Source organism: Triturus cristatus, chromosome 5_2, assembly GCF_964204655.1.
Source record: "Triturus cristatus chromosome 5_2, aTriCri1.1, whole genome shotgun sequence".
In the NCBI taxonomy this organism is placed as follows: Eukaryota; Metazoa; Chordata; class Amphibia; order Caudata; family Salamandridae; genus Triturus; species Triturus cristatus.
In genome coordinates, this window is record NC_140588.1 from 980979212 (window position 1) to 981123390 (window position 144179).

A 144179-nucleotide genomic window follows, 5' to 3' on the forward strand; every position below is an offset into this window, starting at 1 on the left:
CTCTCCGTTTGCCTCTGGTGCGGCCCTGTCCCTGGTCTAAAAAAGACTGGTTAGGAAAAAATTGCTGTTGTGGTGGATAGGCTTGCATATGTGGTGGAAAAGGGGGTGGTTGGTAACCCCATGGAGCCGGTGGCCACCATTGGCCTTGGTTGGGATAGAAATTCTGGGTTCCGCGTCTCCTATTAGATCTACGGGACTGACCTCTCCCTCTCCCTTGGGGGGCCCCTGTTGTAAAAGAGTCAGAATCGTCAGATCCCTGATCTGACCCTGATGATGAATAGTTAGACCCGTATCGTCTACCTTTATTATTAAATAATGGAGCCACATAGGTGTCGTGGCTTTTGGTGCCTAAGAACCAGTAAAGCACATATATTTTTGTGTTACATCCACATTAGGTTGTGGGTCTTGGGCTTTTTCTACAACAGCGTTACATCATGTTGGGTATTTTACACAAGCTTAAAGACATCACTTCATTTATCACTGTGTCAGAGCTGTGTGACATAAGCTCAGATCATCAACAGAATGTTTTATTTTATTTTATTACACCATGACTTACCTGTAGATAATGTATCTGTGGGGTTCCTGGAGGTTTTTGAGGTTCAGTTTTTTAGGTTTATTTAAATGTTTGAAGGTATGTGAGATGGGCATGAACAAGTACAAGTATCAATGCGCAACTTGTCTGTTTTGCTCCCACTTTTGAACAGAGCGGTGCCTCCTTCTCTGAGCTGTCAGCCGGGTGAGGTGAGGCTATTCTCCCACAGAAAGCTGGGTGAGTTCTTCAACATAGTTCAAATAATAGTATGTTGGCAAACATCAACTTGAGTTTTTGGTCAATAAGTGACAGTGTGGAGTTTACACTGTTGAGTAGCGGCTATTATTGCTGTGATTTCTTTGTGTGTTGCCCCTCGGTGACATATGATTTCTCTGGTTCTTTTGACCCTCTATAGGAAAGAAGATATCCTTTCTTACGTCGAAAGATGAGCCCATTTGTATGGTAGGGTGGCTACAGCCACTGTCGAATCTGACGTCCATACTTCTATATTTTGATTTGTTCTGTACACTATATCACCACATGTATTTTTTCCTGCAGTAGCATCTTTCCTATACCTATTTTGTTACTGGTCCTGAAGAAAGCCGGGTCAGGTGACCATCGCGGCTGAAACATGTCGACCATTTTATAAACAAGCCAGGAAATAGTCTATCTTTGTTTAAGACTATGGTTTTTTAGATATGAAACTTAGGCAATCCTGAATAAACATATTTTTTGCCTTAGTATTCATTTTTAAATTCACATTCACATTTGAGCACTGCACTATATTCTTTAGCTTCTGAGTATAACCCCTGGCAGGAGTATTTTTCTTCCTGGATTAATTAGGCTGAGCACTGAGCAGCACCTTCTGGCCTGCCATTGTGCACTTAGCTCTTTATTCCACAGAGTTTCAGATGACGATGCTCCGCCAGCAAGGGTGGGCTGATGAACTCTTAAACTCCCGCCCGGTGTTATCCTTTTTCCTCTAAAGACCTTTTTTGGTACTTTTTGTGTTTCGTACTCAGCAGTTAATAGCTCGCTACTCGTTTAGACTCTGTACCTCCTATTAGTTTTTGTGCTTTTGATCTGAGGGTTTGGAGTTGCAGGAGTCTTTAAACTGAATGTCCCTCTTGACCCCCTCTTAAATTGTAATTGTTGTTTTGAGTAGACTCCACACGGAAAACTTCGCCCAGGTCAGATGCGGGAAACATGGAGAGTTGTCCGCCCGCTTCCCTGTTAACCGTGGAGTCCGTCAAGGATGCGTGCTAGCACCCACGTTATTCTGTCTATACATCAACGGGCTCATTAAACATCTGGAAGGTATCAGGGACACAGATGTGCCAAGACTTGCTACGGGCACGGTGCCAGCGTTGATGTTCGCTGACGACACCTTGTTGTTGTCGCGAACATCAACTGGTATCCAGCGCATCTTGGATGGCTTTGTGGATTCTTGTGCCGAAAGAGGCCTGGAGATTAATTTAGCTAAAACTAAATTTATGATTCTTAACCCCCCCAAGCACACACGGCCAAACCCAGTACTGAATGGTGTTTACCTTGAGCGGGTAACAACGTTCGGATATCTGGGGATCATACTCCAAGAAAACTTTGGATGGGGGGGTCAAATTGCTAACTCCGTGCTAAAACTTGCCCAAACCACTGGGGGAATTTCCCAACTCTTTAGAGGTTCGGTTTCCAAACCAGTGGCACCAGCAATAGAAATCTTCAGGACCCAAGTAAGAGCAGCCTCCATTTATGGAGCAGAATTGTGGGGTCATTCTAGAATACATAGCCTGATCGGGACCGAAAATTCCTTTGTGAGGAGTCTGTTGGGTCTGCCCCCTAGCTCCCCGTTGGTCCCTATCAGGTTGGATTGTGGGTTGATACCCATGGAAGAGGCGGTAACACTGCGTCCATTGATATACTGGAAGAGACTCTGGTCCAACGCAGAGTTGGGTTCCTATCGGGAGGAATTCAAGGGGGTTTGGCCCCTAATTAAAAGCAAGATTATTCCCTGGTTGAGATTTGTTAAGGATACTTGTACCAATATTGGCCTACCTGACTTATGGGCATCTCCTGAGGCTTCATGTTCGGCCTTATCAAAAACAAAACTGGCCGAACAGTTCAGAAATTATCACCTCTTGCGTCTGCATGAGTGTTCTGATATCGGTAGGCTGACGGTCGAGTTCCTTCAAATCAAAGATAATTATAGGAGAGAGGAATTTTTAGACTTGATTTGCCCCCCGGCTGCTAGGAAGCTTTACTGCCAATTGAGAATGGGCAGTCTTCCGCTCAGGTCTTTCACCTCCAGGTGGGATGTAAACAACACTACTGCCTGCCCGGCCTGTGGCTATAGACTTGAGGACGAAAAACACATTTTATTTTTTTGTCCTATATACCATCTACAAAGAAAACGTTGGGTCAAGCCTATATGTAACAACCTGGGATTCAGAGAGTGCGAAAAAGCTCTGAGAGTTCTGAAGTATGACACCCAACCTCCAATAGTCTTTGCAGTTTCCCGGTTTCTCAATGCTATGTGGATAAAACGTAGGAAATTTTTGTAATTAACTCGAAAGCCTAAATATTTTCCTCTTGTATTGTATGAATGTTTTTATGCAATATTTTACAATTGTGAATTGATTTGGTTATTTTAAACTGTGAATTGTAATATTTTATGTTGCTTTTATGGCCTTTGGGGCCGAAATAAAGTTTTACAATGGCAATGGCATACTGATACTCTAAAAACGAACTAATAACCCATATATACACTCATGTAGCTACTCACCAACCCATGCAGCCACTTATACAGAAAGTGAGATCAGTCAATCAATCAATCAAGAAATTTGTAGAGCGCGCTACTCACCCGGAGGGTCTCAAGGCGCTAGGGGGAGGGGGGGACCGCTACTGCTTGAACAGCCAGGTCTTGAGTTGCTTCCTGAAGGAGAGGTGGTCTTGGGTCAGACGGAGGTGGATGGGGAGGGAGTTCCAAGTCTTGGCTGCCAGGTAGGAGAAGGATCTTCCTCCCATGGTGGCTCTTCGAATGCGTGGAACGGCGGCGAGGGCGTGGCTGGTCGATCGTAGCTGGCGGGTGGGAGTGTAGAAGGTCAGGCGGTTGTTGAGGTACCTGGGGCCCAGGTCGTGGAGGGCCTTGTGTGCGTGGGTGAGGATTCGGAATGTGATTCTCTTGCTGACGGGGAGCCAGTGCAGGTCTCTCAGGTGTCCGGAGATGTGGCTGTGTCGGGGGATGTCAAGGATGAGTCGTGCGGAGGCGTTCTGGATGCGTTGGAGTCTTTTCTGTAGTTTGGCTGTGGTTCCGGTGTAGAGGGTGTTTCCGTAGTCCAGTCGGCTGGTGACGAGTGCCTGGGTGACCGTCTTCCTGGTTTCGGTGGGGATCCATCGGAAGATCTTTCGGAACATGCGTAGGATGTTGAAGCATGATGATGAGACGGCGTTGACTTGTCTGGTCATCGAGAGGGAGGAGTCCAGGATGAAGCCCAGGTTGCGTGCGTGGTCCGTTGGTTTGGGTGCGCTGCCCAGGGCAGGGGGCCACCAGGAGTCGTCCCAGGCAGAGGGTGATGATCCAAGGATGAGGACTTCCGTCTTGTCTGAGTTCAGTTTCAGGCGGCTGTTCATCATCCACTTGGCTACGTCTTTCATCCCTTCGTGTAGGTTGGTTCTGGCGGTGGCTGGGTCGTTGGTGAGGGAGAGGATCAGCTGGGTGTCGTCGGCGTAGGAGATGATGTTGAGGTTGTGTTGGCGTGCGATGGCTGCGAGGGGGCTCATGTAGACGTTGAAGAGGGTGGGGCTGAGTGATGATCCTTGTGGTACGCCGCAGATGAGACACTGATACAGATATTTAAATTTTTAAACATTACTCACTCACACTTGTATTCACTAAGATACTGTTAATAAGTCAGTTATGCAATTAATTTTACAAAAAAAAACATCCATTTAGACACTTATTTACCCATTTATTCTTCCATTAACCTTTATATATACATATATAAAAAATATTTATTTTTCAGAAAGACACATATTCACTGGATGATGTCATCAGTGATGTCATCAGTGATGTCATTTGAGATGTCATCAGTGATGTCATGAGTGATGTCACTGACCATGTCATGAGTGATGTAATATGTGACGTCATCAGCAGTGGATTGCGGGCGCGCGAGTTATAGTTAGCTGAACTAACTATAACGGGGGAATTTCAATGGTTTTGTACGAGTGAAATGCCCAGCTAACTATAACATGTGTGAAACCTATGGTTTTTTCAGTGAATTTCCAAGGTTTTTTAAATGCTAATCCCTAACTATAACGTGTGTGAAACCTATGGTTTTTTCAGTGAATTTCAAAGGTTTTTTAAATGCTAATTCCTAACTATAACGTGTGTGAAACCTATGGTAAATTATTTTTTTTTTTAAAAGCATTTTTTTTGCTCTTGTGGGTCCTTTTGAGACCCTGGGACAAGGCCTAGGGCGTTAGGAAGTGTCTTCCGTTACTTGTTTTCACGTTCTTAACTTTTCTCTTTGGCTATCTTCTGCCGCGGGTGTGTGCGCACCGTGCGCGCACGGTGCGTGCTCTGTGTGCGCACGGTGTGCGCATGCGTGCACCATGTGTGCTCCGTGCATACTCCGTGCGCGCATGTGTGCACCGTGCGTGCTCCGTGCGTACTCCGTGCGTGCATGCGTGCACCGTGCGTACTCCGTGCGCGCACGGCAAGTCATGTGATTACGAAACAACACTTTTCATTGGTTCATAGTAGTTTCTGTTCCAGAATCTTTAAACACCACACCCACTCCCCTCACTATTTCTTCTTATTTCCTGGGAGAAGGAGCTGAACAGCTTTTCCAGTACTTGAAAATGGCAGAACAGCAGTCTTCATCAGGGAGTGAGGAGGAGACCTTTGTGGTACCACCAAGGCACAGCAAACAAAAAGACTCTTTCATATGAACATTTTTCACCTTTCCAGAGGACCAAAAGAAGGTGAATGCCCCAAAGGTAACATGCACTATTTGTGGAAGTGTCTTATCTAGAGGAGATCCCACAAACAAATACTCCTTTAGTATTTATTCCATGTTGAGGCACTTCAAAACAGTGCATCCTGTAGCTTATGCTCGTGAGTCGACAAGAGCCATAAGAGACAACCCTCCACCTGCTCAGCCGAGCACATCATCTGCGGCCGCAAATTCACCGTGTACAAGATCTCTGGATATCCGCCCACTGTTCCAGAAGGCGCACATACATTGCAATGTGTGCAATGCTGTTCTTTGTTACGGTGGGAGCAGCATTAATTTGATTGAGAACAAAATACAGCAGCACACATGCTCCACCCCATAATTTTTTTCATTTATTGTTTTTGTTCCTGTTGAACAGTTTTTCATTCCCTGGTTTTTTTTTTGGTGCTCTAAAAAAATAAAAAAAAATACAAAATTGTTAAAAAACAAAAAAAAAATACAAAACAAAAAAAACAGTTCTTTTCAGAACTCACTTCACTTCTCCAAGAAGAGCTATATTCCTAATATACTGTGTTGTAATTTTATTGAATGAATGTGTAGTGTATACATGAATGATTGAAATGATTGAAATGACTGAGTGAAGAGGAGGAAAGGACTGACAGAATGAGGGAGAAAAGGAAAGTATGATCAGTCATGAAAGGGAAGTGAAAGACTGACTGCAACAAAAGGACTAAGGGTAGAGGATACAGGTAAGAAGAGTGAATGAGTAAGGGAATGGCAGTGAGTAACGGAGAGTGAGGGAGGGGGAGTGAGAAAAGGGGAGTAAGGGACGGAGATAGGAAAAGGGAGTAACAGATGAAGCGGATGAAGTACAGCAGGGTAAATGGATTGAAAGTAAGAGAAGTGGAGTGATGGTGAGATAAGGGGTATGAGGATTAGAAAAGGGGGTAAGGGAAAGTGAGAGATGGGGAGTGAGGGGATGGAGGGATTTAGGAAACTGGAGTGAGAGAAAGGGAGTCAGGATTTCAATGAGCAAAGCAGAGTGAGTAAGAGTGAAGGAAAGAATGCGAAAAGGTGAAGGGGTGTGAGATACAGACAGGAGGAAGTGAAGTAGGAGAATAGGAGTGACAATGAGTAAAGGGTAGTGACAGTTAGGGAAGGTGAGGGAAGGAGAATGACGGAGAAGGTTACAAAATTAACATAGATGGAAAATGAGTGATGGAGAGAGGAGGAGTGGTAGAAACAGAGATGTTAAGGAAATTAAGGGTAAGACAGACAAAGGGAGAGAGACAGAAACAGAGACAGAGAGCAAGGAACTGAGAAGGAGTAAGGCAGTTAGAATGACTGAGACATATGGAGACAGGTAGAGAAACATGGTTGAAAAAATAGTGATGGAGGCAGTAAACCTAGGGGAGTAGTAGAGAAGGAGTGAGGGAGTTACAAAAGAGCAGTAAAGGAAGAAGAGAGAGGAAAGGGGAATGAGAAAAGCAGAGAGAGGAGAAGTAAAGAAAAGGGAGCATGAAAGTGAAGGGGTGAGAAATACAGATATTTTAAACTTACCTGACCAACAAAATAACTTAATTAGAAATAAATGGGTTTTTTTCATTACAAGAAAAATGGATTCAATTTCCTACATTTTCTTTCTAGATCTGAAAAAAAAGAAAAAAGTAGTAATATTTAACAATACAGAAAACGAGATTTGATTGGCAATTTCAAAGCACATTTACTACTGTGGTAGAGCAAGTGATAATTACTGTAACAGCCTGACACATTTTCATTATAGTTTAGAGAGGCAGAAAAGAGCACATGTCCTAACAGCTACTTGAGACCAAGAGCATGTGGAACCTGGGTGAGTGATTAGACTAGAGCAAAGGAAATGAGCCTTAATGATGTTGAATGTGTTAGCGTTACACACTGCTATCTGAAATACCACACAGTGCTGAATAGTAAGCATGGGAGCGCAGCAGAAGCAGCTGCCTGTGTGCTAAGAGTGTGTTTCTGGAGACTGTGTATTGTCAGGTGCAAGAGAGATCTGCATGGACGCTTGCACAACTGCATAAAGACTGCAGAGATGTATGTAAGAGCACCTGTGGTAAGGGTTAATTTGGCTTATGAACATGTAGGAACTACCTCACTCATTACAGTACTGCAGAGAAAAACTACCCTGTTGTTTTTAAATATGTTAGCATTTGCCTCTCATCTGTGAGATGGTGATGTGTGCTGTATGCTAACCATCACAGTTCAAGAAAACAAGCTGCCCCTTTCCTACGAGTGCAAGTCTTACAGAACAAGAGCAACACAAATTAAATCTCTGACAACAATTCCTGTGTGCACACAGACTCATGGTGTGATTCTAGGCAAAAAACGATATTTCATTGGCAATTTCAAAGCACATTTACTGCTGTGGTAGAGCAAGTGATAATTACTGTAACAGCCTGACACATTTTCCATATAGTTTAGAGAGGCAGAAAAGAGCACATGTCCTAACAGCTACTTTTGACCATGAGCATGTGGAACCTGGGTGAGTGATTAGACTAGAGCAGAGGTAATGTGCCTTGGTGATGTTGAGTGTGTTAGCATTACACACTGCTATCTGAAATACCACACAGTGCTGAATAGTAAGCATGAGAGTGCAGCAGAAGCAGCTGCCTGTGTGCTAAGAGTGTGTTTCTGGAGACTGTGTATTATCAGGTGCAAGATGTCGGGTGCAGGTTGGCTTTCCAAGCAGAAATGACTGTTCCCCAGGAGCACAGAGAAAACCTCTCCCTTTCTCAAGGATCCCACCTACTCAGTGTCATCAGAGAGCAAACGTGAGTAGAGACAAAGATCCTCAAAAAATGAAGAGACCAAAGAGGATCAGCTACAAGCCCTCAGGGCCGTCAACAGGAAGTGGTCCAGTTCGCAAAAGGTACAGGAGTTCTCTATAAAAAGACAAACAAACTAGTTAGCCCAGCTGACACTTATACTACTCCTACCGCCAATAAATCACCTCCCTTCTATATCCTACCCCCTTTTGGTTGTGTGCTGTACCATACTCACCTGTTCTTAACACAGGTAGCAGATATATAGGAATTTATGCAGGACCTGAAAGTCACAAGCCGGTCTCTTCTGTTACCACAAAGCAACACGAGTGGTATAAATCAATATCAGCTTAATACATCTTAAGCTGCAGGACAATATAGCATTCAATAATTGTATAGCTTGACAAGGAAGTCTCTTTATAGTACTTGTATCTCCAAGGAGTGTACTGATGCAAAAATATCCCAAACGCAATAATAAGGTTTTTGTAACCCAATCACGCAAACAAACAAAAAACAAGTTCCTTACTGACGGTTGCTGACCCAAAATGCAGATTCTTGCGAAGTTACTTTCTCTCCGCCGAAACAAAGGAAGAGAAATGGGGTTACAGCCAGGCAATGATCCAGCTTCTAGAGCGCTCTCACTTTGGCGCACCAAGAGGCATGTCTGGAGAAGGTCGGGTGCTTAGGGAAAGGTTGATGAGTCAGGAACGAGTCACACACTTCCTAGCGCTGCTCGGTGGCCGGTTAGGAGGGGAAACAACCAAGGAGCAATCCAGGAACGTCTCCGTACGTCCCAGAACGGAATGACGGCTTCTCGCGCTGCAGACAGGGGGCGGAGCCAGCAACGAAGCCAAGCCTTCCAAGGTGTAGCGCGACCTCGCGCTGCTGAATGTACTTAAACGGCTAAGTCCGCCGGTCGCCACAGGCAACAGAAAACGAGGCAAAAAATAAACGGGTACTAACAGCGCTTCCTCACGCTATTACTCAGGAAGATGCAGACAGCTGTAGGGAATGATCCAGCGTCACCAGGGAAAGCAGGAGTCAAAGGTTCCAGGCAGGGTTCACGCTAGCAAAGCCAAGCACCTGAATCCAGATTACGGTGAGTTAAATACCCTCCCTAATCACCTGACCAGCCCAAGGGTAGTATGGGTCAGCACACAACCCGCCTCTCTGACTTGGGATTCTGGGACTTGTAGTCTTAATGACCGCGTATGAAGCCTGAACCCTAACACAAGAGAGATCTGCATGGACGCTTGCACAACTGCATAAAGACTGCAGAGATGTATGTAAGAGCACATGTGGTAAGGGTTAATTGGGCTTATGAACATGTAGGAACTACCTCACTCATTACAGTACTGCAAAGAAAAACTACCCTGTTTTTTTCAAATGTGTTAGCATTTGCCTCTCATCTGTGAGATGGTGATGTGTGCTGTATGCTAACCATCACAGTTCAAGAAAACAAGCTGCCCCTTTCCTACGAGTGCAAGTCTTACAGAACAAGAGCAACACGAATTAAATCTCTGACAACAATTCCTGTGTGCACACAGACTCATGATGTGATTCTAGGCACAAAACAGTATTCCTGGGTGATACCAGTACACCTTAACTTATGGTGAAGACATACTCCATAATATCTTACAAGTTCAAGGCAGTTAAATATCTTCCAAAACATAAAATGTAAAGCACAACTTTAAAAGAAGAAACAAATTTCTATTATTTATATCAAAATACACCACATACATCCCCTCTCAAATTCATAACTCAACTTTAAAAGTAGTTAGTTGAGAAAGAAATGTGCCACTCACACAGCAGATTACCAGAGCCACAATCTCTGAGCTGCACTCCTCTCACCATAACCACTAAATGGCAAACTTTCCCTCTCTTTTTTCACACATATACATGTCAACTTCAAATCACATTGCTTCCCACATTTTTTTAATGGAAACACACATTTCTATTGGTTGCAAATTTCTACCCTTTCCAAATGATTCCTACCCCCAACATCACTTCTGCCTGCTACCATAGCAACAGATCATGGAACACTGGTGTGAGCAGAGAGGTCAGAAGTTCAGCACACAATGTTTCTAATCCAAAGAGCAAGAGTGGTTGACTTTTCAAACCTAACAGCATATCCAAAGTAATCTTCTGTGGAAACACATTTTTCTGAACCAATACAAAACATGCTTTTAAAAATGTAAACACACAGCCTAGTTTTTAGTGATGAATGGTCTGAAACAGCCAATGAGTTCTTTTTATTAAAAAAAAGTGTAAGCCTCCATTTTACAACTATCTTTCTTTTCATATTGTCATTCTACTGAAAGACACCTTCTGAGTGCATCCAGATCTCCTTGAAAGATGTTCACAGTGTGGATTGTAGGTCATAGCTATGTCTACTGGAGTGAAAAGTATGCAGAAAAAAAGAGGTATTGTGAAAGACCTTGCTTTGCCAAATGTAGACATTAAATGGATTGGTCAGAGAGGGTTAAAGTGGCACCAATTAATGCCTTTGGTGAATTCCTTTCTACATCTCCCACAGCCTCACCTTATAATTGTGCACTGTGGTGAAAATGACCTAGGCACTTTAACTGGGTAGGTCTGGAAATGCTTGTTAAGGACACCTTTGTGCAATTGAAGTCACTTTTTCCACAAACTACCTTTGTATATTCTAATATATGCCAAAGGCAAAAGTGGAACTTGTCCAACCAATATTGTCCACAGATTAAGAAAGCAAGAAAGCACGTCAATAAGTCTGTGTTTCTGCTTTCCTCAGAGACTATGGTATGGGTTCTATATACCACAACAACTTGCGTTACAACATGCAAGGCATTTATAGAGGAGACGGTGTACATTTCACAGATGAAGGGAACAGAGTCTTTATCTTGAACTTTAGACTCTGCATCGGTACTTACTTGTAGGTACAAAAAAACACTCAATGAACACAACGGCTCTTTTTAGAGCAAACAAACATCTAAACACTTATACTTGATTTTGAATTCTATTTTTTTAATGAATTTTTTGCCGCCGTGCGCGCACCGTACGAGCACCGTGCGCGCACCCTGCGATTTTTTGATTTTTTTTTAAAAAAAAATGTCACCCTTCGGGGTCCTTCAGGGACCCCCTGACAAAGACTAGGGGGTCAGGAACTCTCTACCCTGCCCCCTTTTCACGTTCTCCACCTTTCTTTTTCACTGTCACACACAAAATGGCGTCCAACACTTCCTGATTTCGACCGATTGGAATGTTGACTGACATCTAACCACCAATCAGAATTACGCTCGCGGACATTTGGTGCGCGCACCGTGCGCGCACGGTGCGCGCATATAGTTATTTATGTACTTTTAACTGCAATTTTCTCAGGAACTACTGAACAGATTGACACCATATATGCAAAAGGCACATGCCTGACCTGAGGACTACCTCTTTGCCAAATTTAAAGTAATTCTGTTCAGCCGTTCGGGCTGTACCTTCGACTAAAGGTCCTATGGGAAAATGCATGGGGAAAACGCGTTTTGGGACCCCCCTTTTTTCTCAGCCCCCGCTTGATGAATCATCCCGAGACTTTCAGGGTAGGAGCTGAGCGGAGCGCCCCATTAGTTTTGAAAATTTCACGAGGATTCGTCAACCGGCGCCAAAGTTATTCAAAATAGAATTTTCAGATTTCCTATGGGAACTCGGTCCTAACTATAACTATCTACTGGCGACCGCCAGTAGATAATATATGTGTGCGTGTGTGTGTCTGTGTATAGATATATATAGAGATAGATATATATGTGTGTGTGCGTGTCTATATAGATAAATATATATTTACCTGGTTGTTTGTGGTCACAAATAAAAACTCTTCTAAGCGAGCCTGAGCGTGTTGGAGTCTGTTCACATGCTGGAGCAGGCAGTCTGATTGGATATATATATATATATATATATATATATATATATACATATATATATTTCACACGAACACACGCGCACCCTTCAGCAGCGTAGAACAGGCCACACCGACGTGCTTTTTCAATTTCTTTATTCCAGGCAAATGGCATGACGCGTTTCGAGGTGAAGCACCTCTTAATCATATGCACAATTTGAAGGTGGGTTCGTTCGTATTTTAAAACGTAACTAAGACATTGAGGAAGGACAAATGTCCACTTGCTTGCTTTTAACCCCTTCAGCGCTGCGGGAATTCCCCCGCGGTGCTGAAGGGTTCGAGCGCGGGCGGGGCCATGACGGAACGGTTCCGTCATGAGCACAGCGCAACCGATGCTCATGACGGAACCGTTCCGTCATGGGCATGGAAGGGGTTAAAGAGGCAGTCCGTTTTCTTGTGTTTATTTTCGTTATTCTTTTCCTGTAAAGGTAATGAGTACTTTCTTTATTCCTATGTCTTTTCAATTTGAAATCATTTTGAAAATTATATGCTTATTAGTAAACCTTTACATATTTGTATTATTATTCCTTCATTTTTCAATCGTCGGACTCCAATGCCCACAATGCCTCTCACATATCATTTGACCTTAAGTTCCTTCAATGTCGTTCTTGGCAGAACTTCCCAAAGTATTTCTTTCTATCCGATGCTTATCAAGCTTTTACTAGGTAAAGTACCATGTTGCTGCTACATCCGATAGTCACAGAAAATCCGGTAGATTTCACGACCACCCAAATTAGTTCGTTCTTACTTGCCTTTTTTGAAGTAAAGTTTTCATAAGTACGACGTGCTCCAGGGAAATCCCTTTAGCAAACTCTGGCAAATTCAAATGTTCATATCCTAGGTGATGCGGGCCTCTCAACGTGGCCCTTCCATTCAGCCCTTTTCAATGACAAGTGTTTCAGCCGGTGGGCGCTCCTTTACACATGCTGGAGCAGGCAGTCTGATTGGATATATATATATATATATTCACTGAAAAAACCATGGGTTTCACACACGTTATAGTTAGGAATTAGCATTTAAAAAACCTTAGAAATTCAATGAAAAAACCAAAGGTTTCACACATGTTATAGTTAGCTGGACATTTCACTCGTAAAAAACCAATGAAATTCCCCCGTTATAGTTAGTTCAGCTAACTATAACTCGCGCACCCGCAATGCACTACTGATGACGTCACATATTACATCACTCATGACATGGTCACTGACATCACTCATGACATCACTGATGACATCTCAAATGACATCACTGATGACATCACTGATGACATCATCCTTGTGATAGAGTGGCAGACCTCCTCTTCCCCTAATATTACATCCAGTGAATGTGTGTTTGTCTAAAAATTAAATATGTTTTATATATGTATATCTCAAGGTCAATGGAAGAATAAATGGGTATTGTGAATTTGCAAGGTTTTTTAAATGCTAATTCTTATATTTACTTTTTTTTTTTTTTTTTTTGCAATGTTTTATACATATTTTTATTTTAATTTTCTATCATTTTTTAAAGACTATGGTTAAATTTTAAAAATTCTACAATATATTTTTTATTTTTACCTTTTTTTTAAACTAAACTGGTAAGATTTATTAGTATAACATAGTGTTTTTTAAATTCCCCTTTTTTTTTTTTTTTAGTATTTTTTTAACGTGCGCGTACGGTAAGCGCACGGCTTGCTTTTATTACGTTAGATTTCTACGCTGTTTGCGTTCATTTACGCAATTTGCGTAGACTTACGTCACGCGGATGTTACGCGGAAGTGAAGGGGCGTGCCTGTTTTGCGCATGCGCGCGTGCGCGTGTCTTTTTTACGCGCATGCGCACTTTTGCCGTAAGCGCACCGTAAGCGCACCGTAAGCGTAACGTACGCGCACGTTGGGTCATGTGATCAAGAAACAACACTTTTGATTGGTTTTTACTACTTTCAGTTCTAGAACTCTCCTACACCACACCCATTCCCCTCATTTCTGCTTGTGATCCCTTAGGAGAAGGAGCTGGGTTGTCTTTGTGATACGGTGGCAGAACAGCAGAGCTCTTCTGAGAGTGAGCCTAGCAGCACTACCTTGAGGCAGAGAAGGAGGAAACAAAAGACCTCTTTCATATGGAGTATTTTTCTTTTCCAGAGGACAAGAAAAAGGTAAATGCACCCTTAGTGACTTGTAAGCTTTGTGGCCGTGTACTTTCAAGAGGGAATCCCAACAAGAAGTATTCCTTCGGGAATCACACCATGTTGAGACACCTTAAAGATGTACACGGTAGGACACATGCTCGACATACTGAAGGTAACCCTTCAGTAAGTCAACCAAGCACATCCACAGCAGCTCAGCCTGGTCCATCATCTGCAGGGCCGAGTCCATCTTCGGCAGGTCAGGTGAGCCCTTCATCTGTGGGGGGAGCATCTCCTTTTTCTACTCCTCTGGAAACAAACCATCGGTTTGTGAGGGTTGAAATACGGTGCGCCACTTGTCATGATCTAATTTGTCATAGGGAGACCAGTGTTTCCCTAGTGAACAATAAAATAGATCAGCACATTTGTCGTACCGACTAATATTCCCATTCTTTCTTTCCTCTGTCCCTGCATGAACACAACGGCTCTTGTAAGAGCCAACCTTACCTTTCAACTATTTTTTATATATGTTTTTAAAACTTTTTTTTGATTTTTTTTTTACCGTACGCGCACGGTACGCGTAATTTTTTTTTTTTTTTTTTTTTTTAAAACACTAAAAATCAATTATCACATTACAAGATCCATGAGAGACTACAATGAAAAACTGAAAATGTGATTGTGGAGAACTGGAAAAAAGGGACCATGACATTTCTGACTTACCATACCCACTCAAAGATTTATTTATTAATTAAAATTTAATTTTAATTGCTATAAAAATGGTTCAAGTTTTCGTAAATTTTCTATCTCAATCTGAAAAAAAAGAAAAAAGTATTAATATTTAATAAAACATTTTATAATACAGTACACATATTTACATATTTTCCAAAAACAATTTTTTGCCTTTTTTTTGCTGTTTTCAGAATATATTGCATTTCACTATAAATCGTGAAAGCAATTGCATTCATCACTTAACAGCGGGCAAAAAAAAAATAACAATCTCAAAGATTGTTTAAAAAAAGCCCAGAATCTCTTCTCAGTTAAACATAACATTATCGAAATGCAAAATATTATTCATTAAAAATATCATCTAATAACAAAAACAATTTCTAAAAAATACTGTCTGACAATTTTCTTACAGAAGCATAATCTCAAAAATAATATATCTCAAATAAATCCACAAAACATCTAGTTTCCTTTCTTTTAGGCCAAATGTTAATTTTAGAAATTAATTTTTGATTAAATTTCCAACGATAATCCAATAAAATTCCAAAATTCAAATTGTACAGATGTAACCGATTCTCAATAAAATTTTGGTTTCTGAAACATTAATTAGGATTTAATTAAGTCCACAATACAATTGGATACCTTTCCTTTAGGCCAAATGGTAATTTTAAAAATCTTTTTTGATTAAATTTCCAACGGTAATCCAAGAAAATACAAAAATTTAAATTGTACAGATGTTACCGATTCACTCTAAAATGTTGTTTTCCGAAACATTAATTAAGAATTATATAAGTCCACAATATAATTGGTTACCTTTCCTTTAGTGTCTTATAGTATCTCAAAATAGAGTGGGGGTCAAAGGGAAAAAATTTATAGACTCTAATAGTTGTGGTGTCCCCAAATCAACATCATAATATACTAAAACAACTATGAGTCTCAAAAGATAGAAGACCTAGACATAAGGATAAAGGTAATGCTGAAATTTAATGAAGCTGTGGATTCATATATGCATATATGTGTGTATGCATCGGTATTAAAATTCCCATCATCAACCTCAAGAGGTTAGCTTCATCATCTGGGAATGGAGGACGGAAAGAGTACCATCTTCTACTTAGCAGTTGGTAGATTTTGGTCTCTTATGTGTCCCAAACCAGTGGCTGATATACTAGTTGTTATTCGATGATGGAGAGATATAATAGTTGCAGTGCTCGTGAAACGTGATAGTGTGAGGGTGCTCGATAAAAATTGTCTAGCAAGGCACTAAACACATTTTATTAAATCGCTACCTTGTTAGCAATGACTAAAAACAGTGCGGTAACAGTTTCAAAAAATATAATAACTGTGATGACACAAAAGGTCATTGTGTCATCACAGTTATTATATTTTTTTAAACTGTTACCGCACTGTTTTTAGTCATTGCTAACAAGGTAGCGATTTAATAAAATGTGTTTAGTGCCTTGCTAGACAATTTTTATCGAGCACCCTCACACTATCACGTTTCACGAGCACTGCAACTATTATATCTCTCCATCATCGAATAACAACTAGTATATCAGCCACTGGTTTGGGACACATAAGAGACCAAAATCTACCAACTGCTAAGTAGAAGATGGTACTCTTTCCGTCCTCCATTCCCAGATGATGAAGCTAACCTCTTGAGGTTGATGATGGGAATTTTAATACCGATGCATACACACATATATGCATATATGAATCCACAGCTTCATTAAATTTCAGCATTACCTTTATCCTTATGTCTAGGTCTTCTATCTTTTGAGACTCATAGTTGTTTTAGTATATTATACCTTTCCTTTAGGCCAAATGATAATTTTTAAAATCTTTTAATTTGAAAATTCCAATAGTAATCCAATAAAATGGTAAAATTGTTTTGTACAGATCTTGCCAAGTTTCTCTAAAATGTTGGTTTCAGGAAGATTAGATAGGAATTTGCTAAATCAAAAGGCAAACGTTGCTTGAAAATCAATTGTGAATCATCATTACACATTGTCCAGCCTTTTTCACATTTAAGATAAACTGTGTAATGTCCAGAAGTAACAGTAGGTCCATCATGGAAAATTATTGCAACTGTTACAAAAGTTTTTCCTGAAATTGATAATTGCTGTCCTGTAAACTTCTTTATTAAAGTATCTAATTTTGAACCATCAGCTTTACATCGTTGCATCATTAAAATTACATACTGTCCGTACTCCTTTAAAATTAACGTTGAAAACATTTCAGATTTACACTCACTGCATTCCATGCTATGATTAGCATCTTTAACTAATTTAGCAAAAGTGACTGTTTTACACTCTGGCAATGTTAAATAAATAAACCTTTCAGAATCCACATTAGAGCCACATGTATGGAAACAGTTTTCACAACTATGTTCCCATTTATAAGAGAGACCAAACAAATTATCAATGTGTATCCCTTCTTCTTCCAGTACCTGAAGAAAAAACATCAAAAATTCCTGTGCATCTTGCTGTACATTTTGAGAAAACTGTGTTCGTCCTGAACATACATCTAAAAGTTTTCTAATTTCAGTAGCACTTTCTATTTGAGTTTTATCATTACTCAGCTTTTGAAAAAGGAGACTCAACTCAGAACAGAATCTTTATCCCTGATTTACTAATATCTGCTCTTGCAAACTTTCCAGATAAAATATAACATTCAGCACTACATTAGCGTAGCAGTTGACACCAGAGCTATTTTCAAAATGGCAACCTACAACCTCTTCAACATTTACCTTTTTCTTTTTGCTTGCAATTACATCACTCCTCTTTTTTTTCCTCCTCTCTACATCCTCATTACAGATATTCTCAATTCTCCTTTTTCGAGAAACTACACGTTTGTCCAACACAGGATACTGACCTAAATGAGGAGCATAGGTTCTTCTTAATCTATTATACTCCTTTACACAGTTTGTATCTGCACTAACTTTTGAATCATCAAAGTCTATCATGAATAAACCAGATAATGTTTTCACTCGTGACAAAGCTACATAAGCCATACCTTCTTTGAACACAGTTGAACCAATGTTTACAAATGCACAATCTACAGTCAATCCTTGAGACTTGTGAATAGTTACAGCATATGCTAGAGAAAACGGAAACTGTTTCCTTTGTACATATAAGTCTTTCACAAGCATAAAACGAACTGTACAACGACAAATGTCTATAACTTCTTCTATCTGATCAAATTTTATTTTTAAACATTCAATTCCATCTTTTTTCTGATAATTAATAAAACCTACAACTCTTCCCATAGCTCCATTAACTAAACCTTTTTCAACAGCCAAATTTCTCCTTAAAAATACTCTACAGTTCATGCAAACATATAGATTTTTTTCTAATCCAGCAGTTTTGGAAATGTTCTTCTCTAGTGAATCCAATTTATTTTTCAGTTTGCCTGTTAATGTGATAGTAATTCTTCCATCCTGAATTTTGTCCACTGCTTCCAATTTCCTGATATCTTCCTTTTCCAATTTCAAAAGCGCCTCATTGAATATTGAGCATTCACGTAGAGTTGGCATTAAGCAGAAGACACTTTTCTTTTCTGCAATGTTCTTGTATATCTTCTCTGCAACTATTTCTTCCTTTGGAAATAAATTATGTAGCAACCGACTCTGTAATGCTTTTTTACCAGCTTCAGTGAGTACTCCTATTCTCATATCTTTCAGAATACTTCCATATTCTTCATCGTTTGCTTGTCTCATATTAGTAGTAAGTTCCTTGTACTCAAAGAAGGACCACATATTTGCATTACCGATGCTTCCCAATGACTTCTTTGTGTCTTCATGTGTCACAGTATTAAACACTGGTTGTCCTTTAACTGGAGTAAGCTGTAGAAGATCCCCAAAAACTATGACATGTTTTCCACCAAATAACACGTCATAGTCTCTCTTAAGAATTTGTTGCATTCTTAAATGCACAAAGGCAAGCATTAAGTTTGATACCATGCTCACCTCATCAATAATGAGAACTTGCATCTTCTTCAATACTCTTGAAACTTCCAAGCATGCTTCTCCAGTTAGCCTGTGGTATTGTATTTTGTTCTCATGCTCCACTGGTAACATTAGCAAACGATGTAAGGTGATTCCTTTTATGTTATATGCTGCTAACCCAGTTGGAGCAGTAACCACACAAGACAAAGTTGAATCCGTTTTTTGCTTTAGGTAGTTTCTGATGACTTTTATTAAGAAACTTTTTCCAGTTCCAGCTTGTCCGCTTACATACATCCTGATTGGATGAAATGATGTGCATGAGCACTCTTTTTTTCATGTAGTAATCCGTGATCAATTTAGTTTGTGATCTCTTCATAAATTTGTTGCTGCTCTTCAGTCAGTTGTCTTTCCAAATTTGGTAAGTCTATAAATTCTTCTTGAGCTTGATTCATAGCCATTTCCACTTCATTCATGGCTATTGTAGCTTCATTTTCAACGATTGGTTGTCCTAGGGGATCTTGACTGAGTGTTTCTGAACTTTGGCTGTCTTGAGAACTGTCTCTAGCTACTTCAGCTGCAATTGTAGTTTCCTGTTCAATTTCTTCATTTAACATTTGCACATAAGTTGTGAATGTACTGCATTGTATGCTGTCTTTGCAAGCATTAAAGGAATCTTCATAGCTATGAAATTCTCCCAGTAGTTCATCCTCTGTACGCCATGGTTTAAACAGCTGTAAAAGAGCCAAGTAGTAAAATTCCTTTTTCTCAGTAGTGTCGCAACTGAGCCTCCTGTGATTTATCAAACTTCCTTTTGTTTGCTTCACCAAACATCCTTCCTCACCAATGACTTTATACTTTCCATTGTTGATGTCTTCTGCGGCTTTCCGTGAATAAATGTAGTTCTGCAGCACTTCATAGAGACACATGTTCTCCAGATGATAACTTCTCTTGGGATAATATGTGTCCAACATGTTTGATTTCAAAATATCTGTACTTTCTGGGTCATTCTCGGCCAAATATTCAATTTCTCCAACAGATTTCAGTACCCGATTTCTCATTGCTGCAAGGCCTAAACTTGCCCAAATTATTCTTCTTGATTTAGAGTAGAGACTTGCAGAAGATAACCTATCTGAACATTCGTAGGATCCAATTTCTCGATGCGATAACATCTTTAAACTGAAACTGTACAGCTTCTTACTGACAGTCTTCTCGTGAGAAATCTCTTCCCACATTTCCTTCAATTCTGTTTTTTCTGATTTCGTAATGTAAGACGTTACATATCGAGCAACAGCAATGGAATTGTCAGCTACATACTGTATATCCATGTTAGCATTCCACATGGATAAAATGACTGGGTTGTAGTCATTTATATTTTTTGATTCTTCTTTTCTTTTAAGGTTGTAGGTATTCTTAGGTGATTTTCTTGTAATAGTATGTCTCACAGATGACATAAAACTGTTTACTCTTCCATTTGAAAGAACAGGTCTAGGAAATCCAAATCGACATTTAGTGTAGTATTTATCTTTGCTCTTGTATTTCCGTCGACAGTATTTTCCACACCGATGACTTTGGAAACGTAAAACTTGCTCCTTTAACTTTTTATCTTCTGTGCTTTTTGGTATAGCACATGTTGCATATTCTTCAATGAAAGATAACACTGCTTCATCAGTATCTGTTCCAAACTTTGGGGCATCCTTAATCCACAACAGCATATGAATATGAGGAGCACCTCTTGCCTGGTACTCTTTTCTCCAAAAGAAATCCTCTACTTCTCCAAGAGGTGGATTTTTTTTATTGCAGATGAAGGACATCATAGCCTCAAATCTATGATTGAAATATCTGCAAACATTAACCGGATCCAATGAGCACAGTTCTCCTGCTGTCTTGTATTCGATGTTTTTAATGTTTGAATTTGCCTCTCGTAGAAAATCCAGTAAATCATCCCAAGCGTACTCAGCACAGCTTAGGGTAAGGAACCATGTTGGTGTTCCTAAATTCCGTAGCATGCATTTTAATTCACCATGGCGTCGGTACCAATATTCATTTGTCCCACGCTGACAAGCCATCATATTGATCAGTTGTGTTTCCAAATGATCATCTCGGTGCTGCACTTTCTCCATAAAATCCTTAGCAGACACGTTTTGTAAATGTACTCCACTTTTTAAAATGTGATTTACTGCATAAGACAATGCAGACAAGTCGCTTTCAAATAAAAGATGGAACAAATAAGGAATACTTTGTCGAAATCTGGGATCTTCTGCATATAGTCTTGTAGTTCGATACTCAGAAGCTGGAATCTGTTCTGGACGTTCATCGTATCGTCCTCCTTTTCCTGTAGGAAACAGCTGGGGAAAACATCGAGCTTCCAAGCTCTCCTCCCATACACTCACGGGAGTTCCTTTTGCTTTCTTCATCTGAAACAGATCAATAGTGTCTCCCATAACTTCTTTTGAATGAAGAGGATGTATGCTAAAATGTTCATAAATTTCTTCTTCCTTTGACTTGTCCACTTTTTCAATTTGACCAGTTGGTGTTTCTGTGTCTTCTTGTAAATCTTCTTCTTCTTCTTCTTCTTCTATATAAATTGATTCATACCATTTATTATTTTTTTTCAAATACAAATTTGCTCTTTGTACTTTTCGTACATCTACCAGCTCCTGCCAAATCTTCTTATTCTTTGTAGGTACACCATTAACCAGAATAACTAATGGTTCAGTTTCCAAAGTATCCGCATCAATAGTTTCCATATTTTTTTTCAAATCCAAGGGCAAATACACCACTCTTCCTTTTAAACCTCTCAGTAAATCTGAAGGAGGTAATTTACCAGTTTTTGGCTCCATACGTACTATGGTCTGGAACGGATGAACACATTGAATAAGTATAGACTCATATGTATTTAATTCTGAAAGTTCGGCAGGAATAGCATCCAATTCTAAATTATTATGTACAGCTCTGGTCGGCATTCTATTTTCTTCTAATTTGTTGTAACAGTATTTACAAATACGCTGAACTTCACCCAATTCAAAACAATTTTCAAGAAATATATATGTGGCAAAATCCTTCCACTTATAATTATCTTCATTTTCACTTTTTCTATAGAGATCAACATACCTGGTTTGTTTTCTATAATGAGTTCTGCGGCAACAAATACAAGTAATATTTGGACTTTCATTAGAGATTTTTTCAAATTTTGTTATGTGATCATTAAATGTCTTACTTACAAATGGTTCTACATTCTCTTCCACTTCTTCCTCATTTACTGTGTCCTTTTCTGCACTGTCTTGTTCAGGACCAAAGTAACAAAACTGAATTTCATCAATAACCTTCTCTACATCTGATACTGACCCACGGAACAGAGCCCTATTCAATTCATCTAACTTTATTGCTGGACTTTTAGCAAAATACAACCGTCATACAAACTTTCTCATTTCAGTATGATGAACAGCCAGCATCCTAAAATGATGAAAAACACTTTTACACACTTTTCTAGATAGACAAGCCAGAGAATGACCCTGCAAACCAGTATTCTCTCTCACTCGGCATGGATCTAGACTTTGAAGCACCTTAATCTTCTGTTTTACACTTTTTTTACTATATTCTCTTAGAAACTCACGAAATTTATCAATAGATTCCTGACGCACAGTGCAAATACTACTACAATTCCAAGTGTACACTGGGGCTTTAGGACGTCTCCCCATAGCCTCATCTGCCATCACTTGTACCTCATCTCTTGGAACCATTTTCTCCTTCTCCATTATACAACCATTTTTCACTTCGTAAGCACGACCTCTGGTGTCAACTGCATGCAGCAAACTATTAAATAACTCTCTTCATTAAAAAAAGGTTCACTACTTGAACTATGCATCCATTCTCCTAAAAACACTTTACAAAAGTTTGTTCTTTTCACTTCTCTTTTCCTTTTGCTTTGTGATTTCAGTACATTGACCATTTCATCTAATGTACGCATCCTATTCAAAATTAAAATGAATAGTTTCCTTTTTAATTCTAATGCCTTAGCTGCAATGGCTTCAATTTCTTTTTTTCTCTTATAAAATTTTGCCTTTTGCTTATATTTCTTCACATCCTTTATCAAATTGGACATAACTCTTCTCTGAAACATTTTTCTACGTATCTCTTTAAACGCTGTTTTTCTGTTTAAAAAAATCTTTATAGTTTCTGAAGGTATATTTGCATTAACTAAATGCTCAATTTTTTCCTTTTCTTTCCTATTTAAAACATTCTTTCCAGTACAGACATTTTGTAAATTTTTCCTTCTTTTGAAGATGTTCTTTAAAAAATCTTTTGTTTGCTTACCAGAAGACTTTCTTTTTTTCCCAACATGAGCATCTCCAGGTAACTTAGGTCCTCCAGTTGTCTTCAAATATATATTTTTTTTCTGGTTTTTCCTTACTCTTGATTTTGTAGGCATCTTAAATTTTGTTCACTGCTCTTCAGCAATACCTGAAAAAAACTAAAAAAAAAATCTTTATTTAATTTAAATATATTACTACATTTTTTATGATCTTTTCAAATCTTTAAATACTAAGTACCCCTTTCCTACAAGTGAAAATCACAATAACAACATCACAAATTAAATATCTAAAAACAATTCCTGTGTACACATAGAGTCATGATTTGATATTAGGCCGAAAACGAAATTTCTTTGCCAATTTGAAAGCACACTTCCTACTGTTTTTTTGGCAAGTGATAAGTACTTTTACAATCTGACACATTTCTAATCCACTTTTCAGATTCTCTAAAAAGCACATGTCCAAACAGCTTTTTTAGACCAGCAACATGTGTAACCTGGGTGACTGACTTCACTCCAGCAAGGGCAACCAGCCTTAGTGATGCTGAATGTATTTGCATTACTGACTGCAACCTCAAACCCCACTCGGTTGTGAATACTGTGCATGATTCTACAGGATAAGCAGCTGGCTGTGTGCTAAGAGTCTGCTTCTGCAGAAAAAAATAACACCCCCTTTCCATCTAATGCAAATGTAAAATCACCAGAGCAATACCAAACAGCTTTCTGAGACCAGCAACATGTGTAACCTGGGTGACTGACTTCACTCCAGCAAGGGCAACCAGCCTTAGTGACGCTGAATGTATTTGCATTACTGACTGCAACCTCAAACCCCACTTGGTTGTGAATACTGTGCATGATTCCACAGGATAAGCAGCTGGCTGTGTGCTAAGAGTCTGCTTCTGCACAAAAAAAATAGTTCCCCCTTTCCTACTAATGCAACTGTAAAATTACCAGAGCAATACGCAATAAATCTCTGCCTGTAATTCCTCTTTGCACACAGAGTCATGTTTTCATATTAGACAGAAAACGAAATTTCTTTGCCAATTTGAAAGCACACTTACTACTCTTTTTTTTGGCAAGTGATAAGTACTTTTACAATCTGACACATTTCTAATCCACTTTTCAGATTCTCAAAAAAGCACATGTCCAAACAGCTTTTTCAGACCAGAAACATGTGTAACCTGGGTGACTGACTTCACTCCAGCAAGGGCAACCAGCCTTAGTGATGCTGAATGTATTTGCATTACTGACTGCAACCTCAAACCCCACTCGGTTGTGAATACTGTGCATGATTCCACAGGATAAGCAGCTGGCTATGTGCTAAGAGTCTGCTTCTGCACAAAAAAAATAGTCCCCCCCTTTCCTAGTCATGCAACTGTAAAATTACCAGAGCAATACGCAATAAATCTCTGCCTGTAATTCCTCTTTGCACACAGAGTCATGTTTTCATATTAGACAGAAAACGAAATTTCTTTGCCAATTTGAAAGCACACTTACTACTCTTTTTTTTGGCAAGTGATAAGTACTTTTACAGTCTGACACATTTCTAATCCACTTTTCATATTCTCAACAAAGCACATGTCCAAACAGCTTTTTCAGACCAGCAACATGTGTAACCTGGGTGACTGACTACACTCCAGCAAGGGCAACCAGCCTCAGTGATGCTGAATGTATTTGCATTACTGACTGCAACCTCAAACCCCACTCGGTTGTGAATACTGTGCATGATTCCACAGGATAAGCAGCTGGCTGTGTGCTAAGAGTCTGCTTCTGCACAAAAAAAATAGCTCCCCCTTTCCTACTTATGCAACTGTAAAATTACCAGAGCAATACGCAATACATCTCTGCCTGTAATTCCTCTTTGCACACAGAGTCATGTTTTCATATTAGGCCGAAAACGAAATTTCTTTGCCAATTTGAAAGCACACTTACTACTCTTTTTTTTTAGCAAGTGATAAGTACTTTTACAATCTGACACATTTCTAATCCACTTTTCAAATTCTCAACAAAGCACATGTCCAAACAGCTTTTTCAGACCAGCAACATGTGTAACCTGGGTGACTGACTTCACTCCAGCAAGGGCAACCAGCCTTAGTGATGCTGAATGTATTTGCATTACTGACTGCAACCTCAAACCCCACTCGGTTGTGAATACTGTACATGATTCCACAGGATAAGCAGCTGGCTGTGTGCTAAGAGTCTGCTTCTGCACAAAAAAAATAGTTCCCCCTTTCCTAATTATGCAACTGTAAAATTACCAGAGCAATACGCAATAAATCTCTGCCTGTAATTCCTCTTTGCACACAGAGTCATGTTTTCATATTAGACAGAAAACAAAATTTCTTTGCCAATTTGAAAGCACACTTACTACTCTTTTTTTTGGCAAGTGATAAGTACTTTTACAATCTGACACATTTCTAATCCACTTTTCAGATTCTCAAAAAAGCACATGTCCAAACAGCTTTTTCAGACCAGAAACATGTGTAACCTGGGTGACTGACTTCACTCCAGCAAGGGCAACCAGCCTTAGTGATGCTGAATGTATTTGCATTACTGACTGCAACCTCAAACCCCACTTGGTTGTGAATACTGTGCATGATTCCACAGGATAAGCAACTGGCTGTGTGCTAAGAGTCTGCTTCTGCACCAAAAAAATAGTTCCCCCTTTCCTACTTATGCAACTGTAAAATTACCAGAGCAATACGCAATAAATCTCTGCCTGTAATTCCTCTTTGCACACAGAGTCATGTTTTCATATTAGGCCGAAAACGAAATTTCTTTACCAAATTGAAAGCACACTTACTACTCTTTTTTTTTAGCAAGTGATAAGTACTTTTACAATCTGACACATTTCTAATCCACTTTTCAAATTCTCAACAAAGCACATGTCCAAACAGCTTTTTCAGACCAGCAACATGTGTAACCTGGGTGACTGACTTCACTCCAGCAAGGGCAACCAGCCTTAGTGATGCTGAATGTATTTGCATTACTGACTGAAACCTCAAACCCCACTCGGTTGTGAATACTGTGCATGATTCCACAGGATAAGCAGCTGGCTGTGTGCTAAGAGTCTGCTTCTGCATACAAAAAAATGGCTCCCCCTTTCCATCTAATGCAAATGTAAAATCACCAGAGCAATACGCAATAAATCTCTGCCTGTAATTCCTATTTGCACACAGAGTCATTTTTTCACATTAGTCACAAAACGAAATTTCTTTGCCAATTTGAAAGCACACTTACTACTCTTTTTTTTGGCAAGTGATAAACACTTTTACAGACTGACACATTATGAATCCACTTTTCAGATTCTGATAAAAGCACATGTCCAAACTGCTTTTTTCAGACCAGCACCATGTGTAACCTGGGTGACTGACTACACTCCAGCAAGGGCAACCAGCCTTAGTGATGCTGAATGTATTTGCATTACTGACTGAAACCTCAAACCCCACTCGGTTGTGAATACTGTGCATGATTCCACAGGATAAGCAGCTTGCTGTGTGCTAAGAGTCTGCTTCTGCATACAAAAAAATGGCTCCCCCTTTCCATCTAATGCAAATGTAAAATCACCAGAGCAATACGCAATAAATCTCTGCCTGTAATTCCTATTTGCACACAGAGTCATGTTTTCACATTAGTCACAAAACGAAATTTCTTTGCCAATTTGAAAGCACACTTACTACTCTTTTTTTGGCAAGTGATAAACACTTTTACAGACTGACACATTATGAATCCACTTTTCAGATTCTGATAAAAGCACATGTCCAAACTGCTTTTTTCAGACCAGCACCATGTGTAACCTCACATTTAAATTTCTCCCAAAACAGAAAATAATAAACACAACTTCAACAAAAGGAATTCCAATTCTATTATTCATTTCTTAATTTACCATATACATCCCCTCTCAAACTCTAAACTCACCTTTAAAATTAGTTAGTTGTGAAAGAAATGTGGCACTCAAACAGCAGATTATCAGAGCCAGGATCTCTCTTCTGTACACCTCTCTCCTCTAAGCAGAACCAGATAATGGCAAACTTTCCCTCTCTTTTTCCACACATATACATGTTAATTTCAAATCTCAGTGCTTCCCCCTTTTTTTCAAATGTAATCACACATTTCTATTGGTTGAAAACCAACCCTTTTCCAAAAGTACCCTTCCCCCAACTTGACTTCTGTCTAGTACCCTTCCCCCAACTTGACTTCTGCTTGCTACCATAGCAACAGCTCTTGAAACACTGCTGTGCAGAGTTAGGTCAGAAGTTCACCAAACAATGTTTCAATTCCAAAGAGCAGGAGTGCTTGACTTTTCAAACCTAACAGCAAATCCATAGTACTGTTCTTTAGTAACACATTTTTCTGTACCAATACAAAACATGCTTCTATAAATTTACACATACAGCCTAGTTTTTATTCTAGAATGGTATGAAACAGCCAATCAGTTCTTTTTTTTATAAAAAAAAATATGTATGCCTCCATTTCCAAACTGTCTTTCATTTCTTTTTACCATTCTACTGAATTACACCTCCTGAGTGCATCCAGTTCTCCTTTGAAGATGTTCACAGTGTGGATTGTAGGGCACAGCTATGTCTTCTGGAGTGAAAGGTATGCAGAGAAAACAGATATGGTGAGAGACCTTGCTTTGCCAAATGTAGACATTAAATGGATTGGTCAGAGAGGGTTAAAGTGGCACCAATTGATGCCATTGGTGAAATCCTTCATGCAAATCCAACACCCTGACCTCATAATAGTGCACTGTGGTGGCAATGACCTAGGCACTTTGACTGGGGTAGGTCTGGAAATGCTTATGAAGGAGACCTTTGCACAACTGTTTTCACTTTTCCCAAAAACTGCCTTTGTGTTTTCTAACATATGCCAAAGGCAAAAATGGAACTGGTCCAATCATTTCTGTCCGCAGATTGACAAAGCAAGAAAGCACGTCAACACATCTGTTTCTGCTTTCCTCCGTGACTATGGTATGGGTTCCATTTACCACAACAACTTGCGTTACGACATGCAAGACATTTATAGAGGAGATGGTGTACACTTCAGTGATGAAGGGAACAGAGTCTTCCTCTTGAACCTTAGACTCTGCATCGGTACTTACTTGTAGGTACCACTAAAAAATCACAATAAACACAACGGCTCTTTTTAGAGCCCCCTAATATCTAAACACTTAAATCTGCATTTAATTTCATTTTTAATTTTTTTTTTACCGTACGCGTACGGTAAGCTTACCGTACGCGTACCCCGCGATTTTTTAAAAATTAATAAATGTTTTTTTTGTACTTTTCTGTCCTTCTTTGACCCCCTTTCAAATGTTAGGGGGTCTGTAACTCTCTTCCTTGCCCCCTTTTCAAGTTATCACCCTTTTTTTTCTGAGTGAAACACACAAAATGGCGGCCGCCGCTTCCTAGTTTCGACCGATTCGAATGTTTACTAGGATCTAACAGCCAATCATAATCGCGCTCGCGCACGTCACCGTACGCGTACGGTAAGCGCACCGTAAGCGCACCGTAAGCTGGCTCAGATATATATATTGATTTAAAGGCTATTTTCTCAGAATCTACTGAACAGATTTACACCAAACCTACAAAAGGCACTTCCTTGACCTGAGGACTACCTCTCTGCCAAATTTCAAGTAATTCAGTTCAGCCGTTCGGGCTGTAGCTCGGACTAAAGGTCCTATGGAAAAATGCATGGGAAAAACGCGTTTTGGGACCCCCTTTTATCTCAGCCCCCGCTTGACGAATCCCCCCGAGACTTTCAGGGTAGGAGCGGAGCGGAGCGCCCCATTAGTTTTGAAAATTTCACGAGGATTCGTCGACCGGCGCCAAAGTTATTCCAAATAGAATGTTACGGTTTTCCTATGGAAAGAGGGTCCTAACTATAACTACCTACTGGCGACCGCCAGTAGGTAATATATATATATATATATATATATATATATTTATTTTTATTTTTTTCTCCGATTGCCCGAAAGCTTGAGAGTGCACTCGACGGTTCGCCGCCTTACGGCTTCATGTTTCAATCCGTCTCAGCACTCTGATATTATTTTGCATCGTTTCAGGGCCTTTCACCCCTTCTTCATGGGCTGCTCATTACAAGTAGTGCACTGAGGCTCGCATTTAAACCATTTTTTCTTGTTTTCTCTTCATTGATTGGTTCTTAGTAGATTACGTATAGTACATATTTCACATGTTGCATATTGGGACTTGTAGATCCCTAATGCGAGCATAATTAAACCTATAGTAGGTTCAGTGCACACTTGATTAATTTAAAACCATTATTTCCTTTGTATGCTTACAGAGTGCCTAGGCGGTTTCTTTTACTTGGGCTTGCCGTGCTGACATGATGCGGCCATAGTTCCACTTCACCAGCCTCTGTATAGTTGACAGATGGTGCTCCTTCTCCTACGACAGGGCCGCCGCAAATATTTTTTCTCCAATTGCCCGAAAGCTTGAGAGGGCACTGGATGGTTCGCCGCCTTACGGCTTCATGTTTCAATCCGTCTCAGCACTCCGATATTATTTTGCATTACTGACGCGTTTCAGGGCCTTTCACCCCTTCTTCATGGGCTGCTCATTACAAGTAGTGCAGTGAGGCTCGCATTTAAACCATTTTTTCTTGTTTTCTCTTCATTGATTGGTTCTTAGTAGATTACTTATAGTACATATTTCACATGTTGCAAATTGGGACTTGTAGTCCCCTAATGCGAGCATAATTAAACCTATAGTAGGTTCAGTGCACACTTGAAAGCTTGAGAGGGCACTCGACGGTTCGCCGCCCTACGGCTTCATGCCTCACTGCACTACTTGTAATGAACTCTGGATTTGTAGTACTAGTTGTTTCCCGTGTTTTATCTTCCTAGGAATTCTCTCAACTTGTTTAAGCATTGAATTTAATAGATTCTCAGAGTATCCTCGTGTTTCAAATCTCTTAATGGCCTCTAGGGCTGCCTGCTCAAAATCTGACTGTCTCGTACAGTTTCTTTTCAGGCGTAAAAGTTCCACATATGGGATACTTTTTATTAGAGGAATAGGATGACTACTGCGGGCTTCCAAAATTGAATTCCCAGCCGTTGGCTTACGAAACAGGGAAGTACACATTCCGCCCATTTGTGTATCAATTCATGATGTTCCATGATACTTTGATTGTATCTTTCCTGCAAACCATCTGACAAGGGGGGAAATATTGTTTTAATGACTAAAGATTACTACATCATGGAAGCATTACATCAGTTATCAAACACAGCAAGCTACGCAAGAATAACCAAGGAAAGATACAATCAAAGTATCATAGAACATCATGAATTGATACACAAATGGTTCAGTCGAGGGATGCTTGATCATGAAGCAATGCATTTTCTAAATTGTGCACATTAAATAACACCAACATTCTATCATCTCCCAAAGCTGCACAAGGACGCAAGTAAACCCCCAGGCTGCCCCAGTATTTCCTGCATTGGTAGCCTTACAGAACACATGTCGCAATTTGTAGATGTCTTTTTGACGCCCTTTGTAAAACCCTGTCATCTCATGTGCGGGACACATCTGATTTCATCAGAATAATTTCAAACATCTGCTGGGAACACGACATGTTGATGATAGTGTTAGATATAACCAGTCTATATACAAGTATAGATCATGTCCAAGGAATGAGAGCAATTGAATACTTTTTAAAGAGCAGATCGCTAAAACTAGCTGGGCATAATCAAATGCTGCTTGAATTTGTCACATTTTGTCTTTACAACAATATCTTTTTCTTTCAGCAACAATTGTATATGCAATTGAAGGTACAGCCATGGGCACCTGCTTCGCCCCCAGCTACGCAAATTTATTTGTGAGCAGCAGCATCTTCTGCCCTTAAAAAGTGTGAGCTGAGATAGTTGCGTGGACACACCACCACGCTGTTGCCGCACCCGCTCCTGAGTGGTGAAGCGCTTATTTGGTGGACCTGAGCTTGAAAATATAAAGATATATATATATATATCACCTACTGGCGGTCGCCAGTAGGTAGTTATAGTTAGGACCCTGTTTCCATAGGAAATCCGCAACATTCTATTTGGAATAACTTTGGCGCCGGTCGACGAATCCTCGCGAAATTTTCAAAATAGGTGGGGCGCTACGCTCCGCTCCTACCCTGAAAGTCTCGGGGGGATTCGTCAAGCAGGGGCCGAGAAAAAAGGGGGGTCCCAAAACATGTTTTCCCCATGCATTTTTCCATAGGACCTTTAGACACAGCTACAGCCCGAACGGCTGAACAGAATTACTTGAAATGTGGCAGAGAGGTAGCCATAAGGTCAAGGAAGTGCCTTTTGCAGGTCTGGTGTAAATCTGTTCAGTATTTCCTGAGAAAATAGCATTTAAAAGCATATATATATGTGGGCGGAGCCTAACCACACATCTCATCCTGAGATCTGATTGGCTGTCAGCACTTCATCCAAGAAGTGTTGGCAGCCATCTTGGGACCAATATACATGATAGCACCTCATTAAAAAGCATTGCAGTTAATAGAAGGTTTTAAGACTTTAGTTACATTATACATCATTTGTTGATGGTACCATACTCATTTTAGGAATTGTGGTATGTTCTAAGGTGATTTCACCATGTGAAAAAGCCTTCTGCTGGGATATCATGATTGAGAGAAAAATATTTTCTCATGCTTTTACCACAGAGGTTTGGAAGGTGATCTATAGGCTAAACTGAGAGCTTATTTTCTGTAAATTCACATTATCTTTCTCAGTCATGTGAGAATGAAGTCTGACATTCTCAGTAAAACATGTACATCCAACAAGGGCAGAGACTGTCAGTTGATTCCTTTGTGTTCTACTGCAGCTTCCCAGAGTGTTCCAAAGAACTACTAGAGCGCTAACAGTCCTACTTATGATAAACGTATGGCACACCTGAAGCCATCTTGCTTGGATTAAAGTGGTAACTCTTAAAACATTTAATTTAAAAAGGAACAAAATGAGGGGGTTCAATTTTCCATAAAAAGTATGATTAGTGCTGCAGAAAGAAAAATTAGGGCACATTTTGAGTGACTTCTCAAATCCTCTTCTATTTCATTAAAAAATTCTGACATGCAGACTGAAACATGCACTTTCAATACCAGCAGCAGTTTTCCCTGGTGAGCAGTAGCTTTACTACAGTGATCTAATGAGCAAAAAGAGTGCTAACATTCTGAATTTATGGCAAATGTGTGACACATCTGAATGCCTTCTTGATGGAATCAAAGTAAAAAACTGAAAGTATTTCCTACTGAGGAGACTGCAGTAAATGAGGAAATTAGGAAACTTCATAACAAATAAGTCTCCCAAGATGGCCACCAGAGACAAAAGAGCCCAAATGTAGCCCAAATATCACCCAGATGTAGCCCAAGTATAGCCCAATGACAGAATGTCCCAGAATGTTCTTAAAAACAACTAGAGCGCTTACTGTCTTCATTATGACAAAAGTATGGCACACCTGAAGCCATCTTGATTGGAATAAACTGGTAACACTTAAAACATTTAATTTAAAAAGGAACACAGTGAGGAGGTTCATTTTGCCATAGAAATTATGATTAATGCTGAAGAAAGAAAATGAGGGCACATTTTGAGTGACTTCTCAAATCCTCTTCTATTTCATTAAAAAATTCTGACATGCAGACTGAAACATGCACTTTTAATACCAGGAGCAGACTTCCATGGTGCAGTAGTTTTACTACAGTGATCTAATGAGCAACTAGAGTGCTAACATTCAGAATTTATGGCAAATGTGTGACATATCTGAATACCTTCATGATGGAATCAAAGTAAAAAACTGAAAGCATTTCCTACTGAGGAGACTGCAGTACATGAGGAAATTAGGAAACTTCATAACAAATAAATCTCCCAAGATGGCCACCGGAGACAAAAGAGCCCAAATGTAGCCCAAAATCACCCAGATGTAGCCCAAATATAGCCCAATGACAGAAGTGTGCAAAACACTTATTATTTTGTGTTTTTGCAGTGTTATATAGTGCAGACTTGTCAGGTATTGGAGTGCTTTACATGAGCATTGGTTACATCACACAAGAACAAATTCATTTTGGTTGTAGACATGGGGAGACTAAGTGATTTGACCAGAATCACAGAATGTCGAGCTGAAGCAGAAACTTCAACCTGGTTCCCCAGTTGCAAAGTCTGCAGTTCTGGAAGTAACACCACATCCTCTCCCCTAAGTGCAACATTTAATCAAGTGGTCAACTGGATAAAAAAACATAAAGATAACAAATAATTTAAAAGTGCTTTGTCGCTATTTGAAAACTCAGAAAATATGTCCTTATTTTATTCTTTTAGAGCACTAACCATAATTTTGATGCCAATAAGACCCTCTCATATATGTAATTTCTAAAGGAAATGCTCTAGGTATTACAGTTTTGATTACATCAAAATGATGTCAGGCGTTCCACACTTTTGTAATAAATATAGAATGTTAGCAATCTAGTTGTTCATTAGGATACTGTTGAGAGGCAGAGGCCAGGGGCACGGACTCTGAAAATTGAAGGCAGGTAGGAGGGTGCAAAGGCAACAATTTAACCGCACTGAGCAGGCAGGAAGGGCTGTGGAAGCACAACAGACTATGGAGGGCAGTGGAAAGGGGGGCAGGGGCAACAAACCAACAATACAGGACTTGCAAGAGAGGCTGTTGGAGGGAAGATCTATTACGGGTCAAGGAAGCTAGGGGCGGTCCCCAGATCCCCGGGAGCCACCACAGAACTGAGCAGGAGAGTGAGTCAGGGACAAAAGGGGCACCTTAATTTGAGCCGGGGTGCCTAGGAACGCTTGCTCCAAAAATGAAGAAAACAGACATATGAGACATGGAATTGGAGGCAGAATACAATGGCAGTTTAATGAGAAGATGCAACTTCAAAGAAACCGCAGAATAGAGACATAAAGTACAAAATACAGAATCCAGATAATCATACAGCTGTCATAATATTCTCTGTATCTCAATTAATGTACTGACAGAGAGAGAGAGAAAACACATCTATAAATGCATCATGAGAAACAAGTTACACCAAGGAAAATGTTACCTAGGAACACTCACGTTTACTCTTAGAGCAAGCATTCCTGCAATTACAATACAAAATCTTTTAAATGCAAAAGTAAAGAGAACAATGGTTAAACATAACATGACATTTCATATAGGTAAAATAGAATAAGATACTTCAAGCAAAGCAGAGCAAGACATTTTAAGCAAAGGAAGACAAGAGCTCCCAGCTCTTGGGGAAAACCTGCACTGCCTGTTAACCTACATACAGATGGCGAGGTAGTCCGTCGATATCTGTGGGTGCTCCCTTTTTATATCATTTTGTGGGCTCCTTTGCACGCTACATCTACCTACGTATGCTACCCAAAAGCTTCGTCTGCAGATTTTACCAGACATTTCGTCATTTACCCACTTAATGCTGACAATGGACTGGGTGAAAAGGTCAGTCTCTCAGGCCAATCGCTTATCGTAAGTTCCATAGAGCAAGCAGAAAATAATGGGTATTGTACGGGAATTCAATATATTCATGTATAAAATCTCCTCAGTTCTCCTAACTTGACGCTCTGCGGTTGCCACTTCCTTAAAAGCGGGAAACCTGCCCAGGAAGCAAGTACCAGTCCAGGATGCAGCCTACTGTATGTCGACAGCTTCAGGGGGATGTTGAACTTTGATACCGAGCACGGAGCACTCGGGTAGGGTGGGGGCTACTAGTTTGGATCAGAAGGCCTCGCAGACCTGCCTTCAGACTGCTATACACTAAAATTGCAGAGCTATGGTCAATTTAACAAAGAGGCCTACATATTGAACAGAAGGGCCTACACAGGGGTTTTATGCTGGCTGAGTGGTAAGGATGTCTCAGGATAATTATATAGCAACACAGGACCCGCTGGTCAATTTAATACGGCCTACAAATGCAGCTGGCAGGGCAAGGACAAGGGTCTCATACTTCAGGTGTGGACAGAACGGGCCAGGGGCCCCCTGTGATACAAAATCTACCCTCCTTCAAGGCTGTGGCAATGTAATAGACCATTGTGGGCAGAAGGAAGAGGCAATGGTAGTACAACCATACATGCCAACAGACCCGATTCAGCCAGGAAACGTCCAATGTTTTTAAGCTCAAATGGGCTTTATTTGATCTGTCTCCTGTCTACAATATCCTCTTTTTCAATGTAACTCAAAGGGGAAAATCAATACCCCAGTTTTTTTTCAAAATCTCCCTCTTACCAAGTTCAAAATGTTCGCAGGTATGGTACATTGGATCATGGAAGGAAATGGGATAGGGACGTGGACTTGGATAACAGAGGACAGGAGGGACATGGAGAGGTGCACCAAACTGACCCTGCAGGGCAGGCATCAGGGTTTGCAGCAGCACAATACACCACACAGGGCATGCAGGACGGGAGTGCAGCACAACAATCCATAGAAAGCAAGAGGGAGGGGACAGGACCATGCACATGGACAACAGAGAACAGAGGGGCAAGAGGCAATGGTAGCTAGCTGACCATAATGGACAGACAGGAGAGAAAGCTGCAGCATAACAGACCATAAAGGGCAGGAGGGACGGATCAGGGGCATTACACTGGAACAGACAAGCCAGGAGGGAGGGAGTAGGGCTGGGGGCAAGGGGGCAGGGCAGGAGCAGCAAGATAGCCATGGAGGTCAGGCAGGATGGGCACTAGAAGCAAGACACACCATGAAGAGCAACAGTGAGACTGTGATGGCATACACACAGACCATGGAGGGAAGGTGGGAGGGGGTCAGGGGCAGCTAACTGACCACACAGGGAAGGTGGGAGGGGCCATGGCAGCACAGAAGACCATGCATGGCAAGTGGGAGAGTTAGTGGCAGCACAATGGCTATGATCGGCAAGAAGGAGGGTGGAGGGGCATGCACAAAGGATGATGGAGGATAGAAGGGAGGGTCAGGACCTGTGCACAGACAAGAAAGTTCAGGGGAAGGGACCTCACAACAGACCACATGGGGCAGGCAGGAGGAGCAGTTGCAGCACAACAGACCAGGGAGGGCAGAAGGGTGTGGCAGTACAATGGACCATGTAGGACAGGAGGAAGAGGATAGGGGCATGGCATGTGGACAGGCAGGGTGGAGGTGGCAGGGACAGGTTACAGTCATCTGACAATGCTAGGCAGGTGGGAGGGGAGTGGCAGCTCAACAGAACACTCAGAGTAGATAGGAGTGGCAGGTCCATGGGACATGGTGGGCAAAAAGGATGGAGCAGGGGCATGCACAAAGACATCGGAGGGCAGGGGGAAGGAGAATAGGGGCAGCAAGCTAAGCACAGAGTTTAAGCAGGAGGTCAATGATGGGGCATAGAATTGGGCAATGGAGGGCAGGAGGAGTGGACTGGTACATCATACTAAATTGAGGGCAGTGGCAGCACATCAGACCATGCATGGCAGGAGGGAGGAGGCTAGTCCATGGATTCACACAACAGAGGATAGGGAGGAAGGGGATGGGGCAGCAAGCTAACTGTTCAGAGAAGGCGGGTATTAGGAACTTTATTGTTTTTAAAACATTGTGTCTGTGCGAACTACTTAAAATATGAACAAGTATGCAGCATAATCTCACTTTTATTCAGGAAGAAGAGGACGTTTGTGACTGTGACTCCGGGCTCACTTGGCAGAAACACCCCCTGACCCTCCACCCCCTATCGCAAAATGTAATGCCCGTGAAAAGGGTAGGTGAACACAGTGTTATATAGAACATAGTCCTGAGAGCACGATTGAAAATGAAAACTAGATATAGTGTATGGTATAAACTATGCACCAAAAAGTGTGATATAAGATGAACCGGGCGTGAAATATAATATGCAATACATTGTGCGCAATGACAGATTCATTGGAGAGCGCGAGATAGCACAGGCACTAGCGCGTGCTATGCGATATGCGCCTTGGAGTGTAATATGCACAGGGCAGTGTTGTGTAACCTAACTAGTCTCTAAAGTTGTAATATAAAATATGTGCTGGGGAGTGTAACGTTGCATATGCACTGTGACAAAGATATGGATCCCAGATTGTAATATGTATGGCATAGCACTGTGCGTTATAACATAGGCATCGAGAAAGGCACGTTAGATGGGGCAATATAACCCGTGCGAAGACAAGTGTGGCATGACATATTCACGGGGTGGTGTTACAGTGCACATGGGCTAGAGAGTGTCATAGCATATGCACTAGCTAGTGGAATACAACACAGAGGTGTGTGGCACTCGGCAGGCAATGGTGGGTGTAACACAGCATTGGGCTCTGTCAGGAGCACGCTGTGACTCTCAAGTGATGTTCGTCCCCTTTCCAGAGAGTAAAATAAAAAGTATTACACATCCGGCAGTGGATGTGTGTTTTATTAACCGTGAGGGGGGTTTCTTGCATAGTTTTGGTCGAATTTTTGTCGAATCCCCTTTGAATGGCTTGGTGTGCATGTGTATTAAATGTGCCCGTCAATAGCTACCCATGTTTGTATAAATAAACGACAAGGGTGTCTACCAGGATTAGGCACGGTAGGGCATCAGACATGTCAGAGCTTCACTAGTGGTGTAAATACATTCCACGTGGATTCATTGCATGCATAGTCGCCTTTTAATGAATATCACGCAAATCGTCATGGTGATAGGTACGTACGGTTTGTCCAGCATGTCCTAGGTGTGTCTATAAATATATATTTTTTTAAAATAATAAAAAACAGTGGCCGGCCCTGGGGATTGGGGTCAAAAAAATATAATTAGGAGACTGGCCCTGGGGGATGGGGTCATCAGGGCCAATAAATTAGAATAAGAAGGGGAACCAAACAGCCCCCCTTCTTAAAAAACTAAAATAAATAAAAGACTGGCATCGTGCCGGAGGCCATGCCCCCTCCGTGCAGCACTCTGCAAACGCGCCCCCAACAGGCATCTCCAGTATGCGCCAGGGAGCTGCGCTGCAGCCAGGTGTTCTGAGGCCAAGCCCCTTTTTACACCTCTCTGCAACGCAGCTCTGTGGCACTTACTGGAGGTACCTAGTGGGCTAGTTGGACCCTAGGGACCCTCAGGATTCAAATGAACTTAATCTCCCAACTGAGTTAACGTGTGCAAAAACGCCCTGTGGCCTGTTTTAAGAGGTAGTTTTAATCCCCATGCCCTATTATATACTAGGGGCTTACAGAGGAGGTCATGCTAATCACATGGGGACCCCAACGCATAATGTTCCCTAGTGTATGTAGGTGTTTTCACTGTATTCTAAGTGTCTTTTAACATAGCACTGGCTCTAGGACTGGTTAGTCAGACTCAGTTACCACCAGTATCCGTCTGAAAAAGTTGAGGGTACAGGATGATTTTGCAACAAGGCTTCTTTCTGCTCTTCTTTTTGTTCTTTCTGCACGTTATCCTTCTTCCTGCACTTATCTTCGTATTTGAGGACTTCTGTTGCTTCTTTCTGCACTTCTTTTGTTTCTTTCTGTGCATTTTTTTTTCTTTCTTCACATGTCCTATCTCTGTAGGCATAGTTAGAAATTAGCATTTAAAAAACCTTTGAAATTCACAGAAAAAACCATAGGTTTCAGGCACGTTATAGTTAGGAATTAGCATTTAAAAAACCTCAGAAATTCACTGAAAAAACCATAGGTTTCAGGGGTGTTATAGTTAGCTGGACTTTTCACTTGTACAAAACCATTGAAATTCCCCCGTTATAGTTAGTTCAGCTAACTATAACTCGCGCGCCCGCAATGCACTGCTGATGACGTCACATATTACATCACTCATGACATGGTCAGTGACATCACTCATGACATCACTGATGACATCTCAAATGACATCACTGATGACATCACTGATGACATCATCCTTGTGATAGAGTGGCAGACCTCCTCTCACCCTAATATAACCTTTGATACACACATTCAAAAATAGAGACTAAAATTTTCAAAACAATGGACATACCAATACCAGTTACAACAACCTCTTCAGTAATTCTAAGATCCACATACACATCCACTCATTCACCAACAGTCCTATACAGTCACTCATACATGTACTCACTCATCATATGTACTCATACACCTATACATCCTGTTACACAATGCCACTCATCCATAGAGTTACTCACACACATAGTCACTCATGCTAATAAAGAATCAAACATACATTTACTTGCATATACAGTTATACACACACCACCATACTTACTTCTACGGAAACTTACACATACTTAGTCTTTTAAACAATCACTTATAGAAACACATACGTATTCATACAGGAACTCTTTCAATCTCTCACTCTCACATATACTCACATATATACACCAATAGTCACATATACTAGTTTAAAACATATGTAGTTACTCATAAAGACATTATTGAGACAGTCATTCACTCACTAACACACCCATACACACACTCATCCACCCATACAGTCCTGCACACATGCTGTGTTCAACACATACAAACAGTGAGTCACTCATTCATGCACCTATGCACTACGTAATACCCCCCACCGAACCATGCAGACACTCAGACTGATACTCAAAAAACCAACTAATAACCTATATAGACACCCATGTAGCTACTCACCAACCCATGCAGCCACTTATACACAAAGTGAGAGACTGATACAGATATTTACATATTTAAACATTACTCACTAAGCCATGTATTCACTATGATACACTTAATCAGTCAGTTACACAATCAATTTTTCAAAAACAAATCATCCATTTAGACACTTATATACCCATTTATTCTTCCATCGACCTTGAGATATACATATATAAAACATATTTAATTTTCAGAAAAACACACATTCACTGGATGATGTCATCAGTGATGTCATCAGTGATGTCATTTGAGATGTCATCAGTGATGTCATGAGTGATGTCACTGACCATGTCATGAGTGATGTAATATGTGACGTCATCAGCAGTGCATTGCGGGCGCGCGAGTTATAGTTAGCTGAACTAACTATAACGGGGGAATTTCAATGGTTTTGTACAAGTGAAAAGTCCAGCTAACTATAACACCCCTGAAACCTATGGTTTTTTCAGTGAATTTCTGAGGTTTTTTAAATGCTAATTCCTAACTATAACGTGCCTGAAACCTATGGTTTTTTCTGTGAATATATATATACATATAGATATATATATATATATATATATATATCCTCCAGACTTAGGTTACAGCTGCCGCAGCTCCAAAACAGAGGGTGCGTCGTCGTCTGCGGACCACCCAAGCAAGGTCCGATAATAACTGCAAATACTTCGCAAAGCAAGGAGTGACGACGCCATGTTCTGGCCAAAATTAATTTATTCAGTCAACTGGTAGGACACGTGTCGCCTGTCCAGCAGGCTTGATCACCAACAATTCTACCGTTTCAAATCAGCCATTTTAAATAAAGTGCTCATAGCATGTCACATGACATGACTACCGAAACAGTGTATTGAGAGAAAGACTGGTAGTTTTTGCACGCTTTCAAATTTAAGCCGTACTTTTCTTTACACGTTCCAATTCTTGTACATTATTTTCCAATGCACATTTGAACTGCCATCATTATTTGATTAAATTCAGGTAAAATCGTTTTTCCAATGACTGCTGCCTGATTTAATTATCGTTCAGACCAACCCTCAGACACAAAGTGCCCACCACGTTGCTCTATCATTACATGCCGGTGCCTCAGAGCACAATTATACAGTGCAATTTTACCAGTTTCCCATTGTCACGTTCTCATCGTTTATATCTTTACTCTCATCTGATAACCAGAGAAACATATTAAATTACATGCTTGGGAAACTTAAAAAACTAATGATAAATTTAACCCTTGTGGGTCTTAGTTACAAATCCTATTCAAATGCTTGCACACAGTTCTTGTCTTTCTTCGTGTATAAGTACTGGCGCCCAAGTGGGCACTTATTCATTTTATGCAATCTGTACCTGCTTTCAAATTAACGTGCTTAAAACCCTGTGACAAAATTAATAGCAAAAAACAAAACGGTTAAAAAGTTTCAGAGAGGTATGCACATTATTTTCTCTATAATGGGATCAACGGAGCACCTAGAGGGGATTTTACAGATGTGTAATCAAATCCTCTTCCATATTTAATCCTATCGGGATTCGTGTGTTTATTCCAAAATATAACAAGACTCAAGCTTTCTAAGCTTTTTTTCTCGATTGCCCCCTTGAACACTTGGCGGGATGCAGTAGATTACAAAATACGTTAAGCCTTGTATATTTTTCTCATGGTGGGATTCAAAATGACGCGCCACTGGGTAGGCTCTGTCATCATTACGGATAGCCCTAAGATGTTGCAGCACCCTTTTGTGGACAGGATGGAGTCCAGAAAAGACTCCAGCGCATTCAGAACGCCTCAGCACGACTCATCCTAGACATCCCTCGCCGCAACGACATCTCTGCCCACCTGAAAGACCTTCACTGGCTCCCCGTCAACAAAAGGATCACGTTCAGACTCCTCACCCACGCACACAAGGCTCTCCACGACATGGGCCCGAAGTACCTCAACAGCCGCCTCACATTCTACACACCCACCCGCCAGCTCGGATCCGCCGGCCTCGCCCTCGCCTCCGTCCCACGATCCCGGAAATCTACCGTCGGAGGAAGATCCTTCTCCTACCTGGCAGCCAAGACATGGAACTCCCTCCCCACCCACCTACGGATGACCCAGGACCATCTCTCCTTCAGGAAACAACTCATGACCTGGCTGTTCGAGCAGTAGCATCCCCCTCCCCCTCAGCGCCTTGAGACCCTTACGGGAGAGTAGCGCGCTTTACAAATTTGGTGATTGATTGATTGATTGATTGTGCTGCCTACGTACCTTAAGCCACAAGGGCATTGGAGGACGTAGACTACATAGTACGTTTTGCATGTACCCTTTGAAAGAGAGGCCCAATACATATGACTGAGTATTTTTCCCATGACTACAGGCTTCACATTTAGTACATTTGATAAAGCCTTCTTTACGTTTTAGCCATGTTGCTGTATGGATGCCCTGCTGTTTCTTCTGTACCATATTATTGACCAGCATCTGTTTAAAAGAGCGCCTCCTCTGAATGTTATTGCTGTTTTTCTGAACTAACTTCCCTAATAGCGGGTCATTGCGTATTAGGTGCCAGTGTTTGGTAAGTATATTCCTAACTTTCCCATGCTGGCGATTGAAGGAGGTAATCATTCTAACTTGATTTTCTTGTGTTTTCTCTCGTTTAATTTTACTCTGACTTTTGCTAAACAGAATGTACTCTCTAGTTCTCTTTTTTGCTTTACTGGTGGCAGCTTGCACATTGTCTTCTGTATAGCCTCTAGCTCTAAACCGGCGTTCCAGGTCCTTTAATTCGCTGTTTAAGACATCCTGTTCACTACAGTTACGTATTGTTCTTAGGCATTCTCCATATGGTATACTTCTTATCAAGTTTTGGGGGTGGAAAATAGTTGCATGCAGCAATGTGTTTCCCGCTGTGGGTTTCCAGTAGAGTTTTGTGTGTAACTTGGAGTCTTTAACATAAATAGTTAAATCCAGGAAATTTACAAAACCATAGAAATTCCCCCGTTATAGTGAGTTGAGCTAACTATAACTCGCGCGCACGCAATGCACTGCTGATGACGTCACATATTACATCACTCATGACATGGTCAGTGACATCACTCATGACATCACTCATGACATCTCAAATGACATCACTGGTGACATCACTGATGACATCATCCAGTGAATGTGTGTTTTTCTGAAAATTAAATATGTTTTATATATGTATATCTCAAGGTAGATGGAAGAATAAATGGGTATATAAGTGTCTAAATGGATGATTTGTTTTTGAAAAATTGATTGTATAACTGACTGATTAAGTGTATCTTAGTGAATACATGGCTTAGTGAGTAATGTTTAAATATGTAAATATCTGTATCAGTCTCTCACTTTGGGTATAAGTGGCTGCATGGGTTGGTGAGTAGCTGCATGAGTGTCTATATAGGTTATTAGTTGGTTTTTTGAGTATCAGTATAAGTGTCTGATGTCTGTATGGTTCGGTGGGGGCTATTACGTAGTGCATAGGTGCATGAATGAGTGACTCACTGTTTGTATGTGTTGAAGACAGCATGTGTGCAGGACTGTATGGGTGGATGAGTGTGTGCATGGGTGTGTTAGTGAGTGAATGACTGTCTCAATAGTGTTTCTATGAGTAACTACATATGTTTTAAACTAGTATATGTGACTATTGGTGTATATAAGTGAGTATATGTGAGAGTGAGAGATTGAAAGAGTTCCTGCATGAATAAGTATGTGTTTCTATAAGTGATTGTTAAAAAGACTAAGTATGTGTAAGTTTCTGTAGAAGTGTGGTGGTGTGTGTATAACTGTATATGCAGGTAAACGGATGTTTGATTCTTTATTAGCATGAGTGACTATGTGTGTGAGTAACTTTATGGATGAGTGGCGTTGTGTAACAGGATGTATAGGTGTATGAGTACATATGATGAGTGAGTACATGTATGAGTGACTGTATAGGACTGTTGGTGAATGAGTGGATGTGGATGTGGATCTTACAATTACTGAATAGGTTGTTGTAACTGGTATTGGTATGTCCATTGTTTTGAAAAATTTTTAATTTCTATTTTTGAATGTGTGTATCAAAGGTTATATTAGGGGGAGAGGAGGTCTGCCAATCTATCACAAGGATGATGTCATCAGTGATGTCATCAGTGATGTCACTGACCATGTCATGAGTGATGTAATATGTGACGTCATCAGCAGTGCATTGCGGGCGCGTGAGTTATAGTTAGCTCAACTAACTATAACGGGGGAATTTCTATGGTTTTGTACGAGTGAAAAGTCCAGCTAACTATAAAGCCCCTGAAACCTATGTTTTTTTCAGTGAATTTCTAAGGTTTTTTAAATGCTAATTCCTAGCTATAACGTGCCTGAAACCTATGGTTTTTTCAGTGAATTTCAAAGGTTTTTTAAATGCTAATTTCTAGCTATGCCTACAGAGATAGGACATGTGAAGAAAGAAGGAAAAATGCACAGAAAGCAAAAAAAAGAAATGCAGAAAGAAGCAACAGAAGTCCTCAAAGACGAAGAAAAGTGAAGGAAGAAGTATAACGTGCAAAAAGAACAAACAGAAGAGCAGAAACAAGCCTTGTTGCAAAATCATCCTGTACCCTCAACTTTTTCAGACGGATAGTGGTGGTAACTGAGTCTGACTAACCAGTCCTAGAGCCAGTGCTATGTTAAAAGACACTCAGAATACAGTGAAAACACCTACATACACTAGGGCACACTATGCGTCCCCCTGTGATTAGCATGACCTCCTCTGTAAGCCCCTAGTATATAATAGGGCAGGGGATTAAAACTACCTCTTAAAACGCACCACAGGGTGTGTTTGAACACGTCACCTCATGCCCCGTCCCCTCCCTTCCCCACTGTGTAAACACGCCCTGTAGCCGTTTTAAGTTGGGAGATTAAGTCCCCTTGAATCCTGAGGGTCCCTAGGGTACAACTAGACCACTAGGTACCTCCAGTAAGCGCCACAGAGCTGCGTTGCATGGAGGTGTAAAAAGGGGCGTGGCCTCAGAACACCTGTCTGCAACGCAGCTCCCTGGCGCATACCTGTTGGGCTAGTTGGCCCTCAGGGACCCTCAGTATTTAAGGGGAATTAATTCCTCAACTTACAACTGGCCAGGGGGCGCGTTTGCAGAGTGCTGCAAGGAGGGGGGCGTGGCCTCTGGCGCGATGCCGGTCTTTTATTTATTTATTTTTAAGAAGGAGGGCTGTGTGGCCCCCTTTCCTTTTCTAATTTATTAGGCCTGCACCCTAATTTTTTTTGTTGAAAAAAATTAATTTGGCCCTCCCAAGGCCTTAATCGGCCCAGGGGACCCCAACCCCCAGGTCATGGCCTTTTAAATTTTTTTTTATTCTTTAGGAGGGGGGCTGATGTTACCGCAATATGTATTCCAACAAGACCAGACCGCTACCCACTTTCCGGGGCACCCCCTCGAAACATACACTGTCTTCTCTTGCAGCATACACCAGTCCATGTCCTTCTTCCATGCACTAATCAGTGGGGGTGCTCCCGCTCCCCATAGGCGCGCTATGTTATGTTTTGCAATTACCAGCCCAGTGTTACCCACAATTTGCCTTTCACCGATAGGTCCGTGGGCTCCCAAATGTTCAGGAGGCACCGGTTAGCTTCAGGCCGCAATTTTACCCCCCAAACCTCGCTCATACAGTCATGTATCTTCGCCCAGTATGCTTGAATTCGCGGGCATTCTCATATTATGTGGAGAAATGTCCCCCTCTCCCCACACCGTCGCCGGCAGAACCCATCAGCACTCCTCCCCATCAACACTAGCCTAGTGCCTGAGACATACACCCGGTGCAATATTTTGAGCTGTATCAGCCGCAACTTTGCCGATATCGCCACCTCTTTGGGGGAAGAGAGTGCCTCCCTCCATTCCTCATCATCAATTTCCAGGCCGTCCGCCTCCCATTTCCTCCTGTGGGAGCGCAGTGGATCTGGGGCGTGGTGTACGAGTTTTTTGTATGTTAGGGATATAGCCCTCTCCGGCAGATAGCCGTCAAGCAGCCTATCCTCTAAAGGGGAGGATTCCGGGATCTCTGTCCCCCGGTGGAATATTAGATTGGAGAGAGTGCAGAACCTGCATGTACCGGAAAAACTCCGAGTGCGCCAACTCGTGGGACTGCTGTAGGGAGGCAAAATTCACCATTCCCCTGGATCCCCAAAGGTCCCCTATATGGGATATCCCAATCAGGTCCCAATTACGAAATCCCTTGGTGCAACCAGGCGACCCAAGCCTTTCTGACACCCAGAGCGGGGTTGCCATCGTAAGTTTGTCAGCCCACCCTAGTTTTCGGTTCACAATGTGCCACAGTTGGACCAAGTGCTTTGTAGGCCACGTGAGGTGGAACTTATTAGGCTTTGAGTAGAGTGCGGTCTCGAAGTCTTCCCCGGGGAGGAGCCACCTGTCCATCCCATACTAGGGATCATCCCCACTGCCGTACGTGCCCTGGTTGATAGCCGAGAGATGTGCTGCCCAGTAGTATTTACGGATGTCCGGCAGTGCTATACCACCATTGTACCACAACAGTGTAAGTTTTGGCAGAGCTATGCGTGGTGCGCCACTCCACAGAAGGTCTCTCTGAGTAGCCTCAATATCTCCGAAGTACTTGTGTGGGACCAGATCCGGGTAATTTTGGAGTGCATATAAAAACCGCGGCAGCGCCATCATCTTAAACAGGGCCGCACGACCCAGCAGCGACAGTGGGAGCTTCTTCCAGATTGCCGTATCCCGCTGGAATTGCTGCAGAGGTGGCCTGAGGTTATTTTCAAAGCGTAACCTTGCTTCACCGGAGATAGAGATCCCGAGGTACCTAAACCCTTCCGTGGCCATCTGGATCAGGCAACCACGCGGAACAGAGGGAGGGGCGCCGTGCAAAACATAAAGCAATGATTTTCCCCAATTGATGCTATAGCCTGAGTTTTTTCCAAAGCTAGTAAAGATGTCTAGGGCCACTCGGAGGGATTTAAAGGGGGAGGCAAGGTACAGCAGGATGTCGTCTGCATATAGCGATATCCTGTCCTCCCATCCCTCCGTCCATCGCAGTCCTCGTATTGAGAGGTCCTGTCTTATCCAGGCTGCCAGAGTCTCCAGGCAGAGGGCAAAGAGCAAGGGTGAGAGGGGGCAGCCCTGTCTTGCCCCCCTTTCGAGTGCAAAAACCTCGGAGCTCTTGTTATTCACCACTACCAGGGCCAACGGCTCAGTATAGAGGAGGCGCACCCACCCAATGAAGTTAGGACCAAAGCCCAATCTCTTAAGGACCGCCATCATGTAGGGCTATTCCAGCGTATCGAATGCCATGGTATTTATTTTATTTTTTTATTTCATATTCAGAACACACCATTTATATACATAGAGAGACAGTATCAGTTAATCAGGTCATACTGCAGGTTATATATTACAGGAGGATAAATATTAGCTAAACAGTTTATAAAAGTTCATAAAATGGTTCAAGCAGTGCATACCATATGGAAGTTAAGAACAACAGCTAAGATATTAATTAGAAAAAATAAAAAGTTCCGCCAGTTAAAACCAAGATATAAAACGGTTTATACAATACATAGCAGGTTTTTTGGGCACCTTTTTAAGATTGAAGGGCTACAACTTTGATGAAGTTATTAGCTGTTTAAGCTAAATGAATAACAATAATAATTGTTTTGTAAATAACTAATATTGAAATTGTTAGACTGTGAAATAAACATTACTGAGGCCTGTGCAAGGGGTAATGGTCTTCAGAAAGTCTCAAACACCGCTATTATTAACCCTTTTTCTCACCACATTTCGTCGATCTGCATATCTTACACCTCATCTCTTTCCTCTTCAGCACCCTCTTTTCACTCTCTTGTGTATGTACATCTCCTTCACCACCCCACAAACACACAACATGATCACTTGTAAGCAATGCATTGCTTTTTAGGTCTTGCCTACACAGCGCGCATGCGCTGCATAGGAGGGCCTTCGGCCGTCGCTCTGCTCATTTTCAAGCACACACTCGTGCTTGTGGCGGTATCCACCTTGCGGGAGCGAGCAGGGATGCTCCACAAGCACGAGTGCAGTGCTTGAAAATGAGCAGACTGCTCTCCCAAGCGCGCGCGCCTCTCTCCTCGCTCACACGTGCCAGCCACTCACTCACTCCGCCCTCTCCCTCTCCTTTTTGCTCGCGCTTCTTGTTTTCTAATGCTCTGTGTTGATGCAAGATCCGAGTCCGACAGATATTCTTGTAAAGGGTGCAAAAAAGTCCCACTACACATTACCAAAATAAACGGCTTCAGATTCTGATTGTGGTGAAGGGTTTTCTCCATATTTAAGAGCATCGTCTAGCACCAAGGTTGTCTCTGAAGTTAAGTCATTTCTTAACTGTTAACTATTCAATGCCATTCAGGCATTTTGTTACGCAGAGATATTAAGTGCACAAATTTACACATTTCAACCTGACACCTGTAAGTACCTTGACCATTCCTTAACCTGAAAATACACACTGGTAAAACGGATGAAACCAATATACCACACGTCTGGGGGTTTCCACTGCTTTCAGGTCATCCTGCTGCAAGCGCCGGTATCGCTGATGTATGCATGGTGCTACTTAGTTTGGTGCGCAATGACTATAGTAGGGATCCCTGGGTCATGGTATTTATTTTCGACACTTCACTTCACTCATTTTGCAGTTCCTTTCCCACATAGTTTCTCTTTTCTCTCTATTATTGTCTAGCCACCCTTTCCTCAATCTTCCACCGTCTCACACATCTCACGCAGTTATTTTCTCACACGGTTTCTCTTCTCCCTCTTCCATTGTCTCACCACGGCTTTCTCTCACTGCCAAAGTCTCTCACATGGGTTTTTATCATGGCTCTGTTCCCAGACTGATTCCTATCTCCCTCTCACACTGTCTATCCGACCTTTCTTCTCTCTTCCACAATCTCACACATCACTTGCAGTTCCTTCCCCACGCTGTTTCTCCTCTCGGTCTCCCTCACTCTTCACTGCAGCCTCCCTCTCTGAACTCAAACATGTAGGCCACGCCTGCTAAAATTATATATAAGAAAAAATACATAAAACTTTCTGTTGAATTTGAACTAAACAGCCCGCCCACTTTTGGATTCTGCTTTAACCGATCTTTGATTCTTCAGGTAGGTAGCATACATTTTCTGATACTGCACTGTGGCTTACTGCTAAAATTATTCGGCGTGACGTTTTCTGTGTTCATATCATCTTCCATTCCTCCTATACGTTCAGCAACAGAACTGCTTCAGGGAAGGGAGCGACTGCATGATGACTCCCCGTAGGAAAGTTTATTTCTTAACCTTAGCAGTTTACAATGGTAAGCACCAGGACTGTGTTGTTAGATTAACACAGAAGAATAGCTTTCTTGATTGGGTGTGAACTGAACCACAGAGAGCACAACTAGCAACAAAAACAAGCATTGGCATAGCCAATAGGTCTCGCCTTTGGGACCTTATAAGTGTTTAGCCATGCAACAGTTGCATAACTAAATACTTATAAGGTCCCAAAAGCGAGACCTATTGGCTATGCCAAGAGGCCGTGTGGCTGCGAAAGTCATCGCGATCAAACATCAAAGCGGCCACGAAAGTGAAAGTAATCGTGGTCAAGCACGGCGTGCGCACCCGTGCACATGCACTGTAGCTCTAGGCTGGCCTGGTAGCACTTTTTGGAGCCCTCTCAAAAAGTCTCGCCAGACCAGCGCATGCGCTGGGTCAGGCGAGACCTAAAAAGGAGAAAAAAAACAACAAAGACTCGAACGGATATGTGTAACCCAGAAGTGGCACACATGGAGGCAAGTAATTGGTCCAGTAAGTTTCATGCCACCCATCTGCCCACATACAGTGCCCATTATTTAGTACTAACTGACTGGCAAGTGCAGACACAGATGTATAACATGTCTGGGTAGCTTTATTGCACAAAATGCAGTAGTATAAAATTCCATACTTCACAGTGAACCTTGATATAGCAGATATATTTGAACTCCGACCCATTCTGAATAGCTTTGCCAACGTCTGGGCTACTGGATTTATGCAACATATGCGGCACAAAAAAATGATGCAGCATATTATCTGGCAGTATAATTTTCATCCACTTTAGCTAGAACAACATTTTGTGCAAAATCTGCAAGTTTGATTAACAATTTATTCAAGAAAGGTAAACCTAAATATTCAACTAGCAATCACTGACTACTGTTGTATGCAATTTGAAGAAAACACAATTTTCAAGGTAACTACCCTAAAATACCCATCTGATATAAAAGATACATTATGGGTAATATATAATATGGTCCAATGGTGCTATCTCTGGGCTCTGTTGACATTAATAAACCACTCTGCCTTCAGCCTCGGGGTTTATGAGGTCACTAGAACAACTCGAAGGCAATATTGGATCATATTACCAGCAACTGAAATTTTCTGTTGTGAAAACCTGTACAGCAAGCGATGCACCAAAACCAGCATCCTGACAAAAGTAACAGGGAATGAATATGGGACCTGGGTAAGCATCCCTGATCCCCAATGAGCATTTTGGCAATATTCTTTGGGGGGAGTACTGGGGTATACACTACTTTGAAAACTAAAATAAAGACTCTGTTATTCTTGCAGGATTCATGGATCCAATTTTAAGTCTGTGGATCCACAAATGTGTGGATAGATCCACCAATATTTAAAACAAGCATTGGCATAGCCAATAGGTCTCGCTTTTGGGACCTTATAGGTATTTAGTTATGCAGCACAATATCCTTGGTGCAACAACATCTACTGTTGCACGTCTAAACACTTATAAGGTCCCAAAGGCGAGACCTATTGGCTATGCCAATGCTTGTTTTGCTCTGTTGTCAGTGTTTTGACAAATTTGTAGCTCCTTCACACACATTTGCACTAGCAACTCGTATTCGTGACCATTGCTCTGTGCGCTCCTCAGAGAGACCAATGATTGGATGATTATGTAGTCTGAATACCTTTTTTGCCCCACTGACAGGCACTGTGAGAAACTCACATTGCCTTCTACTTCAACTCTAGAGCGCTCTATCTGGGCCCAGTATAAACACTTGGAGGTGACTCAGTTCAAAGTATGCACTGGAGAAGAGAAATACGTCACGAGAAAAAAATACAGTTTCATAACATCCTGGAAAAAACGAACACTCTTTGCGAATGCAAGATTAACTAAAACATGTGGGATATACACAGTGACTAAATAGCTGACATGGATTACCGAACGCTTTTTGCATTCATTATTTAGAAATGGCTCTGTGTTTTGCCATTAGAGTTAAGGACATGAATATAGGGCTCGATAGGGAACTGTTTCAATAACCATTTTTAATTACTAAGGTACTGGGACCCGGAGAAACCTGCCTCCACTGTGAATGTGCAACCGTAAAATCTGCTGTTGCCTTGCGGATTGAAACAGATATAAGCATTGGCAATGCCAATCATTTTGGCTCTTGCAAAGTGGAAACGTTTCCTCGTGCTTTAGTAAGTCACTACAGTGGCATCAGCCTTGCAAGCTTCAATAGTACACACATCTGGTAAAGCATGGCCTGCATCAGTGCATGGTACACAAACACATAGACAGACGCACACTGTTAATGCAGCCTAAAGGGCTGCATGGTGCACAGATTAGCAATGGTGGCAAGAGTAGTGCCAAGATAGCCAGGCAAGAGCTAGCGATGAGGCAGGTGGCAAGTGTACAACCAGAGGAGTGCGCTGATGACTCCTGTGGCTAGGGTGTCTAGGATGAGGCTTCTTGAGGACTAAGACAGCTTGCAGTTTTGCTAATCCTTAAATCAATATTGTATTTCAATTTGTAATACAGGTTATGTACATCATGTTATTTTCATTGCTGAAAAGCCTTCCTATGTGCACATCAATATGGTTGCTATAGTTGAATATCACATATAATAAAAAAGAGCCACGTTTATTAAGCACACTTCAGCCAATTGTCTTTAGTGCATTAGAAAATAAATGTTGCTCAAATATGAATTTACCTTAAAAAAATAAAAGACAAGGGGGCATATTCTCAAGGAGCTATCGCCGAGTTATCGGCACTTTATCGCAGCCAAAGTCGCGATATATTTACCGCCCCATTCACAAGCCGGTGCTAACAGCCCATATCACAAGTTTTCCAGCGATAGCATCCTCAAAAAACATCGCCACGGATGACCCCGGCAACTATCGCTAATGAGATGCAGAGTAGGCGTTCCCGAGCAACACCACTCCACAACAATAAGAAGACAAAACATGCGATAAGGCACGTTAGCAGCAGGAAACTAACACCTGCTCTGACCTGGTGTAAAGTCGGACGACAACCGGCAGCAGCCAATGGAGCCCAGCCCAGAGCCAAACCTGAAGAACAACAGATGCCCCCAAGCAACTGAACATGCAGCCCGGAGCCCCAATAGGGCAACAACGCCCACCGCCACCACCCCTAGGACCCCACCACCCGCCCCCCACTCTCTTTGGACAAAGAGAATGCACATCAACACCACAAAACTATGAACCAAACAAATCGCCTGAAGTCGCACAATCACAACCCCTAACATACTGGTGCGGCCAGAAAAATGGAAATCATACATTCAAATCATATAATCCAAAAATAAACTTTGTTACAGAGTAAACAAAAAACATCCATCTCGTAGAGAGACGGCGGGTCTTCTCCGGGCATTCTGTAAGTCACAGCCTGCAAGACAGAAATACAGATAAGAAGGTGTGTCTTGCGCCCATCAAAGTACAGAGAGAGAGAGCGAAAGAGAGAGAGCGAGAGGGGGGAGGGAGAGACAAAGAGAGGGAGAGAAACAGAGGGAGAGAAACAGAGGGAGAAAGAGGGAGTGTGAAAGAGAGGGAGAGAGAAAGGGGTAGAGAGAAAGAGAGAGAGAGAGAAAGAGAGGGAGAGAGAAAGAGGGAGAGAGAAATAGAGGGAAAGAGGGAGAGAGAAAGAGAGGGAGAGAGAGTTCCGACACTGCAGACCCAGGCCTCATTGCTCACCTGCAGCCACCGGTGTGTCTCCAACCACGTGCCGGTACACACTGCGGTCCCCCAGGTCCCTCATCTGAAACAGTTGTCAGAGACATGAATGGCAGAGTCCATACAGTAGCACACGCCATTCTCGCTTACCCGCCCCTGTGCACACAGGCTGCTGCACCCCAGCCCCTCCCGCCGCCCAGCGGAGATTGCCCACCCCTGCGCAACTAGGCCTCACTGCTCACCTTCTGCCACCGGCGTGTCTCCAAGGGGCCCTCCATGTGCCGCTGGGAGCCCCAAGCCCGGGGCCCGAGACAATGGCACTCTCCACATCATGCAGCCCCGCACCGCGGGCCACCAGGTCACATACTTGATTCTGGGTCTTGATTTTGCCTTGGCAGAGAACATATCAGTGCACCCGGCCTCATCGCAGGCTGCACAGGCGCTCAACCCTAGAGGTGCCACTACCTCTGTGAACCGCGAGGAGACACCACGTGTCGGTAGGCCCGCAATGCCCGCTGGCTCAGGCCTACACTGCGGTCCAGCAGGGCTCACACCAATGCCAGCATTCTGGACCGCCTGGACGGCGCATCATCGCAAGCTGCACACCCACTCAGCACTTTAGGTGCCCCTACCTCAGTGCACCCTAAGACACTGTCCCGTGACAGTGTGCCAGTGCCTGCTGCAGTGTATCCGGTGCCACCAATTCTGTGCACTGCAAGCCATGGACCCTTTATAATTGAGTCTCGTGGTCCGGACACCATCATGTCACCCCGGCACCGGGCAATGTGCTGTGCCCGGGCCCTAGGCCCTCATGCAGGAATGATACCCACACGGAGACACCCAGTTGGAGAGTGGAAATGGCTCCAACACGTGCGCCAGGCCCTTTTTATTGGCAGGGTCACATGTCCTGTGACGCCGGTGCTGAATGGGTGTGGTGTGGGTGTGAACCAGCCGTGAGGGAGTGGCTGTGGCATGCTGCCAACTAGACCTGTGAGCTGCAGATCCCCCGGAATGCCATCGGCAATGTGTCAACCTGTGACCCAAGCCCCACAACATGAGCAACATGGACGTAAGGGGGATTCATTGAGCCTACATTCATCCATACCTCCATACTTGCAAGATCATAGGCAAGACACATTGGTGTGACAATGAATGTTTAATGCACATTCAATGGAGAGTCGTAACTGGAGCAGTACAGGGCTATGCGAAACCCACGTTACATTGATAGCCCATGGAGAGCCAGCGAGAGTCCTTCAGGGAATGACAAGTACATCAGAAGAGGATGAGTTCAGTCCACAGTCTGATAGCTGTGTCATTGGTGACCAAAGAGAATATGGCAGTCCATGTTGATGTCCAAGGTGAGTGTCGCAGAGTGCCTCGGGGGACAGTGGAAGGTGATGATGCAGAGGGCAGAACCAAGCAGAAACAGGCCATATGGCGGAGATGAATGCTACCGCTTCCTTCTGACCACGATGGCATCCGCATCTTCATCTTCGTCCTCTGCAGTTGCATGTGCCTCACATGTCTTGGTGGTGTTCTGTCTCCAGCACTGTGTGGCACTGACACCTCAGAGGCCGGAGGTGGAATGTTGCCGCACTGTGTGGCACTGACATATCAGGGGCCGGGGATGTGGATGGAGTGGTAGCAGCAGCATGCACCAGCGCCAGGCCTTGTAGCTGCAATGCCATGAGGAGGGTCTTTATGGCACTGAGTGACCCAGCTACGCTCGCTCGTGTGCAGTCGTGGCAGCCGATCTTTCCGCCCGCGTCTGCTCCATGTTATCCATGATCCTCTGCATGAGTCCAAACCCCCGGGTGAGCTCGCTGGAGCCACTCTGACTAGACAGTCGTTCTTGTCGCAGAGTCTGGACCCTGGCGATTTCAGCCATGGTTCGTTGGAGGGCATTGAGCGGACTGTCGGTGTCCGTTAGGGACTGTGAGTGGTCCCTGATGGGACACGTATGGTGTCTAGTTTGTCTGCTATGCGGTCGAACCCCACCTGCACCTGTTCAGCCAGCTTCCCCTGGCACCCCAACACACGGCATGGGAAGGCCATGTGTTCGTCGTGGGGGTCCTGGGAGGCAGTCGTGGTGGTGGGTGCTGCTTGCTGTGTGCTCTGTGCAGGCGGTGGGTTTTCCTCGTAGCATCTGGGCTGCCCTGCTCCTGGAAGTGGGCTGCAGAGGCTGTCCACGAGCTCTTGGAGGGCGTCAGAGTCAAAGGTGTCGTGTTCCCCTTCGTCATCAGAGAAGAGAGGTTGGGACTGCTCTCCAGGAGGTGTTGGATTTCCCTCTGCAATGTGTGCGGGAGATGCAGTTTAACATTGTGTTAACATGTATGTTGTCGCATTGTACATGTTTACATTCAGACTGCATGCCAGTGTACATTGTGACTGTTTGTGATGAGCTGCCTATATGATGCGTGACAGTGGACATTCCGACAACATCACGGATGTGTGTTTGTACTTGTACATTGTCAACTCACATTTCCCTGCTATGCCACATGTGATTAACCAGTTTCTGCACACAAGCGGCACCAGTTGTGTCCTCTGTTCTGTGGTGGACGTGTTGCGGATTGTGCCACATCGTTGTCAATGTTGATTTGCTCTGGAAGTGATGTGTGTGTGCCCCTGCAGCTCTGATTTAGCTGCCCCTTATCCCTTACATGCGGTGTGCCTCTGACTTCTGTGCTTATACAGTGCTGAGATGTTGCATACTTGGGTGCATTGGTCTCTTGGTGGCAGTTGGGGGTCTGGGGCATGGTTTTGTCCGCAGCTGTGCTATGCTTATTTGTGCATGTGTGCCATTGTGCCCATCTCCCCCTTCCCCCCAGTCCCTGGTCGTTACTCACCCTGTTGCTGTTGTGTCTGGTCATGTTAAGCAGTGTCCGGGCCCCCAACTCCTGCCACCGTCTCCCCACTGATGACTGTGGACACCATTTCCTCCATCTCGTCCAGCTCCTCCTGTGGTGCTGTACTGCCACCTCCAGTCTGCATTGCTGCCTTCCAGTTGTTTGCGAGTTTCTGCTTGGTTTTGCGCTTGACATCATTCCAGCGCCTCTTGACCTCTTCTATTGTCCTCTTCAGCACTCCGACTGCATTCACCTTGTCCACGATGGTCTGCCATATTCCATTTTTAATTGACAGTGACACAGTGGAGATGATGAACAGTAGTTGATGGTGTTCTATCACCTATGTTATCAGGATCCTGTTTTCCTCGGGACTGAACCCTTTCTTCCTACTCTTCTTCTCCTTGCCCTTCCCTGACCCCGAGGTCACAGGCTGGTCCTCCGGGGGGCTTGTGGGGTTCTGATTGTCCTCTGCACTTGCTCCAGTTGCCTCCATTGTGCTTCGCTGTTGTTTGGCTTTTGTATGTGTTTTTTTTCTACTTTTGTTGTGCATTTTCCCGCATGTCGCGTGGGGATTGCAGGCCTGTGGCTGGTTTTGTCTGATTTCTGTATCGCGATTTGCATATTCGCCGCATTTTTCGCGCTGGTGTTTCGCATTTTTGCAGCGTCGCGTTGATTTTGACGCGTTCATTTGCCGCGTTGTGGTGGGTCTACCACATGGTGCCGACGTGTTGAGAATACCACGTTAACACTGTGTTATTTTCCAGCGATAGACTGGGATGTGAAGAGTTGCGTTAAGCTACTTTTGCGGTAGTTATCACACGTTTTTGAGAATATCCCCCAAGAGGTGTTTGGGGAAACAGGAACAGTTGGTTTCATTAAACACTGCGGCCAGGAGTACAGCTTACACAAAAGGGTCAAAGGACTGTCTCAAAGTACAATCAATCTGAGCAATTTATATACAGTTTTGGGAGCAATAAAAGTACATCTGGAGATCCATGTTCGGAAAAAGAATTTGAGCTTGTCTGTGGAGTCATAAATAAAAGGTCCCTGATAGCAAATGCAGGTGGGCAACGACCTTGCGAGGACACAATGTGGGCAAGTGGGTAGTGTGTCCAGATGTCCGGCATGAAGGGCCCGTGATCACTGCATGTACTGCGTGTGTTGTGTCCTGATTAGGTGTGTGTTCCTAACTCTGTGTGGCATCTGACTTCATTGTGTTTTGGGAATATGTGCACCCCTCTGGCCACGTATGCTTTATTGGGGCCAATTTACCTGGACCATTGTGGTGTCGCTGCGCTTATCTGGAGGATCGAACTGAGTTGCCTGTTTGCACATTTGTCTGCCAGCTATGTGTGACCTTGCCTGTGACCAGTCAAGCAGGTATCGTGGGTCTAGGTTGAAGAGCCTGCCTTATTTTTGAGACAAGGTTGATGGAGAGTTCATGACGGGTGAATTTGACAATAGCGATGCAATTTTGTTCAGGTATGCAAGTGTACCATTATAGGCATTAGCATCGTTTTTTATCAATATCAGCATTCCTCCCTCTAGTTAAATTTTTAACCACATTATCTAACCCATACTTCATGACAGTCACATTATTGGGGACAGTCTGGTCTTCAGTTTTGACTAATACTACTTTCCTAGTTATTTGCGTCCTACCTAATTTGAGAGCTGCGCTTTTACAGCAGGAAACCCTCAATTGTAACCACACAAGCACAATAAAAAGAGGAGAGTGGGAAACAGTGAATTGCACAGTCCGGTCAGCGACCAAGGGATCCAGGCAAACCAGTTTAGCTACCATGCCTGATCAGTGGCACCTCCCTCCTTAAGCATGTCTCTTTGTAAATAGTGCAGTGCTTGGATGGCAAGAGTAAAAGTTCCATTATCCAGGTCGTTAACTGGGATAAAGGTTCAGCAGGACACACTGATCTTGGCACACACCCCTCCCTATATTAGTCCAACACATATCGATGTTGTATCACCATGAGGTGGATGGCTCTCAGATCTACCTTGATTGCATTAAGGCCGAGCTCAGTGATGTTCATCATCTCAAGCAGCTCCCACCTAGTTATTATTAACCAGTTGGTGTTCAATTTCGTTTGCACTGTGAAGAAGGGTATGGACCCCCCTGCGTTGATTTGTCTGTCAGAAAACAGCCTGGATTCATCTGGAATGTCCTTGTACTGAACTCAGCCAGATTATTCAGCAGTTCTTATCTCTCGAGCCTAAAGGAACAGAGTTGACTTCTTCCTTGGTGTATTGCTAGAGGCACTCTTGTGGTCTGACACCTCATGATGACCTTTGACTACCATCATTTTAATTGACTTTGGTGTGTTATTTTATCCTAGCCTGAATGTACGACATCCTGCATATGCCTTGTTTCTCTTCTTGTAGTTTTGAAGTGGGAGGTGTCACAGTGGAACAGCCTTGCCAAGAACAGAACGTGTGGGATGTGCTTTTGAAAGCATGAGAGAGGGAGAGGGAGAGGTGTGTGTTGGAAATGGCCCTTTTTGCAGGTTTATCCCCAAACCTTTTGCTTCTTCCTCCTATTTTTCCCTGAAATGTTTGTGTTGGTTTTAGGACTCTGGGCACTTTACCACTGCTAATCAGTGCTAAAGTCGATATGCTCTCTGTAAAATGTGTTGTGATTGGCCTGTTTGATTTATGTGTCAGTCCCTAGTAAAGTGCACTGCGTGTTCCAGGGCCTGTAAATCAAATGCTGTTGATGGGCTGCAGCACTGGATTTTAGAAAGTAGCTATTTTCTTGCCTAACCATCCAGTGTGCCTCTTCTGGTGTGTGGATTGACTGTCTGGGTTTTGAATGGCAGGGGCTGGGGAGCAGAAGTGGCTCTGCATAGTCTAGGTGGGTCAGGAAAGGGCTGAATAGACCTGGGCTGCAATTAGAGTAGGGGGAGGAGATTTCCTTGCACAGGATTGGGCCTGGTCTGCCTCTGACAATGCCGTCTCTACCTCCTGCCAGGAAGCCAAACCAGGGAGGGCAGAACTGGTTCTGGCTGGGCACAGACACTCTCTGTCTGAGAGGACAAAGGATTTTGTGGTATAAATATTGGGGCCCAAACCCCTGAACTTTAGAACTCTTTTGGACCAAGAAGATTGCCAAGAAGAAGAGCTGGAGAAGCTGTGAGACAGAACTACCACATTGCTGTGTGCATTGCTGTGTTGGCCTGCAGTGGCTGCTTCTGTCTTGGGCAGTGAAAGGACTGGACTGAACTTTCTGCAATCTACTTTTGGGAGTTTCTCCAAGGGCTTGAGGAAGAGCTTGCCCCCTGTTCAAGAAGTCTCAGGAACAGCAAGGATTCAAGCTCTTCTGCCCTCAGCACTGGGAACTGTGTGTTTTGTGCTGCAACAGAAGAAAAAGCAACCCGGCGACGTCAACGACGCAGCTGCCGACTCTGTGTCCTGATCGCACCGCAGAGGCCCCCGCCACAACACCGCACCGCGACCCTGGTCTCACCGATGACACCTGCTGACGATGCCACCGAGCCGTTGCTCGCACCGCAAACTGTGGGCACCGCACTCCGCACCGCCTCGCTGCACGATGAAGCCTTGAAATCCCAGATGACGATGCTCCATGCCAAAATCTATGTCGCTGCTTGCACCGTGGTTCGAGGGCAACGCTCGTAAAGTTACACGACGTACCACCCTCATTCCGCACCGCAGCCTTGGCCTACCGACGCCGGCGCCATTGACTCCAGTTCGTCAGCCGACGACAGCGCTTCAGCAATGACGACGACGCTACTTGCACCGCGGCCTGCAGCACCTCTACGAGCACCGCATTCAACTTGCACGCCATCTAACGCCGCCACCGAGCCGCTGCTCGCCCCACGACCTGAGGGCACCACACGCCGCACCGCTGCACTTCGCACCGCAACACCCGACGCCTGCCGACGCCAGCGCTCCTGACTTCAACAAGAGAGGAGTTCGATCTACAACACGTGTGACTACGAGGGCCCCGACGACTCCTGCATGACCCTACGGAACAGATGCCTGCAGACGCTGTGCTTTCTGTGCTGTTTGTGGGTCTTCCCGACACCGTAGCTGGCTCGCGACACTGCGGTCAGCCAAAACTATTTGGATTTGTTTGTTCACAACGCCGTGATAGCCCCGGACCGAGCTATCGACATCAAGGAACTGTTTTTCAAGCATATTTTGATAATTGAAGATTTTTAAGTACTGTATTGTGGATTTTTATCGTTTTTGGTCTTGTCTTAAGTATATATAAATATTGGATATTTTTCTAAACTGGTGTGGTGTCCTTTTGTAGTGCTTACACTGTATTACTGTTGGTTATGTGCAAATGCTTTACACACTGCCTCTAAGATAATCCTGACTGCTTGTGCCAAGCTATCAAGGGGGTGAGCAGGGGTTATTTTAGGAGTGTAACTCCCTTATCCTGCCTAGAGTGGTGGTTTCTGCCTGGCTTTGGCGCATGCCCTAGCCTACCGAAAATCCAATTTCTAACAGTGTGGAATGTACTTTTTAGTCTTGAAGTGCAGTGTTATGAGCAGTGGTGCACACATGTGCACTGTGTTGTACATTGAGAGATGAGGTTTGTGATGCTATCAGTAGTGGTGCACCAATGTGCATTGTGTTCTACATTGGCAAGTATTATTACGTTTTTACTATTGGCTTTGACATGGCCTCATGTCATCCTGAATTCTGACTCTGTCTTGCTTGAGCTTTTTTGCTCGCACAGACAGGCCCCCAGAATGGTTGCAAGTTACTTGGGTTGCTCACGATCAAGGATTGTTTTGTGAGAGATTGTTTAATGTACCCTGGAATGCTTTCGTAAGCTTTGTCAAGATAAAGGCTAGAACATGTGAGAAAAGTAGAGGGAACGTGGGAACTCCTTCTTGGCATGGAATGCTTGCCGGGAAGCTGGCCAGTTCCAGTAAGTTTCCTTGGCACAGAGGGGAAGATTCTCGAACCTTCTAGTGTGTTTTCGAAACTATAAAGCTGAGGGTTGTTGACAACCAGGGTGGGAGCTCACTTACAGAGTAGACGTACTGCCGTTAGACGAACGGAACCTAAGTCCCGGTCGAGAGTCCAAGCCGAGCTGTGGATGGGCCCCCCAGCTTGAGTTGGCAAGGATGTCGAGTGAACGATCGGGTGAGGTGATTTGTTTCTGACTATTGCCATTGTGATGCGTGGTTCCAGTGGCTGTGGTCATTTGAGGTGTTTTCTTTGTGATGTGTGAATGAGTCAGAGTGCACATCCAAAGTAATCATTTGATGTATTTAGTGAATATACATTTCTGATTATTTCTTGCAGGACATCCAGTACTATTTGCTGCTTGTTTATTCATTAGTATTATTCATGCATTTAACTGTTGCATTTATCAAGTGTGTTATTATTGCTTGCATATAAAAATATATTTCTATATACATTTGAAAGTTATACATTTGACATCTGGAAAAGCCTTTCTGTTAGAGAGCATTGCATAAATAAAACCCCTAACCTTATTCTAAAAAGAGAGTCTTTGCATTTTGTAAAGTAAAACCCTTTTCTAGGTATTGTTGTGTTTTATGTGTTTTGCTTCGCTGTGTTTGAGCCACCATGTGGGAGATTCTGTATTATCTGTAAGGCGGAGCGAGACACTTAGCAAGTTTGGGTGCAACTCTGACAGATCCGCTCCAGGAATTACCAGGTTCGGGGGTGTATGGTGACGAGGGAGCAGAGGTCACGCCATGCTGGGACAAGCTGAGTGTAAGCAAACTTGCCACACTGCCAGTAGGTATCCATCAGTGTGGAGGTGCCCCATTGCATGTCTGGAATGTGCAGCACTATACCGCAGTTTTCATTCATTCCTAGTGGGATGGTTCCTTTTCCTCTGAAACACAAGGAATACAGCGTAAGTTTCCATACAATTATGGGTTGCCCCTTCCCTTCTAACCACCTATATCTATTCACTACAGTTGCCCAGATTTCCTGACATGGATATCTACGCTGTTATTTAACCATTCCCTATGAGCATTGTTTCCCTTTGTATCATCCCGATGGATGGCCCTACACTGGAACTCTATGTCTGGGGTCCATTTGTTACTAAAGAAGATAGCCCCAGAAATGCCAAGGGCTACCCTGGGACCACAGACTGAGGCAGGAGTGGACATGTTGGTGCATAGGTGTGGCGGTTTAGCTACCTCTAAGAATCTCTTTTCTGGAAAGTCTCGGGGCTAAACAGTATCCTCCCCTATGGTGCCCCTCCTACACATCCTATCTAGCTCTGTTTGAATGTCAATAGGCTTGGTGAAAAGATACAATGTGGTGGGATTGGTCTCGTATCAGGTCAGGTTCACTACTATTCTCTGGGGCCCTATTGTATTGGGTTGTATCTTGGCCCTAATCCTACATAGGTAAAGTTGGAGAAGATATTGTGCTTTTTCGGGGGCTACCTCTTGGGCCTGTCTGTGCCTAATGCATGCAGTATCAGCGAACAAACGTAACATGACCTAGCTGTTGTCTAGGAGCCCACAGTGGTCATTTGCTGATACCACACATTGTGTAAGAGAGCACTAGGTATCGCTTGTGGAATGCTAGTATTGAGTCCGGTGTGATTATTAGTGATGTGGGAGAGGTCCATACGCAAGTGCAGTGATTGCTTCCCCCATCAGACTAGGCAGTGCGTTGATGACAATTGGATGCGGAAACACCAATAGCACACAGAGGGTACATAGAAGTGCAACAGTACATAACTTATGGAACAGTGCAGGTCTTGGGTTGACTTCCAGGGGAGACATCTATAGTCCTCTGGTGATCTGAGGTTTCTTAACTTTTAGAAAAGTTCATAACATTTCATGAAAAAAGTTTGTGGTCCCTGATTCGCACACTTGGGTCTTGTTGGGGTTATGGAAATGGTTGCTGCAGAGGTGGTGGGCCGCTGTTAAGGTAGGGCACTTGAGTGGCTCGATCGCAGACCTATTGGATAAGAGCTGTTGTTCGTTGGTTTAGTTCAGAAAACATTTGCATCCTTACGCATATCATCATCAATCATTCTTGGGATTCTTGTGCCTTTCCTTTCTTGGGGTGTTCTCTTAAATTAATGTGTGCTATTTTAGTGGGGCACTGAAGGTGGCCCCAATCAGGGTATCTACTTTTTTAATCCTAAAAACAGTGGGGGGGCAGATCTACAAGGAAGTGCCGCAGCGTGGCACAGCAAGCCCTTTGGCTGCGCCACACTGCGGCACTTCCGAAGCACAGGGATGCAACATATTTAGAAGAATATGTCGCATCTCTGTACTTCCCCTTGAGCTGGCGCACTAACTACAGCCATGCGCTGGAAGGATGCCTGCATCATGGGGAGATTGTTTTTGTGGAGGAAGGGGCACCTTCCTGCACAAAAACAATCACTACAGGCATTTTCCTCCTTCAATGCGTGCTGTAGAATGCAGCACGCTTTGAAAGAGGAAAAAACGAGGAGAAATGAAAACATTTTTCCTCGTTGCGCCTCGCTATGCCACCTTTAGGGTGGTGTAGCATTCAGACGCATCGCCAGATTTACGATTTCTCATAAATCTGGCGATGTGTCTTGTTCCATGGGTATTGTGTGGGAACACCCACAGCAACACCCATGGAACAACCCTTCAACACAAAGTGCTGTGTGTGAAGGGGCCGTATTTACAAGGAGAAGAAAAGTCACGCAGAGTGGCTTTTCCTGTCCTTGTAAATATGGAGGAGCCCCCTGCGCCACCAGTATAATCACGAAAAGTGACGTACTGTTGGCGCAGGGGGCTTGTAAATCTGCCCCTCTGTGTTTATCCATGCATCGCCTTAATTTTAACTTATGGGTCATCGATTCTCCCCCCTCACCATGACAGAAAAGGATATACATTTCGAGGGGTAGTCTTTGGGAGCATGCAGGCATTGTCGGTTATTTAACTAGCGTTTTATGGGTGTCGCCAGACTTCCAATATCCCACCCTCCCTAGTGTGTGTGAGGGGGTGTCATTTGACCTACAGGTGTGGAGGGCGATGTATAAATAGGGAGCGTGCCGTCATTGGGTGTTGTTAGCGATCGCAAAAAGCCCTGAGGTCACGTGTATAGCCTGTCAGTCTTGGCAACCAGCTTGCAGTGGGACCATGGAGATTTTAAGAAGGAATTTGGGAGAATTATTAACTTGAATAGGAGTAGAAGCAGGGCTTAATTTGTAAAAAAAAAAAAGGGCAGGTGCCCAAAGATTTCTCAGAAACCCTCGGCCAGTGATGCTAAAAGTAGCAGCTGCTGAATACCAAGGCTGTGATCTTGATTCCAACGCAGAACTTTTTCATTCACCACCAGACACTCCTTTCCCCTTTGTCTTATACTTGCAGTTTTTTTGCGATCTAGCTTTCTCTCTTTGTCACTATTTTTTCATCCTTCTCTTTCTCCTACTTTCTCAATTTTATGTTTTTCTCTCCCTTGTTCTGAATCAGTCTGTTGGGCAAAAATATATATGCCAATCCCTAGAAATGACTGCCGGTGAACCCTATCTTCAATCACCTGCTCATATTAATCACTGAGTAGAGGAAGTTTAAGTAGGCAAGAGAAAAAATAACAGTTTTAGCTTTACCTCACAAGAACCCTGCCGAAATCAGGAGCTTTGGTGTGTGTGCTATATATCTGTTGGACTTTGTGCAACGTGGTTTCTGTACATGTGTGCATATGTTGATATATTGTGTGCCTCTGTTATCATACCTTTTACAAAAACAATGAGTATTTGCTTTGGCAGTGCTTCTTCATTTTGTATCTTAAAAGAAAGATATGATCATGTCTTGATTGAAGCCAGACTTGGGGGCAGATTTACAAGCCCCTTGCGACACATTTACCCCGGCGTTGCGTCACTTCTGTGACGCAGCGGCGGCATAAACCTTGTGCCACGTTGCGCCTTATTTACAACGTGACGCATCTAGGGAGATGCGTCACGTTGTAAAGCCCTGCACCAAATGAAACCTGCGTTAGGTTTCATTAGGGCGTTACGTAGCAGGGTGGGCATTCCGTCGCAGGAACGCCTCGTAAAAGTGACGCAGTGAAATCTACAAGATTTCACTGAGTCACTTTTCCGAGGTCACTGCGACAAAACTTTACGCCTGCCTAAAGCAGGCGTAAGGAGTGGTGCACCACGTTAGGTATGGGCGGCCCCTGTGAATTGCTGGAGTTGCGTCACGCTTGCGACGCGACTCCAGCAATGCACCGCCCTTACGCCACAAGATGCGACACGCATCTGCCTATCCTTGCGCCACGGTGCGCCGCATTGTAAATGCAACGCATCCGAGGTGGCGCAAGGGGAGACTTGCGTGTCGCATCTGTTCTGGCGCATCCCTGCTGATTTGCAGAGATGCGCCAGACATTGTAAATATGCCCCTTGGTGTTTATTCTCACTATATTGAGCTGGTTCACCATCAGAGCAATGGAGGAACTGTTTATATAGCTCAATATACCTTGCTCAGGTTAGTTAGCATGTCTCTGTAGAAAAGCCAACAGAAGACCGGGACATACGTTCCAGACGATCCACCCAAGGTGCATCGCTGGTAGGCCTAACTTTGCTGTAGCTGCTGCTACCTTTTTCTCCCCAAAAGCAAGTCGTGTTTAGCTGTTGGTGACAGTATCTGGCCTGGTGGAGTCCCCTTTGGCCACAGCCTCCAGCTTCATCCTTCTGAAGGTTTTCGACTTCCAAAAAATTGTCTAAGTCCGAAGATAAAAATCTTCACCAGGCTTGACAGCGACCAGATCCCCATCTACAACGACAACCTCCTTGGTCTGTAAATCCAACCTTTCCCACTCTGAGCTTTTTTGCACCATCGTCTGCGGCTTCAGCGAGAATTCGCCCAGTGACTCCCTGGTGATGATGAATCCTCATATGACACAACCTGCTGCCTTGCCATGCTGAACTATCCCTTCTCCAAGAGATTTCTTCATAAATTTTTCTAAGTTCGAAGTTAAGCCGAGACTGGGCCCAATTCACCCCTTGTATTTGATGCATTCTCCATTTTGGTCTGCCTTAACGTTTGACTTTGCCCTGGTCTCAGGCGACCAGATACCCTCAATTTGTGCTTTAATCTTTTAGGTGCTTGATTTCACTAAAAACTTTAAAAAATCAAAACGCTGGCTCTATTGATTGGATTTAATACCTTTTAGTGTAATGTTGTTTATTACAATTTTCTCAATTTTTCGAACTTGTTTTGGGATTTTTCTTGTGTTGTGTTTTGATCGTATTACTGTTTGTGTGCTTAAATACTTCACACATTTCCTTTAAGTTAAGCCTGACTGCTTTTGTGCCAAGCGATCAGAGGATTAAGCACAGGTTAAATTAGTCACTATTGTGGTTCATCCAGACTAGGATTGTGGTTGTTGCTTGAGTAGGGGTTTTACCTCCCTCAACCAATAAACCAATTTCTTCAACATTTTAATCAAATAGGTGTCAGGTGTGTGAAAAGAACACTTTGTTTGCTATGTCTGGCCGAGAGGATAGGTCAGCAAGCTGAATGATAGTCAATTTCAAATGTGGTGACCTAGTGCCAGATGTAAAAAAATATTTTGCGATCGCGAATTCTGTGATTCAGAAAATCTCTGGGTTTGTGACTACCGAATGCTTTTAGTAATTCACAGAACCCATTTTACAAATCAGAAAAGATATCCTGTCTCTTAAAATGGTTTTTGTGACCTCTATTGACTCACAAGTTGGAAGGTGCATAAAAGAACGTTCCTTCGAAACTGTAATTCAGTATGTAATGTTTTAATGGTTTGCAACCACAATTCTGGTTGCAAACCATTTATCAGTTACCAACTTCAAAGGAGGGTATAACTGATTTGCAAAGTGGACGGGGTCCTTTAGAGATCCCATCCCCTTTCAGAACTTTGTTGACAGACTTGGTGTGGGGAGGTAGGTAGTGCACCCTGATGTTTTTCCAATAGGAAATAAATTGTTTTTTAACGTACAACAGGTTTCTTTAAGGAACGCAGGCCATTTAAAATATATATATATATATATATTTGAAAATGCATAAAAATGGCTGGTGGTCTGCTGTCCCTTGCAGGCCACAATCCCAGTGTTTGTAGCCAATCACAGGGAGTCGCAAATCGAGACCTGCCAATTAAATATTCATTACGAAGATCATTTTGCTAGCCCCCTGCACATAGTGATTTTGCAATAGGACCTATTAGTACGTAGATCACATCACAAAATCAGATTCCCTTCGCAAAAAGTAAAGGCACAATTTGGTACTACTTTTTGCAAACTGACTCTTAGTACATATGGCTTGTACTTCGAATCCCAGCAAGCCCAACTCAGCATTCCATTCTACTGCAGTTATGCAGTACCATAAATTGGGTATATAGTAGCATCTGTTAATAACAGTGCGTCGAAAAGGCAGAAGTGAGATTTGGAGCACGATACTAAAGAGTAGCTAGTCTGAATTCTTGTTGTAAGAGAAAAAATAAATGACCTGATGAGTCTGCCTTGTAAAAGGAGTGAAATAAGAGTTCAAGAAATGAGCAGAGAAATCCCAAAAGGCACTGCGCCTTGCTATTGTTCACAAAACATTTTGGGGAAGATTTACAAGAAACTGACGCATCTATATAGATGTGTCAGTTTACCTGCGCCTTCGTGAAAAACCCTTGCGCCACCATAGATTCGCCGTATTTACAATACGGCGCACCATGGCTCAAGGATTGACAGAAATTCTGACACATCTGTTGGCGCAAAAGTCACGCATTGCTGGAGTCATGTCGCAAGCACGATGCAACTCCAGCAAAGCGTGTTGCAGCCTATTCCCAATACACTGTGTCACTCCTTACGCCTGCTGCCAGCAGGTGTAAGAATTTGACACAGTGGCGTTCTAAAAGTCATGCAATTAAATCTTGTAGATTTCACTGTGTCACCTTTACGAGGCATTTCTGCGTGGGAATGCCTACCCTGCATACATTATACCTGACGCAGGTATAATGTCACACAGGGCTTTACAACGTGACGCATCTCCCTAGATGCTTCACGTTGTAAATTTGCTGCATTTTTTACACCGCCGTTGCGGCAGCACAAAAGTGTTGGACGGGGCTTGTAAATCTGCCCCTTCATCTTTCACAGCACTCTTGTCCCATCACAGGGCTTCTAAAGGTCCTTCCTGAGGTGAGAGGAAGGTGGCTGCCATCTGCCACAGGTGGGTTAACATACTGTACACCAGCACCCATCACAAGGCCACTCGCAATCCAGCCTGAGGTGGTAGGGAAATGGCGGCCATCTTCCCCTGGGGACTTACACCACTGTACACTGGTAATCACCAGAAGGCACTCGAGGTCCAGCCTGAGGTGGGAGGAAGAAGGCTGCCATCTGCCTGGAGATGAACACCGCCAGGCACGAATAACCCTTGTTCCCAGGCTGGGAAAGCAATGCCCGACCTTCGAGTCATCTCTTCTGAAGTTTGTTATTATTCTTCACATTTTAAAATTCCTTCAGAATAAACACAGGTTCTATTAAACAGCTTTGTCATATACAATGCGAGAAGGGCCTCAATTTATTGCAGCTGCAGCTGGGAAACCCTGGCTAGGCTCTCGGAGAAGCGACATTGCATCTGCTGGTAAAAAACACAGCCAACCTGCTCTGGGTTCATCCCAAATCTTGTTTGATAGTGGCAAGATTTGCAGATTTTTCCGAGTGAGTGGAAACATTCTCTACAGTTATTATTATAATAAAGAGGCGGCGTGACGTTCCCATGGGAGGGGCATAGCAGAGATAATTGGAAATGTTAAAAACATGCCCACTCACTAACTAGGATATATATTTTTTTTAATCTGTTATTCCCCTCCCCCCTCCCCCCCCACCCCCTGAAGGCACACGTAAGTGCTCCAATAAATGTTGGCGTAAACGTGCATTTACTGTAGGCAGGCAAACCAACCCCCCCCCTCCACTTTGTATTGTGCTGTGTAGACCAATGGATTTCTGTACCAGGGTAGATGCCCACCGGATTCTCTCTGGTTGCCTCTTTGTCTGGTCTTCGCAAACTCAGGGGCATATTTCCAAAGAAATGGTGCAGCGCTTTAAGCAATTTAGCAGTGCGGTGCTGCGTCATTTAAAAATCACAGGAATACGGTGCACCCCTGTGTTTTCCCTTGCGCTGGTGCTAAAAAAAGCTGCCTAGTGCCAACACAGACACCCTTGTGCCATGCTGCAAGGGTGTCTGGGTTGCAGGGATAATTGTTTATGTTCAAGAAGGGACACCTTCCTGCACATAAACAAACATTAAAGGTGATTAGCTCCTTCTAGGTGTGCTGCAGAATGCAGAGCACATAAAAAGTGCAAAAACTAGGAGAAGTAAAAGTATTTCTCCTCGTTGCACCAATCTGATGCCTGCTTTTGAATGGCGTTAGTTTTTGACACTGCCTTAGATTTACAGATCCTTGTAAATCTGGGGCAGCGTCAAAAAGCAATGAGTGTTGTGGTGGAACGCATACAGCAACACCCATCGCATGCCCCTTTCATGCAGATACCTGCGTGAAAGGGTGCCATATTTACAAAGTGGTGTTAAGCCCTGCAAAGTGGCTTAACGCCGCTTTGTATATATGGAGCAGGGTATTGCACCACTGGATCATCCTAAAATGTGATTCTTCAGTGGCGCAATGGCCTTGTAAATATGCCCCTTAGTCTGCCAGAAGTATAGGTAACCTTTTTGAGTAGCCACGATGCCACGAACACTAGGTAGTGTCTAGCAGTTGGCTCCTTCAGAAAGGAGCCTTAAGGAGGGAAAAAGCCAAAAGGCAAAACCCTCCTACAGTGACAAGCGAGGCTCCAGAGCAAGCTAGAGAAGACTTGGCCTAAATAACGTTGAAGCAATCTGACGATGAAGAAGGTGTGTTGGACTGGGCCCACTCTGCAGGCTCATTCCCAAACTTTTTGCCTTAACCCTCAAGTTTTCTGAACCCTTTTTTGTTGGCTTTTAGGATTCTGCACACTTTAACACTGCTAACCAGTGCTAAAGTGCTTGTGCTCTCTCGTTAAAACATGGTAAATTGGCTTATACCCAAATGGCACATTTAATTTACCTGTAAGTCTACAGTAGAGTGGCACTACATGTACCCAGGATCTGTAAATTAAATGGTACCAGTTGGCCTGTAGCACTAAATGTGGCACCTATATTATTATTGGTGGATACGATGCCAATTAACGCCATGATATATGTACTCATAACAATGCCAATATTGGTCAATGTGATGTCAATTTACTCCATAATATATGTACACATAACAATGTCAATACTGGTAAATATGATGTCGATGTACGCCATGACAAACGTAGGCATAGTAATGAGAATGTCAGTAAATACAATATAAATGACTGCCATGTTTTACGTACACGTAATAACAGTCTCGTATCATTGCTGTTCATAGGCATGCAACACAGATAGTCCTAGACATCCCCATCAACCCCGAGTCAGAGATACATAGTCAGATAGGCCATGCGACCAAAACCCAAGACTACCGATTGATATGTCAAAGGTGGGGGTTACAGTGAGCCCGAGACAAACGGGCAAACAGGGAAAACCCAGATCCATCCCACAGATAGGCAGCTACACCATAAAAGGTCTGAGGAGATTGTCCCCAATAAAACCTGTTTGGCGAAAGGAACGCGCATTTCCTAAATTCCACAAAGTCAGATGCGACAGATAGTTAGGAACACTCAGCCAATCAAAACACAGCATGCACACTACACACCAGCGATCATGCACTCCCCATGCCGGACATCTGGACACATGCACGTTGGCCCACTCCGGGTCTTCACAAAGTTGAGAACCACCCGTGCCCTTTATCAGATGGTTGAATTTGTGGTTGATGACTAGGCCCAGATTTAGATGTTCTACAAGAATGTGTAATCAGTTTATTGTACTCCAAGAACTGTATATATATCTGGCCAAAACCTCTGTCTTCAGACACGACTCTGTCCCGGCTGCTGGGCTCGATTCACAGAACTAACTTAAGACAAAATCCTAAACTTACTACCATTTTGGTATTCACAGAAGGCACTTACTCATTTTGGTATTCACAGAAGGCACTTACTCATTTCGGTATTCACAGAAGTTAGGAGTCCTAACTTTAGGACTCCTAAATGCCTTCTATGAAGACCGAAAGTCTTAAAGTTAGGATTTTTCTCAGTTTAGGAGTAGTAAAGTTAGGACTCCTAACTTTAGGACTCCTAAACTGAGAAAAATCCTAACTTTAAGACTTTCGGTATTCACAGAAGGGATTTAGGAGTCCTAAAGTTAGGAGTCATAACTTTACTACTAGTAAACTGAGAAAAATCCTAACTTTAAGACTTTCGGTATTCACAGAAGGCATTTAGGAGTCCTAAAGTTAGGAGTCCTAACTTTACTACTAGTAAACTGAGAAAAATCCTAACTTTAAGACTTTCGGTATTCACAGAAGGGATTTAGGAGTCCTAAAGTTAGGAGTCCTAACTTTACTACTCCTAAACTGAGAAAAATCTTAACTTTAAGACTTTCGGTATTCACAGAAGGCATTTAGGAGTCCTAAAGTTAGGACTCCTAACTTCTGTGAATAGCGAAATGAGTAAGTGTCTTCTGTGAATACCAAAATGAGTAAGTGCCTTCTGTAAATACCAAAATGGTAGTAAGTTTAGGATTTTGTCTTAAGTTAGTTCTGTGAATCGGGCCCGCTGTGTTTAAGTAAACCAACTTGTTCCTGTTTTGCCAAAAACCTCTCGTCTTCTCATTTTTTCCAAGGTAAATTCATATGTGAGCAACACCTACTTAAGTAGACCTTCTAAACATATCTCAGGCCTGCCATTGCAGACTCTGTGCAGTTCTAAACTGCCATTTACACCTGGCAAAATCAACCTTTTGCCAGGGCTTCCTTTTTTATACATATAAGTCTCCTGTAGACCCTAAATAGCCCATAGGGCAGACTGTAGTGTATTTTGAAAGTTGGATATTTACTTTAAGGTTTTACGTGTCCTGGTAGTGAAAAACTCTCAAATTCGTTGTTCACTACTGCAAAACCTACCTCTCCGGCAGTATACATTGGGTTACCTTACTACATTTATGAAGTGATCAATTCGACTGGGGATAGGTAGGAATGTCGTGTTTGATCTCTAAAGAACTGTAATTTAAAACTCTCTTTGATTGTAAGGTTGGATTTTAGGTTGCAGTTCTGAAAATGCCACTTTAGAAAGTGGTCATTTTCTTGTCCTAACCATTTGGTGGCAGCAGCCTGTATCTTGGGCCACATGACTAGGTGTAGTTGGCAGTTGGCCTATGTGAATTTCTTCCAGATAGTATCACAAAGTTGGGACTGGGTGTTGGTAGGATGGGCCATCCTCAGTAGATGGGAAGGGCGCAGCTGTCACCTACCACACTTGAACTTCAAAGGCACTGACCCAGCACACTCACAAAGAGCTTAACTCTAGTCTATTGTCACCCCAGATGCCTTGATGTCAGAGTGGGGGAAGGTGACGCAAAGCCCGGCTAAGTCTGACTGCATAGCTTCATGGGAACTGACCCCAGACGACGCCACACCTTGCAAAACAATGCCATGCAGACCGCATTCTAATACATAAGGTACACTCCTTAGTGGGCTAAAGTTGGCCAAAGTGGCCCCCACCTACACCACATCGCGGTGGGCCTGAACTTGTCCCAGTCCAGTGCGACCAGACACCCTCAGTTGACACTTTGCTCCTTTTGGTGGTCCTTTTATCTAAATCTTCAAAATTACATATCTTCAGTTCTACTGATTGGATTTTGGTTGTTTTGGTCTCAAATCATTTATTAAAATTTACTCTAAATTGGTGTGGGATTTTTCTTGTATTTTCACTTTATTACTGTTGAAGTGCTGCATAAATACTTTACACATTGCCTCTAAATCAAGTCTGACAGCTTTTATGCCAAGCCACCAGAGGTTCATTTAGTGGCTTTCTGCAGTTCATCTTGATAAACATTGTGGCTGTTGCTGAAGTAGGGGTTCACCCCCCTCAATCAACAACCACATTTCTCACATTGGTGTTCAGTTGTGGGATTCTGTACTTGTGTGAGTGCAGTTCAATACAGTGATTTGTGTAACACAAAAATACCTGAGAGTAATCTGACAAAATTAGTTTTTTTCTCCTAATTATTCTTTTTGCTTTTTCTAAATTCACTTCTTTTCCACCTGACTGTTTTTGTCAGAGACCCTACCTGCAAGCGTGGAATTTGAGCTTAACAGTCTGGAGAGCTACGCTGCAGCCGAGCTCCGAGGATTCTGCAAGAAGAAGGGGCTTCAGGCAAACTGGAGCTTCAAGAAGCAGGAGCTGCAGATGTCCCTAAGGGCCTGGGAGGAGGTTCACCTGCTACAGTATACAGCACAGGAAGATGAGGAGGTGGAGATTAAGGTGGAGACGGTGGGGAAGGAGGACAGGCCCCTTCTTGAGGACCAAGAGGAGGGAGGAAGACCCACATAAATGAGGTCCCCTGCCAGATCCCGTATGGGCAGCAGCATCTCTTCCAACAACCTGACCCCAGAGGAACAGGTGCACAGGAAAGCAGAAAGAGAGATCCGACTGAACATGGCCAAACCAAAAATGGACAAGACCACTGCTTAGAGGGCTGCAGAGGAAAGTAAGGTTGAGGCAGAGAGAACCTTGGCAGAAAAAGATCTGGTTGGCTCATGAAGTAAGTATGAAAGAGCTGGACATCAAATGCAAAGTAGCCTCAGAGTGCAGCAATAATAATGACCGCAATGCCCCAGTGCCCACTGGAGAAAAGAGGGTCGACATTACCAAGGATCTGGTGCCAAATGTATGACCGCGAGAAATAGCGACTCTCAATTTGCGAGAATTAGCGATTCGGAAATTACAAGTCACTAAATCCAATGTACATACAAATCTGGCCCTCAATTTGTGGCTCGCACTTGAGTCGCATCGCAATTACCACCTCCAATATACATGGTTTCACGACCACGGCTTTAAAAATGCCTAATCACTTGCTAGAGAAGCAGAAGGACACCAAACCAGGAAGTGGTGTCCATTGTGATTCCCGCTTAGCAGTAGGAGCACACTGTGAAGGCAGAAGCACACTCCAAGATTGCATTCAGTCGCCAAGCAAGCTGTGCAATGGCCAGCCAGCAGAGCGTGAAGGGAGCAAAGGAGCGCAGGAGGAAGATCACATTTTCTGAAAGAGAATTGGAAATTCTCACAGATGGTTGCTGCAACAACCATGAACAGCTGGTCGGGAGGGCCTCCCAGACATTTCCTATCTAAAAAGTGCAAGAGTTGGAGGGTAATGCAGCAAAGGATAAAATCCCTCAGAAATGCAGATAGGTCCATCGATGAGCTGAAGCAGATAGGTCCACTGATGAGCTGAAAATAAGGTGGTACGACATGCGCTCTCGGGCAAAGAAAAGGACTGTGACACAATCTGATGCTCCCCGCATCATCTGTGGAGCCACAGCAGGATCCTGGACAGGACATGGAGGCAGCGTGTGCCTCAGGGACCGTCCACACCTCTGCACCTCCAGTAAGTGTAATATCCCTTCTATTCCAACATACCTGCCAGAAACCCAACCTTGCATTTTATGCACCAAAATTCACTGCTGTTGCATTATGGAATATATAGTCAGGTACATAAACAGTGGAGTAACTCTCTGACATGAACTAAATAACATGGTTTGATCACTGAGATAGTGTCTCAAGCGTGCATTTATTATGTTTTGACATGTAGCACATAGAATCACCTGTGGATGGAAAGGACACACAAGAGGAAGCAGGGGAAGAGCAGGACCCTGGATGAGCTGGATGTCCAAGCAGAGTCGCAGACAGGTCCATCTGACATCCAGGCTCACACATCCCAGCAGGCAGCCGCACCAGCAACAACTCCTGTCACCAGAGTCCGCAGCTGCGTCTAACGCAGCGCTTGCAGAGGCGGCACCTGACAATGCCTAACACCCACTTCCAGGCGGGCACGGGTGACCAGCAGAGGCCAGCAGCATTGAGCAGACAATGCTGCAAATTCTGCATCTGTAACAGAGACATTTGAGGGTGATTAATACTATGCTAGCTCAGGGATTCACAAACCTATCCTGCAAATTGGCAGCCAACCAGGCCCGGCTGGATGCCAAGTTTGATGCACTCACTGGGGTGATTAGGCAACTCTTCATCGAGCTGGCAAAGGAGAGAAGCCAGCAGAGGTACAACGAAAGGAGCAGGGCAAGCAGGATGAGGGAATTGACCTAGGCGATTGGTAGTCTGGCCCAGGCAAGCACCCTCCAATCAAGATGCTTACTTGCCCTGCAGGTGGAAATGGCATACTACAGTGGAGATGTGGCCAGAGATCTGCAGCAGATCACTGTTGCTGTTGAGGCCTTACAGACCTCCAGTCCTGTCACTGGGGTAATGAGAGATGCTCCTGACAGCGAAGTGTCCAGCCGCAGCAGTGTCTCCACTGAGGAGACACAAATGCTGTGTGTAGGAGCAGCAGCAGGCAGCCCACATCCCCTCAGGGTAAAAGCACCAAAGCAAACAGAAGAGACAGGAAGTGACTGCACATTATATGTGCATCTTGCTATTGCCCCCATGGTACCAATTCTGGCGGTGGAGTAGCCGTCTTTTGTCATACATATTTTGGTGATGTTGCCTAAGAAGGACATGTTGTCCTGCAGTTCATTTCAGAACACCCTGATATTAAATGGTTTCCCAGTTTGTGAAATCTACCACTAGTCTTGTCATTTGTGGAGGGTGTTATGTAAATGGATGCATCTTACAATGAAAAAACACATATGAGGGTGAGACAAAATGCAGAAAATAATGTTTTCACTGATACATTTCACTTTGTACATCACATTGCATTACCTAATAGGTATCCTTTATCGAAGTCCCCCCTTTAAAGCCGCTGGTAAATGCCACTGTGGCGAAAGATGTAGGAGTCATCGGTGCTCCCTGGAAAGTTTACTACAATGTCCATGATAGTTGCTGTGCATTGCAGACAACCTAAATGTTTAGTTAATTTGTGTTTTTGAGGTTCCGGAATATGTATTGCAGGTGGGATGGGGGACATATGGGCACATGGGTCCCGTCTATGCAGCCAATTACGTGTGGAAATCTGGCTATCCTGTAAAATAAGGTTATTGTATTTTGAATTTCTACATCATCCCCGGGCAGGTAGATACGTTGGTATATTTGGTGGATCATGGCGTCAAGGAACTTATGAAAGTATCACAATAGCACTCTCTGAGAAACCCCTCCAGCCAGTGCGATGAGATTTTGGCAGCTACCACTAGCTAATAGGTGGAGGCAGCACAAAACCTAGACATGGGTGGGGATAGCATTGCTGAGCAGTGTACTGCTCTCGTGGAGTGACTTTAGGGTGTCTATCAGCTCCAGGATCACATTGCTACTCAGCCTGTATTGCTCGTATATTTCTTTCTCTGCCTTTTTAAACATGGTCAGCCCGACTCTGAAGATCCTCTCCTGTCTCTGCCTCCAATGCTGAGCAGCCAACACTTGTCTCCTACTTGCTAGCAAGTACATGACAGACATTGTTGGAAGGTCTCGATGCATTCTGGCCCTGTTTTTATAGGTTGGGCCCTGTTACCACCAGTTTTCAGTTTGTGGCAATTAGCATGTGCAAACGGTCCATTTTGAAACAGACCGCAATTTGCGACCGCTTTGTGCATGCTTCTTTTGCTACTTGCATTAGGGTATCGCTATCTGTGAATCGCATTTTCCGCTCGCAATTGTTTTAGACTTGGTAATCGCTCGCAATTGCTATTTTAGATTTGTGAATGCATGTCGTACATTGTGTACGGCCCATTTGGCATTCGCAAATCAGATGCGACCGATTTGCAAGTCACAAATCGGTCATACATCTGGCCCCTGGTGCCTAACTTTGTTGTGTGGGATGATATCGATAAATGGTATGAGACCTATGAGGTTGTCCCAGAGAATCATAGGGTCCCTGAGGAGAATTGGGGGACCAGTCTCTGGAGGCACATTCCCAGTGAAGGGAGGCAAGCCCTGTTAGCCCTATGGAAAGGGGACAACATGTGGTATCCCATCATGAAGGACTCTCTCACCAAATATGGTTTCACCCCAGAGAAGTATGGGCAAATGTTTAGGAACAGTCAGACGTTGGACTAACAGTCCTGGGTAGACTATGTGAATTACTTGGGTGAAGGACAGTGATGGGAATGATTGCACGGGGCTCTTAAATTTGTTTGTGAGAGAGAATATGTTCAGCAGTTGTTTTCCATAGCTGTTTCAACAACTAGTAGATAGCAAGCTTTCTGACCCTAGGGAGCTTGCTAAGGAGGCAGACCTCTGGATTAGTACCAAAGTGTCTGAGAAGGTACATGGGAGTGACCCTAAGAAGAGTGTTTCAGGCTCCCCCCGGATAGCGAGAGGAAGGTCCAGGGAGACACAGACAAGTCTCAGAGCAAGGTGGAGGGAGGGGGTTCCCATGCTCCATCTGAGAAACAGTGGGAAGGTTCTGGTGGGCAGTGGCTTAAGACGCCCCATTTCCAGCCCCAGTGCTTTGATTGGTCTGAATTAGGACACAAGCAGGGGAACGATGCCTGTCCAAATCGAAACTCCCACAAGTGGGACCTCTAAGGGGATGGCCAATGTGGCCTACGGGGAAAGTAGTCCTGAGGTGCAGGTGGTTGAACATGCACTAATCTCTCTTGGTTGAGAGGTAGGCCCAGAGTGTGAACTTGTGATACCAGATGGCAGAAGTCATCTCTTCCACCAGGTCAAAATAAATGGGCTCCCTGTCATTGCTTTGAGGGGCACCTAGGTCAGCCATGCCATGGTAGTGGAAAGGCTGGTTTCCCCAGAGTAATATACTGGACAGGTGTGTAGTGTGACTCAGGCCTAGAGGCAGGACATTTTTACCTCCATGGCACTGGTGTCCCTGGAATGGGGTGGAGAGGCGACCTAAAGGACTCCTCAAATGCCCATTGACTGCAGTCTGGGAATGGGTTTCAGGAGAGCTGGGAGTGGTGGCTGCCCAGGGCACCCTAAAAACTCTTTTTTAGGGCTACTTCTAACACTGGGAAGAGTACAAAGGCCCAAATGGAAGGGCAGGGGGAGAAAAGACTCAACCCTGTCACCCAGTGAGCCTCATGGTACATTCCCAGGGCTGCAAGGCCAGTATCAGGATACCACCCTCAGATTGATGGAAAGAAGAGTGGAAGTAGGGTGCCTAACACCCGGGGCTGTTGCACTCCACTCTGAGAAATCTCAGATGTAAGAGAACCCTCAGGAGCCCTTAGGGAACTCAATGCCAGCCCAAAGGTTGAGATTAAGGCCTGCCCAAGGTCCACCTGGTTGTGGATGACCCAGTCCTGGTTATTGACACTGAGAGCTGTCAGTGGCCTCTGTTGGTTGGTGTGCTTTTAGGCAGACGTTTCCTTGGATTGGGGACAGATCTATGATCAAAGCGCCAGATTGTGCCACAGCACTTTGTTGGCTATGGCGGCATTTTCTGCCTACTGGGATGCATCTGCGAGCATGTTAAGGTTAGGTGCCTCACAAATGGGATCCACAGGTGAGGAGAAGAGTTCTATATGGGTTAGTTCAGGGGCTCAATTGTGTTCAAAGGGGCATAGAACTGACGAGTGACACTGCATAAAAAAGCTGTGCTCTATGTTCCTTTGCCTAAGCAGGGAAGCCCATCAATGTATTGATTAGTCTACCCTGGCTAGGGAGGCACCACTTGGGGATTTGGAACTCACACCCGAAGAGGCTATCAGGGCTCAGGGAGGTTCAGATGCAGGTCCAGGCAGGTCCACTGCAGCAGGTCAGCTGAACAGTTGTGGGAGGCCTCTGGAGCTTGTTGAATTTTTCTAAATTGGTGTTGGATTTTTCTTGTGTTGTCCTTTCTTTTTATTACTGTTTAACTGGTGCATAAATACTTATCATATTGCCTCTAAGATAAGCCTGACTGCTTTTGAGACAAGCTAGCAGAGGTTTAGTACAGGTTAATTTAATGACTTTTTGTTGGTCACCCTTACAAGGATTGTGGCTGTTGCTTGAGTGAGGTTTCACCCCCATGAACCAACTATCCAATTTACCACAAGGTGTTATCAGCAGTAGTCCGAAGTCAACATCAGGAGCAGCTGAAGATGGCAGTGGAGACAAAGCTGAAAGAAAACTGAAGGAGACAAAGCTGAAAGAAACAAGATTTATGACTGATACAGATCCAGGAGAATCTCTAGAAATGGTGAGGAGCTAGGAAAAATGAAGTACTATTTGAAGCATTAAAATGCAAAGAATAGTATGGTCTTTCTCCTTTTATAGGCCAGGAATAGGCAGTTGAATCAGAACATATAAGGGTCTCCATTATGTATTAGGAAAGGCCTATTGGAGCCTTGTAGAGTGGTGGCTGTGCTGGTTTGGGAAATGCATAGTCTTCCTAGAAATTCTCACTGTAGTATTCTGGTAGGAGATAGCCAGATTGGATTCCACAATTGGATGCTGACATATGTCCAGTGCAGGCCCATTGTCGTTTTCCCTATGTCAGCATGAGCACATTGCAGGCTGCTCTCTGCTTTGCGTACTTTACCGTACAAACGTATTTTGCTTCGTGCCACGCTATACTTTCACACAGAACCTGCTGTTGTTTTTGTGTTTTGTTCTTTCCTGAGATTTAGTCTGAACCTGGCAGACAACGTCATACAGCAATACCCCTTGTTATTCTGTTTTGGTCAGTGTAGGAAAGTAAGATCTACTTCTATGGTTACCCCCACTTTTTGCCTGATGTAATGCTGTTTTTAACCAGTCTGACTGGGATCCTGCTAATCAGGACCCCAGTCTATCTACTTTCTCCCTAAATTGGTTTGTCCAGTACTTAGGTACACACTCGATTGGTTACTGGGGTACCCTTATAAGTATCTAGTATATCGTACCCATGTACTCAGGGCATAGGTACCCCAGAGGACTCCCATGGGCTGCAGCATGTATTATGCCACCCATGAGAGACCATTCAAAATGGAACTACAGGCCTGCCATTGCAGTCTGTGAAAGTTGGTGCATACACCACTTACTAAAGATATAAGTTTACTATATCTAAGGGTTACTGCACTTAAAACCTATAAGTCACCCCTATAGCAGGCCTTTGCAATCCTGAAGGCAGGGTGCTTGGTTCTAAGTGAGAGTGTGCCCCTACATAAGCAGGACACCCCTGCAGCCATTCTCCCGGGTTGTCAGTGAAGCAGCCATATACTATATAGAGGGGCACCGCGTAATTACGCGATGACCATCTCGAAAACGGTTGCAATGAATCCTATCATGTTTGGTATCAATGTTGGAATCATACCTCCCACATCATAAACGGTGTGGGAGGTATGATTTCAAACACTGGAATAGCCCTCCGTTAGGTTTTCAGTGTTCCCGGTACCAGTCTTCCAGACTTCCAAATGTTGCTGCCATCCAGAGACACATTTCTGCCCTCCTGCTGCTGAGCCAAGCTCGAGCAGACGAAGGTGAAACAATAGGCATCCTGTCACAGGGAGGTGTGACCACCTCCCAGACCGGATTTAGTGTACTGGGACTGGGTGGCTGTGCTTGTCAGCTCATAAAAGTCTGCATGAAGGGCACATTTGATGTCCCTGCACATAGTCCAGTTCAAACCAGTTCTGGGAGCCGTTGGCTCCCGTTCTGGCGCGAAACTGGACAAAGGACATGGGAGTAACCTCCCCCTGTCCAGACCCTCCCCTGGGAGGGTCCGCTGAATCTTCCAAACCCTTTCCCTAGGGTACTCAAGGGCTTACCTGGGTGTAGATCCCTAGATTCGTCGTGGGATGAGATTCAGATCAGACAGGCCTGCACTTCTACCATCTGGGCAATCTGGACTTCGCTGGACTTCATTTGGGCTTGACGCCGTCTCTCTTCCAATCTGCTGCATCGTCTGTGCCTGTGCATCATACAGGAACCTCCAAGGCCTGTGAAGCATCAAAGACACCTAAAGTAATCTGCCTTAGAGTGAAGGAGTCATGCTCCTGCATTTGCAGGCACCGCAACTAAAGTCGACCGGTTTGCAGATCCTGAGCTCCTCCGGACTCTGTGGGCTCTGCAACACAGGTGGTTTTCCACAGCTCCTGAGGCCTGCTCTAACCTCTCACCATGTTTGAGGCCAGTATTCCTCGTGGGGGTTACAATAACCGGACCCCTGTGTACCACGTCTTACTTGCAAAGGCTTGTTGACTTCTTTGCAAGAAGGTCGTTGGGCTCCAAGTAGCCACAATCTTGAGCACCTCTTGTGACCAGAATCTTCAGCCACACCACATCGTGTGCATCGTGGCCTGCATCGTTTGGTGAGCAGCTTGAGGTCCTCTCGCGACTCCAGTGCCTCCGGCCTGTGGGTCCACTTGAGGGTCACACTTGTTTCTTTTTGGCTCCCCTGATTACTTAGGGCCTGCCCTGCCACCCCTGCCTTTTGTGAGTCACCTAGATCTTGCTGGTCCCAACGTTGCTCCTTCTTTGATTCCTGCATGGATTGCCTTTTCCAAGGCTTGTTGGTGTTCCTGCTGGACACCGACCCCTCAGCACTCGACATCCTTTGTGGGACAGCACGTACCCGGGTGCTGGTATTCCTCAGTATCGCCTGGTCCTCACAGCTGCAGAGCCAAGGTCATTGTCATCTTCCCTGAAGCACCCGACATTGAAGGGCATTTGCCTTCCAAGTCTCCTGGTCACGCCCGAGTGACATAGACTCTGTCCCCTCTGCTTTCAGGTACTCCTCTTGAAGAATCCACGTTTGGATTCCCACGAACACTTTCTCCTCTTCCAGCAGCGACAATTTCCTAAAGTCCTTTATTAGGTTCGATGGCAGTTTCCGACACCACTTCACACCAAGTACGAGTGTGAAAGCGAAAGGGTGTGTCCTGTCACAGCGATTCCTGAGAGGGTCTGGAGTGTTGTGTTCTGGGGTGTCTGATCGCTTGTTCCTATGTGAGTGAGTAGGAGGGCAAATGAGACGCTATAATTAGTCAGTAACGGGCTTATGGGTACTAAGCAGTAGCAGCTGCTACTGATCTGGAGTGGTAAGGTGGGGGTAGGCCTTGAGGGGGTCGGGAAGGAATTCCCCCCCAAAAAAGAATGCTTAACTGGGCCATCCGGCTGCTGGCTCTCCTCCGTTCTCATTTTCCTGTTTCCCCCGGCAGCAGGAAAAAACAGGAAGCACCTAGGCTACCAGGCTACCCATAGCCAATCACAACACTGCACGGCGCTCAGACGGGAACTGGGAGGCTTTTCATGTTCCTCACCAGGCTGTGTAAGCAAGCCTGGTGGGGAAGATGCAAAGTGCGCAGGACTGTTTGGCCGGATCGAGAGGCCCGGTCATGCAGTCATGTTCGCTTAAGGAGTGCAAACCACTCCTCTCCCTGATCTTGTCATCCACGCCATGAGAGCCACTTACTTCAATAGGAAAAATAAAATGATGATAATGATACGTTATTATCATTTTATTTTTCCTTTTGAGAAGTAGGGTGATGCTCCTCCGCCTTAGCGGAGGAGCTGACACTGGTACTAAGGTGGAAGGATAACTCAGTCCCTGCCACTAAGGTTCTATGGTTCCAAGCGAAGTTCTGTGACTCCGCAGAATCCCTGCAACAATGCCTCATGGAGAAGAGCTTCACACAGGAAACCTTCGCACTGGGACCAGCCGCAAAGAGGTAATGGATGCTGCTACTGGTGCTGCTATGACTCTCCCCACATTTGTAGAAATGAGGGATCAGTACATCCTGGTCGCCAGTGGCACAATCAATAGAGGATGGTGGGTGGGCGGGTCCACCCCTGTCGCACGATTTTCTTTATTTTATTCTGCATTTATAGAGTGCCTGGTTACACCAACTGCTGTGTCCCTGCGCTAGCAACTCCGAAAATCAACGCATCTGAGAAAACAGTGCAAGAGTGTGTGTAAGTATGAGCATGGGTTTGTATATTGATTGTATGTGGATTGAGTGTGAGTGTGAGTGTGTGTGTGTGTGTGTGTGTGTGTGTGTGTGTGTGTGTGTGTGTGTGTGTGTGTGTGTGTGCGTGCGTGTGTGTGTGTGTGTGTGTGTAAGAGTGATTGAGTGCAAATGAGTGAGTCAGTGAAAGAGTTAGAGCAAGAGACAGTGAAAATGAAAGAGTGCAAGTAAGTGCTAAGTGAATGAGTAAGTGAGTGTGAGAAGTTGGCCTGGCATATGCTTGTCACTAGTTATAGTGGCCACCTTGCACCAGTCCAATTCGACTCTTATGGTAGATAGGTTTAAGACAACCTTTTAAAGAAAGCTATCCTAGTGGTAGCTGTGGAGAGCAGCCTTCAGGCTAAGTCTCAGAGGAATGTAAAGCAGCTTGTTTTACCTTATAATCTCTTGTATTACCAAATAAAAGGACACCACACAGGTATATATATCAAATATATATGTATTTATTTCTAGACACACTCTACTAATCTCTTTATGAGATTAGAAGTCAGGAACACATTCAAATATCAACGTTTCACAATAAGTTAAGCATAAATATGTCTTGGGCCCTAGGGGCGTACCAGACATATACTAAAAAAGAGGTTTAGGAAAGTTGACTTGCAGAATGACAAGGCCTAGGGCCTGTAGAATCGCTGGGGCTTTACTAATGCAATAAAAGCAGGTAAGTAACAGACCCACGGGAGACGCATGCAGTGTGAGAACACAGCCGCGGGTTCCCTATTGTTTACAATGGAGCAAGTCGTGGTTTGATTTTTAAAGTTTTAGGATACTTCGATGAAGTCTACAAGCAAGCCACTTACAAGGTAAGTAATTCGAGGGCCAACACACACTAGGGCACCGGAGTGCACGAGTTACCTCACCCAGGGAAGCCAGGTGCATAGGTGTCTTTTGGTGTCGGGTCACGTCGCTGTTTTCTATGGAGACCAAAGAAGATTTGCTGCTTGCGAAGACTGAAGAAGTGTCCGGTGGAATCCAAGGCTGGATTCAAGATGCAGATGACCTGAAAATTGAAGGGACAGTGTTCACGGTCACTTGCCAGTGACCCGGGGCCAGGAAGATGGATGCCCACGGATGTCGGGTGATTTCAGGTGATCAAGGGTGTTTTGACTCTTTGCTCACGAGGTCAAGGAGAGATTGACGATGACCAGCAGCTGGATTCGGAGTGTCCCACAATGTCTGCAGCTGACTGTGGTGTCGGCAACCGAATTGGAGCCAACAAGCCTTGGCAACAGCAAATCTTGTGGAAAAAGATTTTAATCAATGGTGCAAACCAGCAAGATCTGAGGAACTCACCCAGCGAGTGTGAATGAGGGCAGGCCTGGAGCAACCAGGGGAGCCCTTTGAGTTGATAAGAAAGTTTTCAGGAGACCCACAAGCCAACGGGCAAGGGATCGCAAAGACGCCTCTTGAGGAAATGCTTCACAGGAGCCCACGGTCACTTGGGACAGGGTAGGCCTCTGATTTTTGCTGCAAAACCTGCTGAAGGCTTGGGCCATAAGTGGTCCAAAGCACAAGTTTGTAGAATGTCGTGAAAGGGTTGCACTTGACAATAGTGCACGGTACCCTGGTATTGCTGTTCCTCGTCACTCGTGGGATCCACTTGCCTCAGCTCTGCTGGGGACTCACAATGGCCGTCAAGAAGTCAGGAAATCTACTTCTAGGGCTGCAGGGACTTCGGACTCCGGTGGGAGCGGGAAAGTTTGCGACTATTGATTAGAGTTTTTGGTACCTGCCAAGCAGGGGAGTCACTCCTTGACTCCAAGGGAGATTCTTTTGTCTTCCAAAGTAGTGGAACGTCGAAGGGCCAGGATTCTTCTTTGTAGAGCGTCATCCAGGGTTATCTACTTTGCAATGGCAAGGTTTCCTATCTTATACTGAAGATAGGGGAGGGACTAGCTCTAGGACAACTCCTCTGGGTGGGTCAGGGTAGGGGGTGGTTACACCCACTTCCTCTGTCCAGTTTCACACCAGACCAGGGACAGGTAGCCCCTGAACCGGTTTGAGCTGGCATATGCACAGAGGAGCCTACTGCTCCCCCAGTGCAGGACTTCAAAGCACTCTAGGAGTGCACCCACCCAGCCCCAATACACTAAATCCTGTCTGGAAGGTAGTGACACCTCCCTGTGACAGGATGCCTATTGTTGGGCCTCCTCCACTGCGAGTTTCAGTCAGCAGCAGGAGGGCAGCCCAGTGTCTGTGCTGGTGGCATCCATTTTGTTATGCCAGGGCTCTTTCAGATTTCTACCGTGTTACCACAGTAGGTACATGTTGTCCCCTCTAGAAGGGTGGGATCATACTCCCACACCAATTACTGGTGTGGTGGTATGATTCCAAGTTGTTTGACACCAAACAGAACATGTTTTGATGCAGTCATTCCAAAGTTAGCATTTACCGGGAGGTTATAATGCACTTAAGAGTATATGGTTTATCCGCATCCATAAACAGCCACAAAGAATAGACCCTGCCAGCTGCAGAGTGGCCCTGCTCAGGCAGAGGCACCCCCTCACATTGTAAACCAAGCACCTTGCCCTCAGGATTGAAAGGCCTGCCATAGGGGTGGCTGATAGGTTTATATGTGTGTGTATGGTGAGATATAGGAACCTATACCTCAGTGAGGAGTGCTAACTACTTCACCCAGGCTGCAGTAGCAGGCCTGTGGTGTCAAATTTAGTCTGCTTCCCAGGGGTGGCATAATACATGCTTCAGCCTCTGGTAGGCCTGTGAAGTACCTATACCCTTGGTACCTAGGGTACCATATACTAGGGGCTCATAAGGTACCACAGTATCCAATCACTAGTGCATCTAGTATGCACTCAAAGTTGTTTAGAGAGAACAGAGAGACTGGGGCCCTGATTAGCAGGGACCCAGCCAGACTATAGCCAGAAACCAGTGTATAGATCAGAAAAAAAGTGGGGGCAACATAAGTGCAGATCCTACTCTCCTACAGTGAGCATGAGTAAAAATGTGTTACACTTGAAAATCTGATGTTGGGCCTGGCATGCATCTTGGCTTTTAGAAGCCCACTTGACAAAATACTAGCATTGGCATACTGGAGACAATACTCGCAAATAGGATACCCAGGCCAAAATTCTAGTGGCTAGCACACTGTAGGTACATTTTGACATAGGGCACCCGTGACAAAATGCGAGCTCTGGCATACTGGAGGAGATTCTTGGCATGGGGCACCTGTGGAAAATTGCTGGTGCTAAAACATTGTAGGACTTTTTTGCATATGGGAGGACAACAGTGCCATGGTCATGGGTTCATCCATGACAAAATGTGGTCTTTTCCATATTAGACATAACTTATGAGATAAGAGTCCTCCATAGTACATGGACAGCAGTATTAGAAAAATTCTGGCACTGGGATATTGAATGTAATGCTTGGGCAAAAGTAACTCCCATGGCAAAATGCTGGGGGTGTGGTCTAACCGCGCTGCGTGATGGCTGCTTGTTGAGCGAGCTCTGCCGGCCGTGTGAAGATCATCACATAATCCTGATACCTGGAGGGCCACTGATATGTTATAATTGCCCCTGGGAAATGTTGTATTGCTAGTGACGCGGCTGACTGGCACTGAGGAGCGGTGTCCGGCGTATAGACTATCTCTGTGAGGCCTGGTGTGCAAGGCCCGCCTGCTGTGCTGCTCGCCCCAGACCGGCAAAGTGGAGCGATCGGAGATATCTCGTGGCGGATAAGCGGTTGTCGGACAGGGACATCCCAGTGACTGCTCTGAGGGAAGGAGACTGCCAGTTGGATCAAGTTTGCCGCAACACCGATTCCGATGGATAGCAGCGGCTGGGCCGATGGGCGGAGCAGGAGCTGTACCGCCATTTTAGAGTCAGGTCCGGCCTTGTTGGGGTGCTGCGTATTTCAATGGTCAATCCTTGGAGATAGGGCCGTGTCGCCCCCGTGTGAGTCTCGTGGTGACACCTGCAGAGGGGTGGGCGCAGCCCCTGCTGTTGGTTGCTGACTGCTGACACACCCTAGGAGAACGACCCTGGAGCCGTGGGGGGTCCGGTGGTGACAATTACTGGCGAGGTGTGGCCGGTCCCTGCGCTTCACATTACGGAGCCCAGGCTATATGGATGCTGCCCTGTGACCATTGGGCATTCGTTGAATTGTAAGTACACCAGCTAAATGACGGTCCATTAGCCCAGTTAGGTGCGGATCGGCCTCAATAGCACGCAGAACGGTACTGGTTAGGACATCATAGAGTCTGGGTGGCTGGTCCTCAAGACACGTAAATCCCTGGAACTGCACCACTCAGTTTCAGCACTGACGCCAGCTGCACAAGTTCCCTTGTTACACAATAGGTCCAGTAGGTCCTATTCCTTAATGGTTATTGTCTGAATCCGTTATTACTGGGCGAAGGAGAAGAGCTCGAGGCACTGGTCCTTTCTAGCCTCATTAATTGAAGTACTGCGTAGTTACCTGACAAAATGGGCAAACAGGATGCAAAACAGTCCAAACTGAATTTCGAGACTAAATGGCACACTAGACTGACGGAGGTGGAGGGAGAGGTAGATGCTGACCACCAACCTAAGCCCCAATCAGAGGATCAAGGGGAAGACTTACGTACACTGATGTTAGAAATGAGGTCTAGCTTGAAAACGATTGACACTAAGCTTGATGTACTCACCTCCCAACTTGACACGGTCAAGAAACAAGTGGACACTCATGAGACAAGACTGGATGTTCTTGAGAATCGAAGCTCTGAGAACCATGAGTTTCAGGTGCAGACCAGAGAACAATTGCTGCAGATGGACAAGGTCCTCAATTTAATTCGGGCAAAGAACGAGGATTTAGAAGTCAGATCTCGGCGGAATAACCTCCGCATAACTGGTATTCCCGAGACGATGGCCATTGTCAAATGGAGCCCATTGTTACTGAACTGTTGCGCGATCTCTTTGGCCCCGGTATGTCAGCTGTATTCGCGGTTGAGAGAGCTCACTGTGTGTTGGGCCCTAGGCCACCCATTGGAGCAACGCCCGGGCCAATTCTAGCTAAGTTGTTAAATTACCAAGACCACGACACAATACTGCCTTTAGCAAGAGAGCGAGGATCCATTGACTACAATGGAAACTTCATCTCCTTTTACCCAGACTGTACACTGGCAGTGCAGGCGGCCCGCAGGGAATTTCTACCCGAGCGTATTTTGTTGCAGGCTAAGATTCCCTATGCCCTACTTTACCCTTCAAAACTTAAAGTGATGCACAAAGGGTCTTCTCACATGTTCGCAGATGCAAAATCTGCATTGAAGTTTGCCAAAAATGTGGGTGGAAAGAAGACTTCGCACAGAGCTCCTGCTGGCACCACCTTCGAGGCTGGTCTAAGTGACAATGATTGATTTACCCCATGGTCTTTATCTTATCCTATCGTAAATATGCTGCATCATAATTGTAGTTTATTGTGTCACCTATTTGTAATTTGTGTTGTTGGGGGGTGAGTTCATTTTTGCTGGGGTGATTGCCGTGATGTGCACACATGCCTTAGGTGCGCCTAGATGCTATGGCCCTCCGATATAAGCACGGCCACCTTGCCTGTTGGCAGGGAAGTATGCAGGGGATCCCACGCCCCCCAGAGAGAGTTACCAAAGACCGCTTCTAAACTTACTTTGGGTATTCAATGTTGTTTCTGATTTTTGGGTGGGTCGGTGATGCACAACCTGTTTGGGGGGGTTGGTGTGGGGGAGAGGGGGGTCAGTTCATTTTTTTTGTTAGGTAGGACAAGGTCACGTAGCACACTTGTTGGCAGAGGTTTGGCAGACTCCTTCGGAAATGCATGTAGATTGCTGCGGGTAACGAGGCTCTTAGTACTTATCACCCGACTATGCATGAACACAGGCAGGGCTGTGGCTCCAGACATGGGGGGTCGCAACCCACTACAATTGCCATTAGCTGTATCATGACGACACGGAACCTTTTAACATGGAACATTTGGGGTTTGAATGACCACAGGAAGGCTAGACTGGTCCACATGTATTTGCTTAGACACCACATAGATATCTGCTTTTTACAGGAGACTCACCTGAAATGCCCCCTATCTACCAGGCTACAACATAGAAGGTGGGGACACATATATTCAGCAGTCTATTCCAGCTACGCGCCGGGGGTGGGGGGGGTATAGCTGTGCTTGTTAGGCAGGGTCTGGACTGGAAATTACACGATTCAGTGATTGATCCCGATGGGAGACGTTATACTACTAGGCACACTTGGGGGTACTTTAGCAGCAGTATATAGCCCAAATACGGACACGCCAGATTTCTTTCAGACTATATGGGCAAAAATCAAATCCACAGGTTGTGACACTGTGATTTGGGGAGGGGACTTTAACGCTGTGCTGTTCTTTACAGTACACAAGATCCCAAACCCATTTGGCCACAGTTGGGAACGACCTTTCCACCGCCAGCACATTGCCACATCGTGATTCGCCAGTAGTGTGGAGATAACCACTATGCGTCTATTGCATGGTTGAATCTTTTTTACCAGCCCAAGCAGACAAATTTTAGGCTTGCATTCAATCGTATCCAATGTCATGACTGAGACCACCCGAGTCACCCGCTGCCAAAAGTCATATATAGCCTTACAATCCTAGGCCAGGTGTTTGAAATATGCACCCTCCTCAGCACATCTAACGCATCAAGCGCATTCCCACAATCCATATTTGAACAATTGCTTAGGAGTGTAATACAGTTGGTGCAAGAATTTTAAAAAGTATTATTCGAAGGTTGCAGTTGGCAGTCAGGCGCCCGGTCAATGCACAACATGCTTCCCAATCCACGCAGGCCACAGGCTCAGCAACAGATTGTTCCACTTATCAAGGGAGGTAGAATTAGCCAAATCAATCTCTTTGGGAGGCATTGTATAATCTAGTGATCAGTTCTTTACCCTCCCCCAGGGATACGACAATTTGCAATGCTTTCAGCGTCTGTGGCTCATTAGGGAACTCAGGGTACAATGTTCGGACGGCCAAGCGCAACCTAATGTAAACAAACCCTTGCATTGACTTGCATGCTTGCCCAGCTATGAATGCATCCAAGGAAAAGAACTGCCCGTTGATATACATGTCTCCAAGTTTAGTAACTCCAGCATTCTGCATAGTACTCAGTGCGCCACATTCCTGCGCAGCTGAAATGCCCTGATGCACATAACTGGCGCGTACAGACTCCCTCTGCCTGCTCGATCACCCAGAGCCCTCCATGCTAGAACCGTACATTTGACAGGGTCTGTACTTTTCCTGCTGCCCTCAACTTTATTGTGCAAAACCATGGCTGTCAGCGGAACCGGAAAGGCAATATCCTCCTCCACAGCCAGGTGCGGTAGATACTGCTGTGGAAAATACCAATAGTGCGCAAATTGCGGTAAAAGAAACACAAATCAGGGGCCTAAAACTCCCCCTTGTTCAAATGGCAGCATCAGGGTGTCCCAGCTACATCTTGGCTGCGTACCTGCCCATAACAGTGTCAGCAAACATGACTGTAAAGTCTTAAATACTGCCTTAGTCAAGGCAATTGAAATATTCACAAATAGATTTAGATAGGATTGTCTTCTTCACGACCGCTATTCTATCTGCCACTGATGATAGAGGAAACCTTGTCCACCTTGCAACTTGTTCAGATATTTTGGCAATCGCTCGTCCATAGTTCATGCTGATTACAGTATAAGGATCTCTATGCACCCAAACACCCAGGTATCTGACCTGCTCAGTCGACCAGCCCAGCAGGAACTCCAGCTCAATCTCCCTGGTATCTTCTGTTAGAGGGAAGACGGTGGATTTAGCCAGGTTTATGCCCAACCCTGAATATCTCTCAAAACGGACATATTCACGCAGTAATGGCACCAGATGTGCAGCAGGTTCCCTAACATATAGCAACATATCGTCTGCATACAATGACATTGCAAGCGGGCGCTGCCGGAAGCCCAATGCAGGTACAGACTAATTTGCATGTAGCCTGGTTCTGAGCTGGGATGGTGCAGTGAGCTAAAAAACGGTGATGGATTAAAACCATGATCTCTGGACTTGGTAAGAGTATTCTGCATCATTCAGAAACTCTGTCAATCACCACCCCCTTTTTCCCAAATCGATTTTATCCACACTCAGTGTGGGAGGGTATGCTCAGACGTGAGTCCCTTGCTCATTGCACCATCAGGATTCAGGCAAGCCGGGCCGACGAAGGCTGTGATGCCAGAAACCGGTCCCCGGAAGCTTGTTTCCTTCCCAGTATAAGAATTGGCTTGGTAGTTTGGTTTGCCCTGTTCCCATCATGCGCTGGGACAGGTACAGACTAATTTGCATGTAGCCTGGTTCTGAGCTGGGATGGTGCAGTGAGCTAAAAAACGGTGATGGATTAAAACCATGATCTCTGGACTTGGTAAGAGTATTCTGCATCATTCAGAAACTCTGTCAATCACCACCCCCTTTTTCCCAAATCGATTTTATCCACACTCAGTGTGGGAGGGTATGCTCAGACGTGAGTCCCTTGCTCATTGCACCATCAGGATTCAGGCAAGCCGGGCCGACGAAGGCTGTGATGCCAGAAACCGGTCCCCGGAAGCTTGTTTCCTTCCCAGTATAAGAATTGGCTTGGTAGTTTGGGTTGCCCTGTTCCCATCATGCGCTGGGACAGGTACAGACTAATTTGCATGTAGCCTGGTTCTGAGCTGGGATGGTGCAGTGAGCTAAAAAACGGTGATGGATTAAAACCATGATCTCTGGACTTGGTAAGAGTATTCTGCATCATTCAGAAACTCTGTCAATCACCACCCCCTTTTTCCCAAATCGATTTTATCCACACTCAGTGTGGGAGGGTATGCTCAGACGTGAGTCCCTTGCTCATTGCACCATCAGGATTCAGGCAAGCCGGGCCGACGAAGGCTGTGATGCCAGAAACCGGTCCCCGGAAGCTTGTTTCCTTCCCAGTATAAGAATTGGCTTGGTAGTTTGGTTTGCCCTGTTCCCATCATGCGCTGGGACAGGTACAGACTAATTTGCATGTAGCCTGGTTCTGAGCTGGGATGGTGCAGTGAGCTAAAAAACGGTGATGGATTAAAACCATGATCTCTGGACTTGGTAAGAGTATTCTGCATCATTCATAAACTCTGTCAATCACCACCCCCTTTTTCCCAAATCGATTTTATCCACACTCAGTGTGGGAGGGTATGCTCAGACGTGAGTCCCTTGCTCATTGCACCATCAGGATTCAGGCAAGCCGGGCCGACGAAGGCTGTGATGCCAGAAACCGGTCCCCGGAAGCTTGTTTCCTTCCCAGTATAAGAATTGGCTTGGTAGTTTGGTTTGCCCTGTTCCCATCATGCGCTGGGACAGGTACAGACTAATTTGCATGTAGCCTGGTTCTGAGCTGGGATGATGCAGTGAGCCAAAAAACGGTGATGGATTAAAACCATGATCTCTGGACTTGGTAAGAGTATTCTGCATCATTCAGAAACTCTGTCAATCACCACCCCCTTTTTCCCAAATCGATTTTATCCACACTCAGTGTGGGAGGGTATGCTCAGACGTGAGTCCCTTGCTCATTGCACCATCAGGATTCAGGCAAGCCGGGCCGACGAAGGCTGTGATGCCAGAAACCGGTCCCCGGAAGCTTGTTTCCTTCCCAGTATAAGAATTGGCTTGGTAGTTTGGTTTGCCCTGTTCCCATCATGCGCTGGGACAGGTACAGACTAATTTGCATGTAGCCTGGTTCTGAGCTGGGATGGTGCAGTGAGCTAAAAAACGGTGATGGATTAAAACCATGATCTCTGGACTTGGTAAGAGTATTCTGCATCATTCAGAAACTCTGTCAATCACCACCCCCCCTTTTTCCCAAATGGAAGCCCAATGCGGCAGTGGCATGGCCCTGACGGATTTTACAGGCCAGCGGCTCAAGCGCCAAAGAGAACAACATTGGGAATAGGGGGCAACCCTGCCTGGTACCCCTATATATTGGGATTGGAGGCATAGCCACACCATTAACACGTATCCGGGCCACCTGGCACGTTTACAGGAGGCGCACCCATTTCAAGAAGAACGGTAAAATCCCCATTCGTTGCAACACCACAAGCATTTAGCCCCGGGTCTATCGAGTCAAACGCTTTTGCCGCGTCAAACAATACAGCCGCAGCAAGGAGCTCAGTTTCCACCTGGTGCAGCACAGAAAAATAGTGCGCAAATTATGTGCTGTTGATCTTTTGGGCACAAAACCCGATTGATCAGGCAGGATCAAGTTTGGCGCCAGAGGTTAAGGTCTATTAGCAATAATTTTTGCAAGAATCTTTGTGTCAATATTCATTAAGGACAGTGGGCTGTTTGATTCGCACCGGTCAGCCTTATTGTCCGGCTTCAAAAGCATTACAATGAGCACCTCCCTCAGGGTGGGGGGCAAGATACCCCTTTCATATGCTTCAGCGACCACCTCTAGTAGCCTCGGGCCAGAGAATCCACATAGGTTTTATAACATTCGCTGGGAAGCCTATCCAGCCCTGCCGCCTTGCCAGACGGGAGCGTCCTTATAGCCTCCTTGACATCCTCCACCGTAAAAGGATGGGTCAAATATTCCCGCTGCCCCTGGGACAACCAGCCTAGGGCAATATCATCTAGGTACTCATATATCTCGCTATCTTGCATGGTTGACTTGTGCCCATACAAATTAGAGAAGAAATCAAACACTTTATTAATCTCTGAAGTGGTATGGTGTACTATGGATTCACTATCCACTATTTCGACAGTATGTTCCTTTGTCCTAGGCAATGTCAGTTTGTGTGCCAGAGAGCGACTTGGCCTGAGCCACTCCCCATAGATGCGTGCTTTGAACCTACGGGACCTGTACTGTACCTCCTGCTCAGCAACCTAATTGTGCTCTTTCACTAATTCTCTAATCTGTGCTAGCAGTGCATGTGAAGGATGTTGTTCATACTCACTCCCCAGAGGGCGAATCTTATCATCTATGTCCTGCAGCCTATTCCGAAGTGATTTTAAGACACCTGCTTGTGCCCCTATACATTCACCCCGTATGGTAACTTTAAAAGCCTCCCAGAGTTTACCCATATAGTCTACAATGCCCTCATTTTCCAGGAAAACATTTGTAATAGCTGCCCCTATCGTGGCAAGAAACACTTGATCCAGCAAAGACGAAGGCTGCAGCCTCCACTGAAACGGTGACCTGATATGCACTGGCATAGCCAGCTCAAGGAGGACTGGGGCATGATCTGATAGTGCTTTGGCCAGGTGTTTCACGGACTCTACCCAAGAGCTCACAACCTTGGATACCAACCAGTAATCCAGTCTGGACCATGAACCATGTACTGTCGACACAAATGTCCCCTCTCTCAAGGTAGGGTTCCGGCCCACCACACATCCACCAATCCCTCTGCCTCCATTATTTCCGCAATCACCAGTGCAGCTTGTTTACCATAACATGATGTGTCTGCCGAGCTGTGGGTCAAGGTATACATTCAAGTCACCACCCCATATCACAGCAGAGGGAGGGAAGGACGCAATACACCTCCAAACATCATTGTAGAAGGCTGGGCTGTCAATGTTGGGCCCATAAGTGTTAACAAATAGCATATTCGTGCCACCCAGATTACCCTGTATCAGGAGCACCCTACCCTGCTCGTCGACTTCAGAATAGGTCAGAATGAAAGGAGTGCCCCGCTTGATCAGTACAAGCACACCCCTGGAGTACATCCAGTAAGATGATGCCACACGCACCGCCGCCCAGCAAGCCCCCACATTTTGTTCAGTATATTTAGTGAGATGCGTTTCCTGAAGAAACGCCACTTGGATGTCCTACCTATCCATATAAGCAAATACATTGCGGATTTTCCTGGGGTTATTTAGACCACATACATTTCATGTTATCCATTTAACAGTGCCACCTGAAGATGCAGTTTCTTATACATGTCACATATATTCCAATGTTGAGGAAGTACCTATGGGTTGGAAACAGTTGGTTCACTACTACATGTAGACGCACTGCAATTGTAACAGAACCCAACCACCACCCCCCCACCCACTTCAGCACCCACAACATGCTAAAGCCATTCCCATAAGGAACTAACTTAACTACCCTAAGAAACACTACCCAAATACAAAAGTGGGGTACACCCATCAGGGAACGCTAGAGCACAGTCACTCTCCCACCGGACAGGGAGGTGGACAAACGTGTCCCTTTAGCATAACGTGCCAGTCCAGTAAGTGTCCACCAATCTTAAATTCTGACAACTCCAGTAAATTTGTGTTACTCACAAACCGCAGACCTGGGCTTCAACAGACCAGTACTCTGTGAGGCAGCGACTCTCCAAGTGAACCCCCAGACCATCAACTCCATCACCAATCGCTGCGTCGCCGCGTCAGCTCTACTTGGGGTACCACCTCAGGGCCATAGTCACAGAGGAAAAGTTCGCCACAAGCCGCAACACCTCATTGCTCCTCTATGTCCTGGTCACTTGCTGTGTCTCGTCGACGTCTCTTTTATGTCTTAACATATTCCATGGCCAACTTGGGCGAGTATAGATTCTGGCAGATCCTTCTGCTCCGATTCGCAACCGGGCAGGGTAGAGCATGGCATATGGAATGTTCTCCTCCATCAGCGCTTTGTTAACTGGCAGAAATTCACGCCTCGCTGCCTGCACAGTCGCGGTGATATCCGGGTAGAATGCCAGATCATTTCCATGATGATTTATAGAGCCTTTTTCACGTGCTAGTCGCAGGAACACGTCAAGGTCCCTGTAGTTTAGGAGTCGTGCAATAATCTGCCGCGGCGGGGCTCCAGGGACAGAACACGCCACAAGCGAGTGATGCGCTCTCTCCATTACCAGCAGGTGCGACAGGTTCTCCGCCCCGAAGATCTCCTTGATCATTTCTTCCACAAATAGCTACAATTTCAATGTATTGGTTGATTCTGGCAGATCCGTGATCCTGAGGTTATTCCGCTGTGACCTAGCCTCCAGGTCCTCATTCTTGGCCTGGATGACAGCCAATACTTTCTCCATATTTAGGGCCTTAGTTGAAATGCTCCACAGAACATCCTCCGTGTCAGAGATACGCTTCTCCGCCTCACCCAGCCTGGCACCCTGTTTATCCAGCTTTGCCAACATATGGTCCATGAGTAAGTTCAAGGCATCAGTCTTTCCATCAATCAACTGTAGGCTGTTCTGCATAGCCATAAGTGTGGTCTCCAGCGATGTGGATATCTCCGTTGGAGCGTCCAGTTCGGAGTCAGAGGTTGGCCTCTGTTGTGACCTCACAGGCTTTCGCATTTTGAAGTTAAGGCGTGGCTGGTTCTTATCCGTCTTGCCCATTATGACCGCTCTACCTGCTGTGCCGTCCAGGCTCTCCAACGGTCACAGTGACAGCCTCTCAAGCCACACCTCCCAAGATCCAGACAGACATTGCAGTCAGAGGATCTAGTGAGCCACTGACCCAATCTCCCTACCCAGCGGCGCAGAGGACCAGCACCGCAGTGTCTACACAGCCAACAGTTTCAGCGGAGCGGGAGCAAATCCAGCCAACCACGAATATTCATCCACCATGATGTGAATATACTGGAATTGTACAACGTGACTCACTCTCCTTCACAACTGGCTCTGGGAGCAGAAGCCCCATCACCTGATTCCCTTAACACCTGAGCCACAGTCATGCACCAGAGTACCTCATGTGCACTTCCCACAATGCCAGCACCAGGCCACTCAGGATTCCACCAGCCTCACCTAGCATGCAGCCAGTGCCATTTATTGTCTTCTCCAGCCTGATTCCCGCATGAGGGCTTATGTGGGTTAGGGCACCAGCAACTGGGCAGGTTCCTCACAACGTGATTGTCGTGCAGCCGGGGGGAGGGGGGGGGGACCTCTCAGCCAGAGGTGGCTGACTCCTGCGCAGCCAGCAGCACAGCAACCGACCGGGATGGCTCTACAGCACCACTGCAGGTCCACTCTCCGCGGCAACAGCCATCACGGCTTCAGCATTAGTCTGCGCCATTCAGCACCCGTCCAGAAGGCCCGCACCACAGGGCCGCAGCTGCAACCACACGAACAAGGCCCCCCTGCACCGCAGCAGCAGAGCAGCAATTTCACCTCACCAGTGTGACTTCAGGCCGCCCCCGGCCTCCGCAGCCCCTTGCCGCCTCTGATGTCTTGCTCACCATCGACCGCAGCGGTGTGGTGTGATAATCAATATTGTCCGGCCGCCATGATGTCTCCGACCGCCAGCCCCCACGGAATACCGTTCTCCTCAATAAGCACCTCCACAATCAGTCAGCAGCACTGCGATGCTCCTCAGGCCCGCCAGCAACACTGTACTGTGGTTTAGGATTGTGGATGGCATGCTATAATGCAGGATTATAGGTGGATTATGGGTCCGGCCGGCAGAGCTGTACTAAGGCGCAGCCATCTTGCCGCACACCCTCTAGCGCCCCACTGCTAGCCCGACTTTGCAATTGAAAGCAATGACAAACCCACTACTTTCAATGTACAGCTGTACAAGTCACACTTCTGGCAGGCCTAATGAGTGCTAAGGCAGGCTGTAACATATGACAGGCAGGACATGTCGTTTGCATGTGCTGACAGTAAACACGCAAAAACACAATTTTTACTGTGGAGAAACTTGGTCGCCCGATTGGCGAGTACAGGATTATACGCTGCCTCCTCAGCTGTGCTAGCTCATGAACGGTGCGACCAAAGTGGACACACCAAGGTATCAAACTACTCTTTACATTAAGCTGACTTGTATCTCAAGTTGAAATGAATGTAACTTGCTGAAATATGCAGCTTTTACAAAGCTGTCATCTTGTTGCCTTTAAAACTCCTGTGCCTTCCCAAGCGCACATGGAGCCTGTTTCACGAAACAGCTTTTTGTCCTCCTGTAGAAACGTGCCAACTACTCTCATGGAGGAGAACAATGAAGGATTGGAGTCCAAGGAGGTGTTACCTCCCTCCTGCATTAGCCCCAAAAGGCAGGCTTCCAAAGAGAAGTCGCCTTTGAAGGGCAGATGTGTAACACTATAGGGCTTACCCATTGTTGAGGCAGACAGGCTGGCATGGAGAAAAGAGAGGGGAAACCATTTGCCAAACCGGTTACCCTAGAGGCGTGTAGCCATGAGATAGCCACACCTCAGGGGTGAGCTAGGGAGTTCTGAACACCGAGAGAAGGGTCTTGCCGTCTTGAGTGTGGGCAGAATGGTGCACCCAGGCATAGCCAGATACCACTCTTCACAGGAAGTGGTCACCAGGTGGGAGGTAACCTGGTAGCCCATTGGCTACCAAACCGCACCTTACCCCCTGTAGGCATTTTCTGAGCATAAGAGCAGCACCCCTGGCAACCAAGTCTCAGATCTCAATCGACTTGGAAGAAGGACTGCCCTGCTTCACCAAGAGACCAGGTAAGAGAGGCTGCACTGTCAAAGACTGCACCTGGTGGCTAGCAAAAAGAGAGTCTGTGCCTGCAGTGACCTACTTAAGGAGGAGCTGTCTCCAAACCCCAGTCAAACCAAGAGACTCCAAGGCCAGTCAACTGGCCTCCTGTTCACAGCACACAGACACAACAGCTGAAGAAGTCTTCTGGGGCAAGTTGGTAGCCCAAACTCTTCAAGCCGCTACCATTGCTGCCTTGCAGCACCAAAGTACCAAGACTCGAATGACAAAGTTGCACCCGAGTTCGCTGAACCCAGGAGTACTGTTGGAGAGCTGCTGGGACTCTCAGAAGACACGCTATCGACCCAGGGAGGAGTGGCAAGAGACCACAACATTGAGCGACTGGTAGTCCAAAGCGACTGGACTTCAGCCAGACCAAAGAGGACTTTGGGGATATTGACCCTGCAACCAGGAGCCCATCAGCATCTTTGTGGACCAAGAAGCACCTGCAGGTAGACCCCCATTGACCGCGTCGCATCCACAACATCCTGAGAGTATCTTGAGCATTCTTCATCCCTTGCATAAGGACCACTGCATCAGGGTCCATTGTAAGGTGGATAAAGTGATAAAGCTTCTTCTGTGGAGGTAACTGTTTCTAAGGACCTCACTGCTCCCACTGATTAGCTCCCTTCCAGACTTGGCCGCCCTAAGCACTTCTACCTGACCACATTGACAAGTTTTCTTCAAAAACGTTTTAAGAGTCGAATTTGTTTAATTTGCTGAGGTTTGTTCGCGGTTGAGTGAAATTGCTTTGATTTATTATTTCTTGTAATCCATAACTCTGGAACCCTCTGATGGATCCTTTTCATTCTAGTGTCTAAATACTTATAAAAATAGTCTATTTTTATAAATTGGTATCTTATTTCTTGAGTGTTTTGATTTCTTCTGCAATTATATTGGTGCTGTCTAAATGCTTTATACTAGTTCCTATGTGTGAGCCTTGCTGCTCAGTCCCACAGCTACCCAGAGTTGGGCTGAGGGTTCGGGAGGTGAAACCTACTTGTTCTAAAGGGGCTTGGTAAGTATTTCACATGGTGAGGTCCCACAACCACCCCATATAATGCACCACATTTCCTCACAATAATTAACTAACCTTTTTCATTTGGTCGCATAACATGCTCGAGTAGTCGGTCTGCAGGCTTCGTTAGGATGTCCATGCACTCAAGTGGGAGGCGTAGGTACCCGAACTCTAGGACCACAGGAGCCAAATCATCAGATTGAGTTGTTTGGGGTCTGGGTGTCTGATCTGACCCTGGTTTGTGGGATAAGGCCTGTTTGTATTCTTCTCATGGGGACTGATCGATATTTTGAGGACCAGGTGGGGGCTACGAGGATGAGTATTTTGGATTTTTGCTGCATCTTGTGTACACTAGTGGAAGAGAGAGGCAGAAAACCGTAGAAAAATATCACTGACCAGTTCATCCATAGTGCATTGTCCCTGGACTGTGGGTGTGGGCAGTGGAGGCCTATAATTGTGCCAGGGAGTGGGCCCACACACGCATACATACACATTCACTAATACCCCTGCATTCACACATGCACACACACATTCACAACACTCACAAATACACATAAATTCATACATATATGCATGCACAAAACACATAAAACTTAACTGCAGCTCTCCTAGGTGGATGCCTTGGAGGTCCTAAGAGGGTTGGGACTGCTGCATTCTCTCATTGGCTGACCTTAGGTCAACCACGGAGGGGAGGCATTGGTCCCTCACTCGTCGCAGAGCGGGATGGTCAGTGAGACTGCTGATTGAAACTTGGCCATGGGCAATTCATGGCTTAAAACTGAAGCGCCCAGATCTGAGGAAACCGTGACGCTACCCCTTGTCACAAGGGGGAGGACCCAAAGCACATTTGCCAGGCTGTGGAGGTCATGCCCACAGGGCTGTCAAATCCTCAGCCTGGCAAAGTTCAGCTCAGGCAGCTAGGAGCATGGACATTTAGGGCATGTCTAGCTCCTGGCTATCTGACCTAAACAAGAAGAGTGTCAGTCAGGCTGCCCTTTTTTCAGCCTGAAAGACTCTCTTCTTTGATGGAAAAAGGTGGGGGGCATGGCCCCTCAGCCCATACGGACGGCCCGCTGCTGGGTGTGGGTGACTGGAGGTGAAGTTTGGGCATTTTGCGTTTCCATGAGTAGCGAACCAGTCCATGAGAGGAGTCCCCCAGCAATGGAAGAAGCTTTGGAGAACTACATGATTGACATGGCTTGAGCCGCCACCAACATGGCCGCTTCTGGTTGAAGCTCCACGACTCGGTCGGAGCCTCAGAACCCACTACAGCCTTCCCCGGACACTTTGAGCCTGACAACTACCGGCAGCTGAGGAGCGGACGCGGGGGGGGGGGGAGGGTCAGGTAGCAGTCTGCATTTCTTTTTTCCGTACTGCCTTTCGCCCCCCTGTCCCCGTCGCGCTCCGTCTCCCTCAGCGCTACTGGCGGCGCCTGCCATTTTGTCTCGGCGGAGCGCTGCTTTTACTCTCAGCTTTTCCCGCGTCGCTCGAGCAGCGGCGCGGAGCTCTCTGGCAGCATATTTCCCTCCATGGGAGGGATATAAGATATTCATCCTTTTTGGTGCCTGCAAGTGGACATTTTGAGTAAGAGACAAACAATATATACTGACTGAGGAGTTTTGTCATGTTCTCACGCATTTTTAAGTGCAGGAGCTGTATTATGTCTATTTTTGCCTTCACTTTCTACAACTTCTCATGCATATGAGGTTTTTGGCGACTACCTCTGCAAGACTGCTCTTCTACACGTCATATACAATGCTACATTAGCCTCCCCTCCTACCTGTGGTCATTTACTGCAGGGAAGTTTTTCTTCAGCTCTGGTTCTGACCTCTATTTTAATTTTTATAAGTAGGTGAAGTGTACTGTGCTTGTCTCGCTCACTGCTGCTCAATATATAACTCTTTCACACATACGGATCCTGTTTCACCCTTTGGGCAGAAAAGCACTATTAATATGTCGTCTGTTCGTAAAGACTCTAACTCTACTACTCCTCCTAAGTGTCACAAGAAAGAGCCCAACTCCCCCACCAAATCTCCTTTACCTATCACGTTGGAGTATCTTATGAAGGAGATCAAGTTGATTAAACCTTTTGTTATTGACACCAACGCTACACTTCAAAAACTGGATGAAAAATGGTCTAACCTTGACTCCAGAATGTCGGTGGTGGAACAGAAGGTAAGCGATGTTCAAGATGTGTTACCTTAGGTTGCGGCAATGTCTAAAGAGATCGCTCTCCTTAAGACACAAACAGACAATTTAGAAAATTGAAATCGTCTCAATAATCTACGCATTTTTGGCATTCCTGAGGGTGAGGAAGGGTCAGACATGCTGGCCTTCTAAAAAATTCACATCCCTAAAATGGTTGGTCTTAAAGATTGTACTACTTTAAACCTGCAACTCGCTCATCGCATTGGTTCCAAGTCTGATGGTTTGGCTGCTTCGTCATCTTCTACTCGTCCCAGAGGGATCATTGTACTGTTTTTGGAATACACTGACTTGTTATTGGTACTTTCGGCAGCGAAACAAAGAAAGTAGATACAATGGTCTGGTCATAAGGTTTTCTTCTCTCAGAATGTTGCCCGCCCTACTGCAGCTCGTAGCAATGCATTTTTGTCTCTTCGACCGGCTCTTCGGTCCATGAACGCTGGATATGGTCTGGTTCATCCTTGTTTCTTCAAGGTTACTTATAAGGAGAGGTCCTACTCCTTTGATCGTCCTGAAGATTTACGTCATTTTATCTCTCGTCATAAAGGGGTGAGATGGATTATGGAGTGGCCTGAACTGTCCTTAAGATTTAAGTTGCTGGCTTTCTCTAACTCAGTGCCTTTTGCTTGTTAATTGCCTGTCTGTTTTGGTTTGTTGCTGTTGTTATATAGCCCAATGTAGGCTCATGTCCTATAGATAGGTCTTTTCTCACCACTGTTTTTCTTTTCCCGTTTCTTCCCACAGATGTGTTTTCTCTTGTACAAACCCTTATCCCAGATGTTTCTTCCCTCCCACCTCATTCCTAGTTGTCCACGGTTGCCCTCATGTTGGTAACTGTTAAGTACTGTTCTCTCATTTTCGATTTCCTTGCATGATTGTTCCGCGTTTATTGCCTAAATTTGTTCTTTGGTTGTACATGGTGTCTATCATTTTTTACAGGCTTTTTGTTATATTTTGTTTTAGCTCTTCTGTTTATACTCATTGGTTCTGTTTGTTCTCGTTGCTCTGGCTAGTTTGGCCGTCTTTCTCTTTTTTCGTGGCTTCCCGCTTCCTCGTGCTTATTTCTCTTATTTTATTCATACCCTGTTATTCTTGACTAAAGTCTCTTGGCTTTTTGTCAACTTTTTCATGTCTATCACTTTTCTCTTCCTCCTCTTTCCTTTCTTTTTTTCTCTTTATTATTTTCCATTCTATTTTTTCCTTACTGTCATTCGACACTAGATTTTTCTCAATGTGCAACACAATATATAGCACTACTATCTTCCTTTTTCACTTTCTTTACTATCTTTTTTCTATTCACTTTTCTAGTTATCCTTCTGTTTTTCTGGTATTTTCTTTACTCTTTAACTTTCCATGCTTTTCTTATAATCATATTTATTTTCAGCTTCACCTTATATTATTGTTATTGCTTTAAGCTATCAATTGCCTATTTTGTTGCATGATTATGTTTTTTTCTGAATGTCATGACTGAAAATGTTCGCATTATTTCATGGAACGTTAAGGGATTACGTAATCCTGTTAAGAAGCAGAGGGTTCTCACTCACTTATCTAGGCTCCACTGTAAAATAGCTTTGCTTCAGGAGACTCATCTTAATGAGCTTGAGATTAATTCCCTTAAAAAGCAATGGGTTGGCCATGTCTTTTGCTCCCCGTCTAAGGATAGAAAGAATGGAGTTATTACTTTGGTTCATAAATCACTTACCCTTGCTGTGGAGAAGGAAGAGAAAGACGCGGAGGGTCGATGGCTCTTATTACATCTCCTTATCAATGGTTTCCCCATTTCCTTGCTAAATATATATGGCCCTAATGGTGTGGATGTACAATTTTGGACGGATATGTCACGCACTCTTCACTCCTGTTCTGATATCAATTTATTGATGAGTGGGTATTGCAATCAGGTATTGGATCCTTTCACAGATAGGAAAGCCAATGCTAGATACATTCCCAACAAAATGCAAAAAACCTTTTTTTCTACAATTCACTCGAGGGGCTTGGTAGAAGCATGGAGAATTACACATCCGGATACACTCGAGTACACTTTTTATTTCCGCTACTCACAAATCCTCCTCTAGAATAGACTACATTTTCCTGAGCACTCCTCTCTCTACTAATTTGACTCATGCAGATATCGGGTCCATCCTCATTTCCGATCACGCTTCAGTTCTGCTTAATCTAGATCTCCCTTCTGAATCCTCTCGGTCACGCAGATGGCGCTTTAATAATCTACTTAAAGATAATATATTCCTAGAGCGTTTTAAGGAGTTCTTGCCGGAATTCTTTCTTGGGAATACTTCCCCAGATATCCCTTCTGGCTGTAGCCTTGAAGGCTACAGCCAGAGGGTTTATTATTGATTATGTGGCGGCGAATGAGAAGCAATTTTCGAAAGACTCTGCTGCTTTATTAGCTTCTATCAAACGTATGGAACATGCATATTTTACATCCAATAGCGAAGATAACTTAAAGAAGTTAGTTCAAGCTAAGTTGTCTTTTAATAAAAAATCTACTGAGGAAGCTTCTGGTACCTTACTCAAAATTAATTCTAAATTCTATGGAGGTCGAAATAAGGCTGGGGAGCTACTCGCTAATTATTTAAAGGTTAAATCCCAACGTTCCGTGGTCGTCAAAATTACGGACTCTAACGGAGTAGATCATTTTAAAGATGACGACATTTTAAACAGTTTTACAGATTTTTATAAGACACTATACACTCCAGCATCCTCCCCATCTGAGGCGGAGTTGGACTCTTTCTTTGAAACTCTTCCTCCTCATTCCCTTGAACTTCCTGACTGCTCTATCAAATTTAGAGGCAGATCTCTCTCTCTCTCTCTCTGAACTCAAGTCAGCTCTACTCCTATACCCAAAGGACAAATCTCCTAGTCCAGACGGCTTTACTGCTGAATTTTATTCTTGTTTTTCGCAGTTTTTACTCCCTCATCTTTTGTCTCTATTCCAACACTTCTTGTCATGTGAGGAAGCCGGTGGCTCTTTCCTGGAGGCAATGATATGTTTAATTCCCAAGAAAGGTAAGGACCTCTCTTCTTGTGCTAACTATCGTCTATTTCTTTGATCAATCTAGATTGTAAGATTTTTGCTAAAGTTCTTGCTCTTCGCATTAACAAGGTCATTCCCGAGTTAGTGGGATATGAACAAACAGGTTTTGTTAAAGGTAGAACTATAGCAGACAATTCCAGAACTTTTTTGAACATCATACATCTTGCCTCCAAAAGCTCTTCTCTATATGCAGCTATTACTCTAGATGCGGAGAAAGCTTTCAACCGCGTTCACTGGCTTTTTACGATGCGTGCCCTTAAATGGTATGGATTCGGCCCTGCTATTCTATCTCTTATTAGTCTGTTGTATTCTTCGCTCACCACTTCGGTTTTTGTTAACGGCTCCCAATCTCCATATTTTACTCTTTTACGTGGTACCCGTCAAGGTTGCCCCTTGTCTCCTTTGCTCTTTATTCTGTCCCTGGAACCTTTCCTTCATTCTCTTAGGAATTCACCTACTTTCCGTGGCTTTACTCATAAATCTATTGAAATAAAGGTTACTGTTTATGCAGATGACATTCTTTTACATGTATCTAATCCCTCTACTTCTTTGCCCGCCTTTGTTGATCTTCTATCCTCTTATGCGGCCATCCTGGATACAAGTTACATTTTTCTAAATCTAAGATTCTTCCACTTAATTAATATTGTCACAGAAGTATGTTCGAGGGGATGGACTTTAAATGGAATACTAACTGCATCACCTGTTTAGGAATTAAATACTCTGCTTCTATAGCTAAAACTGTTCAATTAAACTTGGATGAGGTCTTAGCTAAAATTTCCGCGATGATGGAGAAATGGTCTCCTTTATTTCTGTCTTGGTGGGGTAGGTTAGATACCTCTACGATGATGATGTTGCCGGTAATTAACTTTTATCTTTCTATGTTGCCGGTAAGACTCCCCTTAAAATTCTTCAAAAATCTTAATAGTATCATGAGTAAATTCCTTTGGAACAATCGGAAAGCTGGTATCTCTCTTTCTGTTCTCTCCGCCCCTAAAGATAGAGGTGAAGTAAATTTTCCTAATTTTGCCAATATCATTCCGCATTTTTACTTCAAGTCATGCCCTATTTCTCATCAATCGACAATCCTACCCTGTCAGTATGGCATAAATTAGAGGAATCCATTATTTATCCTTTCCCCTTCTCCTCGTTAGATAATTTTGTTCATCCTCCACGCTCCTTTAAATCCCCTACTATTTCATAATTTATATCTTTTCTTCACCCAATACGAAGTAAATCACGTTCTCCGTTTCAGTTGTTTTTAGACTCTTCTATTTGGCACAACAAATCTATTAAGCTTTCCAATCGTACCATTTTCTAGAAAGAATGGATTACCAAAGGTGTGTTACAGGCTAAACACTGTTGGAAATGGGATCTCTGGTTGGCTAAGGCTTGCGCCAAAGCTAGGCAGAGACCACCACTCTAGTCAGGGCAAGGGAGTTACACGCCAAAGATAACCCCTGCTCACCCCCTTGGTAGCTTGGCACAAGCAGCCAGGCTTATCCCGGAGGCAATGTGGAAAACATTTGCGCAACACCCACAACATACTAGGCACACCACAAAAGGAACTCCACCCAAGGTTATATCAAAAATAGCCTTTGTATTATCATAAAACACATTTGAATAGTAATCACACAATATACACTGTGCCAACTGGCACTGGGCAATATTTACAGGGGATTATATACACATGACAGGGCCACTTGGACCACTGTCAGAACCCTCACTTAGTAAAGATAGTAAATGTAGAACATATAATAAACATGGAACACAACCAGTAATTACCGACAAATACTATACTCTGCATCATCCTGTAACATAAACCATATTATGCACAGTATCACATTTAGGCGTGAAATACATTCTGCACCAACCTCACCAGCATAAATACATTATGCAATCTTCTCATAAGTCTAAACGCATTGGACCATAACCGCCTAAGAATAACTTACATTAGGGGTATACCTCACAGTAGGGAATAATCTCAAACCTAAACACAGTATGCAAAACCTCATAATCATAAAACCACATTTAGAGGCATTAATCACAGTGCATAAAACAGTATATGAATTATATTTCCTGCGCACCTACAAAGATCACATTAGCACATAACCTCTTAATAAAAACCATCGTAGCTGCATAAATCACATTAGGGCCTGGCGCCCTACAAACCTAACAGTCCCCATTGCCAAATAGCATTCTTAAAGGGGCTCAAATGCCCTGTGTCCCAAAGTGTCAGGGCACGCTGCCAATGCAGCAATATCCAAAAGCGCGTCCTTGCGCTGGGGCAGGAGTGCATCTTCCTATCTCTCACAATGCCCCCAAAGGAATGATGGCCTAAACGTGGCAGCTGCCCACTACTTGCTGGGCAGCTGTGAATATCAAATGAGGCCTGGACACTCCCGGTGCCCTTTGGGTGGACAGATAGGCAAAATGTGGCAGCTTCTCACGCTGGTGAGGCGCAGCTGAGGGCAAGCAAATAGGCCCTGGCACCACTGTGCCCTCGGGGCCTCACTGGGGCTCTCCTTGGACATCGCGGGGCTCCCTCAGGTCACGGGAACCCCTCCGGGCCACAGACTTCTCCCCGCATTCACCTGGGCCCTCTCCTAGGGCTCAGGACTTCTCCCTCGCTTCGCTCGGTCCCCTCTCTCTGGGGACCGGAACTTCGATATGGGCCTACGGGGCTCCGGACGTCTTCCTCCTCCTATCTGCGAGGCCCCGCCCACAGTTAGGCGGAAGTGCCGGTCTTGTGTTTGCGGCTTGGGGCTGCGACGGTGATTTTCATGCAACCAAATGCAGGGTGGGCACCGCCATAACCATCGTAATTGCGGGGTGGGCACCCGCTCAGGAACAACTCACGGAAGCGGGGTGGGCACCCACTATCCTCCTTAGCATAAAGCGGGGTGGGCTCCTACTCGGTCACAGCATCACGGGGGAATCCCTATGCTGGGGATTCCCTCCATCTCCATATGCAGCGCAGTGCAGTGCTGCAACAGCTCACACGCTCCTCTTCCTTTAGGGCAAATAAGCATGAAAGAGCTCACAAGGCGCTTGAGTCCTGCAAGAGTCCAAGGGGCATAGCTGGGCCCAGGGAGGCCAGCATACAGGGCCCTCCAGCAGGGAGGCAGCCCCATGGCGGTTCCTCCTGGGCCCCAGCAGCAGCAAGCCCCCAGTAAGGCAGGAACAGCACCAGCAAAAGAACTGAACATTTTCATGGGGTCACAGCCCCTATATTTATATTAACATTTCCTTTGTCTACAGTACAGGGCATGGGGGAACCAGATGCAACTGGTTCAGGGGGGAATTGGAGCACTTTGTTTTGCAAGCTCCGCTTCCCCTTTGTCAGGTGGGGGCTAGGTGATTAGAAACACCACAGGGGGCGGAGCCAGCATTCACTAGGGCAGGCACCATCCTATTCAGAGTCAGGGGATTACCCCTCCCACTACTCTTAGCCCAGGTGTCCCATGCAGCCTAGCGCTGACTCATCCTGCCCCTCCTGGAGCCACACACACCTCCCTGTCACTCACAAGCCAGACATGCAACTCACATCAGGCAGGCAGACACATAGCACACAGAAATGGCAACTTCTAAAAGTGGCATTTCTCCACCAGTCATCATAAATCTGCGCAAACCATCGCGCAGCATTTATTCTCACGAATTCATACATACTAGAGTTGACCACACTGCTCCTCTCATACCAGGAATTAACATGGACACACTTATCCCCAATGCATTCCTATGGGAGGGCAGGCCAACTTCACCAAATGTGCACAGGGACTGCACGCATTTACACTCGACCACAGTGCTAAAGTGCCTAGAGGCCTTAAACAACCAACACCAAGTCAGAGCTAAGGCAAAAAGTTTAGGGGTGAACCTGCCAAAAAGGGCCAAGTCCAACAAACACTTATTGCATAATGAGTAGTTTTTATCTCTCCAGGAATTTCAGTCTAAATACAATGTACCAGTCGCTTCACCTTCAAAATTTGAGTCTCTGAGACAGACTGTAACCCAGCTGCTCTCTCTTTTATCGGATACTACTTCTGCTTCTACTCATCCGTTCTCCTTTTCCCCTGCTGTTAGGGCTTTTCACATTTATAAATTCATTTTCTTCCCTCTATGTCCACGTCCTAAAAATAAGACTGAACTTTTATGGGAAACAGATCTACAACATACTTTTCCTACACATACTTGGGACTCTATCTGGACTCGGATACATCACACTTCCTGCAAAGTCATTACTACTCAAACACTTTTTTATTTTTTATCAGAGACTCTTTAACTTCTTTAGCTATATCCAAATGCAGTCCTGCCCTATCTCCCAACTGCTGGTCGTGCCAAAACACCCCTGGTAGTTACTTGCATGCTTTTTTCCTTTGCCCTAACATTTCCACTTTTTGGACAAAAGTTTGCAAATCTATTGCCTCAATTTGTTCTTTGACTTTTCCCTTTGATATCACTTCAATTCTTTTGGGTAGTTCCTCCACACGCTGGTTAGGTGGTCGAAAAATTGGCACTTCCATAGATTTAGCAATTGCCTTTCAGGTTATAACCTCTAATTGGAAGGATGGCTCCAAAGTTTCCTTTGCAGCTTGGTGGAACTTACTTTGTCAGCATCACAGGCTAGATAGAGCCTTCGTAACCACATCTCAGCAGCTTATCCGCAGAGAGACCTTTTGGTCTCCCCTCACTAAATATGTTACTTTTTCTGCTTTACGTGCCAATGCTAGTAATTTTGTTTTTCAACCACCATGAATTGCTCTGCTTATTCCTATATATGTTTTGTATATTTAAGGATTCTTTATTCATTATTGCGTTCCTGTATTCTTTATATTACAAGTCACTGGAAAGCTTTATCAATTATATAGTATGTGATTGACAGTACCCCTTTTTAAATTCTCTTTTTTCTTCTTTTCCTATCTTTTCTATTGCCTTTTTCCTTTTCTTTCCTTTTCTTTCCTTTTCCTTACTTTTCCATCTTTTCTTTCTCTGTTTTTCCCATCCCGAAAAGCAAAATCAAAAACGCTCTTTTAAGTATGGTACTTTGTGATTATGTTTTCCTTTTATATTTATTCTCTTCTAGTAATTTATGCTGTATTAGATTATTCTCCTTTTTCCTTCATAAGTAGTTTTACATGTAACCAGGTGGATGTGGTATTATTCATAGTATTATATCTTTGTACCATGTTTTCTCTCTTTGCTCAATAAAGCTTTCTAAACTGAAGAACTACATGATTGAGTTCGCCTTCATGGACGTTTTGCTGAGACCTGCTGAGCAGGTCTGCTAGGTTGTTGTCCACCCCGCTAGATCCTCTGCCATTACTTAGATACGGTGGTGAAGTGCCCAAAGCCAAATTGCCTAAGATAATAGGGAGAGGTGGAATAGGTGCGCTCTGCTTTTGTAGGTTGTACATGGCGTCATGTTGTCTGTTCAGAGTAACAAAGTTTATCACAGAAATAGTGACTGCATTCATTAACAATACATTAGTGACCACCCAAACATTTTAGGCGGAGTTACCAGCATAAATGTCACAAATAGCATTATCAATGTAAAATACCTCCACATGACTAATGAAAGCAGTATGCGCCCTCTGGCACAAAGTTAATACCCACATTATCAGCTTTGAATATGTTTTGGAAATGCAAGGCATTCTGCCTTAACAAGTATATCAGTTGCTGAAAATCAACATTTTTCTTTTAAATACTATTTCCATTTAGGTCAAACAAACTACATTTTGCAGAATCTGATTCAATAGACCAGGTTTTATGATCACCTGCCATAGTAGTTCACCATAATGCCAAGGATGTTTATAATATAATAATAATGTTCACCATTATCTCAGAGACACAAACATGTCAATACTGGACACCATAATGGCCAGGATGCCCACAATACATCAGTCATGATCATTATTATCCCGGAGGAGACCACCTTTCTGTCAGAGATGGCCAAAGTAAGGCCAGTCATGCTCACAACAGGACAGTGATGGCTGTCAGTATGCACAACTAGGCCAGGAAAGCTCAGTATATATCAAATATGACAGTTCTTATGACAGGGCCACTTTTATGACAAGGAGGGACATAATTGTGCTAGAGATTAAGCCGTTATGAAGGGAATCAGCATATACAGCTTGTGGTCCTTGACACTAAGCTAAGCTTCCAGGAAGCAACACTATTTATCTGAGAAAAACACAATGCCAAAAACATAGGTAGACAGACACATACAAGTGTGCACACACAAATATGCAAGTACAGTGCTAAGAAGTAGATTTCAACTCTGGATCCAGTCTCTGCTCTCCTTCGCTCCTGGTCAGATACTGCACCCAACTTACACATTTTCTCTCTGGCTCCTGCCAGCACACACTTGGGTGACTTCACTCTAACTCCAGCTCTGGCTACTGCAGACATTTCTTTGGCCCACTGTTCACACACATAATGTGACTGATAGAGTGGCGCATGCAACAGATCCAGTCTCCTCTGTGACTAGTTCCTTCCCTCTTTGGAGGTATCCTGGCTGAATATTCGTTAGCAAATCCTGAATTTGGTCCCAACGTGCCCTGTCATACCGTGCCAGCAGTCCTACTGAGTTGTCAATACGCCAATGACTAGATGTACCTGTAGCTACCTATTTTCACGCTGCGTCCAACATTTTACTCTCCTTATTGGTCGGGGGTTACTGGACTGCCCTTTGAATTGCCTCATGGTAGGAGGTAATGGAGTTGGGGTTGTGGGGGGTGGTTTGGATTGGTAGAGATTGGGATCCGGGTACCCAGGCGGGATCTATGCTGTAGTCTTCCCATTGATCTTTCCACTCACCAGTAACCCCAGAGGGGTTGTATGGGTCATCCGGGTGGGAGAGACTATGCAAACCAGTTGAGCCACTCCAGGGAGCACACCGAAGAGAAGCTTTTGTAAAGTGCAAGGGAGTGGAGGATGTTGAGGTGGAAAAGGAGCAATAATAGGAGGGGCGGTAAAGAACAAGTAGGAGCAAAATGAATGGGGCTGATGCATTGGTCTTTGCATTTTTCTTCTTGAGGATCAGTTCTGGTGCTGAATTGAGGGAAAGTTGTTTTTCTCTTGCTGGCAGTCCCAACTGGTGTTGGCAGTGGCTTTGTGGGTGGATATAGTCTTTTATTGTCTGGCATCCAAGTTCGCCTGTAAGCATTCCAGAATGAGCTGTCTTGAATCCTCCGGATTTCCACATCCAGCAGTTGTCAGTGCCAATGGCTTGTGTTCTAAGGCAGATGGAATGTCCCTGGACACTTTTGGAGCCAACTGTTTAAGCGCTGAATAATCTTTCTGCTACTTCGAAGCCATTGATATTGCGGGGTTCTGTCACCTTGGCTCAGAGTGAGTTCTCTGGCACCTTCTATGATGTGCCCTGCACCTTTCTCGATGGTAATGTGGAGTCTTCTTGGATCTTAACCCTTGGCAGGCCTCGAACGTGGCGTTGCCGTGCTCTGGAGACAAGCACAAATTACACACCTGATGATGTTCAGACAAGGGGAATATTGTGCTGCAGTGGGTGCTATGTTGAAACTGTGTACATTCCATCACTAATTCGGCATTCTACAATGGAAGTTGTCCAGTTGGCGCTCGACGGGCTTCGCGCAATGGTGTAGTTTTTTTGTTGTTAGTCAGTGTCGTTGCGATCTCTGTGACAAGACGGCAATGGTAGACCGTCCTAATCTGCAATGTGTTCAAAAGAAGAGCAGGGACAATGGAAGAAAGCATTGAAGGGTGCCTCGATGCTGGAGCTCCGGTCAATGCATGTCAAATAGAACCCAAGATGGAGTTGGTGCCCATGCTCAATGCCAGCCTAGGGAGGACTCACCATATGCCTCGGGACTCGAAAGAGTTCTTCAAAGAAAACCAACTTGCAAATGTCCTAGGCCAGCATAGATGGCAAGAGTATGCAGATTATGTGCTTCTACAGCAGCACATGCTGTGAACAAACCTCTTTTAGGTCTCGCCTAGCGCAGCGTACATGCGCTGCACTAGCAGAGGGCTTCTTGCAATCACTCCAGACCTTCACTCGTGCGTGAGGCGGCCTGCAGCTTGCAGGCACAAGCAGGGTGCCATCTGTTCTGCATAACTTTCGCAGCCATGTGGCCGCGCTAGCTTAATTTCTTTCTAGGTCTCTGCTATCAAACCTCAGCCGCAGTCCTCTCAACTCCAGCCACATCCTTTATGGTTTCACTGCCCGTCTTCTGAATAACATGTTTTTCTCTTCTGGGGAAGAACACCAAATCACAGAATGCGCTCCTTTACAGGTATTTTTTGTACATGAATGTTCACTAGTGGATCCAGGCACACCATTCTCCAGGGGTAGAAATGTCCTTTTGTGCCATGACGACCAGTTTTCAAATAGCCACGACTGTACAGCTGGCCCAGTGATAGAAATTCAGAATATACTTTATCCTTTTTTGACTCATACATCGCCCTTGGTGCCATTTGTAGCACTAGGTTTATTTTCCTCTGCGCACCACCTGTACCTACTTTAATAATCTCTGTTATACAATGCCAGGTTTGAAAGCTCTATTTTACCCTGAAGTGTCTTTATATTTCTACATTTATCACTTTTTGCCTTTGCTCCATTCTGGGCTTTTCAACGGGAAATAGTATATCTTACAGTCCTTTCTTTATAGCGGCTCATTTTGGAGGAGTTTGAACACCATAGCCAATCAATATATTTTACTCGATTATTGAAAAATAATAACAGCTCATAAAAAATGATAGAATGAAGTTAATAATAAAACATGCACAATACCAATCAGTTAGATATTAGACAACCATATAGCAGCTAAAATAGATAGACACATTTTACATGATAAAATATTTCATACATGAATACAATAAAAAAAGCAGAGAATTACATGGTCGAATGGTAGATTTTAAAAAGAGAGCTACTGAGGCGCACACTTCAGTTGTGGAAAGCATTTGTAAGAAGCATAAAGCAGGTCTACAGCTAATAAAGCAACATTTCTTCAATAAAGGCAATAAAAACGCCTAATAAAAGTCATGACATTTACAAAACAAGCATTTTCATAGCCAATAGGTCTCGCCTTTGGGACATTATAAGTGTTTAGCCATGCAACAGTTGATGTTGTTGCACCAAGGATATTGTGCTGCATAACTAAATACTTATCAGGTCTCAAAAGCGAGACCTATTGGCTATGACAATGCTTGTTCTAATCTTTGGAGTTGTAAAGTCGAAGGTCTCTTGGTGCCATGTCCATGTCACCACCTGGTACTCGTTTTATTGTTCAGGCAAACCCGATATGTTTTTTGTTGCAAGGCACACATCACAAGGCTCCTGTGCGAGTGCTGGACTCTGTTGTAATACTGTGATCCATTAGATGTGGTACTCCTTTTAGCCTAGGCAACTACCATACCCATCACCAAGCCACGGCATTGCTAATAGTTGGTGGCATTAGATTACAGCAGTGCAATACATACCTTTTTACCTGATCCCCACAGGGTCTATAGTCTCCGACCTGCCCAGTTAAATCTTTGTTGAACATCCCGACTCATAATCCCCTTGGTTCTGTGCAGATTTTGCCTGGATGTTTTTGGGTAAGCCTGAGAGGTGTGAAACTGTATCAGAGTCTGCCTTGCATATGTAGCTCCTAAAGTTGACGGATGGTTCATCCAGTTAATGGTAGACAGTTAGCTGGCTCCCCACCCTCCAACCCTACTTCCACTGGAATTCCACTGTCACACACAGAGGAGAAACATTTTGTGACAAGTTACAGAACCTGAACCAGTTCCTGCAAATCAAGATGTTACCTGGCCACAGAGCAACACTGACAAGGACTGTGCTTGGAAGCATAGACTGGGACATAAACCCCTCAAAGAATAACTTGGCCTCCCCTACCCACTCTAGCAACCCTGTGCTTTGTGCTGAAAGCAAAGTCCACAAAATGGAAGGTGCCCATTTCACTTCCAAATTGTTGGTAAAGAGCGGAGGTTAACTAAGAGAAAAATGTACTCCGGTGTGATCCACCCTCTCTGCCAATGTGTGGGGCTAACTCGACGAGCCAATTGCCCCCAACACTGGATGAAACTTGTCCATCGCGTGTTCCCTTTTTTACTCACGCAGCTCAGTATACCAGTGTAGAAGGCAAGACTCAGAGGCTAAATCCAGGTCTGTCACCGCTTTCAGTGGTAAAGACTATGGCCCTACAGCTGAAAACTACCCAGATGGTGCAGTTACTGGAAACCCATTATTATATTTATTAGGCGCACTAATCATTCCTAAGGGGATCTCACGGCACCGAGGTAGTGAAATGCAGGTCACAGTTGCATATGGTGATTAAAGATCAAACAACCATGTTTTCAGGAGATTCTTGAAAAGGATTAGGTCTGAGCAAGAAGGAAGAGGCAAGGGTCGCTGATTCCAGTATTTGGGAGCCAAGAAAGAAAAGGAGAGGCCACCATATCTGGCTGTATGGATATGTTTAGGGCATGGTAGAAGAAGCTTGCTGGATCTGAGCCGGCGTACTGGGATATAATGCTGAATGTTGTTTTTAAGATAACATGGTCCCTTCCTGTGTAGTGATTTAAAAAGCCAAACACAAGTTTGAAAAGCACATGCTTTTTTTTATCGGAAGCCAATGAAGGGAGCGTAAAACGGGTTCAGATGGAGACCGTGAAGGAAGATTACAGACGAGGCAGGCTAACATGTTCTGTACCACCTGAAGCCTGCAGAAATGGCCTTCACATTCATTCTGACCATCAGGAAATTCCCAAAGTCCAGGCGGCTCACTATTAACACCTGGACCAGGGTTTTCCTAACATGCAGAGGAGCCCAATGAAAAGCCTTCCTAAGCATGTGCATCCATAGAGAGAGTATTGTCCAAAAAGACACCTACATTTTTCACCAATTTTCTAGGTGTCTGGGACACTCCAAGTTCGGTTGGCCACCAGTCAGCGGACCAAATTGAATGAGCCTTCCCAAAAAGTAGGACATCCGTCTTACTGGAGTTGAGCTGAAGGAAGTTAGCAACCATTCATGATGCAACTTTTACCACACAGTGTTTGAATTTGACTTTGGTAAGCTCCGGTTTGGAGTCCACGGTGCTGACCAGTTGTGTGTCTTCAGCATATGAGATTGTGTCAAAACCGCATGACCTGATAAGCCCAGCAAGGGGGAGCCACAAATAAATTAAAGAGAGTAGAGCTCCAAATCGATCCCTGTAGTACCCCTTTACCATGGATTTAGAATGATAAGGATCCATTTGTACACTATGGGTTCATTCTTATTAAAGGTTTTTCACCCATTTCAGAGCTTTGCCGCTGACACCAATCTCCAAATCAGAATTGGGTGGGAGAGGATATCAAAAGCAGCTGAAAAATCAAGGAGAATCAGCATAGCTGATTTCCCTTGGTTTAAAATGAGTCTGATGTGTCAGTGACCTCCATTAGTGCTGACTCTGTGCTGTGAGAGGCACAGAAGCCTGCCTGGGAGGGATCCAACAAAGACTTGGATTTTTAAAAAAAAGACACCAACTGGTGGTTTACCAGTGACTCTGAAACTTTGTCAATGAGAGGGAGCAGTGATATAGGCCTATAGTTTGCATATCTGTAGGATCCGCTATAGTTTCTTTTAGAATGGGTCTGATCTGTGCAGTTTTCCCTTTTGATGAAAGAGTTGCCAACTTGAAAGAGAGATTGCATAGATCTGTGATGGGGGCAAGAAGTATTGTACCAGAGTGGTAATGACATGAGGGGTTGGCGGGATCCAGCAGGGACACAGTTTATCTTGTTTAATCTATCCAAAACTTGATCAGGGGCAGGGAGAATTAAAGAGCTCCGTGGTGGAGGACTGGGAGTTACCTCGTACTTCAGAGGAGGCTAGATTTGTCAGTGCCACATTATTTGGAAGAGATAGGTAGATATTATTAATCTTTTGTTCAAAATGTGCTGCCAGATCATCGCAAAGCGTCAGAGATGCTGGGATGGTAGAACTACAGGTGGTCGGATTAGTGAATTCTTTTAGAATTTTGAAAAACTAGTTTAAAGGAGTTTTTTGCAGAATTGATTCGGTCCACTATGTGAGTCCTTCTTGCAGTGTTGCATATTTTTTTATATTTTCGTAATGACATTTTATAGATGAGTCTATCTTCAGCCAATTTGGACTTTCTCCATTTGCGCTCATGTTTCTTACATATAGATTTTTCCTTTTTTAAGGATTCAGTATACTAAGGAGCAGGAGGGTTTTTTGGTTTGATTTTACTCAATTTCAGAGGAGTGATGATGTCTAAGGGCTGCGTAAAGGAGTCCTCAAAATCTTTTAATGCGAGATCCATATCTTCACAGTCCCTAAGAAGGAGAGGGAGTATACGCGGGGAAAAAGTGGAAGGAACTACCATCCTCCAGGGTCAGGTACGTTTAAAGCCATTGGAATAGCCAGCACAGAAGTTCTGAAATGCTAAATGAAAGTTTAGAGAGAAGTGGTCAGTCCACACCAGGGCAATCAGGGGATCAACCACGAAGTCAGGGGCTGTGGTAAATACTACGTCCAAAGTATGTCCAGCGATATGGGTGGGACTGACTACCTTTTGATAGAGACCAAGGGATTCTAGATCTGAGAGAAGACTAATAGAATCAGATTGATTATCCACATGATAGTTGAAGTCTCCTAAGAGTAGAAACTTGTATGCTGCTAATATACGGGGGGGTGCAACCATTGCATAAGCTTAGCACTGACATTTTTCTTTTCGCCAGGAGGGCAATAGACCAAGGCCTCCTTACAGGTAAAATCTGAGATGGTTTCAAGTTGAAAGATAATAATTTCCAAACAAATTGTGGAACAGGAGTCAAAGCATTTAATCTTTAATAGGCTACATAATGCAATAGCCACTCCACCCCCATTCTTAACTGCCGATCAAGTCTAGTTAAATTATAATCATCAGGGAATGCTGGTGGAATAGATGGAGAGGCAGTTGAGTGCAACCATGTTTCAGTGATAAAGCATAGATCAGGTTTGGTAACGTCTAAAAGATCCCAGTACTCCGAAACATGCTTTGGAATAGAACGCGCATTGAGATATAAGCCGTGCAACTGATAGAAGGAACACCTAGATGTACCAGAAGAAATCCTATTTTTAACGATTGAAGGGCTATGTCCTGTGGTGCATAGTGACTCAGACTAGGTCTGGGAGGGGTAAGGAGCACAGGAGAAGTTGCACATGTAGTAGTGCCATGGACCTTCCTCATCCAGAGTAATGAACGTGTTACTTACCTTCGGTAACGATGTATCTGGTAGAGACACAGTCTAGCCGTAGATTCCTTAACTTAGAATATCCCCGGGCGTCAGACCGGACCCAAAAAACCTTTTCCCCCCAGCAGTAACTATAAACGCCGGGGGCGGCGTCGCCTGGCTCTGTCCTGACGTCATCCAAGGAAGTGATGTCAATGGAGCCATATAAGACCCCCTCGGCGTGCTGACGTCAGTTTTCTGCAGTGAAACTTTTTCGCACCACAACGCGGAGCCACTAAAAAAAACTGTGAGAGTATAGTAACAGTGTGCCAAAAAAGAAACAAAAACTTTTGAAACAACAATAAGAAACCATCCCATGTTGAAAAGCACTCGACACTTGAAGGGACTGAAGGAAGTGAACAAGCAACCGCTCCAATAAAAAATCCCACCAAGCAAAGAACCGTGCCCCCTAAAGAGACAACAGCAGTGGAAATGAACAACATGACAATCAAAGGACAGAACGCAGCCACAGGATGGAACTGTACGACAGAGTCTGTGAGCAAGGATGCAACTGAAAAAGGGGGTACAGGACTGAAAAGTTGTGACTTATGGCCTGTGACCAGAAGTAAACAACCACATAGAAGTGGTACCACACCCCCACAATGACCTACGCACTGAGCATAGTCCAATAGAAGCTCAACCCAAGTGTCTGCAACAAAGACAAGGAGACCCCAAAAACATAGGGAGACAGACAGGGGTGGAGGGAGGGACAGAAAACTTGAGAAACTCCATGCCGGAAGAACCCGGATGGAGTAGTAGCAAAAAGCACGTAATCTAGACACCCAAACGAGAAAGGGTGGTAAGCTAACGTGCCTAAAGCAGAAAGACACACCCTGCCCCTGAGGTGGGTGAACTAGAGCAACCCTTAGGAAGACCATGGCCACATGAAGGAGGCAAGGTGGTAGAACCCCACCTGGAAAGGACCACGCAGAGCGGGGAGGATGGGCGGGCGTTGGGGAATCTTCGGCTAGATTGTGTCTCTACCAGATATATCGTTACCGAAGGTAAGGAACTCGTTCATCTGATAGATACATCTAGCCGCAGATTCCTTAACTTAGAATAGATACCACAGCTATACCCCATGGGAGGAGGGCCCGCGACCGAACCTCACCATGTTCCTGAAGGAAGCAGACCGTCAAGAACGTTGACAGAAACAAGGTGGGGTCCGCAATGCCAGTGCAGCGGACATCAGACCCATAAGGCTCCGTAGTACCAGCATAGCTAACACCAGACCCTGAATGTCAGGGCAGAGCATGAGCAAGGGAAGCAAGGTACCACAAGTCATCAGAGGACAACACAAGTCCACTGTCGGCCAGACAGGGATGAAACAAAGGCACAGGATCAGAAAAGTCAGTGCACAATGACAGAATGCCACAGATTTCCACGAACAGAGGGAAACTGAGAATAGGACCCCAGGGTCCGAAGAGACAAAGGTCCAGTGAAGGGATGCCAACAGATGGCATGTCAGGGCAGAGGTCATCATGCCAAAACACACAACTATGACTACCAGGAGCTGCATAGATGTGAATGACAAGAACACACAAAAACAGGTAAGGTGTACCTTGAGAACCACTCCACACAATGGAGAGCTCAATGAAGCGTAACAACAACAACATGTGCGGGCCGAACGAGAAGACAGCACAGCACCAGGTAGCCAACCAAGCAACCATACCCCTGGCGGGACAGCGGGACAACAGGCCAACCACAAAGAGGGCGGCCCAAACCCCCCGATCCGGGAGTAAGACCAACCCCCCGCGACACAGGCGGTAATACGAACTATCACACCAAGAAGAAGTCAGTAACATGCAGACATAGAAAGTCCGAAAAAGGAACAGCTGTAGACAGGATGAATTCAGAGAACATCTGGAAAATCTGTTGGAACTCGTTGCAGCGGCCAGGAAAAGATACCTGAGCCGTGTGTGACAATGCCAGGCCGGGGCACCTCCAAGGGAGACCAGGAACACAACGCAAAACGGAACACAGGTCCGTTCTGGTAAAAATGTACCACTCATTAGTTAACCCCGACAGAGTCTATCCAAGCCTTTCTCAACACCAGGGAAGAAGGCCACAGCAAGAAAGCGCATGCAAGACAATGGTCCAAGGAACCGAACGGGTCCCCTGTGAGAATGCATACACATAGAACGGGTCATAAGCGGTGACAGAAAGAACCGGAACGGAGCGCTCACAGGGACACGTACCCAGCCCAAGACCGCCAACAGCACTTAGGGTAGAAAGAAGGCAGAAGAGGAGCCAGAGCAAGGCAGGGGAGACGAGAAAGCACCCCTGGAGGAGACGGAAACGGCAGAGCCCCAACAAAACACCAGAGCCAACTGCGTCCACAGACTCCCAAGAATGCCATGGAACAACCGTAGGCAGCGATGCAGAAGCACCAGGAGAGGACCACGTCAGTCTGTGGGACTGAACCGAGGGTACGTTCCACAACAGCAGAGAGCATGCAACAAGGGGAGATACAGCATAACCCACGGTAAATAATTCCCCAGGGGGGGTTGACAATAGCAAGAGAGCTCCACAGGAGCATCCGAAACTTTCTGACAAGGAAAAGATACACAATAGCAAACAAATACCCCACATAGGGTATTTTGAGAACAATGGAGCGGTGCACTCCCAAGTTAACATAACGTCAATAAAGAAGCTCAATCAGTGTCTTCGTTGCAAAAATATATAAATCTTTATTATAAACAATCCATGGGATTTGCGCAAAACATCAGCCAACGCGTTTCGTTCAAAGGATGAACTTCGTCAGGGCAAGCGTAGCAGATGGTGAATATGGCGAGTTTTGTGCTTGTATTAGAAGGTTCTACGGGCCCAATCTGGTCCGAACCCTGTCTGGAACAGTATCAACTGTTCTCGATCTTGTGACTGCATACGTTGTGTGGGCCTCCTTGATAAGGGCCTGTATAGTATTCCTGCAGTCTCTCTCCAAGGCGTCTTGGCTCACGGAACAGCAATCCCATGGATTGTTTATAATAAAGATTTATATATTTTTGAAACGAAGACATTGATCGAGCTTCTTTATTGACGTTATATTAACTTGGGAGTGGACCGCTCCATTGTTCTCAAAGTTCTGTATTTCTGCTTGGCAGGTGGCACCCTACAACTGCGGGTGCAGGAGCAGAGTGCGCACACCGACTTTAATCTATTAATTGGGCATCACATCGTGGAAGTGCCGCAATTGGAGTCCGCCGTTGATACTCTATTTTCACCCCACATAGGGTATGTCACATCCCTATAAAAGCAAGGGACACCTTGTGAGACAAGCTCATAGGCAGAGGTCAAAAGAAACAAACAGCTGGCCCAGCTGCAGTAAAGTAAGGGAAAAAACCTCTGGCTGAACAGCCATACAATCGTTCTGGGACAAACCTCTTGGACCCAAAGACAAACAGAAAAACAGTGACAACACTGTCACACAAAAACATAGATCCACCATAGTGGACTAAAACCCAGGAAGTAAACGAAATCATGAAAAGAGATGCTGTACTGCCGATTCGGCATGGTCGTCAAACAAATGGGCCCCATCAAAGGGCAGATCTGAGTCGCTCCCGAACATTTTCAGGGAAACTGCCATCGAGTAGCTGAGTATGTCGACGCAGGGCAACTGAGCTGACCATAGCACGACCCACTGAGTCAGTGGTATCCATGGCCGACCGGATGGTAAACTGCGCCATGTCGTGGCCATCCCGAACCAGCTGGAGCAGGTAAGCACGAGGGTCCTCCGGCAAGGAGGGAAGGAGTAGCTAAGCAGTGTCCCAAAGGGCAGAAGTAGCCCGAGAAAAGGGCTTGAGGGAATACGACTCCAACCACCTAGACTCCAGAGTAGGAGGAAACAACGGTGGAGGAGAGTGTGCAGCCTGGACTACCCGCCCATGAGCCCCAGGATGAAGGGACAAACAGGCAGGGTCATCTGGCGCCGGTCGGTGGCGATGCGTCACAGCACGAGCCACGGGGTCACCAGACGAGGGTCTGCCCCAAGTTCCCAGAAGGACATCATATAATGACCTGCCAAAAGGCAAAAGAGGCTCCACATCCACTGAGCCCTGTTGAATAAGAACCAACAAAGGATCCGAAGGCAAGGAGACAGAGGGCCGCTGCATGTGTAAGACACGGGTAGCCCTACCAACTGCCCGCGCAAAGTCAACACTGGCCTCCATGGCATTCAGAGGTGGAGACAGCAAGTCATCCGTTGGGGATGGCTGCAGGCTAATCCATCTGCCCAACTGTGCGAAGACGCGTCAGGAGGGCTAGACATCAGAGTGGGATGCCCATCCAGGCCGTATCCCGACGTCGCAGCGACTCCCGAACCGGAGTCAAAGCACTCGTCGGCGCCGAGGGCGAACCCACCGGCGAACCCCGAACCTGAGTCCCTATCCCCAGTGTGTGGCTCGAAGGCACGCCAGGGAGTGGGGGTCACCCAAAGATGACCTGGAAAGCCCTAGAATAGGCTTCCATCAGGGTCAGAGTCGCCCCAACACCAGGAAACGGTGGATAGGCGGGGGTCGACTCCTGAGGACTCGTGCACGGTGAAGACCGAGAGAGGCAGCCCCCAGCATCACGCTTGTGCGAGGTCGACGACCTCCGATACTTCTTCCGGTGCTTACCTGAGGAAGGCGAACAACGTCCACGGGAACGGCTCTGGGATCTGTCCAGAGGAGACACCTCAGCATGGGAGGAAGAGCTGCACCTTTTGGAGCCCTCCACTGGAGACGGCAGCAGGCGCCGCAAGGACTCCGACCGGGACATACGGGCAGACAACAGTTTAATCCGTCGTTCCTGAAGGGACTTCGACTTCAGCTGCTGGCAGGCGTCGCACTTGGCGGAGTCGTGGTGCTCACCCAACCACCACATACAGATCTCATGTGGATCCGTCGCAGACATCTGCCGCGAGCAGGACGCACACGATTTGAAGCAGGCAGGCATCGTTCCAGACGCGAAAGGCGTCGCAAAGGCCAGAGGAACCGCTAAACTCTGGATCCGCGTTAGGACGCGGAAAAAAAGAAAACTGATGTCAGCATGCTGAGGGGGTCTTATATGGCTCCATTGACGTCACTTCCATGGATGACGTCAGGACGGAGCCAGGCGACGACGTCCCCCGGCGTGCAGTGGTACTGCTGGGGGGAAAAAGGTTTTCAAGGTCCGGTCTGACACCTGGGTATATTCCAAGTTAAGGAATCTGCTGCTAGATGTCACTATCAGATATCCCTGTACAAGGGGTACTAGAATTTGGATTCCTTATCATAGTGAGCTCAGACCTGGTATTGGATAAGTTACCCATGGTTTACCCTTTAGAAAGATGCAGCCTTTCTGGCGGCTAGCACGGTCGTGCGCAGACGGGCGCGCCTGCTGCACGTTCGCATCGGGGCTTCGCTTAAATAACTAAGTGAAAGCCCTGGAAAGAAGTAAGTTGGAATCTAGACCATTGACTGCCCAAGATGGCGGCAGCCGACAACCCAGAGAATAGATTGACTGGTGCTTCTTGTCTACGCTCCAAAAGCACAATTCGCAGCGGAACAGAAAGCAGCACCGTACAGATAATGAGATAAGTAGGAATTCTTTCCTAAAAGGTCAGTTTATCATTTTTAAAAGCCACCCATAAAATTAGTGTCAAATGAAAAGAGGTGATAAAAAAAATCATTATAAGTCCCTCTAAGGCTATTTTCATATGGAATAGTGTGCAATCAAACCCAGCATCTGTTGCAAAAACTGCCCAGTGTAGGGAGAATCTGACCAGAAACTTCTGACCATTAACAGATCAGAGATGCAGTCTGCCGAGACCAGGCGCGACAAACCGCTTTTTGGCACAATAAGTATGTTTTCTTGTGTGCATTTTGAAACAGGCTTGGCTTATCTTTCACCAATGCCTGATGACCATGAGAAGCACATGTGCCTATGACCTGCATCGCTGTTTTTTTCAGATGCCAGTGAGCCTGCACACCTTGCATTCCCAGCTCATTCTTCAATTGACGGGCAAATATGTGTGGCCTGTATGCCCCAATCTTCATGCACAGTATAATTTCTTCAAGTTACAGAGGACATGACATTTTATGGCCTGTGTTCTCCAACCTTCATGTATTGCATCATATCTTCAAGTGACTGACTAATGGGCAAGTCCCAGAGGCCCCAACTTTCATGTACACAACCCTTTTAACCGACTACTGATCATGTAAGGCTAACGTGCTCACCCTTCCACCACCCACAGAGAGGGCCAAAATGGCCACTCTTTCACTCTCTTGGTGGGATGCAGGCTCTGGGTTTACTTTCTGAGCTTTGTAGGCTGCCATTACCCAACCATGGAAGTTAGCAATATGCTTCTGTAGTGTGGAGCTGGTTTGCAAGCCTTGGTTTGCAGGCTGTCAGCTCAATGGAGGGGCTTAGGCAACTTGCATCACTCTTGCAACCTCCAGTGGCTGTGGAACCACTGTCTGTATTGTGGTCCCCTGTGTTTGGCAATAGCCAACCCTGCAGCAACAGATAATGGTATCGAATTGTAATAACTCGAACACTTGCAAGGAGGTGCTGTGCTTGGCAATGGGTTGGGTAATTATCAGATAAATATAACCCCTCTCCATGCTCACCAGTCTGGAAACCAATAGATTATTTTATAATCTCACTTCTAGATTAACGAATGATATGCTGCCAGAAGGTACTGTTAATGCAAAAGAAAAGAAAATTGCTGCAATGACTAGATATATTTTCTTAAAAGAATAAAACGTCTTGAGTCAATGTTTAACCTGATCTAGATGTTATATCTCACACCATTCTCCAGGCATAAGCCTTGACATTTTGAGGCACTACACTCGGATAGCCTAAGCCTAAAAAGGAGGTGGCATTTCAGTGAGCTCCAAGTAGTCGCTGGATTCTGCATTTCCAAGGACAACAGCAATGCTTGATACAAAGATCGTTTATCTTCTGGAGTTGTGCAGGCCACAGAGAACTAGCAAGGCACAAGTTGTGTGAATATTTGAAATGCTTGTAAGAAAAGTTGTGAAACTCCGTGCCTTGCTATAATGGTGATGTTCTCCAATAGGAAGGCATTTAAAGTGGAAAGGCAGAGTCTAAAATGACATGTGGGGAGAGTATTGTGCTCCCTGCATAATAGGGGTTTCTGATGCGAGGACCCTAGGCATTGAAATTCATTGGTGTCCTGCTGAAGTCTGATGACTTGTGGATCTCCGTCCTGTGCGAGGTGCTCTTTTTTGTGATGGGTGTCACTTTTTAAAAACATTTTCTCCATTATTCAAGACAAATTAATACTTAGGTGACATGCTTCTCATCTCTGGGGAAAAGTGATTATGCTACTTACCAGTATGCATCTGTTCTTGGCATGTAGGGCTGCTGACATTCATATCGGTGCATAGATCGCCGCCTAGTGTTGGGTCCGGATGATTGCACATTGTTGTCCTGGAAGAGTCTTCGAAGTATCACGAGATAGGTGGCTCCTCCCCTGGACTACAGTGCGCATGGGCATCCTCTCCATCCTTAGATTGTTTTTCGCCATTGTGGCAGTGATGGAGTAGATACAGTAAGTGATGACCATGCTATACAGAAAATACTGAGTGCTGCAGCCGCGACAGGCGCCGGGGAGGAGGGTGGGCGATATGAATGTGAGCAGCCCTACATGCCAAGAACAGATGCATACTGGTAAGTAGCATAATCAGTTCGAGGCTGCTGAATTCATATCTGTGCATAGAATATATAGCAGTACCTCACCTAGCGGCGGCTACCTGTGCCAGCTGCAGCAGTCTGGAAAAGAGTTTTGAGAACAGCCTGTCCCACAGCTGCTTGCTGTCTTGAGTGTACATCTACGCAGTAGTGTTTGGTAAATGTATGTATTGTGGACCATGTGGCTGCTCTACAAATTTCGTGTAAAGGGATGTTTCCTAGGAAAGCCATGGATGCCCCTAACTTTCGTGTTGAGTGGGCTCGTGGGGGAACCGTTAATGTGCGTTTAACTTTGTGATAGCAAATCTGAATGCATTTAACGATCCATCTGGCTATTCCTGCTTTGGAAATGGCGTTGCCTTTGTGTTGTGGAGAAAAGGCAACAAAGAGTTGTTTAGTTTGTCTAAAATCCTTTGTCCTGTCAATATAGTACATGAGAGCCCGCTTTACATCTAGTGTATGGAGCATTCTTACCGCGACATTTTGCGGATTTTGGAAGAAAACGGGCAGTTCGATAGTTTGATTAATGTGGAACTGTGATATGACTTTGGGCATGAACTTGGGGTTGGTGCGTAGGACAACCCTGTTTGCGTGGACCTGAACGAATGGCTCCTGAATGGTTAGTGCCTGGAGTTCACTAACTCTCCTTAAGGAAGTGATGGCCACCAGGAAAACCACTTTCCAGGTGAGGAATTGAATCTCACATGAATGGAGAGGTTCAAAGGGCGGACCCATCAGTCTGGTGAGGACCAAATTGAGGTTCCACACTGGTGCTGGTGGGTGTCTTGGGGGAATTACTCGTTTGAGTCCCTCCAAGAAAGCTTTGATGGCAGGTACCTTGAATAAGGAGAGGTGCTGCCTGTTTTGGAGGTAGGCTGCTATCGCGGTCAAATGGATGCGTATTGAGTTGTATGACAGATTACAGCGGTATAGGTGTAAGAGGTAGCATATGATGTTTTGAATAGATGCGTCCAGTGGGTTAATGTCATTGTTGTTGCAGTAAATGACAAACCTTTTCCATTTGGCCGCATAGCAGGCTCTAGTAGTGGGTCTCCTGGCTTCTTTGATGATAGTCATACAGTCAGGTGGTAAGTTTCGGTAGCCAAATTCTAAGACCTCAGGAGCCAGATCGCCAGGTTCAGTTGCTGGGGATCTGGGTGTTAATTCGCCATGGTTCTGCGTTAAAAATGCTGGTTTTATCCGCAGTCGTTGATGAGGCACCACGGAAAGTTACAGAAAGGTGGTGTACCATGGCTGGCGTGCCCACGTTGGAGCAACTAGGATCAGGGTTAGTGAGTGTTGCCTTAGTTTGCGCGCCACCAGCGGTATTAATGGTGCTGGGGGAAAAGCGTACGCAAATCTGCCGGACCAGTTCATCCATATCGCATTGCCTTGCGACTGTGGGTGTGGGAACCTGGCGGCAAAGCTTTGGCATTTTGCGTTTTCTTTTGTGGCGAATAGGTCTATCTCTGGATGACCCCACCGCTGGAAGTACGGTTGGCGAACTGATGGGTGTAGCTCCCACTCGTGCATCTGGTGGCTGTGTCTGCTGAGCAGATCCGCCATCTGGTTGTCCTTGCCCGGGAGGTGTTCTGCCATGAGGAATATGTTCCTCTGAATGGCCCACTTCCACATGCTCTTAGCCAGGTGAGACAACTGTGGAGAGTGTGTTCCTCCCTGCTTCTGTATGTAGTACATGGCAGTCATGTTGTCCGTCCGGATCAACACGACTTTGTTGCACAAGTGTACTTTGAATGCGTTCATGGCTAGGAAGATTGCCATCAGTTCCAGAAGGTTGATGTGCATCTTCTTTTGTTGTGCTGTCCATAGTCCCTGCACTGTGTAATTGAGTACATGAGCTCCCCATCCCTGGAGAGACGCGTCCGCTGTCAGTATGATTTGTGGAACAGGCTCTTGGAACAGTCGTCCCTTGCAAAGGTTTTGTGGATTCCACCAATCCAGAGAGTTGTATGCCCGACCGCTCACCAACACTAGGTCTTTTAGTTGCCCGTGAGCCTGATTCCATTGACGTGCTAAGCACTCCTGAAGCGGGCGCATATGTAGTCTCGCGTGTGGGACTATGAAAATGCAGGAGGCCATCATGCCTATCAACTGCATGAACACTCGCGCCGGAAGGGAGTGTTGAGGTTTGAATTTTGAGATCAGCACTTGCATGCTGTTGATTCTCACTAAAGTGGGCTGAGCTGTGGCAGCCAGAGTGTTGATTGTTGCGCCCAAGTACTGTTGTACGTGCGCAGGTTGGAGATTTGATTTTGGGTAATTTAGTGAGAATCCCAGATCGTGAAGAAGGTGAATGGTGTGGGACATGTGGGTGGCACATTGTTGTGCTGACTTGGGCTGAACTAGCCAGTCGTCCAGATAAGGGAAGACGTGAATGTTTTGTCGTCGCAGATGCGCGGCCACTGTTGCCAGGCACTTGGTAAAGACCCTGGGTGCTGTTGTTACTCCGAAGGGGAGAACTTTGAATTGATAGTGATTCCCTTGAATAGTGAATCTGAGGTATTTCCTGTGTGAAGGGTGTATGGGTATGTGGAAGTATGCATCCTTCAGGTCTAGCGTAGCTAGGAAATCCCCCTGACTGAGTAGTGGGAGAACCTGCTGGAGGGTGAGCATATGGAAATGCTCCGACAGAATATATAGGTTTAGGGGTCGCAGGTCTAGAATAGGTCTGAGCGAGCCGTCCTTTTTGGGGATTAAGAAGTACAGAGTACACCCCTGCGTCCTGCTGGTCGATGGGCACTACTTCTATTGCCCCTTTTGCGAGCATAGCAAGTACTTCCTGCTGGAGTAAACCTAAGTGTTCGGCTGACATAGGACGGTGCTTTGGTGGTATGTTGGGTGGAGTGGAAGTTAGTTCTAGACAGTACCCGTGCTGGATGATGTCCCTGACCCACCTGTCCGTGGTGATGTTCTTCCACGCGGACAGGAACAGCTGGAGTCGTCCCCCAACAGGTGTTATGTGGTCGGGGGGTAAGGAGAGGGCGTCACTGTTTGTTCTTTGGAGAGGACCTGGTGTTGCCATAGCCACATCCCCTGCCCTTGGTGCTGGATCCACGATATCCACCCCTGTTGTTTTTGTCATAGGTGCTTTGTGCGCCACCTTTAGCATACTGCTGTTGTGACCCCTGACCCCTTGTTGTTCCCCTATTTCCGGTGCGACGAAAGGAGCCACTACGAAATTGCTGCGTTTGCAGAGCCCCCATTGATTTCGCAGTGTCCGTGTCTTTCTTTATTTTTTCTAGGGTAGTGTCAACGTCTGGGCCAAATAAGAATTCTGTGTTAACTGGTAAGTTCAGAATATTGTTTTGGATCTCGGGTTTGAAGCCTGAGATACGTAACCAGGCATGGCGTCGCAGCATGACGCTTGTGTTTATTGCTCTAGCCGCTGTGTCAGCTGCGTCAAGGGCGCATTTTATGGATGCATAAGTGAGGAGTTGCCCTTCTCTAATGAGGAGTTCCGCTGACTCTTTATACTCATCAGGTAGATGTTGTAGCAGTGACTCCAGCGTGTCGTAATGTGACCTGTCATAACGTGCCAGGAGTGCCTGTGTATTAGCAATGCGCAGGATGTTCGCTGCTTGCGCTGCAATGCGTTTGCCCGATGTTTCTAGTACTTTTGACTCTTTGTCTGGGGGAGGAGCATCACCAGTCGTTTGTGAGTGGGCTCTCTTGCGAGCATTGGCAACCACCATGGAGTCTAATGGCAACTGACCCCTAATGTATTTAGGGTCACCGGGTGCAGGCTTGTATTTCTTTTCAATCCTGGGATTTAACACTCGGGCTCTTGTGGTGTCCTTGAAAATGTCTTTGGCAGGTTTTAGAACCCCCTTTAACATGGGCAGAGTTTTGACAGTTCTTTCTGAAGATGCGAAAGTGTCAAGCAGGAAGTCTTCCTCAATGGCGTCAGAATGGAGCTCCACCCCATGATGAGCAGCAGCCCGTTCGATGAGGGCATTAAATGCAGCTGTGTCCTCCGTAGGAGACGTTTTTACGTTATAGAGTTGCGCATCTTGAGTATGTGGCGCGACACTTTGGTCTGTGGGATCATCCCACGCCTGATCCGGGTCTTGTAGTTGTTCATCAGGATCTACGTCCCCAGGGTAGATGGTATCCTCCCCTCCATAGTCCTGTATTGTGTCCGATTCGGAAGGGGTAGGAGAAAAGGACTGCGGATCTGCATGGAAGGGTTGGAAGTGTTCTTGTAGCACTGGTTCCTGCTCCGCTGGCAGCTTGCGTTTAAGAGGAATTTTGTATGGCTCCTCTTCCCTGACTGGCGTTATTTTGCGCTTGTGGAGCATTAACCTGCCAGTGTCGGCGTCGATAAATTGTGGCCCCGAAGAGTCTTGTTCTGTAAGGCCAGAGGTGGTGGACTGTGTGTGGAGGACACGTGTCCGAATTTGAAATAGTTTCGGTGCCGATGGCGGTGGCAGCCCAAACGTGATGTTGGTGGGCTCCGAGTGCACCCTACAAGGGGAGGTTGTGTCGGGACCCGAGATAGAATGGAGGGTGGCCCGGTAACGGATGCGTTGTAAAGAGGCAGAGACCTGCTGCACAGCGAACGCAGATGGTGGTTTAATGGGCACTTTGGTAGTAGATGTCGAGGCCAGCCCCGACTTTTTTGTCGGAAGGGGGTCACTGGTCTGAAGGGATGTATCGACAGTCGACGTAGTCGAGGACTTAGTCGGCATCGGTGCTCTAGGCGTCGACGTAGCCGGGGCGGCCATTTTGACTGCGGAGGTTACGGCCTTCGATGTCGGCGCCGAAGGTCTCGGTGCTTTGTGGTGCCCGAGGGCGTGCTTTTTCCGTGTATCGACCGCATCCGCTGCGGTGAGCTCGGCGCCGAAGTCTCTTTGTACTCGGTCGGAGCCGACTACTTTTTTCGGCGTCGGGGCAGTGGATGGTTTCGACGCCTTCGATCCGACCACCACCAGTTTCACTTTCGTTTTTGAAGGGACTGGAGCGATGGATGGTTTTGGGTTTAATAACCCGGTCGTCTTCGGTAATGGTGGCTCTTGCAGAGTGTTCGAGGCCGGACTGGAAGGTGGGGCCGAGGAACCATGTATTTGATCTTGGGTAAGGCCCGAAGGCGATCCCTCGACCGGAGCCTGATGACGACGTACAGTTTCGGCCTCCGTTTCGACGGATTGGCCTAGCTCTTCAGGAAAGCGGTCTTCTTCGGCCCCGTAGGCCTCGAAGTCTCCTACCTCATCGACGGTTTCTTCGCGTCGAAAGATCACTTCATCTTCGTCGTCCGATCGGGAATCATGTTCTGAAGCAGGGCTAGAGACTACCTCTTCCACGCTCTCGACGTCCTCGTCCTCGGTGCTGAATATGTTGGTGGGAGCAGGCGCTGCTTGCTGCGCTTCGAGCCTCGCTGCCCGTCGGTTTCGCAGAGTCTTCTTAGATCGGAACCGTGCACAGGCCATGCATTTCGATTCGTCGTGATCCGGCGAGAGACATTTATTACATACTGGGTGGACGTCGATATGAGGGTACTTCGCGTGGCATAACGGACACCTCTTGAATGGAGTCCTCGATTCCATCGTCGATCGAGCTTCGAAGTTTGGACCAAAGGGTGTGGAGCACTAAAGCTAGTAGTCGACACCGAACGGTAACTGTACCGACGAAAACTAAAGGCCTTTTGGCCTAAAACTAAGTATTCCGAAGTTGAGCTAAGATAGTTACATCCGAACCCAATGGCGGAAAAAAACAATCTAAGGATGGAGAGGATGCCCATGCGCACTGTAGTCCAGGGGAGGAGCCACTTATCTCGTGATACTTCGAAGACTCTTCCAGGACAACAATGTGCAATCATCCGGACCCAACACTAGGCGGCGATCTATGCACAGATATGAATTCAGCAGCCCACATGCCTCGAACCTGCTACTAATTAATTGCTTGAGAAAACTAAATCAAAAGAAAATTAGGGGACCATCAACTCTAAGTGCCATAAGGCTCATTATTTTAAAAAAGTTCACCAGCGGGGGCAAGGGTGCTTGGAATTTTATGGCTTCTCTGTCATCCCACATCTAGGACATACACTGTTCTTCTCCAAATTTACACAAATTCGTAATTTTAGAAACCGGCTTGAAATAATTTAATTTGTATTTCTTTATAACGTTTTGTATAGCGCAAACGTGACCTTAAGGGTATCAGAGTGCGTCACAATTTTGGGTAAGAGGGATACAGTATTGGGAAGCAAAACATTTGTTGCATAATTATGCAAGGCGCGTTCAAGACTCCTGTAGGTATCGGAACTCTTCACATAAGGGTAGGGCGGATATAGTAATGGGTGAGGACCATTCGAACATGTGTCTGTTCAACGCATGCTAACAATGTTATTCCCAGGTATATAACCATGTCAAAAGTCAATCAATATGACCGAATAGAGGGCAGTAATGGGTGTCTAGGAGAAAAAGCCTATTAGGGCAGGAACTTGAGCATTAGGATTTTTTTTTACTTCCTTTTTGAAGGAACCAGTGAAGGAAATTGTACGGATTTCGGGAGGGAGTTCCAAATCTTTGGGGCAATGCCAGAGAAGGCTCTGTTACTCGATCTCTTTTTGTGGAAAATCTGTGGTTTCAGGAGCATTGTACTTGCACTTCGTGACGCTCTGCGGCCCCCTGATAGTTCTAGTTTAGATAGGTGGGGGGTCTTTAAATGAAGGGCTTTGTGCGTCATGCAGGCAATTTTGAACTATATTCTGGCCTCGTATGGTAACCAGTTTAGGGATTTTAGGGCTGGGGATATGTGTACTTTTCTTTGTGTCTCAGTAATCAATGTAGCTGCGGCATTAAGGGAAGCCCTCAGTGGTGCTAGCCTCGGTTTGGGGAGACCACATATCATGGAACTACCGTAGTCTAGTCTTGGCAAAACTAGAGCTAGTATCACTGCCAATTTGAAGTCTTTCTGTGGAAGGAATGGTTTGAGATTCCTTAGTATACTCAACTGATGTTTAGCTCCCTTGGTTGCATTGCTGATATGGTTCTTCATATTCAAGTGCATGTCTAGCGTGATTCAGAGGGATTTAGCTGAATCAATAATGTGGGGGGAGCAGTTGAAGGCTGTGAGGCGTTTCATCCAAAGTTCAATCTTGGGAATGTGATTAGGGGGAGCAATGAGAATGAATTCTGTTTTGGTTGTGTTGAGTATGAGGTACTTGTCAGAGAGCCAGATTTGAGTGTTCATCAGGATTAAGTTGAGTGAGAGGTCTTCTGGGGAGGTGATTTTCAGATAAAGTTGAGTGTCATCCGCATACATATGAAAAAGAATGTTCGCAGAGTTCAAGGCATTTGCTAACGTTTCTAAGAGTAAATTGAAGAGTATGTGTGATAGGGCGGACCCCTGTGGAACCCCCATAGTTACTGTATGGGCCTGAGAAAGAAATTGATTCATCTGGATTCTTTGGGATCTCTTTTGAAGGAAGGAAGTGAACCAGTTCAATACCGACCCTGATAAGCCCATCCTGTGTTGTAGAGTAGATAGTAGTTTGATATGGTTCACAGTGTCAAAGGCAGAAGAAAAGTCAAGGAGGATCAATAAGCAAGATTCATTATGGTCTAGGAACTTTAAAATGTCATCCATGATGTGTGTGAGTGCAGATTCGGTACTGTGCACTATCCTAAAACCAGATTGATAATGATCCAACAATTGGAATTTCTCGATGTGTGATCAGAGTTGAATTAGCACACATTTTTCAAGAAGTTTTGCCAGAGTGGGGATGTTGGAAATGGGACGGAAGTTGTTCAGATCAGAGCGGTCTGCGTTAGGTTTTCAGGGATCGCGCCTTGCACTAGTGAAGCATTGACAATCTTGGACCATAAGGGCAGGTTGGAGGATTTATTGCCTCGAAGATGGGAGGTGGAAGAGGGTCGCTAAAGTGATTAGATGGATTGATTGCAAGGAAGAGTGTTGTAAATGTCACTTTCTCTGGGGTGAGTAAAGGTGTGCCAAGATGCACAAGTTACTATTTGTGTAACGATATACCTGTAAGAGACATTAGTTAGTGATAGATTCCTTAGCTTAGAATATTCCCCAGGCGTCAGTCTGGATCTGGAAAGTTTTCTGCTTAGCAGTACCCCTGCGCGCCAGTAGGTGGCGCCGTGCGGCTCCGCGCCTATCACTGGCGTCGTATGCGCCGGGATGATGTCATGGAGGCTACTTAGGCGCCGCCCATGCGCGCTGGCGTCAGTTCTGTACACAACTTTCCGCGCTGAAACACAGAGCCATGCGAGAAACTGACCTTTGGTGCATAAAACTAGGGCCCTAAAAAGGGATGACCTTAACCCTAGTAATCAGTTCACAGAACGGGGAGGATGGGTGGGGAGGTAAGGAATCTATCACGAACTAATGTCTCTTACAGATATATCGTTACACAAGTAGTAACTTGTGCATCTGAAAGAGACACGTTAGTGATAGATTCCTTACCTTAGAATAGATACCCCAGCAATACCAACCCCGGTGGTAGGTCTGCGAACAAGAATTCACCAGAAAGTCACGAAGCACAGAACGGCCAAAGAAGCCGTCTCTCCGGACCGGACTGTCAAGGCAGTAGTGCTTGGTAAACGTGTGCAGCGAGGCCCACGTAGCTGCCTGACAAATATCCTGCAAAGGGACACCGCGTCCCAAGGCAGTAGTGGCTGCAGTTGCCCTGGTCGAATGGACACGCAGTCCCACAGAAGGCTTCTTCTTGGCCAAGGAGTAACAGGCTTTGATGCCACTGACCCAATCGCGATCCGTAAGCCACCACTGCAACTGTCGTGCAGCGCCCTCCGAGATCTGGACGAGATCGGACAGGTTGCCCATATGCTGTGCCCACTCTAACTGCAGGTCCCACTGCAGAGACCACATATGCCATCTGGCATGCGGCACCAGCAGGATGCAGGAGGCCATCAGGCCCAGAAGCTGGAGGGTCATCCTGACTGAAACCCAGGATAGAGGCTGAAAGAGCGGAACCATAGCCTGAATATCCCGGACTCACTGTTCGGGAGGTTAAACCCGAAACAGCGTCGAATCCAGAACCGCTCCGATGAAAGTGAGCTTCTGAGAGGGACTCAAGTGCGACTTCAGCACATAGACGGAGAACCCCAGCAGATGCAGGAGGTCGGCCATAGTCTGGAGGTGGGAGACAACTGCCTGGAGCGAGCCCGCCTTCAACTGTCAGTCGTCGAGGTAGGGGAAACCTGACACCCCTGACCTGCGCAGATGAGCTGCGACTACTACCATCACTTTCCTGAACATCCGAGGGGCGCTGGTAAGGCCGAAGGGGAGCACGGCAAACTGAAAATGCTCCTGGCCTACCATGAACCGCAGGTAATGCCGGTGGGCCGGCAGGACGGGAATGTGAAAATGAGCGTCCTGCAAGTCCAACGCTACCATCCAGTCTCCAGGGTCCAGGGCAGACAGGACCTGAGCCAGAGTCAGCATCTTGAACTTCTCCTTCCGGAGGAAGAGATTAACGTCCCGGAGGGCCAAGATGGGGCGCAGGCCCCCCTTGTCCTTCTTGGGGACCAGGAAGTAGTGGTAATAGCAACCACTCCCTACTTCCTGATCGGGAACGTACTCAATGGCCCCCTTGGCCAGGAGGGCCGTGACTTCCTGATGGAGAAGAGCCAAATAATAACCAGACATGCGGTGGTACTGAGGTGGCATGGCTGGAGGGGAGGACAGAAAGGGGAGCGAGTAACCTTGGCAGATTATCTGCAGCACCCACTTGTCCGAAGTCATACCGCGCCAGAGGTGGAGGTGCTGACGGACCCTGCCTCCAACCGGCTTGGGGTGCCCCCTGAAGCTCGGATTATGAAGGCTTTGAGGTGGACTGCTCCGCCCGCTGGTTATCAGACCCGCACCTGCGGAAGCGACGTCCGCGGCCACGCTGAGGCAGGTTCTGCACAGGCTTTGCGGAGGAGCGAGTCTGGGCGCCTTTACCCTGGCCACGAAAGGAACGAAACCCAGGCGTGTCAGGGCTCTTAGTGTAAAGACCCAAAGACTTACCCGTCGCCCGTGAGTACTTAAAGCGCTCCAGGGCGCTGTCCGCCTTGTCGCCAAAGAGGCGAGAGCCATCAAAGGGCATGTCCATGACCGAGCTCTGGACATCAAGCGAGAACCCAGTAGACCGCAACCAGGCATGACGTCACACCGCCACAGTCATGGAAATCGCCCTGCCCAAGGAATCAGCCGTGTCCAGACCACACCTCATGGCAAACTTTGCCGCATCCTTGCCCTCCGCAATTGCTTGGGAAAGGACGGCCTGGACCTCTTCAGAACACTGAGGCAGGACCTCTGCTACCGTATCCCACACGGCGTGGGAGTAACGGCCCAACAAGCAGGCGGGATTAACCGACCGCAACCACAAGCTGGCCGAGGAGAACAACCTCTTGCCATATTGGTCCAGCTTCTTAGAGTCCTTATCCAGCGTAGCCGTGGGAAAGGCACTCTGCGGCGTTTTGGCCTGAATCACCAGCCTCTCAGGCGTGGAGTGAGTGGTCAAGAAGGCAGAGTCACCAGGTGCCGGGCGATGACGCCTAGCGACGTTCTTATCCACCGATGCCCCCGACGCCGGGCGCAACCAAGTGCTCAAGAGGACTTCGATAAGGACCTCATTGAAAGGGAGCAGTGGTTCCGACGACGTAGACGCCGTCTGGAGCACCTCCGTAAGGAGGTTGATCTTAAGGGTCACTGTAGGGAGGTCGAGATGGAGAGCCTCCGCAGCACCATAGCGTAGGAAGTGCCCTCTTCCATAGTAGGTGGAGGTGAGGCAAACCCTGGGTCAGAAGACACATCAAGTTCACCCGCATCTTGACGGTCATCCACCCAATCCTGCTCGGAGTCACACTGCCGCGCAAGGGGGTCCTCGGAGCCGTCCCAGTCCTCATCCGGCTCCGGGGTAGAAGGAGCCGGCCGTGGCGGCAGGACCGGAGCCAGAGAGGGGGACCGCGGCGCCGGGAGCGGCGCCGGCCGGGCCGAACCGGAACTGCATCCCAATGAGGATCCCAGGTCGGAACGAAATGGTCCGAGAACCGGGGCAGTGGCGGGATAACAGCACCCAGTGCGGCACCTGTGGCGGAGCCAGGGGTGGTGCTGGGGCAGGAGCCAAGGGTGGCGCTGGGGCAGGAGCCAAGGGTGGCGCTGGGGCCGGAGCCAAGGGCGGCGCCGGAGCCAGTGGTGCTGCACCTTGTGGCGCCGGGGCCGGAGCCACGGGCGCTAGATCCAGTGACTCCGGGGCCAGCACCGCCGGGTCAACAGGATCTGGACACAGGACCGCGGGGCGTGCTAGCGGGAGCCCGAGGCCTAAACAGGCAGTCCATGGCAGCAAGAAACTCTTGCATCTGTTCAGGTGTCGCCGAGGGACCCGGGAATAGCGGGTAGGCCGTGGGATTCCCAGGCTCCAGAGGTGCCGCAGGGGCGGAGCCCCTGTCCCCCTCGTCCACCTCTGGGGAGCGACGGGGGGGGGATGTCGGAGAGCGAACACGCTTCTTCGACTTCTTCTTATGGCATCGCTTACCGGAATCTGAAGATGAAGACTAGAGTCCGAGGAGCAACGGCTCCGGTTCCGCGAACGTCCGCTAGATCCGGAGCAGCGGTGAGAGGCGTGCCGGACCTCCAGCAACTTCCGGCACCGCTCCCGCAAGGCCTTCGGGGCCATGGCACGGCAGTCCTGACAATCCCGGGAGTCATGGACGGTCTCCAGGCAGTGGAGGCAGACATCACGGGAGTCCGCCACCGACATATTATGGCGGCATGACCCACAAGACTTAAAGCCGGGCATCCCTACGTGCACAAGGAGACAAAAGACTCAAAAAAGTGGTCAAAAATTGACCGGGTACGTGCTCAATCCGGATCTGCGCTTTCAGTGCGGAAAAAGAAAAAACCAACGTCAGCACGCATGGGTGGTGCCCAAGTAGCCTCCGTGACGTCATCCCGGCGCGTACGACGCCAGTGACAGGCACGGAGCCGCACGGCGCCACCTACTGATGCGCAGGGGAACAGCTAAACAGACAACTTTCCAGATCCAGACTGACACCTGGGGAATATTCTACGGTAAGGAATCTATCACTAACGAACAAGTTACTTACCTTCGGTAACGCTTTTTCTGGTGGATACAGTATCTGCCTGTGGATTCCTCACCTTGTGAATATCCCCTGCGCCAGCATTCCACGGAACTTTTCTTCCCCAGCATTCCACGTCGACGTGGGCGACGTCATAATACACCGGCTCCGCTCGCGACTCCGATCGACGTCACCGGAGCCATAAGAAGCCCACGTCGGCGTGATGACGTCAGTTCCACCCATTTTTTCACCGTGCCTTCGAGGCGAACAGGTGGACTAACGACAGACTCAAAATATACACAGTATACAATACACCAACACATATGCATAGCATACAAAGGAAAGGAATGCTAAATAAACAAGCATTTCCTACAAATGCACAACAAAGCATAAAAACATATCAACAAGACCCATCTCATGGTATACAAAGGTGGACAACGGGGAGGCGGGTGGGTCAGTGAGGAATCCACAGGCAGATACTGTATCCACCAGAAAAAGCGTTACCGAAGGTAAGTAACTTGTTCTTCCGATGGATACATCTGCCAGTGGATTCCTCACCTTGTGAATAGATTCCCACAGCAGTCCCCACTACCAGAAAGTCTTGCAAAACAGAGCGCGCGAAGTGGCCCTCCCTCCTCCCTCCTCATCTCAGAGTCCAAGCAATAATGCTTTGCGAAAGTACGGAGGGAGGCCCAAGTCGCGGCCTTACAAATATTTGCCACAGGAACACCCCGGGCCAAAGCAGATGTAGATGACTTAGCTCTAGTTGAATGAGCTCGAATGCCCTCAGGAGGAGTCTTACCAGCCAGGGCGTAGCAGATCTTGATGGCAAGGATGATCCATCTTGACAGCGTGCGCTTGTGCACCGCCTTCCCCTTAGAACGACCAACGTAGCCAACAAAGAGCTGGTCATCAAGGCGAAAGTCCTTGGTTCTATCCAGATAAAAACTGACAGCCCTCTTCGGGTCCAAACGATGGAGTCTTTCCTCCTCTTTGGAAGGGTGAGGAGGAGGGTAGAAAACAGGGAGAGTAATGGACTGCCCCAAATGAAACGGAGTGACTACCTTCGGCAGGAAAGCAGCCCTGGTCCTGAGAACCATCCTTTCAGCATGCAAGGTTAAAAACGGGGGTTTGGAACTAAGAGCTTGAAGCTCACTCACCCTCCTTGCCGAGGTTATGGCTACAAGAAAAACCACCTTAAAGGACAACAGCCTCAAAGGACAGCTATGCAAAGGCTCAAATGGGGACCCCATTAAAAAGGTTAAAACAAGATTAAGGTCCCACTGAGGCATCACAAATGGAGTAGGAGGAAACATGTTTGTAAGGCCCTTGATGAACCTCAGAACAACCGGAGATTTAAATAGTGAAGGTTGATCTGGGAGGCACAGAAATGCCGATAAGGCCGAAAGGTAGCCCTTGACCGTGGCCACAGCAAAACCCTGCTGAGCCAAGGAAAGAGCAAACTGGAGCACATTGGACAGACGGGCCTCTAAAGGATCAATGGATCTCTCTCCACACCACTTTACAAACTTAGACCACCTGTAGGAGTAAATGGACTTGGTGGAGTGTCGCCTGGCCGATAAAATAACGTCCACCACATCAGGTGGGAGAGAGAATGAACTCAGGTTGCCCCGTTCAATCTCCAGGCATGAAGGTGTAAGCTCTGGAGGTGGGGGTGTAGAACCTGCCCCTCCGACTGCGAGAGGAGGTCTGCCCTCAGAGGGAGACGGAGCAGAGGGCACGAGGAGAGGTGGAGAAGATCTGTGTACCACACCCTTCTTGGCCAATCCGGGGCGATCAATATGACTTGGGCCCGGTCCTGGCGAATCTTCCTCAGAACCCGAGGAATCAAGGGAATAGGAGGAAACGCGTAAAGGAGTCGTGAGCCCCAACTCAACTGAAACGCGTCCCCCAACGCCCCCTGCATCGGATACTAGAGACTGCAGAATGACGGGCAGTGCGCGTTCTCGAAGGTGGCAAACAGATCCACCCGAGGAGTTCCCCACATCCGAAAGACGTGACGAACTACCTCCGGATGGAGCCTCCACTCGTGGTCGGCGGAGAACCGCCGACTGAGACTGTCCGCACGCACGTTCAGCACCCCGGCCAGATGATTTGCCAACAGACAAATCTGATGGTCCTGAGCCCAGGACCATAGACGCAGGGCCTCTCTGCAGAGACAAAGAGACCCCACTCCTCCCTGTTTGTTTATATACCACATCGCGGTCGTGTTGTCCGTCAGGACTTGAACTGACTGACCGCGAAGGGAAGGGAGGAAGGCCTTGAGCGCCAAACGAATCGCCCGCAATTCCAGAAGGTTGATGTGAAGCAACCTTTCCTCCGGAGACCAAAGTCCTTTGATCTCCAGATCCCCCAGATGCGCACCCCACCCTAAAGTGGATGCATCCGTTATCACTGTGGCCACCGATGGAGGCAGATGGAAGGGCTTTCCTTGAGACAGATTGCCCTCCACGCTCCACCAAGACAGATCCGCTGCAGCTTCTCCGGAGATCTTGATCGACTCCCCGAGATCCCCGTTGTGCTGATACCACTGCTTGCGGAGGCACCACTGGAGCGCCCTCATGTGCCAGCGTGCATGGTTGACCAACAGAATGCAGGAAGCGAACAGACCGAGCAGGCGAAGGACCTTCAGAACTGGAACAACCGCTCCATTGTGGAATAAAGGGACCATCTCCTGAATGTCGAGAATCCTTTGAGGAGGAGGGAATGCTCGACACACAGTAGTGTCCAGTACTGCCCCTATAAACAGGTTGCGTTGAGAGGGCACCAGGTGAGATTTGGGCACATTGATCGAAAAACCCAAGTCGAATAACAGCTGAGATGTCACCTGCAGATGACGCTGCACCATCTCTGGGGACTCTGCCTTCAGAAGCCAGTCGTCCAGGTAAGGGAAAACCGGGACACCTGACCTCCTGAGATGAGCAGCCACCACTGCCATCACCTTTGTGAAGACTCAAGGTGCGGTAGTAAGACCAAACGGAAGAACCGCGAATTGGTAGTGTTGCGACCCAACCGTAAACCGGAGATACTTCCTGTGCAACTTCAGGATTGGGACATGGAAGTACGCGTCCTGCAAGTCGAGCGAGACCATCCAGTCTCCTTGCTGCAACGCTTGAAGAACCTGCGCAAGGGTCAGCATCTTGAACTTCTCCTGTTTCAGGTAAAAGTTCAAGATTCTGAGGTCCAGTATCGGACGCAATCTGCCGTCCTTTTTGGGAATCAGAAAATACCGGGAGTAGCATCCCTGACACCTTTCCTGCTCGGGAACCACCTCTATTGCACCCTTCTGAAGCAAGGCTAGAACTTCTTTCTGCAGGAGAAGCAGGTGGTCCCCCGAGCAATAACCTTGGCAAGGAGGGTAAGGGGGAGGAAACTCCCGAAAGGGAAGGGCGTACCCAGTCTCCACGAGGTTCAAAACCCAAAGGTCTGATGTAACCGATTTCCAACCCCGTAGAAAGTAGGACACCCGACCCCCGACAGGACTTACATGATCCGGGATGGGGGATCTAGGGCTGCTTCCCTGAGGCCTCATTGGGAGCAGAGGAGGAGGAAGAAGAGGGGTTGCGACCAGAACCTCTCCGACCCCTTTGTCTCCCTCTATAGGACTTATAGAGGGGATTCTGCTGCTGCTGCTTCTGCTGGGGCTGCCGGTAAGAGCGAAAAGACGATCACCCAAAGCCCCTAAATTTCCGAAAGGTCGAACCCTTTGGCGGCACTCGCAGACGCAAGGATTTTGCAGTCAAACGGCTGTCCTTAAAACGCTGAAGGGCAGAGTCCGCCTTCTCCCCAAACAGCTTCTGACCATCAAATGGAAGATCGACCAGAGTAGCCTGAACATCCGACGAGAAACCAGAGTTACGGAGCCAAGCCTGCCTTCTTACAGCAACAAACGACCCCATGATCCTTGCCACGGAGTCCGCAGTATCCAACCCTGACTGGATAACTTGCCTGGCAGCCGCCTGAGTGTCAGCTATAACCTCCATGAAAGATGACTTATCCCCTTCAGGCAACTTAGGGGCCAAGGACTTAATGGAATCCATAAGAGCGTGCACGTAACGCCCCAGCAGGCATGTAGCATTAGTGGATTTCAACGCCATGCTTCCTGTTGAAAAGGTCTTTTTGGCCGCCTGATCAGCTTTTTTGGATTCCCTGTCAGCTGGAGACTGAGGAAAGGCACCGGAAGCATGCTTGGAGCAAGAAGCCTGCACAACCAAACTGTCCGGGGACGGATGAGAGGATAAAAAGACAGGGTCCCCTGGAGCAACCTTGTACCTCCTTGCCACCTGTCTACACACTGCAGGAGAAGAAAGGGGCTTCTTCCATACCTCTAAAACCGGCTCCAATATGGCCTCATTGAAAGGTAGCAAAGGCTCCGATGTCGCAGTTGGAGAATGTAACACTTCTGTGAGTAGGTTGGACTTATACTCCACAGAAGGCAGCTGTAAATCCAGAAGCTCTGCTGCTTTCTTTATCACCACGTGATAGGGAGCCAACTCATGAGGAGGAGAAGACCTGGCAGATGCGTGTTCCCACTCTGGGGTCGTATCCAGCCCACTGGCTTCCTCAATGCCCTCGAATTCGTCCGAAGAAGAATCGACCTCGCCTTCCTCCACCTCTCGAAATCTTCTTTCCTCCAACACCCTCTGGGCTTCCCTCCTCGACCGGATTCGGGGAACCGACGTCGGCGACGTCGTACGCGGCGTCGGAGGAACCAGCGTCGACGGCGCTAGACACGGTGCAGATGGAGTCAGCCTCGACGTCGATGGAGTCTGCCTCGGCGTCGATGGAGTCGGCTTCGGCGTCGATGGAGCCAGTCTCGGCGTCGAAGGAGGCTCCGAAGCCTGCCGAACCTTCCGAGGTCGAAACGGATCCCCAGAAGGCGCCGGAAACTGCCAAGAAGGCGCCATCGGCATAAAGGGCATAAAGGGGGCCTGAGCATACTGCTGTGGCACCCCCATTGTAAAGGCCATCGGACCCACGGGACAAGCTGGTGCTCCGGATGGGTAGGCCGCCCTATTAAAAATGCCATACATAGCATTCAAGAAATTAGCCGAATCCGTACCTGGGGCCGGGAACTGAGGCAAAGGAACCTCTTGTGGGGCCTCCGGCACCGGCTCCGCAATATCCTCCACTGGAGCCTCCGAATCTTCAGGTACCGGAACCGACTCTTCCTGCTCCTCATGCATAGAAGCATCCGACTCCACACGAACCGGAGTCGACGTCTTAGACGGAGCCGAAGACCTCGTCGGAGACTGAATCGGAGTCTGCTTCCTCGAAGGAGAACCTTCCGGCGACCGAGAAGGAGAAGGAGACAAACCTCTGCTCCGACGACCTCGACTTAGATTTCTTGGACTTCGAGGATCGACGTCGAGAGTGTTTACCCTTCTTATGGTGTTTCTTCGACCTCGACGACTTCGAAGTCGATGACTCCCTCTTCGATCTCTCCTTCTTCCTCCCTCTTTTCTCTTCACCAATCTTCTTCATAAAGAGTTTGGTCCTCCTTTCCTTGAGTGCCTTCGGGTTCATGCTTCTACAGCATCCGCACTCCTCCATATCATGCTCCGAGGAAAGGCACCATAAACAATTCTGGTGTGGATCCGTTATCGACATCAGGCCTCCACACTCCCTACAGGGCTTAAAGCCCGACTTCCTAGTCGAAGACATAGCCGAATAAACCGATATACACGACCAAACTACAAAGTAGCACTGGAGAAAAACCGTTGCGCGGAAAAAAGGGAACTGACGTCATCACGCCGACGTGGGCTTCTTATGGCTCCGGTGACGTCGATCGGAGTCGCGAGCGGAGCCGGTGTATTATGACGTCGCCCACGTCGACGTGGAATGCTCGGGAAGAAAAGTTCCGTGGAATGCTGGCGCAGGGGATATTCACAAGGTGAGGAATCCACTGGCAGATGTATCCATCAGAAGTGTCTCTTTCAGATGCATTGTTCTTGAGGCTTAAACTAGGGGGGGAGGATGAGTGGCTCTTGGTGGGTAAGTGGGGCCTGGGTTTCATATATTGGGAGAAGAGCCCTCTTTGATTCAATGTCTATATTGATGCTGTTAGTTTTCTGGGAGAAGAAGGTGGCTAAATTGCCACATGAAGGAGAGCCCTCACCAAGGTCATGGCGGTTGGGTGCCTTCACCGATTGTTGTTTAATGAGTTCAAAAAGTTTCTAAGGGCGGTTTTTAGCTTGATTAAGTTGGGATCTGAAGAAGTCGGCTTTTGCAGACTTGATTTTTTTGTTGTAAGAATTTCTGATAGGTGTAAGAAGGTTTAAATGTTCGGTCGATGATATGGATCTCCAAGATCTTCAGCCGCCCTCAGTGTACGGCGTTCCGAGTTTAGGTTGGAGTTGAACCAAGGTTTGGAAATTTTGTGGGAGGCATTTTTATGTTGTAAATAGCATCCAGGACACCAGAAATAGAAGAATTATAAAAATCAGTGAGGATATGAATATCCTTCAAGTCTGCTTGGGAAGACAAGGCATTTTTACAACAGGTATCTAGTTCGTCAGTGTTTATATTTCGGAGGTTCCATTTCCATTTCTTCGTATTCATGGGCTGGACCCCCTTTACCGACACCTTCCTGTTGATGAAGAAGAGGATGCAGTAGTGGTCGGACCAATCGCATGGGGTAATGCAGTTCAGTGTGATGGTGTTACCTTTGGCTTATATGCGGTCCAGAGTTTCACCCTTGTTGTGAGTTGACCTATCATTGAATTGCATCAGTTCTTGAACCAAAAGGAAGGATTTGAGAAATTTCCCTACATAATCATTAGGGTTAGAACAGTGTAAGTTAAAGTCTCCCAGGAGGATTTGGGACACTAGAGGTTCGTCATTGGAAGAGATGATTTCCATGAAGTGCTCAATGAAGGGAAGATA